The following is a 121,459-nucleotide window of genomic DNA, read 5'->3' as shown; positions in this document are numbered from 1 at the left end:
AACTAATTCTACTCAATGAAGTAATTAAATATCTTTAATTATTTATCACGAGCGAATCGCATTTCGATCTATAAAATCCCTTAGTTTTCGACCCTTAGGACTATGAATATCGGCACGTATCCAATTTCATATATATATGTAAATTGTAGATCCGCGAATTCTACTACTCGATCATATCACTCGTTATTCTCTCGAACTCACTCGTGATATGAAAACGTCGTTAAAGTTAGCTACGCTTTAATGACACGATAAAACAGTAGTAAAATCAAGAATAACGCACAATCGAAATATAAATTAATTCAAATCACGTTCGGGGTAGGATCCCCTTTAATCCCAACAAATAATAGAGTTAGCTACTAGAATTCATAGTAAAAATAAATGCAACATTGTTTAAAATGAAAGAAACTAGTGTTTAAAATGAAAGAAACTATATTAGAAATACTAGGCGAGACGAAATATGCGAAGAACGATGCTCGGAAAGCTTCAAATCTTCAATCCAAGCGCAAGAGTGCTCTCCAAACTTCTGACGGCTGCAAAAACGAAGTCTGAATCCCCCTGAATCCGTGCCTCTCCCCTACCATATCTTCCCTCTTCAGAATTAAGGAATGGAATCGAGATTGATCTTTTTCCAAAAATAGGTGGCGCTCGGGCGGTAGAAAAGTACCGCTCGAGCGCCACACCTTCTGTAAATCTCCTTGGGGCGTTCGGCATTCGCGCTCGGGCGGTAGAAAACTACCGCTCGAGCGCGGACTCTTCTGTAATTGGGCATTGTAAAACATCTCTCGCACTCGGACGGTAGAAAATTACCGCCCGAGCGCCGACCTTTCTGTCGAGATGTTTCGGCATTTCTCTCCTCGCGCTCGGGCGGTACAATTTCACCGCCCGAGCGCCAACTCCTCTGCCCTTTTTGTCTTGACTTGGCACTTGGCTCCGATTTTGGTTCTTCCGGTCGTGTTTCCTGCAAATTCATCATGCCCGAGTGAGATAGGAAAAAATGCAAATATTTATTCTAAAATGAACAGAATGTGATTGAAACAAACGATGCGCAATGCAAAACACACACATATTAATCAATAAAACACGTAAACACGACACATATCAGTATGTTTCTGTTCTCCCCCTTAACATTGGGAAGATTTCCTCATTAAAATAACAATCAGCAAAATGTGCTGTGAACACGTCGCCTGTCTGAGGTTCAAGATATCGAATGATTGATGGACTATCATAACCGATATAAATTCCAACCTTTATTTGAGGTCCCTATTTTCTTTCGTTGTGGTGGTGCAATAGGCACATACACCATACATCCAAAAATTCTCATTTGAGAAATGTCTGGTTCTTTACCAAATGCAAGCTGTAATGGGGAGTATTTATGATATGCACTTGATCTGAAGCGAATTAATGAAGCAGCATGTAAAATTGCATGTCCCCATATAGAAATAGGGAGCTTTGTTTTCATAATCATTGGTCTAGCAATCATTTGCAGACGTTTAATCAATGATTCAGCCAATCCATTCTGTGTATGTACATGAGCAACAAGATGCTCAACAATGATTCCCATAGACATACAATAATCATTGAAAGTCTGGGAAGTAAATTCACCAGCATTATCAAGTCTAATTTTCTTGATTGTATAATCGGGAAACTAATTCCTCAATTTTATTATTTGAGCAAGTAATCTTGCAAATGCAACATTTCGAGTTGACAATAAACATACATGTGACCATCTGCTGGAGGCATCAATCAATACCATAAAGTATCTGAATGGTCCACATGGTGGATGGATTGGTCTACAAATATCATCCTGAGTACGTTCAAGAAACATTGGTGATTCAGTTTGGATTTTGACTGGTGATGGTCTTATAATAAGTTTTCCAAGAGAACATGCTTTACATTGAAACTTATTATTCTGAAAGATCTTCTGGTCTTTCAGTGGATGACTATGTGTATTTTCTATAATTCTTCGCATCATTGTTGAACCAGGATGTCCCAATCGATCATGCCAATTGGTTAATATCGAAGAATTATCAACTACCATGTTTGATTCAATGTGACTTATATGTGTATAATGCAATCCACTAGGGAGCATTGGTAGTTTTTCAATCACATATTTCTTTCTTGATTTATATGTGATAAGACACATATATTTCTCATTCCCTTCGTTCATTGTTTGAGTGTCATACCCATGGGAATATATATCATTAAAACTCAACAAATTTCTTTTCAATTGTGGTGAATATAAAGCATCATTGATCAAAAATTTTGTACCATTAGGTAACAAAAATTGTGCTTTACCACATCCTTTAATCAAGTCTACAGGACCTGATATTGTATTCACCAGTTGTTTTTGTTGGTTTTAGTTCCAAGAAATATCTTTTATCTCGGAGGATAGTGTGCGTTGTACCACTATCGGGTATGCAAACTTCAGCTTTGCTCATAGGATTTTCCATATTTGAACTTCAAAAAAATATGCAATGAAATAAATTACTGGCAATATATATTTAAATATAACACATATCATAATTATACAATAAAACATTATTCTATGAATACGTGAAAAATAAATTATTGTACATTTATATTCTACCATTATATTGTTCATTTTCAGAGAAATCGTTGAGAAAATCTGCAGCATCAATTATTCATTTCTATCCCACCAACATATTGATCATTTCCAGAGAAATCATTCATAAAATCACCAGCATCAAAATGAGTTGAATCACTCAAACGGTCACTGCGTTCAGTGAAGTTGGTCTCCTTTTCTTTCCCCTTTAATGATTTTTTATAAAGTTTACAAAGGTGCTGACAGGCTCGACAAACTTTGGACCAATGTCCTGGAGTACCACATCTGGAACAAGAACTTTCATATCTTTTTGAGTGATTCTCATTAACACTAGTATTCTCATGATGTCCTTTTCAGTGGATGGTTTGGGACGCTCTTTTGAGATGAGTTATAAAAATAACTATCTCTATTATTTTCAAAACCACGGCCGCGTCCACGTCCACGTCCACGACCTCGACCAAAACCTTGTCTTTGAAATTGATTTTGGTTTCCAGGTTTAAATTCATTTTTACTTACAGCATTTACTTCTGGAAATGCTGTTGATTCAGTGGGTCGGGACTGATGATTTCTCATTAATAGCTCGTTGTTTTTTTCTGCCACAAGAAGACAGGCGATGAGTTCAGAATATATCGCGAATCCACGTACTCTATATTGTTGCTGTAGAGTAATATTTGATGCATGAAACGTGGAAAATGTTTTTTCAAGCATCTCAGATTCTGTGACCTCATGTCCACAAAATTTTAATTGCGAGATTATTCTATACATCGCCGAATTGTAATCACTGACTTTTTTAAAGTTTTGAAATCTCAATGTATTCCATTCATCCCGGGCGGTCGGAAGTATAACTTCTCTTATATGTTCGAATCTTTCTTTTAATCCCTTCCACAAAGCTATGAGATTTTTTTCAGTCAGATATTCACATTTCAATCCATCGTCGAGATGTCGACGCAAAAATATCATGGCTCTTGCCTTTTCTTGTGACATGCATATGTCATTTTCTTTAATGGTCTCGCTTAGACCCAATGACTCAAGATACATTTCTAGATCTAGAGTCCATGGCATATAATTCTTTTCGGTGATGTCGAGCGCAACAAATTCGAGCTTTGTTAAATTTGACATGATGGTACTAAAAAAATTACGATACATTTTATTAGTTAATGAATATTGCAATACAAAGTAATGGATAAACAACAAGTACAAGCATTTGTAAAAATAAAGAAAACACACGAGGAGGATATTCTCTGATAAATACAAGACTCGTGAGTATGATAACCAAAATAATTAAAAATATCCTTGAGAAAGCCATCTTCTTTTTTCTTCGAAAAATTTGATGATGAATAATTTTTAGAGAAGAAGATAAAGTTGGAGTGATTGAATGTGTTTGTGAGATCATATTTATAGGGCAAAACTAGCCGTTTTGTTACCGTTTATGACCGTTGGTATACAAAAAAAATAATGTATGTATTTGTATAATTTTATGGTAATAATATGATGTATATAATATTAGGCATGTTTAAAGAATTATGTATATCATATCATAATATTATAATGAATGTCATAATTTATTTTGTTTAAAAACCTTATAGGCTTTTATACTTGTCGTATCCCTTACCGGAAGTGTGGGATGTCGTCTTAACATCCTCCCAGGATTTATAACAAGTTTATGAAAAATTTATTTTTATTATTTCTAATAATAACATTATATTGTATATTAAATAAATACACAATAAATAAATAACAGTAAAATAAATATTATTATTTTTGTTACCTTTTTCTTCTGTTTGAAGCTTGGAAAATTATGTAGGACTTTTAGAGCTTCGTGCTGATAACGTGTTGTGAAAAAGTAAAAATTTATGGTAAAAAGTAAAAATCTCAAACTCTCAAAATTTATCAAACTACACACTTTATAATATTTTTCTCTTTACTCAATTGTGATTTTCTTCACAAATGAGAGATCTATTTATAGGAAATCTTTACAAATAATCCAAAAATAAAATACATCATTACCTACATCATCACACATTAATTTTCAATATTTACAACTCTTATTTTCAACATTCAAATATTCAACATTCAAGTATTCAATACACACGTTTTAAATATATTTTTCAACAAAAATATTATTTTTATATTTTATGAAATTTTGATATATAAATTTTTTATTTGAATTTTTTTTATGTTGTAAACATAGGAATCTCATTGTACATGTAATGACTATATAAAGTATTACAATTTTATGTGAAAAATTCCTTTTTTTCAATAAAGTATAATATATATTTTTTATTGAGTTTTTATTTTATTACGCTTTTTATATACAATTATTATGTATTTTATTAAATAAAAAATATACGAAATTTATGTTACATATAGATAAAATATTTTACTTTTTCAAATAATTTGTATAGTTATGATTTTTTACATCTTAAATAATATATAAATAAATTAAAAAATTATTTATTAAATCATAGTTAGTTGAGAAAGATATTTTTGTTAAATTGGAGTTCCTCATTTTATTTAAAAATGTTTTAATGATAAATAATTATCATATTATTTATTTTTATATATTAAAATTATTAATGTTAGGATATCTCAATTGGTGATAACAATCAGGATAAGATATTGATCTTGAAGTTAAGCACGATTCAGTAGACAGTAAAATTATTAATGTTAGGATATCTCAATTGGTGATAACAATCAGGATAAGATATTGATCTTGAAGTTAAGCACGATTCAGTAGACAGTAAAATTTTTCGATTAATCAGTAAAAGCTTTATTTCTTTTAATTCAGTAGACCCACAAAAGCTTAGAAAGTATTTTTGAAATACACGTGAAAGGTCATCTGAAATATGACAAAAACTTGTGTGAAACGATCTTACTGGTCGTATTTTATGAGACAGATCTCTTATTTAGGTCAGACATGAAAAAATGTTATTTTTTATGCTAAAAATATTACTTTTTATTGTGAATATCGATAAGATTGACTCGTCTCATATATAAAGATTTGTGGGATCGTTTCACAAGAGACCTACTCCTGAAATATATTAGATAATCTATTTTTTGAGAATAAAATACACGTTTTGAGATTTTTTTTATAATTAATAGTCTAGTATTTTAATAAAAAGTATGATTTTTTTTATTTATCATGCAAACCATAATGCATTAACAAAATAGCAAATCGTGCCTTACTATTTGAAGTATATTAAATTTATCATGGTATAATTTTTAAATAAATATATTATTTTTTAAAAAGAATTAATAAATAAAATAACCTTAAATTAAAAAAAAATACCCGTTTCTAAAAAAAGCACCTATTTATCAATAGGTATTTAAAAATTGAAGAGTGAGTCTCATGTGAGACCATCTCACGGGTTTTAATATGTGAGACAGGTCAACCCTACCGATATTCATAATAAAAAGTAATACTCTTAACATAAAAAATAATAATTTTTCATGGATGACCCAAATAAGAGATTCGTCTCACAAATACGACCCGTGACACCGTCTCACACAAATTTTTGTCAAAGATAAAATATACTAAGAAGCTTCGTATTTTCCTACTATAGCAAGAAAAGGTGAATAATTTACATCTAAAGGGTCCATCGGTTAACTCAAGGCCTCTGGCCAAACTAAATCATTCATTTGACCCTTCCACCACTTCGGGAAGAAAACTTGAAGGAGACAACACTTTGGAAGGAGTTCTGTACCCGCATCTCCTACAGGAAGAGATATCACTCCAACCATAAGGGTGGCGGCGACAAAACACATTCTTGCCCGCGCATAATTATGCACCACAAGCATACGAGTATTAACGAAAATTTTAAAATAGCATGAAGGCCCGCTAAAATCATGTATCGCCAAATTTATTCCCCGGTGCAAAGTCATAGATAGCAAGTTCCGCACGAAAGTTACAGGAAAACGATGTATGACTGGTTTAACCCAGGTAAAGATTTACAAGGTTCAGAGAAAGAATATTATAGGAGTTCAATCAAAGATTACTGCTAGAGCTGCATTTGTGGGAAAGGCCTTTTCGAAGTAATTCTCAAACAGTATTGTTTGGGATAGAAGGATTGTAGAGTCCGTAGACTCGCATCAATCTTTTACTGCCACCATAAAATTATGTCTTGCTAGTTCCACTCTTCAATAAGGAACATCAAATTAAAAGGTAATCTAGCAATCTGCGATGGGCAAGAAGACGAATGTTACGATAGATGGACTAGAAAATGATTGACATCTAATTAAAATGCAGGCGATATAATGAATCCAGTGTAATAATTGTGGATAAAAATCTAGTCCACTGCCATGCCTACTACAGTCTACAGAGACAAAATTACTGGATGTGCAAAATGGATGGTGGCCATATATTTCTACTTAAAAATATTAGATACAAAAGCTGCGATTCCCAAGAAATTTTTGAAAACAATAGCGAGAGCAATGACATGAATATTGATAGCCTAAGTAAAAACCAAACCCTTCACTAACAAGAGTACACAACTTTCAGATATCAGCAGACCTCTCCCAGACTACTCATGTAGCAACTACATTCGACACCTAATTATAATCACAAATATAGTGCCATATCTTATTTTTATAAAGTCCTGAGGGGCCAAGATATTCACAAATAAGAAATGATTTCAAGCAACTGCATGAAGTAGACTTTCAGGGGATCATAGTTTGGAGTCCGACCCATTAGTCCAATGAACACATAAGTCATTGATCATTATGTCCGGAGCCACATCGTAAACTTGGAAACCCTCAACAGATCTTTAACCATACCTTAACTTTTGATTAAACATTAACCTAATTCATGGAAAATCAAATGACATCATGTAGAGCACATTAAATACTTTTTCTACTCAAATTACATTTGAGTACATTTGATTGAAAACAATCAAACTAAGATAGCTACAATTAGCATAAACTACAGTCATGCATTCATGCATTTGTTCTTCTTATTTCAAGCTAATTTGAGAATTGTGATTGAAGAAGAACAACACAAATTAAAGTTAATGTGCAATTCAGAGAACCTTCAGTAAATGTCCATTGGTAAGAATATGTAGGCTTTTTCAAATGAAATTTGTCCAGATGGTTTGCTTTGAACACAATAAGAACATATATTTTAAATATATGACAAGCTTTTATCACTTATAAGATGAATTAAAAATTTATAAGCTCGTATATGTTATTTCAAAACTAATCTCATAAGGTTTTAAAAAGAACGCATAATCTCATAAAGTGTTTGGATAAAAAAAACTTTCATTAGAAAAGGAACAGACCAAGTGAGAATTGAGAGAAGAAAATTGAGAGAAACAAAGAAAACGAGAATAGATTGGATATACGGGTACCTACTAGGTCAATTGTTGTTGTTCTGATATAGGTTCTTAAAATGAGTTGACAGTTTATCACTTTTAAAAGAAATATAAATTTTTAGTAGCTATTTTAATATTATAAAGAACATTTTGCAAACAAACATTTGCAAATATCTTATAAGTTCTTAAAGATTTTATAAGATGTTTTAAACAACTTATAAGATGAACCAAACTAACTTTAATAGCTGGATTTATGATGTACAAGCCTCGCAAGGCCTTGCAGATGTTTCTCCACACAATCATTGACTATGATCAGCATGAGGATTGTTAAAAATAGTTATCACACAGGATTTGGATACACAAGCTTTAACAGGATACTCTAAAGAAAGAAAAGCACAGAAATGATGCAATAACCATAGAAAATTTAAGACAGCCGCATTTACAAATCCAGACAAGACAACATAATAAGAAAATCAGACCTTTAATCATGTCGTCACTGGGCCAGAGTCTCAAAACGCTTTAATGCATCACAGCTTGGTGTATCCCGTCTGTAGCCCCATTGAAGATGCTGCCACTCAGCTCTGCATTTGTGTACAAGGTATCCGTGATAGTCATCCTCAACACGTCGTTCAATTGCATTGCGTTCCTGACTAGTTGGTGGATATTGTTGCTCAAAATTTGAGGACTTCACATAATAATTCACGCCCTTTGGTGTACTAAACCGATAGTCATGTGAATAGGACCTCGTGAGCGAATAAATTGGTTCTGATGATGGCATGAAGTTCACCAACAAAATCAGTATGACAGGCAATAATTGAATCAAAGCCCTCAACCAATTAGATCCATTATCAACTCCACCTGTCCTCACCCTCACCCGAGGTCCAAACGAGAACCCACCAAAATTAGCAGTGTTTGCCGGATGCATACCCCCAAAAAAGAAATTCCTAAAAATTTCTTCAGCATCAACATCCGCATCATAAAAACCATTAAAACCTTGCATGCCATTTGCAGCACCACCTCGCCTCTCGTACACTGGCTCCTCCAACCCAACAAGATCGTATTTTTTCCGCCTCTCCTCATCGCTCAGACATTGAAAAGCCTTTGATACCATCTTAAACGACTCCTCCGAACCTGGGGCATTGTTTTTATCAGGGTGGACTTTCAGTGACAATTTCCTATAAGCCTTTCGAACATCTTCGGCACTACAACTCTTCTCTAACCCCAAAATCTCATAATAATTTTTCTTCCTCTTAATCTCCCTCACAACAGTGACTTGCTCCTCTGTGTAGGCTGCAGACGCGCTAGATGAGGAGGAAGATGTTGGCGGGGTCCCGCCTGCCTGAACTCTGCGGCGTGGGCCGCTTGGAGAGGGATTAGACGTATTTTCTTCTGTGAATTCATCAGGGCCATTCTTTTCTGTCTTCGATCCGTTGAGATTAGACAACAAACCATCAATTTCAATACATGGATCCAATCTACGAGCTTTATCAATGAATTTCAGGGCACGGCTTCTGTCCCCCGACTCCAGCGCATTTTTGGCGATTTTCAAGCACTTCACCGCCTCATCCTTGTTTCCATCCATCTTTTAGATGTAATAAACGATCTTATGTGTGTGACTGGATATATATGCACAATTTACAAATCAAAGCACCAAAGTATCACCAAAGGGGATTAAAACAAAAAAAAAAAAAGAAAGAAAGAAAGAAAGAACCTTTGAGATAGGAATTGAGATGGCTACACTGCTCTGCTGCGATCAATTGGAGAAAAACTGGATCGTGAAGCGTATGAAATTGCAATAAATAGCACGTTGACGTGGTAAGAGGTGGGTCTTATTAGGACTAAAGTGCCCTAATTCCCATTTCCCCCAATACCACCATTAAAAGGACCTGGTCGGTTTGCCCACATCGGGGGCAAGTATTAGAATTTTAGATAAATTTCAGTTTGCCCCCTAAACTTATGGGTAGTTTCAACATACAACCTGAACTCTTGAATTTTGCACCAATTACATAATTTTTCATTATTTTATTTTTGAATGATTCCGAGTAGGAAGAAAATAATAAAAAGTCAAGAAGGTTCTTTAATTTGCGTATATAAATAACACATGTCGTCAATAAATAAAATATGGTGAATATTAAAAATATATTAAAATTTTATAATATGTGATATATCATAAGAGCCCGAGTCATAGATGACCTGGAATACTAAATGAATAGCACAAATCAGAGTCAATATGCAAACTACCTTCTTCAGTAGCCGGGCAATCGAGAGCACGAGCTCTCATGCAAGCTCCCGGGAACTTCTTCCCAGGCTGCCTCGAGAAATGCACCACACTCGAGTGTATCGGTATGAGCTATCTTATTCTTATGTGTCAGAACAATATGTGTTTGGCGTGTGAGAGAAACCATCAGAAGTACAGGGTATTGGCAACCTCCTTACCATACTTAGCAAGTGGGCACTGAAAACAGGGGTTTTTTTAAAAAAATAATTTAAATTTTAAATTTAATTTCAAAACTAATTTAATAAAAAATGTGTTGCAAAACTAATGCAATCCGCGCTTACGAAGCGCGGACGCTGCTCACGTGGAGCAGCGTCCGTGCTTCGTCAGCGCGGACGCTGCACAGGTGGAGCCACGACTGCGCGACGGAATTTTTAGCGACGGAATATATTCAAAAACCCGTCGCTAAAATCAAATTCGCGACGGTTGGTACCGTCGCTACAAAAAATTTGCGACAGTTTTATTACCGCCGCTAACTTTTGCGACGGTCGCAAAATGGACAATATCGTTGCTAATATTAGCGAAATATTGGAATTTTACTTGACGTGGTACATTGTTGTTTGTTTATAATTTAGACATTATATTTAAATATTTCACTAAGAATACATGTAAAAAGTTAACATATTATATTTTACAATATATTTATATTATTAATTTATGTGAAACAGTCTCACGAGTCTTATTTTCTGAAATATGACAAAAATTCATTTTGAAACCGTCTCACGTGTCTTATTTTCTGAGACATCTATCTTATTTGGGTCATCAATTAAAAATAAAAAATATTATTTTTTATGCTAATAGTATTATTTTTTATTTTAAATATCGATAGGGTTGACGCGTCTCACAGATAAAGATTCGTGAGACCGTCTCACAAGACCCTACTCTAGAAATATCATGTACAAACTTTATTATGTTTCTTAATTCTTATTATTATTACTTAAAAGTTCGTGCATTATATCTTATATCTATAAAATTTCTATAATTTAATAATAATAAAACTTTTAATAATTAATAATATTGAGATCATGAAATTTTATTAATATAAGTATTAATTAATCTATAAATTAACAATTTATTATTTTAAAGAATTTTTTTATTCAGCAAACATAAATTGAATTACATAAAAAGTCATTGTGTTATATCGATATATACATCACATTATTTATGAAAAAAACAATAATATAATCATATTTTACTAAATTTTTTCAGTTATATTTGTAATTTTCAAGAATTATTAATTTATGATATTAAAAGAATCATAGTTTTGTACATGAGTATTTAAAAATTACTATTTTATTAATTTATTGAAATTATTAATTTAATACACTGAACTTAAGTTGAGATTAAATAATTTATTTTTTAATAAATAAATGTACAGTCTAGGATATTTTTTGTATTTCTTTAATTATTATTATTTTTAAAAATGGAAAAACTATGATTCTTTTAATATCATAAATTAATAATTCTCGAAAATTACAAATATAACTGAAAAAATTTAGTAAAATATGATTATATTATTGGTTTTTTCATAAATAATGTGATGTATATATCGATATAACACAATGACTTTTTATGTAATTTAATTTATGTCTGCTGAATAAAAAAATTCTTTAAAATAATAAATTGTTAATTTATAGATTAATTAATACTTATATGAATAAAATTTCAAGATCTCAATATTATTAATTATTAAAAGTTTTATTATTATTAAATTATAGAAATTTTATAGATATAAGATATGATGCACGGACTTTTAAGTAATAATAATAAGAAAATAATAAAGTTCGTGCATGATATCTTTAGAGTAGGGTCTTGTGAGACGGTCTCACGATTATTTATCTGTATTTACAATAAAAAATAATGGTATTAGCATAAAAAATAATATTTTTTATTTTTAATTGATGACTCAAATAAGATAGATGTCTCAGAAAATAAGACATGTGAGACGGTTTCAACATGAATTTTTGTCATATCTCAGAAAATAAAACTCGTGAAACTCTTTCACATAAATTAATAATATAAATATATTGTAAAATGTAATATGTTAACTTTTTACGTATTTTCTTAGTGAAATATTTAAATATAATGTCTAAATTAATTAAACAAACAACAATGTACCATGTCAAGTAAAATTCCAAAATTTCGCATTAACGACGGTATTTTCCATTTTAGCGACGGTTTATAACCGTCGCAAATGTTAGCGACGGTCATAAAACCGTCGCAAATTTATTGTAGCGACGGTTGGTAAAAACCGTCGCGAATGTGATTTTAGTGACGGGTTTTCGAATATATTCTGTCGCTAAAAATTCCGTCGCACAGACGTGGCTCCACCTGTGTAGCGTCCGCGCTGACGAAGCACGGACGCTGCTCCACGTGAGCAGCGTCCGCGTTTCGTAAGCGCGGATTGCATTAGTTTCTTTTTTTTTTAATTAGTTTTGAAATTAAATTTAAAATTTAAATTATTTTAAAAAAAAAACCCCTGCAAACAAGGTAATGATAAGATTCCCTCCTATAAATAGCAGGTATACTTCTCATTTAAAAGATTCTGGAACTTTGAATTCTAAAACACTCACGTATATTCACACATATATAAGTCATTCCATCTTTCTTCTTCACCTGCTGACTTAAGCATCGGAGTGGATATGCCGGACACTCCTCTGGCGCCCATTCACGAGTTCATTTCATTATTTGCAGGTCAGGGTAGAAGCCCAAGTTACAGAGATATATCTTTCTCACAAAATATATCATTTCCTTGCTTATTTTCCTACAACATTTTATTTCTATCCGGTGGATCGTCCCGACTTTCGTTCACCCGATTTAATCACCCGGATCATATCAATATGGTAGGAGAATATATGGTTCTTTAAATTGTGTAAATAAATAAATGGGTAATTCTTGTAAAAATAAAAATAAAATATTTACAAAATAGGCCATTTCAAATCGTTCAAATTCAAAAAATCACGCAGTTTAAATTATAAAATGATTATGTCTTTTGTTAACGGTTTCACATATTATATTAATGAAATGAGTTGATATGATCTTTAATTATTGTAAAAATAATAATTTTCACTCAAATCGGCATATATTATACAATATTTGTTTATAATTCAATTGAAAATAAAAATAATTTTGACGTGAAAATTAATATTTTTGTCATAAACAGCGAGCTTTTTCATTAATTGAGTGAGTTGAATATATATTTCATAAATTTTTCCGTAAATTAATTTCATATAAGTTTTTGTTTAATAAAATAGATCTGAACATATAAATCACAATTACATATATCTTTGATCATGTTGAATACCATAATCAAATTCTTCCTAGCTATTGTTTTTTCAGACATTTTATGAACCATTAATCATATCCATATTTGTAAAGCATGGAATAATATGTGTTCATTTTCAAAGTATTTGAATATTAAAATTTAGAGTAAAAGGCTTGAATCGTAAAAAAATTCATATAGCTCCACAAGAATTTCAATTTAGTGAAATATATTAGATCAATGATTATGGATTAAATTCTTCCAACAAATATTTTATTGAACGAGTTTGTCATACATGATTTATCAAGTGTAGTTTACCTATTATTATAAAATAAAAATCTGGTTTCTTTCGATCTGATTTTTTTCTTTTTGATTAATTTTTCCTTCTGACTTATGAGCTTAAATTTTCTTACAAAGACATATCGAGCTTAATTTTATTTAGGGTAGGTCTTTAAGCCGATCTCACGGATCTTTATCGTGAGATGAGTCAATCATGTTCATATTTATAGTAAAAAATAAATTTTTTGGCATAAAAAGTAATATTTTGTTATGTATGACTCAAATAATATACTGTTTCACAAAATTAATTCATGAGATCGTCTTACATAAATTTTTTAGATTTATTTGTGCACAAGGGACAAAATTATTTAGAGAGTAGCCTTAGAAATGTTTGGGCCAATATGAAATTAGCCTAAAATAAATATACCATTTTATATTTTCACAATTTTATACCTAAATCAATCACAACTAACCTAGTCAGCTCACACTGCAGTTTCTCGCCTTCAATTGCTACAAGTCCTCTAACATTCGCCACTCACGCCGTCGCTTGCGCCACCGTCATACTACCTTGTCTTCATCACTGACTGCCTACAGGATATGGCGGAAAAACAATGCGAAATCGACGTAGGAAACCTTATGGCGTTCAACCCACATCACCACTTTGTCTCTCCCAACTCTTCCAGGTTGCTCTCTGATTATTCAATCTTCTGTTTGGTGGATTAGCGTTCTATTAGTTGATAGATGTTATTGTTGCACAGAGAGAATGTGGTGAAAGAGGCCCTTGAAGAGGGTAACAGATTAGCTCAAGCAGTTGTGGATGCCCTCTTCAGTTTGCCTTCAACGGAAGAGTGAAGACCATGTTGGCCCCATTGTAGAGTTGCCTGAACCTACTACCAAATTACCGAGAGAAAAACCTGTGAGTTGTTTTTGTTTGCTCTCTCTGTCTCTCTCTTTTCCTGCTCGGGAATTTTAGCGGGTCAATAAACATGTTACAGGAGGCAAAGCAGAGTAAATTGAGGAAAAAATATGAAAATAAATTATTATTTTTGTTAGTTTCTTTTTTATAGTATAGAATTCAAAGTAATTGTTATATAGGAGGAAAAAGGAAGAGAAATAGAGGGGGGAAATGACAGTAGATCAATTTATCAGGACTTTATGATACCTAAGTGAGGTTAATTCTCATGATTATGATAGGTGACTCTTACTTCTTGGATGTGGTGAGTCGCGATCTTGCAGTTGCCACAGTACCAAAATTTTTATAGTCTACCTGTGTTAGGATTTAGGAATGGGATGAAGTGTCTCGTCATCTTCGCACTTATACAAAAGTGTGTATTGTGGAGTCTTATTGCACCCTGTTTTTTCTGTTTCCCCTTAAATACCAAGGTAGTGAGTACCTGTTCCATCATTGCATAATCTAGTGAAGAACCAATTTTCAATTGGATTTCTGATTTTGTAAGTTTATTAACTTGTGGTTTGGTCTCCCTCATGTGGCCATCTTCACATTCTTGAAAGAGAAATAGAATATATATTCACTCTCAGTAAGTAAACCGAGCACTATATTTATTACATTATAGTATTTTCCAAAGATTAAGCAAATAGCCCTGCTAAGGTTTTACATGAAATTTTTGACATTTCGTTACTGGAAGTGTTTGTCTTATTCCTGATACTTAAAGAGCTATCACTTGCCAATCTTAATGTTTCTTTGGCATAGCTATTGCGTAAAGGAAGATTTAGATACGGATTAAGAAAGTCCCCAACTGTTAAAGGTTGTCAGTTTTTCTCCAGCAATCTATGCCTGATCTCTTTTGTCTACCGCCAGATATTCAAGAGAAGTTATAGTGAGACTAGTAGCAAGATCTTTGTTAAGATTAGAACTTGGACCTAACTCAACCTCAAAAGCTAGCTCAAGGGAGGAGGATTGTCCAAACCAATATATGCAACTCCCAGGTTATTTATCCAACCGATGTGGGACAATTAACACACTCCTCCCACGTCTGAGAATGAACATCTGGAGCGTGGAGTTTACAAATGACCCAATTATGGGTAAAACGAGTGGCCCAATATGGACAGTCCAACACACGAGCTCTGATACCATGTAAAGATTGGAACTTGGACCTAGCTCAACCCCAAAAGTTAGCTCAAGGGAGGGGGATTGTCCAAAATCATATATACAACTCCCAAGTATTTTATCCAGCCGATGTGGGACAACTAACAATCTTTGACTTATAGAATGATTTTTTCCCCTTAAATGTAGAAATCAGATCCTAATGGAAGAGTTTCATCATATCTTTAGTGATATTATTTATTGCAGTGTTCAGTTAAGGCTTCAGAGTTCAGATAGTATATTCATAGTGGTTGCCTGATCTATATGTGTAGCATGCTTCTTAAGGAATTGTTCTACTCACAATTTCTTATTTTTTACATGGTTTTCCAGTTTCCAAATCCTAAGCCTCCAACAAAGTGGGAATTGTTTGCTCAAAAGAAAGGTTATTCGAAGTTTGAAACACCGTAGAAAAAGAGATGAAGTTTTTTGGGCCTGACCAATGGCTCTGTGGCATGACTTGATTGATATTGTAATGGTTTAACCTATTCCTTTCTAATATCATCATACAGGTATACAAAAGCACAAGAAAGGAAAACTAGTTTTTGATGATCAGACTGCCAGTTGGAAGCGCCGTCACGGCTATGATCGAGTAAATGATGACAACGATATACCAATCATCGAGGCTAAAGCCACTGATGGTAAAATATTTTTATAATCAGTTTCTTCTCTTTTTCTTTTCAAGTTCAACAATGCTTTTGCCTGAAACTGATGGAGCCATCCGCTCTACTACTGTTTAACTTGATAAGTTTCAGCTAAAAAACTACCCCTGAATTTGCAGGCAGTATCTCGTGAATCAATTTTTTATATTAAACCAGCATCTATGTTTGAAAGTTTTCTGTAGGATGATTCATGAAATTACTCTTCATTTTATCACACTTTTTAGGAGATTAGTGTGAATGGTAGTAATCAGTCACGTCATGAATACTTACATTTTTTAATTTTACAGAACCAGGTAAAGATCCCTTTGCTGAGAGACGGAAAGAGAAGAAAAGCAGAGTTGATAAACAGGAGAAAAATCGGTTACAGAACTTGAAGCAAGTGGTGAAAGTTGGTACCTTACCAAGGTTTTATCCTCGTCCTTCTTCAAATACATAAAGTTCTTTTCCATCAATTAGATTTATGGTTTCAATTTGGACACTCATAACCCACAAACCTGTCTATTAGAAAAGCCATCACTCGTACATCTAATGATTTATCTGCTTTTAAGATTTCTAAAATTAGCATAGTTTATAGATATTTGAGGTCAAATAATGAGAGGAATAATTCCGACATGAATTTATTGACTTAGTTTTAGAATTATCAGAAGGGCAATTTGCATTATGATGTGTGCAAACTGTTGAACAATAATGAAACAAATAATTATTAGTTCAAGAACTGGAAATTAAGGGCTAGCATCTTGTTGTTCACATTGGATTATCATCCTTATTTAACATACCTATCGTTAAAGGGATACGCTTGGGACACCAATGAGGTGCAATTATGTTGCAACACTAAATATGAGTTTCTTAATACCTTGCAGCCATATTCAACTTGCTGCCACAGCTTTACCTATTACAGGAACCCAGTCAAAGCCTAAGAAAGTTAGCAAGGACGAGCTACTGAATGTTGCTGGATTGGCTGCAACTGCGACAGCCAGTGGTGGAAAATTTGACAAGAAACTGCCAGGGGAAAAACCCCCAAAGCATGAAAAGAAATACAGAAAGGTCTGTGCTACTGCCATGGAGTCCTCAAGCTTAATATATTTTGTGTTCAATCTTAATAACAGCGATGATAATCTACATTTTTGCATGTAGTTCTTACCAGCCGTGGAAGGATCGGGAATGGGTGCGTTGGAAAAACAGCAAACCGAGAAAGTTCTGAACAATTTGATCTCCAAAAATTCTCATGAGATACTCAATGTAGAAAAGGTGTGGTTTCTTTGTTTGTTGTATCTTTTTTTTCGCCGTATCTCTTCACAAGTTTCACTTATTTCTGAACTGATCTGGTATTCTCGGGTCTAGGCTGTGAATATGTACAATGTGAAGAAGGAGAAGAGGCAAAATAAACGAGGTGGGACATCATTCATACCTCAAGCAGGTTAAAACCGGAGAAGAAATCTTTCAAGAAATCATCCCCAAGCAAAAGGCAAGATAAGAAATCTTTTAAGAAAACATCGAAAAAGGGGCCTTCGAGTAAAGGTAAATCAAAATGATAGTCATCTTTACAATGGAATAGGTCTGTAACATGGAATTTTTGACTGGATATCGAATTTTCTTCTTACTTTTCACCCCATGGCTCTTTTTCTGTGATAAATTGTTGCAAGTATATGTAATGTATTTTAAACAAAACACTTACCAGTAATCGGATAACCGGCTTAACAGATTGTTTGCAGAAAAATTGATTTTTCTGTCATTTTTAAAATATCAGTTTCTGTGTTTCTTAATCTTCAGATTTTGAGTTAGTTTTTTCTCAATATAACAAAATTTTCAAAGCGTAGTCTCTTGTTGTTTTTTATTCTTAAAAATTGATTATTTTATATTTTAAATAAATGATTTTTTTGACACTTTTATTTCCGGTCATTTTGAAGTGAGATATTTAACTATTTTTGATATTTAATTAGAATCACTTATTTATTTTATTTTCAAATAATATACACCAGGTTTTTCACTTCAAAATTCATAAATTTCATCATTTGTCTAAAAGCATAAACTTTTGCAAACAACTCAATAAATTGTATAAAATTTTACTAGTCTCGTCGGATATATGATGTTTAAGATGTCTCGCCGGTGTTAAAATATCCTAATATAGTTTAGACATGCCAACTCTAAGTTGCCTAAGATTTTACCATTCTTACTAACTTATAAGATGTTTAAGATGCTTTATCTGTCTTAAAATATCCTGATATAGAGTTATCCATGCTAACTTTGAGATTACCAATAGTCCAATACACATGTCCACCACGTAGAGCAAATTCTAAATTAATTCGAATTGATATGTATGGACAAGGGTGATATTGTCATTAAAGAAAAATATTATGGTAAACTTCCAATTGTACAATTTTATTTTGTCTCGATTACAGTCCTAAAAACATCATTATAAATAATCTATCTATATACAGTTTTGATATTCATGTACACCTATCGTGCACACCTTTGTGAGCACCGATGAGATGTCACTCATCCATTTGATCATAATTTTTCTATATTTCATCACATCTAATGGGTGAGTGACACTTCATCGATGCTCACATATGTGTGCACGGTGTAATTCAATTTCTAATTAAGTAATAAATTATAGTATTACAAAAAGATATATAAACACTTTATAACTATGTGTAATAGTAAAATAACTAACATATTTTATGGGTTTTTTAACAAATAATTGAAAGAATTTAATTTTGATTTTAAAAGATGGTACGATTTCAAAAAAAATTTGAAAAAAAGGTATATAAAGAATATATTTTATAATATATATTTAATCATTATTATATGAGTTTATTTGATATTCACCGTATAATTTTATTTGAACGTGCATTTCTTTACAAATGTTGAGTAGAAAATCAATTGTTTTTAATTTTTATAATATAATCAATATTACATGTAACGTGCATCGTGCTAGTTAATCTAAATGTATTAACAGTATAAAAATGCTTGATCTTCAATTTTGAATTGGATAAGATAACGAAGACAACTTTTGATGGGGTAAGAAACTGCAGTGACATCAATAAAAAAAATTCACATCAGATTTTCACAGCATCGCCTTTAAGCAACACAGAAACTAATCATTCGTTCATGTAATGATCTGAGATACACAAGAATGCCAAAATGGGGAACTGTATAAGCATAACAGCTCCAAGTGCGTTGCACGGGGCAAACATCATAACTCAAAAAAGGATTGTATTCCCACCAAGAATTTTTAGTTACCTGTATTCCCCATTCCTTTCTGCAAGATTTAATCGGTCATTTGCAACAATATTACCAAAATAAACTATGATTTACTGCCTTCCTTCCACAATGTCATGGACACCATAACGAAATCGAGCTAATCCCAACCACTGGCAACAACATGATCACAGTTGTATTCATAAGCAGACGAATGGGCGCCGTGTGAATCAGCAACAGGCGAACGGTAATTTGCAGCATGTGGAATAGCACCAGCTGAGTCTACATGATAGTCATTATACACGTTGGTATCATGGGTTGGAGCGCAAGGATCGGATTTTGAAGCTTTGTCACCACTTTGGCTTGAGTATTCGTCATTGTGGCAATCTGCATAAAAACTGCTTCCATTTATGTGGCCATTGTAGTTACGACCACCATAGCGGGAAAATCGATTATTACCACCACCGTGGTTAGATGTCTTGGCATACTGCACAAGCCATTCAGGAATTTCTTGACTTGCTTCCCTCATTAATTCAATCAATTCTTTTGCAAGGGGTGCATTTTTATCGCTGAAAAATGCTGTTGCCATGCCAGATTTACCTGCACGACCAGTTCGGCCTATCCTGTGCACATAGCTGTCTATTACCTTAGGCAAGTCAAAGTTTATGACATGACCAACATGTGGAATGTCGAGTCCACGAGCAGCAACGTCCGTAGCCACTAGAATCTGTGTTTGGCCATTTTTGAATGATCTTAGTGCTCTCTCCCTCTCCTGCACATAAATTAAAAGACAACAAAAGTATAATACACAAACGCTCGCAACATGTACAAAGAATCAGTAATAGAATCAGTTAAACTTTCAACTGACAATAATATTTTATAGGATTTTTTAAGCGCATAATTCGTGCCAAAACTTATCAGTAGTAGATTCAATAATCGGCTATGACCTTTTAAAACTCATTCTTCCAACCTCTAGAAAATATATAGCTTCCTTTCAAGCCAATCTACTCCAATATAATAAATAATTTCCAAATAACCGTGATTCTCAAACTTTCACCACATTAAGAGAATCTTCAAGGAGAATAAAAATGAGAGCCAACCATTTGCACTTTGTCACCATGAATGGCAGTAGAGGGAAAACCATTTCTGCACAACCAGTGCTCTAGTGCATCTGCGCCTCTTTTTGTCTCCACAAAGACTAGCGTCAAAGCATTCTGTAAATGACAAATAGCTCACTTAACTAAAAAAATGTTCTAAAATTAAAACAATTGCAAGTCATAAGATAGCAAGTGAAGAAACAATAATGCCAAGGGCAACCTTTGCAGGGGTCAATTTATTTGCATTTTTTTGGGAGCGAAGGAGATTCATTAAATGGTCCCTTTTGTCCATGTCACAAACAAATTCAACCCTTTGAACAATGAGATTGGTGCTGGAGCCAACTTTTCCCACCGATAGAAATACATGGTTCTTTAGAAAATCTGACCCGAGCCTCTGCAAGCAATAAAATTGAAAGAAGTATGTGTTGAACTCAAACCACTTGTGCGGTTGAAGGCACATAAAGTCACAAAGCCAAGTGTTAGGCTCTTGCTTACTTTTACAAAGCAATCAATACAAATAATTCCTAACTTTCAGGACTAAAACTTGACTGCTATTTTACAAATATAAAAACTTGACTGCTATTTTATAAAGTAATCAGTACCAATCATTCCCAGCCAAAAAGGAAAGAGGAAAAAAAATCGTAACACGAGGTTAACATGTGCATTGGCCTTCATTTTAGACTGCCTCTCTTTTTCTTTAGAATACAAGCCACACCTCAAAGCTAAGTAGCACTAAAGATTTACAGAGGATCAAGCATGACAGAAGTATGTACTTTAAGTAAACTGATATAATGACGTTTTATTATATAATTGAATTGGATTCAACGAACAAAAAGAGTTAGAGATTCAGGGGACAAACCCGGATTTCATCTGGAAATGTTGCACTGAAAAGCATTGTCTGCCTAGCACCTGGTGGAGGCATTCCCATTTGCTGAACAATCTTTCGGATGTCACGTTCAAAGCCCATATCTAACATGCGGTCAGCCTCATCTAGTGTTAAATACTTGACATTCCTAAGTGAAACTTTTGATCTTTCTATCAAATCCACCAAGCGACCAGGAGTGGCTACCAGGATATCCACACCCTTTTCCAAATTTCGCAACTACGAAACATGTTAAAAAATCCAAGCAATAGATTTCATAAGGCGAAATCCAAGTGAAACATAAGAAAAATCACAGAAGAGAAGCAAACCCAGGTATTTACAATCCACAGTATCACACAAGATATTGTTAGTAAACATGTGTAAAATGGGCAAAAATCAGAGTAACTTAATCTAGAAACAATACAAACATTCACTATCAATAACTAATGCGCATTCAAACATCCTAAAATATAAGATCTAACAACTAACATCAAAAAGCAATATTCAGATCCCACAGCATCTGAAAGAAGATTATGGAAATATATCTGAACAGATGACCCCTTATTACCGCAAAAAAAAAAAGTTAGAGCTAAAACGTTAAAACCGCAGTCATAGAAAATAGGCAATAAATGAAATCCAAACCTGTCCTACGATCGGTGCCCCACCGTAAGCAACAACAACTCTGACTCCAGTTTGATACGAGAACTTTTTCGCCTCTTCAAAAATCTAACAGACGAAGTAGCACCATTACAACTCTATCAAAGCTAAAGTGGTTCGACCTTCAGAACATAACAGCGAAAGCAAGGCAAAACCAAAAGGAAAAATAACAATACTTCGAATGATATAATATCGTGCCCCATATTGGAGAGCCCGACAGCAAAAAAGCTCCCGGCAAAAGTAAAAGACAAAATCCCGCGTCAAATATTGGAAGAAAAGATATTAGGCAAGAGCAAATCATAGGAAAACGACACGGGCTCACAAATAAAATGTGAAGCTGAAATCAAGGAATTAAAGAAACAGAGCTGAAAACACATGGCACACCCTTTTGAATGCGTGCATACACTTGGTTCTCAGTCTCATACAGGCACATTAACTGAAAAGTTTACATTATCTACAGAAACGACAACCCATGAGGAAAAACGATTAAAAATAACTCTGAAAAAAGTCACGAGCCCGGACTTAAAACTGAAACTGGAAAACTTCCCCACATACCTGACAAGATAGCTCCCTAGTTGGAGCAAGTATGAGAGCGAGCGGGGAAGCAAAAGTAACCCCGTTGGTCATATTACCCGAAAACCTGCGCATCTGCTTGTGCTCGAGAATAGCACTGATAATCGGGAAGCAAAAGGCGGCCGTCTTTCCAGACCCAGTCTGCGCAGACGCCATCAAGTCCCTGCCAGCCAAGGCCACCGGAATGGCGCACCTCTGTATGGCAGTAGGGTTGACGTACTTGCACCTTTTTATGTTATCGTTCAACTCTTTACTGGAGAAACCCATCTCAGAAAACGAAGTCGCCGGTGGCGGGACATCAACCCCCGTCACCTCCACCTTCATGTCATCATAGGCGCCGACATTGTTCACGATGACAGCCTCCTGCCTCAGATTTTCTGGTCCTTCTTCACGGGCAACCTCAAGCTCGTCAAACTTCTCACACATATCAAATGACGAACGGTTGACTCCGCGTCCACGGCGATAAGGGCGGGTGGCGGGAATGGTGACGGTGATGTCAGGTTGGTAACGGCGGTACGATGGAGCCCAAGAAGATCGGGCGGATCCGCCGGTAAACCACGGATTCGACATGAAATGGGAGATGGGTTTTCGCAAATTTCAAATGAGAAGGAAGCAAATACGGAAGCTACAGAGTTCCTTTGGTTTGCAGTCTTCTGCGTCTCCTATGGAGTATAGCCCCCCACTACTTTCAGTTAGTTTTTAGCATTTCATATTCTTCTATTTAATTAATTAATTCCTCAATACGTATTAATCTTACCTTAATTTAACTATAATATTTTTTCCAATTTATCTAATATAAATTATAAAAATAAAAAATTATCGCAAAGCATTATATATTTAAATTAATTAAACTCGTCATATTAAAATAATTTTCTAATAAATTATTTTAAATCTTGTAAAATCATCTTTAAATTATTTATGAGATATGTCAACTCTGCTCATATCTACACTGTCTTTTACACCGCCACTATTTTTTTATATTGAATATATGTAAATGTTCGTGTTTGGATGTTGCTAATATGATTTGGATGGAATGATTCGATTTCAAATCGTAATTTTAATCACGTCATAAATGATATATAGATGTCATATATGCATTTGAACCCATAACAATTATCATATAAAGAGTTTGATTTAAAGTTAAAATTACAAAGAGTTTGGTTTAAGAGCATCTTTCCTTTTTGTTTCTTTTTATTTTTGGAAAAGAATTGGAATTATATTGAGAAATACAATTAAAGATGTGCTATTTTTATGGCAATTGATTGAGAGAGGAAGTGTCAAAGCAATTTCTTTTGTGTGGCTAAAAGTAGAATCAAAGCTTTTCTTTTGTGTGTGAATACAACTTTTTTTTCTTTTTGGTAAAAATATTGTCGACAAAAATAGGAAGATATTAATATCAAAATGTGGAAATTATTAAGAAAGTGTTGAATAATTCGTAGTGGTTGTTGGTATGGGGAAAATGGATCAGTATTTAATAAGAAAATTAGATTGGAAGTGAAAATTCTGAATATCTAAATTATTAAATTAAAATATATATTTTGTGAATTGTTAATGATGACAAATTAAATTAGTTACGGGGAACCGAAAAGATTTTTTTAAAGAAACCAATTAGGTCACATGGAAAAGATCAAAGGACTTGCTGTTTGATTTGGAGTTTGTATCAAGTTTTGAAGTTTGGGCTCGATAAGTCATGTTAAAAACCGTCAAATTAATCACTATAAAGACAAAAATATGTGTGAGACGATCTCACGGGTCATATTTGTGAGACGGGTCTTTTATTTGGATCATCTATTAAAAAGTATTATTTTTTATGCTAAGAGTATTACTTTCTATTGTGAATATGAGTAGAGTTGACCCGTCTCAGAGATTATGATCCGTGAGACGGTGTCACATGAGCAGAATTAACTCGTCTTACGAATAAATATCCGTGAGACTATCTCTGTATTTGATTTTAGATTTAATTTAATGTAATTTAATTTTTATAAATGTATTCTACATTTATTTCATTGAGTTATAATGGGGTGTATTCGATTTAGAGTTTTGATAACTTTTAATGACTTTTTTAAATGATAGACTTTTATGGATTTGATAAATTTTTATTGATTTTTATGGAATCTCACAGATTTATAAACAGATTTATGTGGATTTATGTAGACTTTTTTGCAAGATTTTTATAGATTTTTGTAGATTTTTTTTTATAGAATTTTATAAATTTTGTACTTAACTATAACATGTGATTTTTTTATTAATTTCTTTGAACCAATAATTAATTGACATATATAAAATATTCAATTTGAAATTATTTTTAATATTTATATTAATAAATAAATTTACTTATTTAAAAGTTAAATCGTTTAATCCTTACATGTATATATATGTGAGTTTATATGCATGTTTGTAAATTTTTTAAAATACATCAATTGATTAACATGTAATCTTATTTTTAAATTGATAATATAAATGTAAAAATAATATTATTTATTATTTTGTGAATATAATTTTGTATAAAAATATCATAACTTACATATTAATTAAAAATACGAAAATGAATTTAAAAAATCATTGATGTTACGAAACTATTCAATTATTAAGAATTAAACAACATTTTTTTATCATCTTTATTATTATTATTGAATATTACATTAATTTGTATAAATCATAAATTAAAAATCACAAAATCAATTCTATAATTCAAAATTTCCCCGTGTTATTAAAATAAAAAATTATTAAATGAACAATCAGCTAAAAAATGAAAAATTTGAAAAAGAAAGATGAAAATATATATAGAGATACACTTCGAAAATTTGAGAGAGTAATAGAAATAGATGAGAGGAGAGAAGATATAAAGATATGTGATGTGAAGCGACATAGAGAGAGTTAGAAGTTTTAAAAATCCATTCAAATCTTTGGGGTGAACCAAATATAATTTTTTACAATTTGTAGTTGTACCTTAAGCTTTAATTTGTATGTCAATGAATTCCATGGAGTTATTAAAAGTCCATGGAAAATTTGAATACCTGTAGACTTTTATAGAGTTTATAAAAGTCAATGTTGAATACCACTTGACTTTTTAAAACTCCATGAAAGTCTATTTTGAATACCACAAGACTTCTATAGAGTATGCAAAAGTCTTGATTGAATACCTCTAGATTTTTAAAATCTACAAAAGTCAATAAATTTCCCACGTTGAATACACCCCCCATAATGCCACCTCATGTGTTCCTCGCCTTCAAAGGGGAGAGGACCTCGCAAGAGGATGTTTTCGCTTGCGAGGAAGACAGTGGACATCATGCGTGGAGTCTTTGCGCGATGAAATGCCCATAATTTATTTATTTATTTATTAACTTTAAATTGAATTAATTTAAAAATAATAAAATCCCAAAATTGGAAAAAATATATATACATATGAATTTGTTTTTAAAAATTTTAAAAATCCATGACTATATATCATCAACCAAATTCAAAAAATTGTCTATAGATAAAAATCTATTTTTATTTCATTTACTGGAAATCTTCAATTAAAATATAAAATATTAAATTTAATAAGAAAATAAATATTTGAACATCATTTTATCACTATAAAAACATATAATGAAGTTATCTACCCTGACATCAATACGAAAAAACTTAAAGAAAAATTTAATGGGCTAGATCTCATTTTTAATCAATTAATATATATGTATATATATAATTTAGTCCACTTGAATAATAATAAAATCATAGTTACCTGTATGTTTGCATGATACAGAGAGAGCGCATTAAAAAAAAAAATCATGTATGGATTTCCACAAATATTTCATTCACTAGTATTTACATAAAAACAATTTTGCTCCAAGTTGGGCAATGAATACTAGTATAGTGTGTGTATATGTAATCATACATAATACATATATTAGTGTTTTCTGACGCACGTGATGTGTATGTGTTAAATACTTTTATTTAAGTGAAATTTTTAAAGATTATATTAAAATTTAAAACTATGAAAATGTTTTTTTTTTTTGTATTATTTTTATGTCATGAGTGATATGATCATTTTAAAAATGAAGATATAGATAAAAATAAAGAAATAATTTATTAAGTTATAGTAGTTATATATATAATTTAAATTATGTTTTTTGATATTTTTATTATATGAATTGGAATTTAAAAAAAATTAAGAAAATGATTTTTTTTTTATTTATTAAAAAAACATACATGATATTAGAGTTAATTACTTTAAGTGAGTAAACTCTCAACTTTAATAATATAGGGTGCCTTCTCACAACGGAGGTCACAGTAACCAGGTCCGAACGACTGTTACCAACTTGTTATATTCTAAATCAGTAAGAAGATTGCCTTTCCGATATGTGCCATAGCGAAGGGTGCGATGCGCCCCAAGGGCAGGGAAGATGGATTGGATCGAGAGGCGATGCTTATGCTGCCTTCAAGGACGTGTACAAGAAGGTCTTGATTTTGATAAAAATGTATTTCAAAAAAATAAAATATGGATTTCGAGTTCGACGTGGTCATCAATTATCTCGGCAACTTTTAATTATCATGGGAGAGTTACTAGATTTTCTAAGAGTTATCGATTATTTTTTAATAAAACAATTATCATGGGCCCAAATTGCTATTTTCTGGAATCCAAGACCAGTTCGATGATCCGGCCCAATATTTGAATAAATAAACCGATGGACCATATTATCTAATTAATTATTGAAGCCCGTAATATATGAGCCGCCTAAAGTTTTTTGTTCAGGATCCTCTTAGAACATATGTAAAAAGCAAAACAAATATATTCTTTTGGTATGCTCTTATTTTACAAGGTACCACTATATTCTCTCTAAAGTTTATCGAGCAATCTTTGACTTGAACGTCGAAATATTTATGCTGAAAAACAACTAATGTCGTACACCTCACGAACATCGTTCATGAGTCAGAGTGTCTACACGACATTCGCAAGATCGCCCCAGCAACCACTGACATTCAACAAACTCTCGTATCTCTTAGTCGGATCATACTTTTGTTTCGGTAACATTACATATGCAGCGAGAACCCTCCCCTATCATTAATAATAGCTCTCGGTCGAAATATGTTTATTTCAAACTTTTTGTGTTGGCTGAGACTTATTGAAGAGAGGATAATTTTTTTCTGTTGTGCATTGTGTTCAACCTTTGATGACATATTTATTTGTATACACAAGCACTGTGTTAATAGGATTCATAATCCTAGTGAGCGTAGCATTCTTTACTTTCATTAATTAAATTTTTATGTTATAATATAATATATTAATCGACTTTTGATAATATATGATATATTATATTTTATTCTGTATTGTTATCAATCTTTCATAACATTTTTATTAAAATACACAAATCCTACGTTATTGGGATTCTTAGTCCTAGTGTTTTAGCGATATATATATAATATTTAAAATTATATTACCATTATTTAATATTCGTGATTAACATAATAATTAATTAATTATAGACTCCTCTAAAATCTTTTATGAGAATTTTGTACATAGTAGTAGTAACTACCACTAATATTACTATGTAATTATAAAATTTAAAATTCACTACATAAATAATTTTGAAATCGTATTTAGAAACTACACCAAACCTCGTCATCTGATGACCTCAATGGACTCCTGAAACGAATCAAAGTGTATACTATGGTTAAAGGACTAATGGTGTGTAACCATAAGCGCAGATTATTCCACTCAATAAATGATAACCACTTGGACAGTCCGAGAGAGGGTTGTTCAGTGAATCATCAAATGATCGTCCATCTGTATGAATTGACATCTCCATACTCTAATCAATGAAACATGACGTTTACATCACAGATGTTAGTCTCAAACTCAAACAATCTTTATCCTAACTTAAGCAGCTGATTCGACTAAAAACATGTTTAGAATATATGGTACACTTTCTAATCTTATGTTAAGAGGCATACCTCATGATACCTATTATATATTCAAGAATTTTATTTGTGTAGATTGCACGAGTATACATATAAAATAAATATCATAATCTGACAAACCGTAAAATATTATTAAAATAAATATTGTTTTTTATATTAGAGTCAATAAAGTTCAAATCACAAATTGTTCGTTGGACACATACTTTAACAAAAAGACTTTCTCATTTAGAAACTAGGAGTCAAGTCAAAATCGTATCAAATGGTTTAAACTTTAAATTCGATGAATGATGGCCAAGGGCCCCATGGGGAGGAGGACGAAGTTTTTATCCTAAATCTTCGGAGAAAGTTCAAGGGTGATATTGAGCATAGCATGATGACACGTCTGTGAATTGTGATGCTTAATAGCAGCAATGCACGTAAAAAAAATCATAATTATCATGATTTAAAAAGAAAATATCCAAGAAAATTGAATAAATTATTATTAAGAATCTCTATAATAAACCGTACAAAGAAATTTTTTTATATTTAAATTAGAAAATTGTCAGAAAACTTTTTGAGAAATTAATTATTCTAACCCATCTCATTTTTTTTAATTATTTAAAAATATAGATTAATATTAATATTCCTAAAATATCATTTTTATAACCCTTTTCTATATTCCAAAATAGTTAAATAGGGTAATTCATATTTCCTAATACAGATTTTCATGGAGATTTTATGTATGTTTTTTTTATTATTGTATTTATTTTACCGAAACAATAAATAAATGAAGATTGTGGTAAGAATAAATTCATTTTTTTACGGTAAAACGATTTCATTTTGATACTCTTGAAGTTGTACTGTAACAAAATTAAATTACAAGGTGCAATTTAATGTTTTTCTAACATCGTGACTTTGTAAGAAAGACCAAACAATTATATTCCAAATCTCGTGATTAATATTGAAAAGACATTTGAAATATTAATATCGACATATCATCTTTAATTTTGTAATAAAACTCACCGATTTATACGTTTGAAAAATATATTGATCATTCTTAATTATGAACAACAATAATTTATATTAACAATACTTTGTAGAAAGTTCATAAAATCCAGTATTAGATTATTAATATCACCAAAACTCTTGTAAAACGGTCCTATAAGTTAATTTTATTAAACCTATCTTATGTCAAATATACTATTTTTTATTGTAAATATGTATACAGTTGACTCGTTTCACGAATAAAGATCCGTGACGGAGGGAGATATGTTTTTTTTTTTAAATTTCATAAGTAGTCTATTATTTTTTTCACTTTTTTGTTAGTATTGGATTATTAATATATGGCCTCTCTTGAGTAAAAGCGCTCACCTTTTGTAAAAACTTTATAAATGTTTATATTCGCTTAAATACTGTTGTATTATTGTAATTTGGAGACATGATCAATTTGAATGAGTCTCATGTGAGATCGTCTCACAGATCCTAATTAATCTGTGAGACATGTCAACCCTACCCATATTCACAATAAAAAATAATACTTTTTCATGGATGACCCAAATAAGATACCTGTCTCACAAATACGACTCGTGAAACCGTCTCACACAAGTTTTTGCCGACCAATTTTGGGTAATGAGCTTAATTTCTCCAGCCAGAATATTGAAATATTTTATTATTTAGGTCTGTTCGTTCACCTAAATCCTAATCACAAAAAGTAAAAATTTGAATATTCGAACGAGACGACAAACCTCACAGAGCAAGACGATAATGCAAGAAAACAAGTTAGAATATTCTTTGATTACACGACAAGAAAATAGGAAACGTGAAAAAAAGGAAAAAAAAAACTCATTTTTGAACAAGAGAAAAATAAACAAGTTAGAATATTCTTTGCACGACAAGAAAATAGGAAACGTGGAAAAAAAAGAAGAAAAAACTCATTTTTGAACATGAGAAAAATAAATAAGTTAGAATATTCTTTACACGACATGAAAATAGGAAACGTGAAAAAAGGGGAAAAAATTCATTTTTGAACATAGAGAAAAATTAGTATTGTGTTTTTGGTTTAAAAAATTCAATATTTTTATATAGGGAAACGTTTTCTATCGAATTATTTTTTTTAAAAAAAGGTGGTACATAATTAAGATTGGCTTATTTGCAAAAAATGTATATTTTGTAAATAAGTAATAATTTGAGACACAACTTAATTTGACCACTAATACATAAAACACATTAACATAAAATCAAATACTGCAAAACTAGCAACATAGAGCGAAAATATTTAAAATTCAGACGAGATGGATTCCTAACTTGATCGATCGTTTCAATCTCAAATGCAAATGTAACACTAAAACTAAAGAAAAGACAATGAATTTGATGAAATAAAATCTTAACACGATTGTATATCTATAAATCAGTAGAAAATTACACAACATGAAATTATAATCAAATAATACTGAAATATGGTTGAAAAATATTCATAATGATAGAGTTTGAAACGAAAAATATAAAAATAATGCTTAACTATGACTAAGATTCATGTAGAGAGTAGGCAGGGTTTTGTACGAGATGTGTATTCGTTTCTCTTCTATCGATGAGTTGTTTTTTCTGTAAATTGCGTGACGGTTTCTCTGCTCTTCCCACGACTCACAATCTGTTCATGTTCTTTCGTACGATCTCTTCCTATCTGCACGTTTTTTGATATATTGAAACACTTTATAAGAAGCTCATCAATTTAAAGTGTTTTGATAGATCATAAAGCATATACATAGGAAGAGACCGTGGAAAAGATACATAGACAGATCGTGAGTCGTTGGAAGAGCGGAGAAACCGTATTATCATAAAATTTCCATATTTTAACTGCACTGACATTTTTCCTCAAAATTGACATTCCAACTTATTTTCAATATTACATTTCTCAAGTTGTACTATGCTGCTCACTTATGTATATAATCATTTAACAAAATTTAAAAAACTTATATCTAACATTTCTTCTCAAAATTGTCAGTGCAACTTATTTTAATAATTTTCTTCTCAATCGTTTTATGATCCTCGTTAATTTATAGTTATTATCATTAAATTAAAATAATGTTATATAAATTATATATATATATATATTATATGTATGTGTATAGGTCGGTACTCGCAGATATTTTTATTGGCTCTCATTAACTTATAGGTGAACGAACAGAAAATAGACCGCCACACAGTTGAGAGCGCCCAATTCCGTTATAAAGTAGCGATGCGAAGCTAGGGAAGAACATATACTACGCCAAATCAACCGCCAAAATTCCGAGCGATTTTGAATTCAAACGATTCCGAAATATTCATTTTTAAGCTGAAATTTTGTTGTTTATCGTGCGAAACATCGATAGAGTGGCGGTGATGGAGTCGGCAGAGAGTATTTGGAATGCGGTGGAAGTGCCGGAGAGTCACGGCTCGGAGATTCCGTCGTCTTCTCTTGCGGTTGACCACTCGCTCTCCCTCCTTGAAATGAAGCCTCGTATTGTGTAATTATTTTCTTTATTCTTGCTATTAGTATTTGTTTAACATTTTGAATCAACCACGTGTTTTGGTTTCCTGCTTGATTTTTTTTAATCTTCCGGGGGACATTATCGGTGTTTATGTCCATCTAGACCTTATATCTTAATTCTGCTAACTCACGGTGCGAGAAATTGTGAGGTTGCTGATGCGGAAAGGAAAATAATTATTTGATTTTTGGTTGGGTTGATATGCGTAGGAGATGTACTTGCTTGCTTGTAGTAAAATTTTTATATTGGCATGCGAACATGTGTGGGAGGCCAAGTCATTTCATTGTAACTGATGTTTGTGATTGATTAAATGGATTTTATGGTGACTGTATGGAGTTACTTAAGAAAGAAATGGTGAATGTTAGTTGTTTATTCACTTGTGAATTGGTACATATACACAGTGATATTATACAGATTTGATAAAAATCAGTTCTATCCTAAGATCATGACAATGAAAATATATACATTGAATACATGCAAGATTAATTGTTAAGGTCAGGGATGTGATTATGCTTATCATGCCCCCGCAAGATCGATCATCCGTCACAGATGCCAATCTTGGATCGATGATCGAGGAATTGTTGTCTTGGTGGAGGCTTGGTAAGTTAGTTAGCAAGTTGATCATTCGTATGAAAATGAACTACTCGGAGTAGCTTCTTGGAGTCGCGAACAAAATGAAATTCGGTTGCGATGTGCTTCATGCGAGAATGGTCAACGATTGGTCAACCCTAAAAAAGTGGCGATTCGCCTCGCCATGTCCAAAACATATCCGACTGGTCAACCCTAAAAAGTCAACAAAACGGATTTTGTCCTATCCGTGTCCGATACTTCAAATTTTTTTTAAGTTGCTTGTGCTACATAGAGGACCGGGCTATTGTGTTTTGCTTCTTATAACTCCAACTAATAGGATTGGAACCAAAAGGACAACATAGCCAGTGGTTGATCGTTGGGATCACCCGCCCAATTAGCATTGGCAAAGACATGAGTATAAGTGGAGAATTGCAACGAAGGAAAAGTCCATGGGCATTGGTGCCTTTGAGATAACGAAGCACTTGCTTAACTGCGGTCGAGTGCGGCGTTGTGTGAGTGCATGGATTGGGACAATTTATTAACTACAAATAACACATCTGGAGGTGTGAGAGACAAGCATTGCAGAGAGCCTAAGACTTGACGATATTGAGTGACATCAGTTGGTGGACTACCATCATGTATGGTAAGAGATTTTGTAGAATATAATGGGTTGGATAAGCATTGCAGAGAGCCTAAGACTTGACGATATTGAGTGACATCAGTTGGTGGACTACCATCATGTATGGTAAGAGTTTTGGTAGAATATAATGGGTTGGATATTTCACTCGTTCATTTTTGTTTTAGCAAGTAGATCACAGATGTACTTCTGTTGTGATAGAAACAAGCCTTTAGGTGTGACTTGCACTTCTATGCCAAGACAATAAGATAGGGGCTCGAGATCTTTTAGTGAAAACTGAGTGGCTAGTGCATTGATAAATTGATCCACATGTGTACTGGAAGTCCACGTCACAATGATATCATCGACGTACATGAGAAGATAGAGAACACGAGTGAGGGCACATTGAATGAACAAAGAGTTGCCGGATTGTGCATCTTGAAACCAATAGATTGAAGAAAATAGTGAAGCTCATTGTACCAAGCTCTTGGTGCTTGACGTAAATCATAAAAAACCTTTTTAAGTTTGCATACATGATGTGCTATGTAGCACGGATACCTTGAAATTTTTTTTTTTGAAGTATCGGATACGGATACAACACGGATACGGATACGATACGCGGATACGCGTGTCGGATACCCCAAAATCCGTGTCGTTGACTTTGTTCAGGGTTGACCAGTCGGATACGTTTTGGACATGGCGAGGACACGCCATGGATACGGCGTGGATACGTTTTTCGGATACGTTTGGGCAAAATTGTAAATTTTTAGAAGTTTTATGGGTTAATTAAAAAAATTAAAATTGCTAAGGACTAAAAGAAAAATACTTTAACATATATTGGGCTGGGCTTTTAAATTCCAATATACATTTGTCGTCTCTTTCTTTCTCTTTCTGCTGAAGCCTCTCAACGTGATATCGCGTCGCCCTTCTTCTCTATTTCTGCCACTGCTACTGCTGCCGCCACCGTTACCGCTGTCGTCGCCGCCGCCGTTGCCGCTGCCGTCGCCGCATATTACATCTATCTCTATGATTTTTACTTTTCAATACTAAATTTATATGAAGTATAAATATATATAATTTTATATATATTTTAATGATTGTCGTATCTTAGCCGTATCGTGTCTTGTATTTTCAAAAATTGACGTATCGCCGTATCCGTATCGTATTCGATACGATACTCGTACCCGTATCCATGCAACATAGATGATGTGGATATCTTAAATCCACAAATCCAGGAGGTTGTTGAATGTACCCTGCAAAAAAACATTATTAACATCGAGTTGGCATAGAGGGCAACTGATGCTTGTGGCAAGACTTAACAGAATTCGAACAGTGGTGGGTTTAACAATAGGGCTGAAAGCATAAGTGATTATCAACACCCAGTCATTGATGAAATCCTTGAGCAACTACTTGTGCCTTATATCGAGAAACAAACCCAATTGGATTTCTCTTTATTCGATAATTCCACTTGCAGCCAACGATGTTTTGTGCAGGGTCTTCAGGAAATGTTTTCAACAGGGGCAATGCTGGGGGAATGAAGCAAGCAAAGTCAAAGGCGGGTCAAAACTCACATAAGCAGAGGGGGAGATACATTCATGAAAACCGAGAATACTAGTGTCCAAGTATTGTTACTGATCAAGGCATTGTACTCAGCTTGCATGGCTTGTCCCTACTTCAAGGACTTTTGGGCTTTTGAAAATGTATGAGGTTCAATTTCATCGTCAGAGGTGATGAGTGTGGCATTAACATCAAATATTTTCGTTGGCTTAAAGATTATTATGGATCTTGTGGTGATGGGGTTACGTGGGCTAGATTGAGTAGATATGGTAGTAGGTGATTGAGAACTTACTTGTAATTGATGGAGTGCTAGAGCATCATGTGGTTGAGGAGATGAAAGAATATTGTTGGTGTAACCCGACAACCTGTTCATTGTTGATTTTTGAGTCAAACCTTCACCATTTAAATTGGGAGAATCATGAGAGGTATTAATTATTTGATTGGGTGGGGCAAGAGATGCAGATTGTGGGAATATTTGAGGAATATGAGATGTCGGTGACCCAAAATTATTGGGTGATGGAAGCTTTTCGGGACATAATCATTTAACATTGTAAGATCAATAGGATGAAGATTTGAAGATGGATTAATAGTAGAGGAATCTTCTGTAATTAAGGTAGCAATGGGTGATGCCAAATTGAGCCATTGATTGAGAGTGTCAACAGTAGGTGAAGATGAATTTAAGAGAGGATTTAGGAAAGGAAATATTGATTCAACAAACTTGACATGACGAGAGACAAAAATTCAGTTACTTTTAGGTTCAAGACATAGTTAAGCATTGTGTTCATTTGAGTAACCAGCAAAGACAATGGTGAGAGCAGGGTTCAAGTTTATGAGATGTGTAAGGGCACAACCAAGGATAAATAAGCAGCCAAATATTTTAAGTTTATTGTAATTTGGATTTTTCTTGAAAGATACCAAATGGTGATTGAAAGTTTAAGGTAGAGGTTGACATCCTCCTAATGAGATCGACGACAGCCTGGAATACTAAAGACCAATAGCAAATGAGCACATGGACATGATGTAACAAGCTAAGGGTGGTTTCGACAATGTATCGATGTTTACATTTTGCGATACCCACCAAATCGGGTGTATGAAATGGGGATTTAAGATGTTGGATAATGTCCAGACTTTTTCCGATACGAACTCGACCTCAAATTACATTGTTCAGTAGTTCGTTAGCCGTGATAATTTAACAGTATAATATACATACACATAATGAAATAGGAGATGGTCAAGACCACGAGCTTCACCACTACAGTCGGAATCCACCGTTTTGATAGTGGTTTGAAAGAAATTTTCAACAAGCTTTTGAAACGTTCAAAAATAGTGGAAACATCATATTTGCATTTGGTAGGGTATAGCATGTGTATTTTGTATAATAATCTACAAAAATCTCACAGTATCGATATGTCAAATGTTTTTAAAGGAGCAGAGCCCCAAACATCAGTAAAGACCGTTTATAGAGGTTGAATTCAATTAATAGAGGAGATACCAAATGGTAGTTTGTGACTTTTATTGGAAAGACAAGCATCACAATAAGATAAATTAAAAAGTAGACTCGGAAATAGGAATATGTTCTAAAGAGATAATTGTTAGGAGAACTTTTTAGGAGGGTTCCCAAGTCGTCAATGCCTTGAATCCAACGTATTGATGGTGGATACTAAGGCAGTAGATGAAGTGTTTGACGTTGATGCATGTGTCGGCCACTGGTAAATATTTCCTCTAATCCGGCGTTGGATCAAGGAATCCCCCGTACTTAGATCCTTCACCAGAAAATAACCAGGAAAAATTCAATAAATGTATTATTGTGAGTACAAAATTGTGAAATAGATAGAAGATTTTGTTAATTTGTGAAGCACACAAAACATTGTTTAACTGAAAAGTGGTAGTAGGTAAACCAAGTGTACTAGAGCCTATGTGAGTAATAGGAATGCTTTTACCATTGCCAACCACAATATCTTCATTGCTGCTATAGTCTGAATGGATCGATAGGTTTCTGTAGATCGGAGGTGATATGATGTGATGCACCCAAATCGACGATCCAATTAAGGTTGTTTCTTAGCATACTATTTGTTGTGTGATTGACTTGTGGCCAAGGTTGCCTATGAGATAGTGTTAGTCGGGAGCGACAAAACTTTGCATTGTGTCCATTCTTGTCACACAATTGACAAACAATTTTTGGTTTGTTTCCCCCATATTGCTGACACCAAGATTGTAGTTGAGGATTGGAATTTCAAGAATTGAAAAGGTCGAAATATTTCCATGAGTGTTGCGATTGTTGAAGGAATATCCAGAGTTATTCTAAATGTGCCATTTTGATTTTGGTTGAAGCCTGAATTGTTGCCGTAGTTCTTCCATCTCTCCTTCTTATTTTGTGTCTTTTGGTTGAGTTGAGCGGTCGAGAGGTTGATTTATTCGCATATGTCATTTCCAGTTTTTCCCATGCTTCGGCTGCCGTTTTGCACCTAAGACAAGTGGGGACACTGATGCGGTGATGGAAGTTTGGATAACGTGCAAAATTAGGCGTGCAAAATTAGGCGATCTTGTCTTAACCATATTTTGTGATAGGGGTCGTGGTTCCCGAAGTAATAGTAGTTGCAGCTGGTCATGGCAAGGTTCCGTCAAGATATCTGATGAGATCATAGCCAAATAAGAGATTAGTGAACTGAGAACTCCATGCTGCAAAGTCTCCTCCTATGGATAGTTTTAGTGGAATTTGTGCAGCCGTGTTTATGGATATAAGTGTTGAATTTTGAGAAGCTCTGGTGTTAAATATAGTGGTAACTCTTGGTGACTCAGAGGAGGATGGATTTTCAGACACGGTTCGTAAAAGAAAGGGAAAACTACAAAGATATCAGAAAAGAAAAAAAGGATCGGAACTGCTAGAAGCTCTGGTAGCACGAAGAAATAAATGTTGAATAATTGTAGTTGTTTATTCACTTGTGAATTGGTACATATACACCGTAGTACGGTAGAGATTTGGTAAGAATCAGTTCTATCCTGAGATCACGTCAATGAAAATATATAACAAATACATCTATGATTAATTGCCAAGGTCGAGGATGTGTTTATTCTTATCAGTTACTTGGTCGTGTACCTATTGTAACTATGTAAGTGCAAATTTGGCATGTAAGGATGAAGCTAGTTTCTGATATTTTGGAGAAAATATTATCCGAGCATATCAAAGTTTTTGGCCTGGTTGTAACATGGCATTTATAGGAAAATGGGCTGTAATGGGGTTAAAGAATAGTGGTTTGGAATCTCGATCCACTGAAGTGGTGCAGAGAGATATCTCGATTGAGGCAGAGAGTGTTTAGAGGAATATGTGGGCGAAACCCCTTAGCAATATATTTTATAGCTAGTTCTGTTGAAAAGACTAGCAGCTTGAAGTGTCTGACACGCTTGGATAAGCACCTAGCTTATTAGATATGACTTCCCCCAGTGTTTATTGTTCAAAATTTGCTCCAAGATAAAGATGGTTCTTGTGTCAATATGGACATATTCAAATACGAAGTTCCTCTTTTCCTAAACTCGACCCAGTTTCTCCAAGGAATCAGACTGTGTTACTCCACTCAGGTCAGGATTTTGGATTTCTTATGCTATTCCACTTTTAAATTAAAATGGAATGGAAACTAACCTTTTAACGTACCTGATAATTGATCATCATGTCGCAAAATTTGTGCCAGCAAATGCTCAGTGATACTACCATGAGCGTTCACCAGTGGTCATTGGCTGAGAATTATCTCCAGAGATCATCAGGAGTCCTAACTTTGCAATGCTAAGATAGGTTAACCTGAGTGACTGTTTACTGTTGTCGAGTATACTCCATATACGAACGATGAATAATTATGTTCATTACCATCATTGCCCAACTGCAGGAGTGTTTTTATTGGGTTCTAGCTCAAAACCTCTGGTTTTTCCTTGTCAGTTCTATAAATGAGAAAATGTATTGCTTTACCTTTTGGAGATTTTTATCTTCATCCAAGTGCAAGCTCTGTGTTTGTATGCATGCCTCAAATACACGACGCCCCATATTTTTTATAACTGCCGCCAATTGCACCTTTATAAATGTAGTTTGGTTTTCAGATTATTGGATATATATTTCGAGCTTATGATATGTGGCCTTCTGAGTTATGAAAAAGAATAGTAAAAGTCGTGATAAAGTTTAGTCACAATTTATAAAATTGTAGACGGCCCATGTAAATTTCCTGATGTTAGCTATTGCTGGATGGAATTTTTCTTAATCTATGTTCATAAACATTGGGTTCTCTATGTTTCTAAAGCCATCAGTACTCCCTCGATGTGAATTGACACGTTTTTTCTATTTTATTTTCTGTTGCTATTTTCAGTTCAATCTTATATTTATTGCATGTTTTTTTTTAAAAAAAAATGATATATCATGGAAATAAGCATCTAAAAAAAAATTACTCATGAAAAAAAACTACGAGGATTCACTTCAAATACTTGAGTTGAAGTCAAATGATTTTAAACTTTTCTTGTACGTTCTCTCAAAATTTCCTCAGTTAACTTTTTTCATAACGATTTTTCTTTGCCAGGGAGCTGTGCAAGGATCTATTCAAACAATGGTCAAGTTTGGATGCGTCAAATTTCTCTCTTGAAACAGTATCTGGTGGCATTACAAATCTTTGTGCGTCTCTTTCTTGTTTCTCTCAAAAGAAATTGATTAAAAATAACGTTCTTAAATTTAAGATTCTACAAGAAAGTAATATGTTCTTATATTTACATTTGACAGTTAACTGGCTGTCATTAACATATCATTTTGATTTTGATTTTGAATGCAACAGTACTCAAGGTATCCGTGAAAGAAAAAGGTGGAAATGTTGTGCATATGACTGTTCGATTATATGGGCCAAATACTGAATATGTGATCAATCGGGAAAGGGAATTGCAGGTAAATTGGTGATGTTTCTGAGCTTTTTGCCCTCCCCCATACCATGTGGATTATTCAGGACCTATTGTAGTTTTTTTGAGTGCATGGGGATTTAGACCCGAAAAATGTACATGCTATTTATGAGTAAGTCCTGCTAAAGCAGCTCCCTATACTGCTTAGCACCCGTCATCTCATTCTCATTCCATTGATACGAGCTAGGTGTTTCTAAAAATATCCTTTTAGGCCTTCCTTTATCATGACTACTATGGTATTCAATATAGGCGATTATTGTGCGCTCCGTTGCAATTTACAAGCTGTTGATGTACATTATGAGCTATTTTGGATACAGAAGTTGTAACTTAAAAACACTTGATTAAGTTCAGCTTTTTAAGTGCTTTTATTAAAAAAATCAAAAGCAATTTTGGTGGATAAATGTTGAAAAATGCTTTGTTTTTATTTTTAAATATAAATTAGAAGCAAAAGCCCAAAAACTAGAAATTATAGCTTCTAAAAACACTTTTTTAAGTGCTTTTAAACCACTCTTGTAACCACACACTATAATTTTTAAGAAAAACACTTTTTTTTAATAAAAAAAACGTGTGTTTAATCCCTTGGCTTCTCCAACCAAACGGGCTATATATTGGCTGCATCTTTCCAAACACCAGCTGTAAATGTTCTAAAAATTTTTAATCTCATGTTTTTGACTGCATTTTGTTTAAGCCTAATGTTGTATTTTATGTTTAGGCCATTCCATCCCTCTCAGCCGCAGGATTTGGTGCCAAGTTACTTGGCGTTTTTGGAAATGGCATGGTGCAGTCATTTATCAATGCTCGTACACTAACACCATCAGGTAAACATTTGGAAGATATCATGTTGCATGAAGTTAATTGCTTTGAAAATAGAACTTGCCTCTTTGATTAGGTTTAATCACTCGTCAACATTTGTTCATATCTTATCCTTTGAAGTGACTCATTTGTGGTGAGATTTATAAGTTTTCTGTACATGGGTCTTGATCGAGATTTTGCTAGAGGGATCCATCCGGTGCCTTTATGTCGGAGGTTTGAATTTAAAATAAGGATAAGTTCTTTATATTATTAGATAACTATCTATCTACTGTTTAAATTTTAAAGTTTAAGTTTAGATTAGATTAGGTTTCTTATTCATTGATTTCTTTTGTATAAATAAGTTATGTACTCAGTTATTATTAACATGATTTGATTTCCTTCCAATATACACATTCTCTTATAAACCACGTGGTATCAGACGTCGGATGTGGCCAATGACGAACTACGGCACGACCTATTCCACCGACAGTTCATCACCGCCGGTGAGCATGACCCAAATCATGGGTGACGCTTCTCTTCTCTCCATCACGTGCCAGAAGCTTACTGGCTTGAATTTTTTTGTCTTGGTCACAATTTGTCCTCGTGTACATTTGCGGACGTGACAAAGAACATCATCTCACGGGCAGTGTGACACGACCTGACTTGGACGATGTCAGGTTCAAAAATTGGAAGGCTGAAAACAACCTAGTCATGTCTTGGTTGAATAATTCAGCAACGCCTGGAATTGGCGAAATTTTTCTCCTCTACTCGGCTACAACGGACATTTGAGATGCGGCCAGAGAAACATATTCTTGCAAAGATAACACAACCTTTTTTGCCATTGAATCTAGTGTGCACGATCTCAACCAAGAAGAAAGCTCAGTTGCTAACTACTCTTCCTTGACTCGACAATGGCAGAAAATTGATCTCATCGACAAATTTCAATGGATGTGCTCTAAGGACGAGAAACTCTATCGCTCAATTGTTGAAAGTAAGCGAGTAGATGGGCTAAATCGAGATCTTGATGATGTCCGTGGTCGGGTCCTGAGCACAAAGCCATTAACAAGCCTCTATGCCGTCTTCTCGGTGGTCAGACTAGCCCTTTGCAGCACAGTTCCGTAGCCCCTGATGGTTCTGCCCTCATGTTATAGCTCCAAGCCCTATCATTCCCACTTGAGTCTACGGATTCTAATACACGGGATGGACACTTTTCAATAACCACAAAAGGAAGATCAGTTCCAGGACGACTTTGGTGTGAAAAATGCAAGAAACCTAATCACAACATTGATTATTGCTGGAAAATTCATGGCAAGTCCGCGGATTGGAAGCCTACGTGAAAACGTTGGGCAAATGCTACGGTCTTAGTTGCCGATACTTCTCCACTGAGGCAATGCCCTTCACCAGCGCCCAGTTGGACGTCCTCCAAAGGCTATTCCGCCAGCGATCCCAACTGCCATCAAACACTGACATTGAATCAGGAAGTATTACCGCCCAAGGTGATAATCCCCTTGCATTTTTCTATTAGCGTGTTCCTTTACAATCTTGGATTATTGGGTATTCCCCTAACCAAAAAATATATGAGTTTTATTCCTCTATCACCAGAAAATTCTACTTGTCCATGCATGTCACTTTTCACGAAGACGTGTCCTTCTTTACAGCTTCATGCACCCAACATCCGTTGAGTAACTTTGTCACATTTGATCGTTTATCCACTGTATATCGTACATTTTTTTCTGAATTAAGATCAAGTACAAGTACCATCAAACGTCAATTAAGCTCTCCAAAAGTACCATCAAGCGTCAATTAAGCTCTCCAAAAGTACCATCAAGCGTCAATTAAGCTCTCCAAAATCCACATTGGAGAACATCTGCCTTCGATGAAATCCGGGCCCTTGAAAAGAACAATATTTGGCAGATCACAGAAGTTCCACCCGGGAAACGTGCTATTGGTTGCAAATGTCTCTTTAAGCACGGTTTAAAGCACGTCTAGAAGAAAAAATGTATACCCAAACATATATGATTGGTTAATAAGAAACTTTCGCACAAGTAGCCATGCTGAACACAATACGTGGACTACTATACATTGCCACAAAGTTAGATTGTCCTCCATACCAGCTTGATGTCAAGAATACCTTCTTATATGGAGAATTGGAAGAGGAAATCTACATGAATATACCTACAGGATTTGAGTTAGAAGACACTGTTAACAACATATGTTTATTGAATAAATCACTTTATGGTTTAAAACTATCGCCTAGGGTTGGTTTCACAGGTTCACCAAAGTCCTGAAAAGCAATGGATATCTACACTGCCGATCAGACCACTCTATGTTTGTTGAACACTCGAACATAGATGGAATCTTTGTTATCAATGTCTATGTTGATGATATTGTGATCGGAAATCATGAGGAGGAAATCAATCAGACTAAGCGACTGCTTTCAAAGGAATTCGAGATGAAAGATCTTGGACCCTTGAAATATTTAATGGGACTGGAAGTGGCGAGATCAAAGCATGGAATTTTAATTTCTCAAAGAAAATATGTCTTGGATCTCTTAAAAGAAACATGGACGTTAGGATGCAAGACTGTTGATACACCAACGGAGCCAAATGTAAGAATTGGTCAGAAGAATGATAGTTCTCCTGTTGATAAAAGGAAGATATCAAAGATTAGTAGGCAAGTACAAGACCAGATATTGGATATGTTGTAAGCTTCATAAGTCAATTCACGAACAATCCAACATAGAAACAAATGGAGGTTGTTTTTAGGATATTGAAGTACTTAAAAGGGCCTCTTGGAAGGGACTGTGTTTCCACATAACCACCTCAAGAGATATACAAGTATGCAGTTATGCGGACTGGGTAGGATCTTCTACTGATAGACTATCTACATCTAGGTATTGCTCATTTGTTTAGGGAAACCTAGTAACATGGCGTAATAAGACGTAAACAGTGGAAAAAGTGCAGTGAAAAAAGAAAACGCTAGTGAGAGAATTTTTTGAAATGCTCTCCCCCCAAAAACTCCCTCGATCAATCGCGAGCCCTGACTATCCCTTCACCTCCTTTATCTAAAGATCCCACCTGACTGCACCGTCCCCTTCCTCCGGCGACGGTCGCCGTCCGTCGCCGACTATCCCCAAGCCAACCGCGACCTTTTCAACCCATTCTATCCACCGTACGCCTCCTTTGCTCACATCGTTCCAAACCTCACTCTCGTTAACCCTTTCCGACTGATTTCCGACCACCGTCCTTAGCTTCTGATAAACCTATTTATCCCTTCCTACTTCTGTAACCGCCCGTTCACGGATTTCTGATTTCCAGTAGCCATTTTCCTTTCTTTAAAGTCAAAGGAGATGAATCGTTTGCTAACCAGGGCTCAACTCAAAACAAGTTGTGAGACCAAAATCGAACACAAGCTGTTCTTATTATGCAAGGGCATAAGGGGAGATACACTGATAGTGATAGAAAGAACTAGAAATGCAACTTATAGGATGGAGTTGGACTGCAACAGTTTATACTGGTTTTTGGCAACAATCAAGGAATACATCGATAAACCATTTCCTTGTTCGCAATTTAAGAAATTCAGAGGCAAAGAGGCTGTCATATCGCTGCAGAAAACTACGAATGGACGAGGTAGCTATTTGGAATTATCTAAGATTGTTTGGAGAGGAAAGACGCAACGTATCATCATACCAAGCGGACGATTCTACTCGGGATGGAAATGGATGGCACATAATATGTCCAAACTTATGTCAATTCGCACGTACAAGTCACCGAGTACCAGAGTAGAAAGAGATAACTTGGAAAAAGATCAGAAGCGTTTCAAGGTCATTTCGACGTATCACAACAAAAGAATTCCTAAGGTTGCTACGCTGGAACAACTACCGGTTTGTTTGGTGAAGGATTGGAGCAAAGCACTGATCATTACAAAGGAGTGCGTCAACATATCATGGAACATGGTTCGTATTACCCTTGGAAGAGCGGTTCAGAGGAAGGTCGATTTGTTTCCTTTTCAAGCTAACAAGGCAGCTTGGTGGCCACAGAATGACGAGGATGCAGCCTTCTACCTAAGATTGAAAAAAGTTTTTCTGGAAAAGAAAATCAGCTTGTCGTTTGAGAAGTGGAATCAGAATACCAATACTGAAGAAGAAACTTTCGAGTGTTGCAACAGCTGGGTGCGATTAATGGGGCTACCTTGGGACCTTTGGTCAACACAATTGTTCAAGGAAATTGGTGATCAGTGTGGTGGTTTGTTGAATATTAGCCAAGACACAGTGCTACTTAAAGATCTATCAGCAGCAAAAATCAAAGTAGTTGGTATTGAAGGTGGGTTCATCAACAGAAACTTAAGGATTCAAACTCTCAGAGGATCTATGACCATTCGCATCATGGTGGATTCGGTCGATTCATCAGCTTATGATATTTTTGAAAAGAGATCTTATGCTCAAGTGGTGGTTAATGGTGCTAGAATATTACCAGGTTGGGGCAGCTTGACAGGTTCCAAAATTACAGAAGCAAGTGCGAAAAAGAAAACGGAAGATGACCTACCGAGCATGGACAACAACCAAAATGCCAAAGATATGAAAGCTAAGGTAATCATGCATAATTCTGAAGGTCGCAATTGCTACTCCGAACCTTGGTACCGTGGGAAGCAGATCAAGATTATGAAAAGAATTCATCCAAAAGCAGAGAGTGCATTTCACACAGGGACAATTGATTCTTTGCAGACTACTCCAAAACAGAGAGAATTTGAGTACGTCTATAGTAGGAAGAAATGCAAGGCAATCGTTGACACATATTACGGGCCAGTGGGTGAAGAACCAAATATTCCATTTATCGAAAATTACAATGATTTTACAGGAAGGGACGACGAAAACTGGGAGAAAGATATGAATCCAAATTTCTCGGATGAAGGTGACGAATCCAGTGCTGAAGGAAGTCTCATCTCTGATCAATCGACTGTACATTCATCGGAATTCGACGATTTGGGGGTCTTTTTTGAAGAGTCTCCGAGTAAGGGTGGCAATAAGCCCGATATCTCTAATCCTATTCTATCCTCTTTCCATTCTTTGTCTCCTATAGGTTCATTCCAGGATCGGGGGGGAGGGGCTGAGATAATAGGCGGGGTGGGAAATACACCTACTGTGGTTAAGTTGGGTAATTCAGGAAATAATTCCCTGGGGCAACATAATGGCAAGGTGAAAGAAGTGACATCGGGGCAAGTCGAGCTAAAGGAGCTAAAAAATGTGGATGATAATGATTGTTTGTCAGCTATGGGCGTAGTGAAGATAGGATTCTTGAATATAAACGAAGGTGGGGAGGTGGCTGGACAGTAGTGAATCTCATTGCGAAGAGTGGCGTCAAGGGTAGAAGCGGTGTATCGATGAGAATTATTTCATGGAATATTAGGGAAAGTGGTTCGGCATCACGCCGGGCTTTGATACGTGCTGTCCTTGTGAAGGAGAAACCGGATTTAATAATTTTGCAGGAGTTGAAAAGAGAAGTGGCGGATCGTAGATTTATTGCAAGTATATGGAAGTCGAGGTTCGTGGAGTGGATCATTCTACCTGCTATTGGTCGGTCTGGGGGAATACTGATGATGTGGGATCCTAGGAACATTTCGGTTAAGGATAATTTGATTGGGGAATTCTCGATTTCGATTCATATACAAAAGGATAATATCATAGATTGGTGGTTCACGGCGGTCTATGGACCTTGTCAACCTAGATTGAGAGGTAATTTCTGGGATGAGATGGCGGGATTGAGGGTTCTATGCGGAGATCGTTGGTGCGTGGGAGGTGATTTCAATGTGGTTAGATCAGTCACCGAGAAGATTAATAGTCTTTCTCAAACAACAAGCATGAGCTGTTTTGATGCACTGATTCAAGAACTGGAGTTGATCGATCCTCCCCTACTTAATGGAAAATTCACATGGTCGAACTTTAGAGAATCGGCCATTTGTTGCAGATTGGACAGATTCTTGTTCACGGTGGGGTGGTCTGAAATTTATCCTTCTTATAGGCAATCTCTATTGCCCAGGATTATTTCGGATCACCACCCAGTGGTCTGTGATTTGGTTAAACCTAAGTGGGGTCCGACTCCTTTCAGATTCGAAAATGTGTGGTTGAGGCATCCAGGGTTCAGAAACTTTATGCAACAAACGTGGAACAATTCGAGCTTTCAAGGATGGGAGGGTTATAGATTTATGATGAAATTAAGGGCTTCAAAGGGTGATATCAAAAAATGGAATGAGGAAGTGTTCGGGATGGTGGATATGAAAATTGCAGAATTAGTCAATAAAATAAGCAGATTGGATAAGCTGGAAAGTGAGGGTCGGGGTTCGCAAGAGGTCTCGAATGATAGGATAGAAACAAAAGTGCTGCTGGAAGAATTGGTATGTCGCAAGAATCAAATTAATAACCAGAAAAGCAGAATTAAATGGATTACGGAAGTGGATAGAAACACAAAGTTCTTCCACTCAATCTTAACTCAACGTAACAACAAAGCTATCATTGACAGATTGGAAAGAATTGATGGAACGATAACGAGAGACGAGAATGAAATTGTCTCTATTATTGTCCAGTATTACAGGGATTTGTATGGACTGTCAAATGTGAGGAGCTGGGGCATTGAAGGGGTGGAATGGAGTCCAATCGATGATGAGATGAGTGCAGATTTAGAAAGGCCTTTTTCTGAAGAAGAGATTAAACAAGCTGTGTTCCTTTGCGATGGTAGCAAGAGCCCGGGGGCCGATGGTTTCACGTTGGCTTTTTTCAAACAATGCTGGGATTTGGTGAAAATGGATTTGATGAAGGTTTTTGAGGAATTCTTTCAACGAGGAATAATAAATGACGCGACGAATGAGACATATATTTGTTTGATTCGTAAGAAAGTGGAATCGAATAATGTCAAGGACTTTAGACCGATAAGCCTGGTAACGAGTGTGTATAAGATCATAGCAAAGGTACTGTCGAAGAGGCTAAAGACTGTCATTGCAGCAACCATTTCTGAATCTCAAAATGCTTTCATTGAGGGACGACAAATTATGGATTGCGGTCTAATTGCGAATGAATTGGTGGAAGAGGGGAGAACAAAGAAAAAAAAGGGATGGGTCTTGAAGGTGGATTTCGAGAAAGCATATGATAATGTGGATTGGGAATTCTTGGATTTTGTTCTTGTGAAAAAAGGGTTTGGTGGAAGATGGAGGTCATGGATGAGAGGTTGTCTGTCAAATGTGTCCTTCTCTATCTTGATCAACGGTAGACCGAGAGGAAAGTTCAAAGCTTTCAAAGGGTTGAGACAAGGTGATCCATTATCACCGTTTTTGTTCAACTTAGTGGTGGACGTATTGGGAAGATTAATTGATAAGGCGAAGCAGACAAATTTCATAAGGGTAATAGAAGTTGGTAGAGAAAGGGTAGAGATATCACACCTTCAGTTTGCCGATGACACACTCTTCTTCGTGCAAACAGATGATCATATAAGATTCTTGGTCAAAGTGGTACAATCATTCTGCGACATGTCGGGATTAAAAATTAATTGGAATAAAAGCGCATTGTTGGGAATTCATCGTGACCAGGTCGAGACAGAATCTTTGGCACAGGAAGTGGGCTGTAGAAGGGAGGAGTGGCCTATCAATTATCTTGGAATGCCCTTGGGTGGTAATCCGTTGAAAACCTCTTTTTGGGCACCCATTGTGACTAAGGTATCAAAAAAATTGGCAAATTGGAAAAAATCATTCCTGTCCAGAGGTGGTAGGCTCACTTTGATAATTTCGGTTTTAAATTCTATTCCGATTTACTTTCTGTCATTATTCAAGATGCCGAGAAGTATAGTGGAGGCATTGGAGAAGATATCCAGAAACTTTCTTTGGGACGGGGCGGATGGAGAAGCTCATTGTCATTTGGTTGCGTGGGAAAAGGTGTGTTCACCGAAAGATAAAGGAGGAACAGGGGTGGCAAACATAAGTTTGAGAAACAAGGCGATGCTTGGAAAGTGGTGGTGGAGATTTTTTGTGGAGGGTGAGACATTGTGGAAAAGGATAATAGTGAGCAAATATGGGTTACAAGAGAACTTGTGGGATGCTGGGTTGGCGTTAAATGTCACGTTCAGATGCCCATGGAAGTACATTTCCCGAATTTACCCGACTTTTAAACAGATGGTTGTATTTAAGGTGAGAGGGGGTAACAAGGTGAGGTTTTGGGAGGACAGATGGTGGGGGGATTCTTCTTTTAAAGATCTTTTTCCAGCTTTGTTTCAGCTTTCTTCGATCCGTAATATGCCGATATCCTTTGTCGCAATTTTTGATAGTGTCACGTCTACTCTGTCTTGGGATTTTGAATTTAGAAGGGCTATCAGGGATGAGGAGATGGATCAATTGTCCGAGTTGTTAGGGATTCTAGATTCAGTGAGATTGATAGAAGGGGTAGATGACTTTCTGCGGTGGCAAGGGGATCCTTCGGGTATTTTCTCGGTTAGATCATTTTACGATTCGTTCTTTCCTCTTAATCGCTTCCCAATTTCTTCGGTCTCCAATGTTATTTGGAAAACTCCAGTTCCGACAAAAATCCAAATGTTTTCTTGGATAGTGTCTTTGGGTAAGCTACCCACCTCGGAGATGATTCAAAAAAGATGGCCTTCCATTGCGTTGCGACCTAATTGGTGTGTACTTTGTAGAAACGCATCAGAAACGCAGAATCATTTGCTAATTCATTGTCCATTCACATTATCACTGTGGCATAGAGCTTTGCAAGAACTTCATTTGGTGTGGGTGATGCCTAACTCTACAACTGATGTACTGAATATGGACTTAGGACAGCATTTGGGATCAAGGGGCAGATCTTTTTGGTTCGTAGTTGTTCAGTGCTTATGTTGGACAACATGGCTAGAAAGAAACAAGAGGGTTTTCGAAGAAATTGAAGAAAATGCGGAGAGTTGCTGGGACAAAATAAAGCTTAATATTGCGATGTGGATTGGCAATCATAATGATTTTAAGAACGTATCAGTCTTAGATCTTTTGAGAAGTTGGGATTATGTGTATCAGTGACATTTTAGCTTTGTTGTTGTTGTTCGTTAAGCGAGTGGACCACCAGTCCACTATGTAAACATTCTTAACGTATTATTAATATAATAAGTTTCTTATAAAAAAAAAATAAAAAAAATAAGACGTAAACAGTGGCGTAATAAAACGTAAACAGTGGTGGCAAGAAGCAGAAGTAGAATTGAATTTCGGTCACTGGCCAATGAGATTTGCGAAGGAATATGGGTCCAAAGGTTGGTGACTGATTTGAAATTGGAAGGACATCAGACAATAAAACTAAAGTGTGACAACCTAGCAGCAATAAGCATTGCCAAGAATGCAATTCATTAAGATCATGTTAAGCATTTTGAGATCGATCGTCATTTCATCAGTGAAAAAATTGAGATGAGAATTCTGAGAGTTAACTACGTTGCTAGCAATTTGCAAGTTGTAGATGTTCTAACAAAGGCACTATTTCAACCCGCGTTTAAAGACTTGGTGTTGAAGTTGAGGCATGATTGACATATATCACTCAACTCAAGAGGGAGTGAATTTAAAATAAAGATAGGTTCTTTAGATTATCCAATACTGTTTAAATCTTAAAGTGTAAGTTTATATATTAGTGTTGTTAGTCAAACTAGCCTTCCAGCATATATCTTATCTTGTAGCCTGATTTGTTAGTTAGATGTTTATCTTTTCGAGTAGATTAGGTTGTTAGTTGGTTCCTATTTTCTGGGGATCTTGCTGTATCTTTTCTGTAGGTTTAGCTGTACACTTTTATGTATTTATGTACCTAATTCGTGATTAATGAAGATGAGAATTTTTTCCTCTCAAAACTACATGGTATCAGAGCCATGAGTAATGAATCTGAGATATCTCCAAAGGGATCAATGTCATTTCCCTCCTCCTCTTCTTATCCTTCGGAAAACAGTCCGATAACCAGCTTGATTACCTGTCATAAACTGACAGATACAAACTATCTCCAATGGTCCCAATCCATGATGATGTTCATTAGTGGACGAGGACGCGATGATTACCTCTCGGGTGCTGCTGTTGAGCCCAGTAAAAATGACCCGAACTTCAAGGTTTGGCGCTCTGAAAACAATCTTGTCATGTCTTGGTTAATCAACTCGATGACCATAGACATTGGTGAGAATTTTTTGCTGTACTCTACAGCAAAGGAAATCTGGGATGCGGCCCGTGAGACTTTCTCTAGCAGTGAAAATACCATTGAATTATTTCACATTGAAAGTACACTGCAAGATCTCCGACAAGGTGAGCAATCTGTCACTTTGTACTTCACCACCCTTACCCGATATTGGCAACAACTGGATCTCTTCCAGTCTTACAATTGGAAATGTGCGGACGACAGTATCTTCTTCCGTCAAATTATTGAGACCAAGCGCATATTCAAATTCCTTATGGGTCTAAACAGGACTCTTGATGATGTGCGAGGCCGTATCCTCGGGACTAAACCTCTACCAGCCCTTCGTGAAGTATTCTCTGAAGTCCGTCGAGAAGAAAGCCGTAAACGTGTCATACTCGGCCAATCAGACAGTCCACTCACCATCGAAACCTCAGCTCTCACCTCCACTATTGATGCTACCACCAACCCCACTGCTCTTGCATCTCGCAACAACAGCAGCCATCATCCTAAAGGTCGACCTTGGTGTGACCATTGCAAGAGGCCAGGCCATACAAAAGATACGTGTTGGAAAATTCATGGTAAACCTCTTGATTGGAAACCAAATCGGAACCAAGACCGAGAGGCACGTGCAAACTCAGTTACACAGCCTGTCCATCAACCAACCACACCTTTCACCAAAGATCAAATGGATGCCCTACAGAAAATGTTCTCTCAGGTGGGAACTCAATCTACTGCTGCAACCACCAGCCCTAGTGTTGGTCTTCATGTGTCACAGTCACCCTCTAATCCATGGATTATCGACTCTGGAGCTTCGGATCACATGACAGGTGACAGATCCTTATTTTCAACGTATTCTCCATGCACAAACCATCAAACAGTGCGTATTGCAGATGGCTCTCGCACCCAAGTTATTGGAGAAGGCCAAATTCATATATCAGACTCCATTGTCCTTAAATATGTGCTGTTTGTTCCATCCATTGACTGTAATCTTATTTCTGTGAGCAAACTCAATTGTGACCTTAAATGTGTGACCACTTTCCATTCGAATTGTTGTGTATTTCAGGATATGAGCTCGGGGAAGACGATTGGCAGTGCTAGACTTTGCTCCGGCATCTATCTTCTTCAAATCAAACCTCAACCAAGAAGGTGTGACAGTCCTCAGTGTTGGTCCATCAATAAATTAGATAGCCACTTAGGAAGTCAGTCTAATAAAGATAGTGCAATCATGTTATGGCACTATCGTCTTGGCCATCCCAATTTTTCTTATCTAAAAACATTGTATCCTTCTCTGTTCATCAATAAAAATCCGAACTCATTTCAATGTGATATTTGTCAATTTTCCAAACACACTCGTGGCACATATTCTCCGGTGCCATACAAACCAAGCACACCCTTCTCTCTCATTCACGGTGACATTTGGGGACCAAATCGGATTCCAAATATCACCGGGGCTCGATGGTTTCTCTTGCTTATTGATGACCACACTCGTTTATGTTGGACCTTCCTCATGAAAGATAAATCTGAAACTATAGCGATCTTTAAAAACTTTTATGCCATGGTTCAAACCCAATTTAAAGCAAATATTCAGGTGGTAAAAACCGACAATGCTAGGGAATTCTTTAACAGCACTCTCAGCCCCTTCTTTCAAGCCCATGGTATCATGCAACAAAGTTCATGTGTGGATACTCCACAACAGAATGGTGTTGCGGAAAGAAAGAATCGCCACATACTCGACATGACTCGTTCTCTCCTATTTCAATCTAATGTACCTAAGAAATTTTGGGGTGAAGCGGTCCTTACAGCAACCTATTTACTCAATCGCCTTCCCTCGCGTGTTCTTAAACTCAAGAGTCCATTAGATATGCTTCTGTCCTTATACCCTAATAGTCACTTAATCACAAATATACCCTTAAAACTCTTTGGCAGTACAGCCTTTGTTCATGTCCATTCCCAACATCGTGGTAAGCTTGATGCTCGCTCAATTCGTTGCATCTTTCTAGGATATTCTCCTTCCAAGAAAGGATACAAGTGCTTCTGCCCTACTACACAAAAATTCTTCCACTCAATGGATGTTACATTCTTTGAAGATAAGCCCTATTTTTCCAATAATGTGTTTCAGGGGGAGAATCACACTACTTACGAGTCACTAAATTGGGAATCCCTCCTGGAAAACATTGATCACATCCCTCTTCCTCACACTACTCCGGTCCCTGCTCCTATTCCGCTGGCCACTGTCACTCCTGATCCTCACTCACCCACCATATCTCCGTGTGATTATCCCAAACACCTTTCCCCTCTCAAGGAACCCATCAAAATGTATACTCGGAGACAACGAGGAAATGTGCCTGAACAAATTCAGCACCACCAATCGTCTGCCACAAGCTCTCCTGAACATAATAGCAAATCGCCTACTCTCGAAATTGGTACCGAACAACGACCAAGACCACCAGGAGATGATCATAATTCAGAACTTCCTATTGCTCTGAGAAAAGGTACTCGGACCTGCACCAATCATCCTATCCAGAGGTTTGTATCATACTCAAACTTATCTACCAAATACAAGGCTTGTGTAACAGCTTTAGATGAGATCTCCATTCCTAGATCAGTTCACGAAGCAATGAATATTCCAGAGTGGAAGTCAGCTACTCTAACAGAGTATCGGGCTCTACTAAATAATGAAACATGGATCCTAACTCAACTTCCTCCAGGGAAGAAAACCGTAGGGTGTAGGTGGTTGTACTCGGTGAAACAAAAAGCAGATGGAAGCATTGATCGTTACAAAGCTCGTCTGGTGGCACGAGGGTACACACAAACGTATGGTATTGATTATCAAGAGACTTTCGCGCCTGTTGCTAAACTCAACACTATCCGTGTCTTACTATCCATTGCAGCAAATCAAGACTGGCCTTTGTGTCAACTTGACGTAAAGAATGCATTCTTGAATGGCAACTTACTTGAAGAAGTTTACATGGATGTTCCCCCGGGATTTGAATCTGAACAAACAACGGGTAAAGTGTGTCGACTCAAGAAAGCCTTGTATGGTCTCAAGCAATCTCCACGTGCATGGTTTGAGAGGTTCACCAAGGTATTGAAACTGGATAAATACTCTCAGTCACAAGCTGATCATACGCTCTTTTATAAGCACTTTGAGGATGGACGTATCACCATCATTATTGTGTACGTAGACGACATCATACTCACCGGGAACAACCATGATGAATCAAGACGAGTAAAAGGACTTCTCGCAAGTGAATTTGAAATCAAAGACTTGGGGCACCTAAGATATTTCCTCGGCTTAGAACTGGCTCGGTCTTCTAAGGGTATTTCTATGTCTCAACGTAAATATGCAATAGATTTGCTCAGTGAAACAGGAATGAGTGGATGTAGACCAGTTGATACTCCAATGGACCCAAACACTCGACTGATGCCTCGATCTGAAGAAGCTGCAGCGGATAAAGGTCAATATCAGCGCCTCGTAGGGAAGTTAATCTATCTCACTCACACTCGTCCAGACATTAGCTTCTCTGTGAGTCGAGTTAGTCAATTCTTAAGTGATCCTTCAGATGTTCACATGGAAGCAGTGTATCGTATTCTTAGATACCTAAAAGCTGATCCGGGGAAAGGCCTTATGTTCGCAAAGTCACCTAACAGATCTATCGAAGTATGTACTGACGCTGATTGGGCTGGTTCTCCAAGTGATCGAAAATCAACTTCCGGGATTTGTTCATTTGTTTGGGGAAATCTGGTTACTTGGCAAAGCAAGAAGCAACACGTGGTTGCAAGAAGTAGCGCGGAATCCGAATTCCGTGCCTTAGCTCAAGGGATTTGTGAAGGAATGTGGTTGGATCGCCTTCTAAAGGAGATGAAAATCTCTACCTCAGGCTCTATTCATCTAATGTGCGATAACCAATCTGCTATTGCTATAGCCAAAAATCCTGTTCACCACGATAGAACTAAGCATGTCGAGATAGACAGGCACTTCATCCGTGAGAAGATCGAGAGTAATGTAATAAAACTGACCTATGTTCCCTCTCAACAGCAAGTTGCAGACATTCTTACTAAGGCTTTATTTCGGCCCACCTTCACCGAACTAAAGATGAAACTTGGTCTTACAAGCATTTATCGGCTAGCTTGAGGGGGAGTGTTGTTAGTCAAACTAGCCTTCCAGCATATATCTTATCTTGTAGCCTGATTTGTTAGTTAGATGTTTATCTTTTCGAGTAGATTAGGTTGTTAGTTGGTTCCTATTTTCTGGGGATCTTGCTGTATCTTTTCTGTAGGTTTAGCTGTACACTTTTATGTATTTATGTACCTAATTCGTGATTAATGAAGATGAGAATTTTTTCCTCTCAAAACTACAATTAGATTAAGTTTCTTATCCATTGATTTGTTTTATATCAATTTACATGTTTTTCTCTCATAAAACACACTTTAAATGCATACCTAAAAACTATCTGGAATAAAATCTGGACATTCCCTCAGTTTCGGCAGCAGGAATGACTCTCTTGGGCCACTCGAATCCATAAAAAACCTTCTACAACTTTTGTGTTTACATTTGGGCATTGGAGGCTTTTGTCAAAGTGTTATGGTTGCCTAAAGTCAGTTGCTTATAATCCGTGACTGCCAAGATTTGTTGGCGACCTCCCCCGACCTCCCAATAAAATAAAAATAAAAAAAAGGTATGTGTGTGTGTGGGGATTAAATAGTCGGAGCTATATTAAACAAGTGCTTCCACTTGGTTCGCGGTTTCAAAACATTCTCAATTGATCCAATTTTTTCTCTTATTCCCAGTCAAAATTTCTTTTCAGCTTTGTTTCTAGCCACCATCCATTCTTAAATACTACAGCCATACCTGCGAGGAGCGCCATTGAACAATTTGTATTGTCACAATATTTGTGATTTAAATTTGAAATTTTTTCCTCGTCTTGTTGGTTTTTCTTGACAGACATGCGAAAGCCAAAGCTCATCTCAAAAATTGCTAAAGAGCTCCGGAGGTTCCATGAGGTGGAAATACCTGGTTCTAAAGAGCCTCAACTGTGGAATGACATCTTCAAGTTCTTTGAACGAGGTGCTCTATTAGCAGTAAATGATCTGGATGTGCTTAATTTTTAATATTTTATATGATGAATTTGGACAATCTTGTAAGGTTGATGACTGTCGGTGGTTGTTATCTTGGTATTTTATGTCTGATGACTGTGAAGTTTACATGCAGCGTCAAGCCTCAAGTTTGATGATCATGAGAAGCAAAGAAAGTACGAGACAATTTCATTTGGAGAAATTCATAAAGAAATCATTGAACTCAAGGTCATATTTTACATTTGCCTCCGGCTTGCATATTTTGTCATTCCCTCTGATTGTTCCATAGAATCTGCCTGTTATCTTGGATTAATATCTGTATGGTTTTCTTTGCTCATTCGAACACTGTCTTCTTGCTCTTAGCATCAGAAACAGTTATTGATTGATGAACACATAGCAATGCCTGAGGATTTTTGAAGTCAATAGTTGGCCAATGTAGCAAGATATTGGCTAATAGAGACCATAGGCATATTTCTTTGTTTCTGTTATCTTGTGTGAGAAGTTAGATTATTATTTGTGAACAACATGTTTCTATTCTGGAACAGGAAATGACAGATCGCTTTAATGCTCCCATTGTGTTTTCACACAATGATCTGCTTTCTGGGAATTTGATGCTTAATGATGAGGAAGGTAAGCATCATCCATAGCTGATAGCTTTACAAACAATCTCTCTCTCTCTCTCTCTCTCTCTCTCTCTCTCTCTCTCTCTCTCTCTCTCTCACACACACACACACACACACACACACACACACTCACAGAGTAAGCGCTTTGTTCTATTTTATGTTACCAGCTGTTTCCTGGCTTCTTTGACCTTTTTAATACTTGTTTAAAAAATGTAGCAAACATCACTGTTGACCCGTGGGTTCAGTTTTAGCTTATGCAAATGTATCAGAACAATATCATACAGCTTTTTAATTGGTTTTATTTTTGTTGTGACATGGTATCAACATTTTCCAAATCATTAAAATTCAATATGAAAGACTTCCTTGAGGTGAATATGTACTGTTTATTTATGTGGGCTTAATTACCATTTGGTCGAGATATGATGAGAAGTATGTGAAGTGTAGTACATAGAATAAATAAACGTTTGCTTTAATGAACCAATCGTAAATTTGAGGTGGAAATACCATTCTCCAGGACAATTTGAGGACAAGTTTATATGAATTATGAAAGGGGTGATATAGAAGCATCACATAATTGTCGTTATCAAAATGCTGACGGGTGATGTATCTAACTTATTGAAGCTATTTGGGCATATGAACCTGACTTGAATTGGCTCCCCTTTTTCCTTTGTTCATTTTGGGAGAAATTTCAAAATGTGGTAACTGCTATCAATGTAATAGATGTCGGTTATATTTCTTTCCTCCTTTTCATTACTGACATTCTTATGAGCTCCCACTTGTTTTGGTTAATTTTCAGATAAGCTTTACTTCATTGACTTTGAATATGGATCATACAGTTACAGAGGTTTTGACATCGGAAATCACTTCAACGAATATGCTGGCTATGATTGTGACTATAGCTTGTTCGTCATCTTCCTTTTCTAACATTGTATTTTATATGTATTCCTCTATTGCAGAATTATAGGATATATTTGTAGTTATTCTGAGACCTGTTTCATTTGCAGGTACCCAATTAAAGACGAACAGTACCACTTCTTCAGGCACTACTTGAAACCAGACAGCCCACACGAAGTATGTGGCAGTCTTTCATACATCTGATCATAGAACCAATACCAAATGTCTTTGAATTTAACTAATGTTATTAGCTATGGAGTGAATAGAGCCATTGTACATGTGTCTTGAAAACTTGTAACTCCGCTTATCAGGGCAAAAATAGACATAAAATGGCAGTAATCTGTGTCGGTATAGGTATCTATGATAATTAAGGTAATTAAGATGATCCAACTCCAAATTATATATTATTATGTGGCCTTTAATGGACATGGCTACAACTTCCCTGCAGGTTTCAAATGAAGAACTCGAAGCTCTTTACTCAGAGACAAATACCTATATGCTAGCCTCGCATCTTTATTGGGCTTTATGGGCTCTAATCCAGGTACTTTTAGCTTTTTCCTACTATTGCGCATAAAAAGTGGTGGTGTTGCATTAAGATTTACCTGTTTGTTGTGGCAGGCCAAAATGTCTCCTATTGATTTTGATTATCTGAGCTATTTCTTCCTACGACACAATGAGTACAAGAATCAAAAGGAGAAGAGTTTCTTGTTGGCACGTTCTAAGTTTGCTTGATCATAGATTGATTCACGAAACTTTGTTTTTGTGCTTTCTGTTGTAATCCGATGGCATCTTGCCTTGTGTTGTACAACTAATAATGTTCCATTTTGCAAGAGTAGGAAACACTACCTCCTTTCTAGAAATAGCGCCATTTTAGTGAGCAGAAAATGTCGTTTCTTATCAGCAACTTTGCTTCAAAAGATTGTCGTAGGGATGTTTTGGTCGTCCTGTATTAATAGCTTTGTTTGGTTCCAAGGTCTTTTCTTTTGCGTACTAAGCTTTCATTTTCTATGATATTAGTTTCCTTATATCGAAATCGACAATACTACCCAAAAAAAAAAACTGTATTAGTTAAAGTCGAAATGCATTATTATGTGTTAACAAATTGAAAGGCTTGATCGATTATAAAATAATCGACATTTTCAACTGTTTCACCAGACATCAAATAGCATTGAAGTTTAAGATACCACCGGAAACAAGGTTTCTAGTGAATGAGATAAATTTATATTTGTGCCATGAACTTTCATCACCCACAGTTAAAATAAATCTCGATTTCGGTAGAGTGAACTTCTCAAGTGTCCCTAATGTGAACATCACCGTTCCATGTTGACTTCAATAGGTTGGGAGGGTGCACCCAATAAATTAAGATGAAAGTTGGAAGGCAACAAAATAAACAAATAAATAACCACGTTGGTAGGCATTTCCTTTTCATTTCTTAGTTCCCCACACTTTAAATGCATATATTATATATATATATATATATATATATATATATATATATATATATATATATATATATATATATATATATATATATATATGCATATCTCGCATGATGCATTTTAAAATTGATTAGACAATGCGCATATATATATATATCTCGCATGATGCATTTTAAAATTGATTAGACAATGCATTTAAAGTGTGGGGAACTATTATATATATATATATATATATATATAAGTTGGCATTTCAATGAATGGAAAAAAGAGGTGTTCGCATGATGCATTATATATATATATATATATATATATATATATATATATATATATATATATATATATATATATATATATATATATATATATATATATACATATAATAATAATAATAATAATAATAATAATTCAACAAATCCAATATTACAAATAAAAACTTTTATTCAATTTTTCGTGCTTACTTATAATCACTATTATAACCTTGACATTTAATCATATTAAATTTATTATTATTAAATCCAACTCTTTGAATTTAATTATTTTTGGTCGGGTAGATAACAATCAGTATTTGTGTAACCCTCCATGGTTCAGGAATACAGCTAAATGTGAGTTCACAACTTCTTTGTGATTTAGAACAACATTTGTTCTTATTCGAGCTTACCCTAATTAGCTCCATTTTTTTCATCAACCCATTGATTAAGAATGCTCTGATTGCACTCATCGGATCACGGTAAGAGCGTCTAGTAGCATCGCCTCATGATCCCTATGTATCACTGATAGTGCCTGCAAGAAGCCAAAAACCTTATGCCATGGTTAATGTACAGTATGTTTCCTTCAACCAAGTATATCCTGATCGAATCTGCAACCATTGGTATATCGAGAGTTGCTAATTAATTCGATAACAATGTGATGTATCTCTGATTAATAATAATGGCATCAGAAGTGCAACTAGAGAACCACCTTCCCTAAAACACATTTACTGCAATGGCCAGAGACTTTTTGCACTATTAACTTATCAGATCACATAGGATATCTTCACTCGTAGGTGATCGTTGAATCCCCAACTACAATATATTGGATCCTACGTATTTCGAAACTACACCCAACCTCGCCACCTTATGACCCTCAGTAGAATCGGTAAACGAGTCAAAGTGCATGCTAATACGCAGAGCCTCCATATTGACTTGGGTCAAAGGATTAACGGTGTACAACCATAACCGTGGACTATTCTACTCGATAAGTGATAACCACTTGGAATGTCCGATGGAAGGTTGTTCAGTGTATCATCATATGATCACTCATATATATGAACGGACCTCTCCATGCCCTTGGCAATGAAACATGACGTTTTCATCACATATTCTAGTCTCAAACTCGAGCGACTTTTATCCTTGTTTTAAGCAGCTGAATCAACTAGAAGCCGATTTATATACAATACACTTTCTAATAAGTTTCATGATCTTACGTTGAAGGCAGACCTTATGGTATTTATTGTATACTCAAAGACTTTATCTATGCAGCTTGCATGAGTATACAGATAAAGTAAATGTCATAATATGATTAAAATCATAAAATATTATTAAAATAAAGATTGTTGTACGTTAGAGTCAATAAAACCCTAGTCACAAGTTGGCTTGTCAGACACCTACTCTAACATTTGATTCATACCATTCCGTGACATTCGCATTACCCGTAGCTCAGGTCCTCTGTACGCGAATACAATAGACATAGAACATGCCACACATATGTCTCAAGCTTGAAGAACATGACAATGAACTATGCGATTTTTGAGTCGATTTCTACCAGCAAGATTGGACAAAAAATTGGTGACCAAAGTTTTCAAATGTCCTTTCCCAGAAATAGTTTCCCATAAATGCTCAGCAGTAGCTGCCGGCCCGTGATCAGATTTCAAAACATCAACCAGAGTGATACCCATGTTATTTCGGATAATGCATAATTTCCCATTAAGCGGAAGGAGAGCAGCAGCCTCTAAGGCCTTTGAGCTGCCCAGATGCATTTTACTGTCAACATGCTTGGTCCACGTACCAGTGGTTTTATTGTACAGTCTAAGTCTGCAGCCATCTTTGCAATCTAAAGCATAGAGATGCCCATCAATTGTGGTGCTAGGACTCCTCCAACCTGTGACCATTCCATCATAGACCGGGTACCACCTATCAGTTTCAGGTAAGTAAACCTCACTAAGGACTTGCCGGTGAGAACCGAGACCTTTCAAGAACCATTTCCCTTCATAAACAACCCCTATAAAAGGCACCATTGCAGTGCTCATATCAGAAATGAAAGACCATCTATTCTTGTTGGGATCATAAACCTCAGCAGATCTTAGAGAACGGTGAACCCCCTCATTCTCCCCACCAGCTACATACAACCGATTGTTTATGACACAACTGCCAAAGAAATGTCGCCTCCGAAGCATATCGGGGGCACGATGCCATTTGTTAGTCCTAGCGCTGAAAAAGACAACTCTTCGCATGCAACCTTTCACTGGATCTTTCCCGCCAAACAAATAAAGGTGACAACCACTAATTATAGCACATCCAAAATCGAGGGCTTCAGAATATTCTTTGGGCACAGGAGGGAGAGGCTGCCATAGCTGATATATTGGGTCAAAGGCGAGCCATGATATCTTTCCATCTTTGTCTCTTTTCAATACATAAATCCACTCCTCCGAAATTCCAAGATTTTTCCGAAGCGAATAAAAGAAATTTCCAGCCAGAAGGCGATACCATCTTTTGCAGACTAGACGAAGCTTGCAATGCTCAATTCTCGGGACACGGATTAAGCAAGCAATAGCAAGATCGTCTGGAAGACCAGGCAGTAGTGGGGATTGACTCCTATTCTGGTCACGTGGTGGCCTCTGTCTGGAGGGGTGAATGGAAGGTTTAATGTCAGGCCGAAGACAGCGCTTTGTTCCTGGCACATACTTTTTAGCCCCGACAACTGTTTTGAGACCTGCATCTACTCTACAAAGGCAAGCTGTTGTATCTACCTGCAACAAACATTTTTATTTATTGGTTTAACGTCACAGAAACAATCCAAGGTGATTTAGGTGAAAGCAAGGGCTTTGAAAATTATCACCAAATCATTCTTTAATTATTTTTACCAGAACGAGACCGTAATTTTATTAAATTTAACTCCTAAAAGCTAATCACGAATACTGGTCTACAACACTCTTTTCAATTTATTATTTCATGTCATACTCAACAACTTATGCTTTGTTTCTTCAATTCAGCGGCTCATTTCGGCCAAATATCAGATTATTTTCGATAGACACAAAATTTATTGATGAATAAAGCGAAGTACGATTGAGGGATGAGACATCCTTCAACACGATCTTCCGATAATGTTAGGACTGCCCAACTTACTCCCTGACAACCGCAAACAAATTGCACAACTATTGACCTACACTAAGAAAGGCTGTCACCTGATTAACAAGAAATAAACGGAGTTTGTCAAGACCTCTGCACGACAGTGTCCAAATAGCAACCTGGCCCATGGTTAAGTTCTCTCTCATGCATTTCGTAAAAAATCAACACATTCCTTTCTTTCCACAACTCCAAATTACTTGCTAGTATCACTGATCACCATGAGTTTTTGCATTTTCCCTACTTCAGATCATATATTTGGTCTTCCATAATAGTTTACTCTTCAGATGTGGGATGATTTAAAAATAACGATGATTGATCTAATTCAGACTATCATAAAAAGTTCTTAAAAATTCCATAGGCCCACACCTCTGGCTTATGCACCACAATTCCTCCCCTAGGAAAAGGTAAAAGGTAAAAAAAACTTGTTCCCCCTTTCCACAGTAGGGATAATTCTATGCATTTAAGTCAAGAAAAGACTTTAAATCAGACATAAAAGCCAACAAAATAGGGCGGGTAGGAAGGCCATAAGTGCAGAAGGATGTCGACAAATGAGATTTGATTGCTTTTGTTTGTGGACATGGCAGGACTAGGAACTGAGGAAGTCATGTCACAAATGTGGGAAAGTACACATCTAGCATTCCTACATGATACTCGTTACTGTGCTTCCCTTAGCTGTTGTCCTAGCATAAATGTTAATGATTCTTAGAGCTAGAAAAGTAACATCGTATAACATTTATAAGCTCAAAATCTTTATCGTTCTTCTTAAGAAATAATCAAATACAGTTTTCAATAGTTAATTCTATGAATAAGTTAGTATTCACAAGAGCTAAACAGCTAATTTAAGTATAACAGAAAGGTCCTCGACCCTAGAGGAAATCACAATTTCCAGTCACATACGCGGAGAACCTCTGCAAGACATTCACTTCCAAAATCCTTTCTAAAACTTACATCATGGGCATGGAGTATTGCACATCTACATTTATATTTACATGGATAAATGAAAAAACAGGAAAATTGAACAGTCAATAGGATGATTTACAATCCTCTACAAAAACTAATTCCAGCCTTAAGCCATGGGGACGTACAAAATACAAATTCGAGCGCCAATCATAGATATGATGTCAATGTCATTTCCCACAAGCAAGCATGTTGATCTCTATCCATATATGTTAAAAGGAGCAAAACATGAACAATTTAGTGTGTGAGCGCTCAAAGCAAACAAGAATACGCAACCTCTAAATTCAAAATGCAAAAATATTACAACCACCAAAAACTTTGAAAAGACAGAACATTATGAAAATCAATCAAATTTGGTAACTGCAGAAATTTACTATATGTTTACCAGGGGAGGCTGAATCACCCTATCCATTTGTGGAAACTCATCCCATCTGGAACTGAAAATTATTCCAACTTATTAGCATTTGTATCTTAAAAGCTCAATTGAGTATATAAACTGGCCACTTCAAATTCAAATCCCGCAACGGATATAACCTACGACAAGAATGGCCACCAGAATCGAATCTTTCAAATTTTCAATTTCACAATCTCTCAATCTACAAACAGAATCTATCTAATCAGACAACGGTGGATTCAAAAAAGATTCCTACTTCAGTTCCACCACACAGAGATTCGGTAACCCCCAGAAAACAGATATCAACTGCAATAATAGATTAAAGTGATCCGCTGACAAAACCCATGTGCAAAATCAAAAACCCACATGGCATAACCTCACAAAATGAATTGTAAATTGACCAATGAAGAGAGAAAACGGAAAACACCACAAACTGTGTTATCCTACAAAAGGAAACCCTAAAAGCTCAAAATGCGAGACAGCGGGACAAATTGTGGGAGAAAAAGAAAAGCATTGAAGTAAGATTAGGACATCAAGACTCTTCAATCCAATCTCTCTAGTGAATTCACTCCCGAGATTTCACTCACACCATTAACATCTTCAGTGGGAGACTGGTCCCATAAAAAACAACCAGCACAGCACCAGAGAGAGTATGCGAGGGTGATCTGGCAACAGCGGCAATTTTATACATTTCGGAGAAAAATTGAGCAGAATGTCAAGGCTTCTTCACCTTTCACGTCTGACATTTCCACTTGCAAGTTAATATTTTCTCATTTGTTCAAAATTTTGAAATATCTGATATATAAATTCCTCCAAATATATATATATATATATATATATATATATATATATATATATATTATCATATATAATCTAAAATTAATATAAATGTTTAAATATATTATCAATTTTATATGTTTCTTACATTTTTATTATTATTTTATGAAAAGACTCGTAAAATTCAGTCAATTTAAATGTGATCATCATTCGAAAAATGAGTTTCATTGATCAAATTATATTTTTGCCGTGTCTCTATATTTTATGGAACAATGAATGATTATACTAGGAAAACATAAGAACAAATTGTGTTGGAAATGAAATTCGAAAAGACAAAAACTTATGTAAGACGGTATCACGGGTCGAATTTATGTGATGGATCTTTTATTTGGGTTATCCATGAAAAAGTATAATTTTTTATGCTAAGAGTATTACTTTTTATTGTGGATATGGGTAGGGTTGATCGATCTCACAAATTAATATCTGTGAGACGATCTCACAAGAGACACACTCATTCGAAAAAATGGTCTTAAAATTTCATATCTTGACCTGATATATACGTTATAACTAACTGTGAAGCCATCTTTTACGAGTTTGAAATGTGAAGCTCCAGCTGATTAGGAACTTTGGATTTTTCAAGCCCGAATGTTTCGGCCAATTTGATAATATAAAACAAAGTTGTTATTTTAAATATTGTATTTATAATGTTATTGTCAAATAAAAATATTAATACTATTTCCATATAGAGAGTTCATTCGTGAGCCGACTACGATCTGAACTCGATGGTTCGTGCTCGAGTCCATTACTCTTTTAGTTGATCTCGAGCTTGTGAAATTTCAAGAACTCAACCCATTCTTACCTCTTGAATAAGGGTCACAAGTTCGAAGGGTCTTCTGCAAATTTGACTAAATTTATTCTGAGTGATTGCCATTGTCAAATATTTCTTACTTAACTCAAGGAAGAAGAAAGACTCAGCTGCCTATTCAAAGAAAATATATCTGCTGCTTTGCTTTACGTTATTATACTGTGTTTAAAAACAACCCTCTCCTTCAATTTTTTTCTTAAAAAAAAAACAGAAACAAAAACAACCTAAATCCACGCCTAGACTTCCATCAATGAACCAATGTAAGTAAGATTTTTGATGAATCAAAACACGAAACGGAAATTCCAAGAAATAAAAGACAGGTCTTCAGCCGCATGGTGTTCTTGAAACAGAGTAGTGACATTTCAACGGTAATTTGGACACTTCTCCTTCGACTATGCCGGGAGGGAGAGAGAGCAGAATGAATACCAATCACTTTCAGTCTTTTCGAAACGAAATCATTTGTTTCTTTAGTGTGCCCACAAAGACGTTTGGCAGAATCACCATGCATGCCATGAATAGAGTGAACTGCAAAAATGTTGAGGGGGAATAGTTCTTGAAGTATACACAATCAGCAACTTTTATGACTTGAAAAAGATTAATTCAAACATAGGAATTTCAATAAACGGAAACAAATTTAAAATGGGTACTACGTTTATCATTTTAACGAATGGTAGACACAAGTTCTAGTTGATTGATGCCATCTATCCATAAGTTACTAATTCCTAAAGCGACGTTTGTGCTGTTTTTTGGGAAACATAGCAGCCGTGATGGTGCCCGTTAAACCTTAATAGTTCATGGATAAGAGGCACTCGTATCAAATTGCATCACAAGATGGAGAACATATTGGAGCAAAGGATTTCGTTTTGGACCTTGTGTTTTGAGTCTTGACACCTCCTAAACCTCCTTTTTACCAACAAAAGATGATACTATTCCATTAATTTATCTGCTAACTTCCCTCGAACATTGTCATAATCTCATCCTCATTCCTCACCACCTCCATCTCAAGCTCAACCTCTATCTGAATCATCACCACTCGAGGATATACAACCCAAACAAAGTTATACATTTAAAATCAGGCTATGAGCATCGCCTTCTTACACCACCTTTGCTATTTTTACTACTGTGCTTGGTGTTATTGAGTTATATTTATGGCCGACTGTAGCATCCCTTTAGTCTCTTGTTAGCTAAAGTTGGTTTCAAATTTTATTATAATTATTATTTTTATTTCGGATGATTGATGAGGGTAAAAATTTAATCTCAAAACAAATGGATGACAAACTCTCGTGCCAAGGTAGGATAAAAACTATAAGGAAAAATCATAGGATTATGCCACTTTGGATTATATAAACGAGAACCAAATCCAATCAAAGAAGTAATGAGAGAGCGATATTTTATCGATCCCATCCCCAACTAAACACAACCATGTTGAGTATTGAAACAAAGACAGGATTGGTTTTCCATATCAAAAAGTAACTTTACTCCGAGAAGCATAAACGAGGACATTAAAATAATCAGGAGCTTACTTTAGAATCATCTACTTAAGAACACATACACGATAAAAACATCAAGAAACATACCACAAGAGGCAATGTCAAAAAACTCCAGATTGGCCACAAAGCAAAACAGAACCTGAATAAAGAAAATGTGCCGTATATGAAAAAAAATGAAATAGAGTTGAAAGATGAGGATTAGAGTTCTTACAGGCAGAAGGATAGAAGCCCAATCAATGTAATAAAAGGTAGGGCAGGTGCACTTGAAGCTTCCCAAATTTCAGTAGACTTTCGGAGTCCCCAAGCAATCATGCTTGTGTACAAGAAAAAAAGAACATTCATACCAACACCTATCAGTCCCACAACCAATGGTATCCTGCATAAAGAAGAAGAAATTATATCTTACAAGTTATGATATGCCTGAAATGCCAATCAAACTCTTTAAAGCATGAAGTACACCATTTTAATGTTCGCGTGATCAATGTCGAATGTTCATTCATTCTTTTTATTTGTTTTTTGTGTGAGATAAAGAACCTAGACTCAGACTCTCTGTCTGGGATACCATGTTGAGCTATCTTTTTTGTACAGAAAAATATACCATGTACGACTTAACTAATTAACTGGCTTACAAAAATCTAACTCCTAAAGCCCACAACCCACCATTACAAGATACATATACTTTCAAACATAAGAAAAATAGGAGATAGTCGTATTCCTCTATGGCACTTAAGTTTTTTCCTTTGCTGTCCATTATCTTCCATTCCCAAGTCAAAGAGCAACAAATTCATGTGGCCCAACAGATGGGGACATGCGAAAGGGGAAACCACAGCTTCATGGAGCAAATACTATAAAGAAAGGCATTTTCTTGTTCCAAAGGAAACTCATCATTCTCAATCCTTAACATTTGTTATTTTGTGATTATGTATGTTATTTTAAGGCTATACAATGCACATTCAATGGTGATATAGCTAGGGCCTCACTACAATACATGAATAAACATCTTTATTCTCTACACTTTGTGGCGTCACCCATGGTGGCCCCAAAACTCAACACATAACTCATAGACCTTAATAAGAATAAAAAACAGGCGTAAATAATTCACAATAAAACCAAAACAATTTAGCAAATTTTAGAAAACAATTTATAGATCAATCAGGCTCACCAATTCAAATCTTAAGGAATGTCGTGATTTTCCAGGAAAAATTACAGAGACAGCCGGAAATCGGTTATTTGCTTTCCATTTTTAAAACTATGATTCTCCAAATCTTCGAGAAAAGAGAAATAATTGAATTACTAGATAAAAAAAATGCACTAAACCTTAACACATACTTATCTCAAATTATTACGTCTTGGTTATCAACTATCAAGAATTAAGAATTAGTAATTATTGGTAACTCGTTTCATGATCACAATAATTCAGAAGCATTTGATTACAACATTTTCTACATTCGTTCATGGAAACAAATTTTCCTTTCCATCTATTATGATTACACATTTTTCCCGCTTACCTCATTCACCTGATACTTGCTAAGATAAATAACAATATTCCATATTCACAGTCATACCTTTTGATTCGATCATCGTGCCACAGGAGGTATATGAAATTTGACCTTCTATCCCCATAATATATGATGAAAATTACAGAGGAAATCCAAAGTAAATTCTCCAAGATTTCTACCCATCTACGACTACTCGAAGATGAAGGCGATCGATAAATTAGCCTCGAACATGCATCATCCTCAAGGTCATCACCACTTGAGGCATAACCTTGACTATGCCTTTGCCTCATGTATCCACCCCCAACCGGTGTTCCACCAGACATATTCACTAACCAATTACTTGAAGAGGCAAACGAAAAATGTTCTCTCCACAAAATTAAACTAAAATTCCTAAAATTCAAAGTCCAAATACAGATGAATGGCAGTAACTTTGCCACACCAAAAGCCTAATTTAAAACAACCAAAGAACTCCACCAATCGAACAGTACCGCAGACCGTATATTCCTACAGATAAACTTAAACCCACTATGCATCTCTAAAGTCAAAGCCTCGCATGAAAAAAAAATCAAAATCTGACAAAACCCACATCAGTGACAATTAGAAAAAGAAAAACTTTCCCCTGTATCGATGAATTCTTGGAGGAGTATCCAGCAAAAGTCACCCTTCGGTTTCCCAGATAAAAAAAATACTCAAATGATCAATAAGCAACAAAAATAATAAACGTTTATATACAAAAGATCCGCGTGAGTGAGGGAGTGACTGAAGGAGACAGAGGGTTTTGAAAAGAGATTTTGTGGACAAATTAACGAGTGCGGAAGACCGATGGATCAAAATTAAAAGAATGTTACAACAAAATAATAATAATAAATAAATTAAAGATTGTTTTGATTCGAAGTTTTCTTTTACTTTTCTTCCCCGTCAAAGTTGATGTTTAATTCCGGCAAAAATAAAATGCGTCATTTTATTCCCTCCAAAATTTTGCTAAAACCATAAATTAATAGGACTGTCTAGTCTAACTCATGTTGTATGTAAAAAGCAACCGATTTAACCTACTGAACCGAATTAATTCGGAAATTCGGTTCGGTTAATTCGGTTTCGAAATTTTCAAAAATCGGTTAATTCGGTTCGGTTTCGGTTTTGTAAAAAAATATCGGTTTAACCGAATTAACCGAATTATTAAATAAATAATTTTGATTTTATTTTATTATGTTTTAAATATAATTTATAATATTTTTATATTTAATATTGTATATTATAATTAAATTTTTTACGAATAAAGTGTTTTATTATGATTAAAATAGAATATTAATTATTAATTTTATGTATAATTTTTAAAATTTTAATTTTTTAGAATATTAATTATTAATTTTATATATAATTTTTAAAATTAAATTTTTTTAAAAAAAAATCGGTTAATTCGGTTACCGACCGAAATAACCGATTTTAATTCGGTTCGGTTAATTTGGTTTTTGTGAAAATTCGGTTCGGTTCGGTTAGTCTAAAAATTTTCGGTTAAATCGGTTTTCGGTTAATTCGGTTCGGTTTTTAACCGAATTAACCGAATATTCACCCCTAAAAAAACCTGTTTTGGCGCATTTAAGATTGAAGCTCGACAAAAATATCCGAGAAAAGCGGAAAAAACGGTTAAACGGCAGTTTGACCGAATTAAACGTAATTAAAGCATTTAATTAAGTGTATTTAAACACAATTAATCGCATCTATTTATTTTAATTTTTTTATTTTGAAGGTATGTCTTTTTAATTTAAAATAATAAATTAAGTTTATAATTTAGATATTTATTTTTAAATTTTAATTATGTTTAAGCATGTTTGATAATAATTTGATAAATATTCAGCATTTTTTAATATGGTCTAGTTGCAAAAACAAATAAAGATTGTAATTTTGAGATTTTTATGCTTTTATAAATATGAGAATTAATACATCAGACTTAAATTTATCATATTTATGTATTATTTTATCTATTTATTGGTTTTAGATAATTACAATTACACTAAAGATAAAAAACGTTTTCACACTTAAGTCTGTGCTAATCTCGCTTAAACTTGAAAAGCTTGGAGCTCGACATTCACGCTTCGGGCGCTTCATGCTTTTTAGAACTTTGGTAAAAAGTCCATTGTCACCGTTATAAAATTTATATTCATTACAATTAGTTTTTAAAAAAAACTTTGAAAATCCGCTGTCGCCATCATTAATACTTTCTGAATAAATCCAAAGTTTCTTGCACAATTACAACCAGTTTCTTGTTATGGTAGGAAACGGTCTATTTTTCAAAACAAAATTCAACAATTATTGAATACGCCCAATTCAAAAGTCAAAAAATTGTGCATTTATGTGACCTGTTTACAAGGAGGTTTGGAATCCAAATTGGCCGTGTTTTGCGGATATTATTTTGATAATTTCAATTTTTTATTTAAGATTAGTGATTGAAACATTTATATCATTTAGACAATAATTGCGTGCCTTTACATCTCCAAAACGGTCACTAATTTGGGGTTATTGAATCCTCTGATATGTTAACATTAATCTATTTTATGCCTTATTTTTCTCAAAAAAAAGTGTTTACATACTCAAATCACAGCAGAGTGCATTGTGCTATTATTTGATATTTCTTGTATCTCCTCCCAAACACGGTTTATTTCATCCTACTCATGTGGACATTACTCCCATGATAGGATGGATGGTCAAGATTTGTGCATATATAGGACCCACTTTTTTTTTAAAATGTATGTGTGACAAAATCTTAACCGTTGAAATGAAGTGAGGGTGGTACTCACATAAGTAGGATCTCATCTACCAACAAACACATAATCAACCATAAATCATCACATCCCGCATTCGACTTTCAAAATTATATTTCTAATAGATATTTTTGGCGGAATGTTAAAAACATATACAAAAAGAATAGCGTGTATTGTATCCGTGGAACAGGTGTGGCAACTTGCTTAATGGTGTGGTATCATCTCGATACAAAACTATCCATGAGAAGTAAAAGAAAAACTTCTGATTGATTTAATGTATCAACAGCTGCACAAGTTTAAAAAGTCCAACAATGTTGAGTATAAAACATCAAGAGACAAGTACCCCAAGAACTTCCTACTCTCAGATTCGCCTACGTTTGAGTGAAGTTTGTGTTCTTCAGCGTGTCCGTCATCCATTATCAACCACCAAGAGATGCATCCATCAATGTTATCAGGGTCTACATGAGCCACAAGACTAACTATTTCACCATGCTCCAGCTCGAATGCAAGGGACAAAAAATCTCTGTTCGCTTTGATACCAACAACAAGGGCCTCCTCATGCAGCCACTGGATAATATGGCTAGCAATCTACAAAAAATTCTCTTTCAATTTTAGTTAAGAATATCCGTTTAACACCTAACATGCTTTGTTTTGTAAGAATACATTCCATGCATTTCATATTCCTTAAATAAAATTGAAAAAGGTGGGCAAAGGAAGAGGAAAATGCAGTTCTAAACAAAAGTTAGTGTGATGCTGCTTTGTCTGAAAGAGAAGAACAAAAAACACTAACAGGGGTAGAGAAATAATATTTGTTGCTTAAAAACTTCTACCACCCAATACAGATTATGCTCTATCCCAGGGTAGAAATTTTGAAGAAGCAAGCAAGAAAAATATCTTATTTTTAAAAGCTAAACTTTTGTTCCCCCGTCTCCATTGTGATAACTTCAAATAGGAAAGGCTGAAATCTAGCACTCAAGCAACGAACCTTGGCATAATGAACAGATTCACCTAACCTAACCAGATAAGTTGCATAGGCTTGTTTAATATAATATCTTACCCAACACAGAAAAAACAAATGAAAGCAGCTACTAAAACAAAACATTATCGTTGTTTACGCAGAAACAGGAAACATCAAAGATGCACAATTGATAAGAGGCCAGGGTCTTTTTATGATATTAATATGCAACCTTAACTCTTCATTCTACAGACTAAGCATAACTCTATGATGCATTAATTACCTGCTGAAGGAGTATTATAGGAAGATCTGCCAAGTCACAATTGTATCCATTAACAGCACAAAACCCGTCAGCCTTACCTTTGAAAAGGCCAACCACATTTGGGGCACCTTCCCCTTCTACCTTGATGGAATCATCAATCACCACCACCTTGGTCCAAAACTGAGATCTTACATTCTTCATGTTGCCAGAAGAACACAACTGAAATTGGCTTCCAGCTTGAAGAATGGATTGAGGTATCTTCATTGAGAGTATCCAGGTAGATGAACGAGAGCGCCAAGTGGGATGAGAAATCAAGTGAATATATGGTGTCCTGCAAACCTTCAAAAGCATATCACTTCTAAGATAGAGTAATTTTCTATGTGATTGTAATTCTAATTTTTTTACTCTTATACTGTTACACATCATAATGTAACATACTGACAGAAATAAATAACATAATACCAGACTTTCCAGCACTAACAGAACTTTATTTGAGAAGATTCTGTGAGCTATAGACATGCAAAAATGGCCAAGAATGTTTGAGCTGTCCTTTACTGATTGACTGGCACTTCGAGTTCCAAATGAAGACGTAGCTGCATTTTTTGATCTGACAAATGCATATTCATGATATAATTGTCTCAAATAAATCTCAAAACCAACTCGGTTTGGTATCCCTGATATCTTCGCTTTCTCTGTCCCTGATCCAAAATTTAGCCCATCAAATGATCCCAAAGCTTCATCTGTAGCTTCATTAGGTGAATTTTTGTTCAATCCATGGGAAGTTTGATGAACTTGATCGGATATTAAAAGTGAAATGGAGACTGATGCTTCTTGATCAATACTAAGGCGTAAATAGTTCTCTCTGATACCGGTCAAATTGGCAGCTAATGATGGACTACATGCTTCGCGATTTACCAGATCGAACACCTAAATCAGTGCAACGGAATACAAAAAATAGTTTAGACATACACAATTTGAGTAGAAATCTCCTCTTTAAAGGGATCTATAAAGTAGATGTTCAGCAGTGACTCTAGAGAGAACAGTTACAAATCAATTTACATGTTCATCATATATCGCCCTATATACGTCACGGAGGATAGAATGAATTCCCCTCACACATTCATCATCACTCGCATGTTCTTCTCTAGCTTCTTTGGCAGATTTTTCAGACAAGGTCTGTAGCTTTGTCACATTATAGTTTCTCCCATAATAAGCAGAACTAAAACCAAGAAACTCGAAGTGAAGAGAACGACGTGAATTTTGAGGCAAATTTACAGCAAGCATTCCAGCCGCATCATGCTCAACAAGAATTGTAGACATAGATGATGGACGGAAAGCAGAAGCCAAATCATATAATGAACTGTCAGATAAATCAATGTAGAAGCCCTCCTTTCCAGAGGCAGCAGCCACCAAACGGTGTCGTTTAACTTTCCAATTTTGTTGCAATCTGTCATCCATGAGAAATGTGGCCAAAAGTTCAACATTAAAAGGAATGAAAAATTATGTCCGACATATGATACTGGTCTTGTGCACAGAAAAATGGAAGTTTTTACTTCCATGGGACAATCCAGATTTACCTAATGAGGGCACCATAGAATCTAGCTTCTCTGGCCACCTGCTCTTCCAATGCTTTAGCAGATTGCTTGAAATTTTTACCAAGATGCTAAACCATGAAAGAAAGAATACAAACATAATGCGTCATAGCATTGAAATGCATAGAAAATAGACAACAGCCTGAAATACACTCTCAAACCTGCTAAGAAAATACAAACAGATATACCATACCAAAAAAAAAAAGAAATCATCACGGCTGTAATATAAAAGACTAAAACTGGAAAAAAATGCAGGATATAATAAATAAAATACCCGAAAACTTTGTAGTTTGGTTGCTGTAGACACAGCAAGGTCAGAGAGATGCTCGTAAGGCAATTGCTTTGGCCGCGTCATGCCAGCTACTGTTACAGAATCATTTGCCTCTACCTATATAAACCATATCATATATTCAGTGTAGTGAAAAACAAAATTTTGGCCATACTTTTCTTTGAATCCCTCCATTTACCATGTTTCTTGTTCTAAATTATTATCTCATAATTACAAACTGCAAATAGAGATCTAGCAGAATGAGCCAAAAAAATCAACTTCCAAATAGTTCATCAAGGTATCCCAGCCTGTCTGACTGATCTTTAAACCATAAGACATTGGAAAATCCCACTATCATGCTCACTATTATCAAGAGAATTGAAAATTAGAATGAAGTCCATAAATAGGTTGATCAAAATGCATATGAGCTAAAGCCAATAACGCAATAAACAACTAAACACTCAAATTAAGTAATACTACAAGCTAATTCTCTCAATTTGACAACAGAATACCAAAAACGTGTAAAAGCAGAGTAACCACAGGAACAACACCATGATTCATCCTACAGGGCGAAGTTTGCCCATGATTAATGCTACTATGTACCCTCAATTAGATTTAGTACCTACTTTGTTATGGTCTATTCATTGTATACAAGCTAAATATTGAAACCTGATAACAGAATATAAAAAATGTGCAAATTTTTAAAGGTAAATAAAGGAATAAAGTCATGAACTCATCATTTATCCTACAGTGTAACAGGAGGCATGTGTAGGCACCATCTAAGAAGGTAGAACCTAAATGGGTATGTCCGCAGCTGAGGGAGGTGGTTCACTTTCCATATTTTCCCATGCTTAAAGCTACTTTGCACCCTCAATTAGGCCATAATAAGGATTCCTGAGGCTGAGAGGACGCCTTTTACATACTATCCTTAAGAATTTGCTTTTCATAATAGCAGTCCAACTTAGACTGTGATCTTTATTATCATATTTAAGTTACAATTTGTCTACAAATGTGTAAAGAGAAACTATCATACTATAAGGAAACTATATAACCTTCTCAAAAGCTATATTAGTCGAGCCTTGTAAAACATCTTTTAGCTTTTTAACAAGAAATTCAGAATCAAAGAAGGAATCCTCCTCCTCCAGACTAAAAGTTTAAATTGTACAAAGTGGACATATTACACGCACCCACTCATGTCAATTAAGTTATAAATCATCCTATTTGGGATTTAAAGTACAAACATGCGAGAAAATAGATTGGCATATTCACATGTGTACAATTCAATCAATTTACCGTATTAATGAGATCGATGATAACAGAGAGCTCTTGGTGAGCAAGCTGTAGATTCTCGACTAAGCTCCGCCATTGCCATGAGTGCTGATCGTTGGTTGTAACATCCTTCGCAGAAGTCGCACCTTCCTTCTTCTGCTTCTTATTGGGATCTTCTCTCTCCACCACCCAAGCAAAATCAATTCTCCTTATCAAGTTTACTCTCTTCTCATCATAACCCACATCACTGCCACATGTATAAGAACATACACATCATCTATATGCCAATCAATGCATAATATGCAATGGAAAAGGAAAGTGGGCAAGTCAGACAATGGAAAGCGTTCAAAGCCATTTTCCTCTATAGCATCCAGGCGTTTTATTGGGAGCTTATCAAGAGAGACTTTAAGATCTCCAGCCATTTATCTTCAAAAGATTTCAGGGAAATTTACACCAATAGACGTGAACCAGAGATTGAGGAGACAGAAATAGAGATCTCTCGGCCGGGAAGCATTAAATCATGACAGTTGACGAGGCCTTCGCAGAGATTTGGATATGAGTGACAAATATAAGCAGTTGTTGTCTGAAATGTAGAAAGAATATGTAAGACAATTAAAATGCATTGTATGATATATAACAAGTAACAAAAGAAAGCTGAATTTTTGAAATTCAAATGAAAATAATAAAAATAGAACATTTCTATCAAGGGTCATCCTAACCACTAATCGTCCCAAAAATATTTGTGTGCTTTATCTAAACCAACCAATCATATTGCATTTTTTTAAGTTCAGTTTCTTACATATCCTTCACCCATTTTAAAACCCCACACAGCTTGTGAAAAATGACAAACTCTGTTTTAGCAAAAACAACATAAACTTGTTAGAGATAGATATTGTCTAGTCAGACAAATGGTCAATGGGTAGTATAAGTAGCTTGAGATCAGTTAGTCAAAATAATTTTTTAGGTCATTTCCCTCGTCTGTATTCTTTCTGATTCAGAGCTTTAGCTCTGCACTTTTTCATCAATGAAAACGACTTTGTTCTTCTAATATGGTATCAGAGCAAAAGGAGAAAACATGCATGTCTCTTCAGAATTACAACTAGCAGATTTTTTGGGAGTGCACAACATTCACTCACATCTTGAGGGGGAGTGTTAGAGATAGGGGTTGCCTAGTCGGCACAAATGGTCAATGGGTAGTATGAGTAGCTTGAGATCAGTTAGTCAAAATAAGTTTTTGGGTCATTTCCCTCGTCTGTATTCTTTCTGATTCAGAGCTTTATCTCTGCACTTTTTCATCAATGAAAACGACTTTGTGCTTCTAATAAAACTGCCCCCGGAAAAATAACAATGCATCTGTCCATTAGCTGAGACTATATAGCCTTCTATACATCCAAAAGTTCACCGGCCTATCCCAACAGATGCCATTCCAAGCAATGATGCTAAACAAGCCAAATTTTCGCCAAAAAAACATTCAGATTTGCTCAACACGAAATTTGATTTCATGGAAATAGTGAGTGTGCGAGGAGAGAGGACTCAAAAATCATCCACCATTACCAGTAAAATCCCGGAAATAAATAAGTAGACAGGAAGTATACACTTTCGATCGAAGTCTCAACCACTATAGTCTGACCTAATAACTAATTCTTAAGTGCAATCAAAACTGGAAGCCATTTACACACGACATATAATGAAAAGCAAGCCACAACAAATGTACCTGACTCACGTCATAGTCAAAAATTAGGCGGCGGCGGCCACACTACAGGGGACGTATCGCAAAAATTCCGGCAGAAGCAATGCCTTTGATTTTGCAGTAAAAATTTCAATTTTACCAGTCTCGTTGATAGGAAATGGGTTTGGAAAAGAAAGCGCTGCTGCAGGTTGCCAGGTAACGTTTTATGATTCGAATAAATTAAAGTTATGTTTGGATAGGTTTATGGGATTGGATTATTTTTGTTGTGATCCAACGATAAAATATAACATTTTTTATTTTATTTTATTTTATTTTATTTATTAATTACTGAAAAAATAAGAAATTTAATTAATCAAATCAAACATATTATTATTTATTTAAAAATATTCCACGTCATATTCAAATATTTTAATAAACACAATTAAACAATTTATAATCACATCAACCTTACTAAACGAAGTATAAACATAACACCAGTCATTTATTTAACAATTATTCTTCGTTTACGAAACATGTTTTTTCGGCATATTTTTTATTTTTAAAAAAATTAATATTTTTTAGATATACATATATATTTAAAAAAATGTAAAATGTAAAATGTTAATTTTTAAAAATTAAAAAATTAAAACTCATCAAAAAAATAAGCGATTGAACAAAAAAACTAAGGTAAAATTGCCTTTAAATCTCATACTAAAACTTGGGTTCGTGGTCAATTTATGTAAAAAATTTATGTGTTCACACTCTTTGATTCACAATTTTTTTTTATATTTCATGACACCACGTGTCTTTTGAAAATCATTACAATTAATTGAAAATATTGTACTAATATATAACATTTGATTACCAACTTGTTATGATCAAACGATTACCACTAGGCCAAAAGTTATAGCTATTAGTCAAGATGAAACTTTATTTCCTTACAATGATGGCATCACGCAGAATGTACTTACTTGGATGCTAATAGATCGGGTTGTTAAGCCCATGAATCTGGGGGATGTGTTTTTATCTGCTGATACTGTCACATATCCCTTATGTATCAGTTTTACTCTTTTATCTAGTGTCGGCTCTGTCCACAACAGATATAGTATTACCTATTAAGATGTGATGTTACTCTTTTACGGCTCACTTAGCCACTCAGATCAAACGATGTAACGTCGGTATGTTGACACACGAGAATTTTCTCGGAGGTCATGCGTCTAACTTCTAAAATTTTAATTTTTTTTTTAGCCCAACATTTGGCCCATTAAATTTTGACGTATGGAATTTGGCTCGTGTTGGGAGCTACAATCCCGTACATTCAACGTTATCTATAGCATCCATAAGACCATTTATCCCTCTTAAAGCCCTATATGAATACTATTAAGGATGTGTTTGGTTGAGTGGATTAAATAAGGAGAGATTAATAGTCAAATATTTATCGTTAAAATTTTAAGATGTTTTAATAATCATTTTGACCCAGTTTAAGATCCAATTTTATTAATCAAATAGTTATCTATAAAATTGGATATTAAACCAGGTTAAAATGATTATTAAAACAACTTAAAATTTTAACGATAAATATTTGACTATTATTCTATCCTTATTTAAATAACTCAACCAAACACGAGTCCTATTAAGATACCATTAAGGATATATAAGTTAACTCATAGCATCTAGAATCCTGTTATATTCAATTGTTTGTCAACATAATTTTAATAATTAAATTTTATAATATGTTGTTAATATAAAATATATTAATAGATTATATTAAATTTGTATTTAATTAAGAAAATTTAAATCAAAATATAAAGGAATGAAAAAGTTGAGAAATAAGAAACGGAGATAGTGGTGGTGCTTGTAATAAATTGTGTTAAACATTTATCACATGTTTAATTAATTTTGAAAGATAACAAATATGAATTTGTGTTTTATAAATATTAATTTATGGGAATAAAAAGTTCATTAAAAAGATTTATATATTTTAAAAAGACCAAATTTAATATTTTTTTAAAAAAAGTTATTTTAAATACTGTATTTTCAAAAAAAAAAAAGTTATTTTAGTCACTATATATTTGGTGAACCAAATATTTATTAAAAGATATTTGTTAAGTACATAAATATCATTAATTAGAGATAAGGGATGTATTTGAAAATTATAAAATAATTAATATGAAAACAAATTTCAAATTATATATTTGGAGGTACGATGTTTAATCATCTATATTCTGACAAATCTAGAATTTTACCAAATTTTAAGTTCTTTTTCCTTCAATGTTCGTATATCATTCAATTGTTTCTAAATTTTGTATTTGTTTTGTAATCAGGAATGAATTCATAGTTATTTTTCGACGATATATTTTATATTTTCTCTCACATTTTATTTTGATTGTGGGTTTTGTAAGCATTTGTCTTCTTCATTTTCTGACGTTTTCTCGTCGATTAACCGGTGTCTTTTTTATTTTGCTTTATTTCCTATAGTATATTGTTCCCTACACTGAACTATGACTCTGGCTCGGTCCCTGAATATATGATATTTGAGTAAATGATGTTAATAGGTCATGGGAATAACTTTTAAAAAAAAATTAAGAGAAAAATCCCCACAATATCTGCAAAGTAGGATAAATGATATGAATCAAAACAGTTTCTTTATCGAATTTTCTTAAAACATATTTTTTTTAAAAAAAGAGTAAAAGTGGTTTGTTTTAAAACAGGTTTTAAGGGTTAGAATTAGGGAGTTGGAAATTTTTCTCTATATCGGGCCTTACTATTAGGAGTTTTGTATGCATGCAGGTTCAAAAAATAAATAAACAAAATTCTATATTTATATGAGATTTGTTTTCCAACCTATATAATTCTTGTTTCGGTGATGTTAACAATATATATACTGTGTTGCTAATGCTAATTAATTTTTTAACATTTAGGTTTACGCATTTAGAAAAATGGGTAAAGAAACAATAAATTTGGATAAACTTTTTGTTACGTCCCTATCTACTATGTCCAATAGAGAACTGGTCGGAGGCTGGAACGAAAGAGAAAGGTAGAAAATGAATAGAATCGTAGGGATTGAAAGCAAGATGACTAAAAAGAAAGAGTATGTGCCGTAAAATTTACATGAACTGTTCATTTCTACAAATCTATAGAATTTTACAGTGATAAAAATGAACATGTGATCAATTAGTGTTTGTATATTTTAAAAACATATTCGTGATTTGCTGTTTGAAATGATATATTTTCATATAAATATTTTTGTTAAATCATTTAGTTTTAGTGATAATAAATAATAACTCATTGCTTTTTAGAAAAGGTTGTCATTGTTCGTATTTTCAAGTATTCGACTATTGTGCCAAAGATAAAGAGCAACACAATACCGATGTTCAAAAGATGGGTAAACGGTCGCATTCCATTTAGTCTATTTACGGGTAAAGCTACTCAATTAGTTACACTGAACTAATTTTTCACTCGACTGGACCGCTCAGAGATATACTAAAATAACACTCGACCATACAAAGTTAATGATATTTGTGAAAGTCAACAAACCAGCCGACGACTTAAAATAGAAATATTGCACGTATCTTACCAACGCTTATTTAGCATAAGGTTCTTCATCAGTCCGTCGTCTGATAGTTTTTGTACAAATATGACTTCTAAAAGCACAAAAGCATGAAAAACATTAGAGAACATTTAATGAAAGTTGCACCATGTAACAATGATGTGTCCATATTGTCGGATTATAGTACAAAAATTTGTTGGAAGAAAAAAGTATTGAAAATGCAAGCAAAAACTCCATACACCGAGATACGTACAAAGCAAAAAATTCAAAAAGATGGCTTGCAAACTTGAAAAATTCTGAGCACCATTCTCATATATCATACACTGTCACCAGCTCCTTATTTAAGATATTGTCAGATCTACAAGGATCACTCAGATATTTATAAATAATATCTCTGTTATAAATATAATGAGTTCTCCCCCTATATTTTTGTAAATTTGAAATTTATAAAAGTAGAAGAATGACTAACCAATTTTCTTCACGACTCATTTTCTACTGCAGCACATGTACTCTGACTTCAAGGAATAAACTGCTTTTTCTCGAGCATAAATAGGCTGCAAATTTTATACCGCTACAATCCTCTACGAGTCAAGTTTGCAACGCAAAAAACAGTTTGTCTTTTGGACACTCGAGTAAGGAGATATGTCATTTTTCTCACAGTTGCTGCAAGCTAGACAAAAATTCAGTTTTGCACATATATATTTAAAAAACTGAAATTTTCGAATTTTAAACATCACAATCAGTTTCAATGCTCTTTAGAATAAACATGTTTTGATACCACTTGACAAGATCGATTTGGGAGATCATCGTTGAGCTACAATAGGTCGGTTTTTGAAATATTGAACACCGATGAATTAAATCGAGTTTGGTTTTCAAACCAAGTGGAAAACACTCAAAATAATCATTCATAGAAATCGATTAAATATTTTGTAAGACATTTAAAATATATGCAAGTTGAATGGGTAAAAATATTTTGGTTGAAGCATTTTATCAAACATTTGGTATGTAATATTTTGGTATTTGAAGAACATGTAAAATGTTTCAAACAATGCATCTTTAAAAACAGCGAAAATGATAAGTAAATACAATAAATAAATAAATAGACATGAATTTGTTTGTGGATGTTCGGAGATTAACAACTCCTACGTAACTCCTTCTTCTCATTGGGAATGATCCACTAGAAAACTTTGATTTATACAACATTTTGTACAAACTCATTTCAAATTAGGACTTATTTCTTATCTAATTGAAACTCCTAACACACTCTCGATCGTAGACCGCAACCTCATGTTCTGCATAATGTTTAACGTCTCTTATGTCAAGACTACAAACACAATCTTTAATGTCTTTGTGTGAAGACTTACTCAACTGAACTTTGAAGTTCATCTCTCTTGTATATGTGTGTGAGAAATTTATCCTTTACAATGTACATCTCAAATGTATCTTCACACAAGGGCTTATGCTCTCAACTAACATATTTCTTCATGCTGAATACTCATGCTTTGAATCAGGGGCGGATTTAGTGTAGGGCGAACGGGGGCCACGGCCCCCCCCAAAAAATTTAAAAAAAGTTTTTAGTATATATTAATTTTTTTTAAACTAAATATATAAACCGATATATATACATATGGCCCCCCCAAAATGAATGATACGTCCATGTATCTCAGTGGCTAAAGCCAATTATAACGTTTGATCCGCCCGAGTTCGAAACTTGAAGAAACCTTTTTTTTGCTTAGCGACGGTTGTGACAAAAACTGTCGCAAAATTTGCGACGGTTTTTCAAAAACCGTCGCCATATAGCGACGATATTTGAAAAACCGTCGCAAAATAAACTAAGCGGCCCCCCCAGTTCCCACATCCTAGATCCGCCCCTGCTTTGAATCCCCTTCAAAGGCTCTTGTTTGATATTCAAGATGTTGTATTTATAGGCCCCAACAATTATATATACGTTAGACACAAGGATATGACCGTTTGGAAAGTTTTTGTACTGTTTCTGAAATTGTAACGGTCAAATTCGCCTTGCTGGATGATTTGTAGATCATCGTCTTATCTTTCCAACGCATATTGAGCTTGATTCCAATAACCGAGCTAAAAGATATGACCCAAATACCGCAACTGCTCATATCCAACTGATTGTTGTTTACGTACAATCAGTTTTGTCGTTCAGCGAATGGTTTGGCCTAGATAACATTCGATTTTTCCCAACTGACGTGAAATAAGGCTTGTTTCAAATTGAGTTTTCTGATCATTCAAGTTGGCGGATTGTCATTTAAATCATCTCACTGAGAGATATTATCAAAAAACCGAAACTCGCCAGAAATATTGGCTAAATTCAGTTTCAGTTTCTTTCTTGTGTTAATAACTTCACACTTGAATAAAAATATTAGAAACACAATAACAAATTTCGTTAACATCGAAATCAAGATCGCGAACATAAAATCTTCTAATACTAAAGTCTTGTTCACTAACTACATTTAAGTATATAATAATTAAATGGATCATCGGACAGTACCACACTATTTTTTTGTCCGATCATTTCCTTATAATTAAGAAAAACATCTCTTGTATAGTTATACTATCAAGACCACTTGAAAATTTTTAAAAGTTTTTATGCACTCTCTCTAAATATTTTACCGATCATAACAATCTCGTTAAAAAATGTAAATTAAATATTATGAATTAGTGTTGAAACTGAAAACCATATGATTAATCAAAATTATACATATATAAATTTAAACAAGATTAAGCTTGGCAAGTGTTTTTAGAATGCTGTTTGTTTCTAAAGTAATGGAGAACTAAAAAATCATACATTAACTTACAATGAAATCTCTCAATATTTTATAATACATAGATTCGATGTTCAAATTCTTTTTAAAAAATGCATACCTTGTTCAAACAGAGAAAATTTCGTAAAATAATATTAATTTGTAATATATTTTTTTGAAATACAAAGTTTTCAAAATAATATAAGTATATTTATAACATATTGAAATAAACAATTTTTTTTAAAAAAAATAGGAATGTATATCTAATATTTATACTATTAATTAAAGTTAAAGCTCTTTGTACTAACCAATTTTTGGAATATTGATATATTTTTTTTCTTAATTTCAAAAATATCATTTAACCATTCAATTTTATATTTTATAAATCTCTTTTTATTATATATCTCATCTCCTATCATTTCAATTTCCAAAATTGATAAATTTATTTCTAAATTTTTAAAAACAATTACTTTTGAGTAAGTCTCATGTGAGACCGTCTCACGGATCATAATCTGTGAGACGGGTCAAAAATACACATATTCACAATAAAAAATAGTACTCTTAGCATAAAAAGTAATACTCTTTTATGGGTGACCCAAATAAGAGATCCGTCTCACAAATAATACCCGTGAGACCGTCTCACATAAGTTTTTGCCATTACTTTTTTTCTACTCACACGCATCACATATGTCACATTCGACTAATCTATCTATCTATTATATAAAAGTTGAGTATATTTTACTAACTAATTTGCTACAAATTTGGTGATGATTTTTTATTTTATTTTACAAAAATATCCTTAAATTCTCATTTTATTTTAAACCCCCACAAAGCATCTCTAATAATATCTCATATCTCTAATAATATCATCCGATTTCTTGAATTTTCAATATTTTATTTTGATCAAATAATTGTAATTATTAATATTTTAACTAAAACAATATTCTATAAAATATAATAAATTATATATATATATATATATAATATATATAAAAAAAAATACAAATAAAATTGTTACATAGCTCATGCTTGGTTGGGTAGTTATTAATTAAGTGCAATAAACCTGAAGAAACTATATTGGGAATGATGGTGAAACCTTTTACGAATTTCCATAAATGTTCTTTAAGTATCTATTATTTAATTTTTCTATCCACCATGCTAAATTGCTGTGCATATATTTTTTAAATGTTTATGTTTTTTCTTCACTTAAACTTCTAATTTTTTCACCTTTTATTTTAAGATTATTAGGACTTTTAATATTTTAAATTAAAATTTTAACTTTTTTACACATTTATCGTCGGGTAAAATATTTAAATTCCATTCTTTTTTAAAAAAACACATAGCAACATTTATAAAAATTATAATTTCATATGTTATTTTAATTTTTTAAAATTTATTTATTTTCCTTATAAAAGGAACAAAATCGACTGTATCCATGCGTGCACAAATGTGTACACAACTAAATTACTAAGTACATATGATAAAGTCATGTAAATTTATAAACATAAAATTGTCGTGAGACCGGCTCATGTTTAATTTAATGAGACGAATTTCTGACTTGATTTAACTCATTAAAAAATATAACTTTTCGTTCTAAAAATATTATTTTTCATGATAATTGTAACGGGTTGTGAGATTGTCTCATGGGATATTTGCTAATTTATAAAAAATTTACTCAAAAATAAATCTATAAAATTAAAGAATATATATTTTTAAATAAAAAAAATTATTTATTTATCTTTGAAAAAGTGGCTGGATGGGGAAAAATGTTCGCTGGCCTCGCGGCTATGTATTTGTATTCCAGGTGTTTTCCTTTTTCCGCAAAAGCTGCATTGCTGACGTTATTATTTGAATTTATTATTTGAAAGAAATAGAATTCCCCACCGCTTCGCTGACTTCATGCTGCAAAATCTTCTCCATTTAAGAGTCTCAATTGCAGTGTTCCAGGCATTCTGATCACTGATTTTGCAGAGTTAGCGCAGAGATGGCTGGGAATTTACAGGTGGAGATGGCACCAATGGCGATTGAGAACCCTAGGGATTCTGATCCCCTGCTCCAGGACTCGCATTCGTCTCCATTGTCTGCTGGTTCGATAAAAAAAGACGACATTGAAGCTGGTTCCATGCCTTGTTGCAGAATTTGCCTCGAATACGACACTGGACTTGGTATGGCACTGAGGATATTTTAAATCCGAGTTTACTGCTCAACGGTCTTTCGTTTATATTGATTTTACGATATTTTTCGCTATCTGTGGCCTCATTCCACTCCCGCAGGTGACAAATCCTGGTAAAATTCGGTAATGGATCTCGGTTTATTACTTACTAGTGTTTTGTATGTCAAAAAATCGAATTGCTTTTGTTTTTCTGTAGCTGTGTTTTCAGTTACAGGTCTTTTGGATGAATATTGGATGATCATGCATTTGGTATATGTTTCTATATAATGAACCCTCTTTCCACGCGCAAAATTCCTCGTGTTACATTTTTGGTGTGTGGTGTAGTATATGTAGTATGTACTTAATTTTGTCACTAATTGACCAAATTTATCTTTCCTTTATAGATCGCAAATTGATATCTCCATGCATGTGCAAAGGCACTCAGCAGTTTGTGCATCGCTCTTGCCTTGATCACTGGAGGTCTGTCAAGGTGAGAGGTCGCCTTCACATGTTACATACATTGGCATTTTATATACCAACGCTGTGGCTAAAGTTTTGGAAAATAAACTTTGTATTTTATGCAGGAAGGCTTTGCCTTTTCACATTGCTCTACTTGCAGAGCTCAGTTTCATCTCCGCATCGACAAAGTAGAGGAAAGCTCTTGGCATAAAATGAAGTTTCGAATTTTTGTGGCAAGGGATGTTTTCCTTGTCTTTTTGGCTGTTCAGACTGTAAGTTCGACTTATAATTTATTGGCTTAGTATGAAGAAATTTATCTGGAATCCTTATTTACAGACGTCCTATCTCGCTCTTATTGTTGAGAAACAATAAAGGGGTAAAGGTTAATGTCTTGAGCACATCGTTTGTGGAAATAAAAAAGGTGAACAGCTCCTCTGTTTCGACCATAAACGTTTTTCTAAAAAATAAACTTGTTCACATAATTTATTAATACAATTAAATCTAAAAGAATATATTGAAGAAAAATGAATTTAAATCAAATTGTGAAAATATAAAATATGAAATCTTAAATTAAAGAAATATAAATATAAATTAATTTGTTAAAACATGAAATCAGAAATCATGAAGTTATAAACGAAAAAATAAATTCATTTATTATTATTTTAGTGATTTATGATGATATAAATATTCAATATTTTTTTTTATTTTCAAAATTGTGTTCTGGTATTTCTCCCTGACAGTACATGTTTATACTTTTACATAAAAATGTCTTTAACTCTTGAGAGGGTGGAAAAAATATCATTGCTCCCAAATATGCCCCAAATCAAATTATTTTTAACTGGTGGCACACAATTGCTTGTGAACTGTGATTTCTGTGCTTCTGTCTATCATATGGATATGTATGTTTTTGCTAATCCACCTACAAGCATGGCAATGGAGCAGCCCTTGGTTACCTTTCATGTCCAACTTTTGGATTATTTTGTGATGCGGCCTAACAGGGCCAAGTGGAATTTTTTGTCCTAGTCTTTTGACCAATTTTTTTATGTGAGACTGACTGGGTTTGTGTTTGCCAATAAATAGAGTGCTCATGTTTGTTATCATCTTTGGTTCGTGGAAACATTATTCCAGTCATTGCAATTGGTGAAGTATGCTTGTTTGCGAAGATATTAAATTCTTCTATAAAGTCCCTTTTCCATTTGTAAATCTGTCCATTTTGGACTTGATATTTCATGAAATTGTTTATCAATAAGACAAAAATATCACAAATCAAAAGATTCTACATATACTCTACGCATAACCATGTGAATGTACTGGTGGATTATATATATAGATTCATATATATTCACCCATGTAGTACCACATGGTTGAATATCTATATGAATCAAATCTGCCAAATCACTCATAGTATGATCTTAAACATCCTAGATCTTCCCAATCCGTCGTCTGGCTTATGTTCTTCATGTAGCATTCAAACCGAATGACTATGAATTACGATGGTAATTTTACACTAAATAACCACATGAGCAACTATGTCTCCTAAAAAAGTTGGGAAATAGCGCATTCATGCTTCTAAACACATGAATCTTAATTTTTACAAAAAGCGGGTTATATTAGTGATAGTGCCACGAAAACCTCATAATCCTAGTTGTGCAAATACATATTAGATTGTGTAAGACATCGGAAAATCCTCGTTTTTTAGTATGAGAGGCTTCCCAGAAAGCCTTCTTAAACCATCAGAGGATGCTCGTAAGAGTGGCCATGGGGAATGAGATACAAAATCATTACCTTTCCCTTTCACATAATGTGTCCGGGAAAGTGCATTGGAAGAATATATGATCCAAAGATTCCTCAGCCGAGTGGTGGAAGGCACACAACCTATCCATAACGAATGGTAATCTATCTCAAGTTTGTAATTTTCCATGAGCTCCAAGCCAGAAAATAAAGGAATGCTTTGGTAGCATATAGGATTTCCAGAATGAGGCCCTTGGAACTCTGGGGAGAGAGCCTCCGAAGAAACAATAAGCTCGCTTAAGTCCCAAAGCATGAGAAAAAAATCCAAGAGGCTCAAATATGTGAGGTTACTGGCAGGATCATCGAGGTGGATCTCTTTTCTCATACAGATAGAAGCTTCTTGATCAATGGGATGCCGATACTCACTAATCAGGTCTTCCCGCCATTCAATTTTACGACAATAACCGCAATCCAAGCTTTATAATCTCCTTTGCGAAAGGGAGATGATATCTCTTAACCTCAAGAATTTTTTCACATGCGAGCTCAAAGTTGGAAATAAGTTGGTGAATATAATACAAAGGCTTGTTATTAATGCACTATCTATATCTCATTAAATTCACAAAAATGTCCATGTTTTCTTTCTAAGAAATTACAAAAATCTCGTAATTAATATACACTTATGATCTTATCATGATTTTTAAATCCTCCGAAGGAACTATATCATAGTTGAGCTAGATGGGTCCAATTGTGCCAACATAAAAAATAAAAGACTCGGCAATAACCTCTTTGGCTAAACTAATATGAATTGTGGGGTAATATATAAATGGTTACAATTACAAAAGAAATGGCATAAATTGGCATAAGCCTGAGAGCCTCCTTGGCCTTAGTGGAATAGTTTGGGGCACATTATTCTAATGAATATTTATTAATTAATGCATGTAGTAATTATCTATCTCTATTTGAAGTTACCAAAAATGCAAATCTGAAATTTGTGAGATAAATGGTAAGTTTTAGTTTATCACATAAGCATGTAAGAAATCATGCAAAATGTGTGGAACTAAAGAAATGTGCTTGGTATCTCAACAGTTTTTCTAATTCTGCCGAGTAACGAAGTTAAAGCATATGGAAACAAAATTGGCAATGAAAGAAGTAGAGGCCAATTTCTCAACCAATTACTTAATCCTATATACCCAAAGTCTCATACATTAATTTGTATTCGAAATGCATAATTGTCAATCAATATATTTACTAGTTATTTATTATTTATTAAGGCAAACTTTTAAACTTGACATTGGGAAGCACATGCAATACTTTAGTTTACTTGAAAAGTGTATTCATTCAATCAGGAAAGCATGTAAATTTTCATCATTAATGAAGTAACCTGATATATCATCTTTATTTTACATCCGAAACGATTGACTTCCGGGTAGATGGTGCCAAAAGCTCCATTGGGAAAAAAAACTAAGAAACGCTAGAGTAGTAGATTATTTGGTGAGATTAATGAGTTAGCATATAAGGCATAGTAACCTAGCTAACATCTCTAGAATCACGGGGCTAAAACGCCATAGATAGAAAAGGTTAAAATGATTGACATGAAATAACGCCAGCATAAGCTTTCGCAATGTGTTTGGTCTTCATCTCAGTTAGCGATGATAAGAGCCACATACCACACTAACCATGCTCTATCTAGCTTTCACGAGAGCCAACAATCATTTGGTATAAATGACATCGTCATCCAAAAGATTGAGGAAAAACTTACTCCCAAAAGGTTACAGGTTTTGTGGAGATTTAGAGAATACACCACCATGATCGTTGCTAGGGGTTTGACAGACCCTACCGATTAACATAACAAAAACAAAAATAAGAGGGGACTATGCAAAATCACCCTCAAAGATACAATTACCCAAATCGGTAACGAGTATGTAAGTATAGCAAGCTAGTCGTATTAAATTTTATACAACTCTAAATGTGCTTAGAAATATTTTGTCCATAAAAAAATTTAACATTCAGTGCAAATGTGTTTCCCATGCAAGTTCATCTGCAAATTGATTTCTTTTTCAATAAATATGCATAATAAAAAAAGGATGAAAATAAAGTATTGACAAGAAAGGATATCCCAGCACAAGGTTGTAAACTATGCTTTAGTATTAGTATCATCTTCGATTAATTCGCGAAAGGCCACAAAGAGTTTTCCGAACTAATCACGGACCACTTCTCCAGTTAAAAGGTCACATGTATTTCCTTTATCACTACTATCAACGTTCAATTTAAAGGTATGGACATGTGACTTTATCCAATGGACTATGCGAGTTTTAAGCACACCCAGAGAAAAGCCTGAAAAACCAAAATATGTAGTGGCTCCTATGCATCCATGCCAGTGAATATATATAATGAGACCATTAACCGCTAGCATAAGCTAGTCGAATAAAGGATGAAATTTGATAAGTGCTCGTTCAAATGTAACCTTAATGTGTTTATACTTTAAAATCACGTCCGTCTTATAGCCGTTAGTGCACGTCTAGAGTTTCTCTTCCTACCATAAAGGCCCTTCAGCTTGAGATTATTTCTCATCCATAACTTCCAGCCCACTAGAATTTTGGAGATTATTTTGTATAGACTAGTGATTAGGCTACTCAACATCAATCTTTAATTGTGCATAAGCCGAACTTCTTGGGAGCATGGGATATGAAGGCTCATTTATGATACTATTGATGATTCCATTCTACTGAAACTCGTTCACGCTTCAATTTAATGGAATGCTAACATTATTGAGAAATTTAAACAAGATTCCAATACTACCTGGTGCTGAATTCCTATCATATTGGAACAATGTATTGTTTATGTCATCTATGCTAAACAATTTTTCTAACTTTTCTACATGCATAGAGGTAATTAGGGACCAATGTAGTTCCAATCTCTCTTGTGATGAGCAAAGGTTTTTATAAGATTCCACCGATGCGTCCACTACAACCCCAATCTCATCTATAACCATTCCAAATCTCCAATTTGGATATCAATTTGTGGATTTTCTAGCATTCACAAGCTCATGAAATAGTTTCATTTGCGCATACACCTTCTTTACCAAGTTGAATTTGGGATTCATTGTTATGGTTATGTCTTCATTAAATAAACATTATTTCCATTGCCTTTTCAATTGCTATATTTTTAATGCATATTCTCCATCCATTCATGCTATAAATATATTTTATCTTCCGTATATTGTTCTTTTCTTAATTTTTTTTGACATCAGACGGTTATATCATTAGGTAAAAAATAGGGGTATAAATACACCGCACATGCCCAGGAGATCTACAAGCATATTAACTCCTTGAATTAACAACTAATTACCTGACATCTAACAAACACAAATAACTCAAAACCTCATACAACAATGAACAAATATCTGTATTACTCCTTGAATTATATACGGATATTGTTTTACATGTTCCCATATTTAATTATCATGAATTACTTACTCCTTGATTCAATATGGTGCATTTGTTAATTTTTGCTTATCTCCTGGTCACTCGTATGCCGTAGTATGTTTGCAAAACAAAACGGCACATTTTTTATGATAACAATTCTCTAGAATTAACTTGGTTAGAGAAAAGGTCAGAACACCAGTTTACGCACTAAATCAAGGTTTGAAAGTCATAGCAATGTCTTTTCTATGTATTAGGGCAGGGTAACGGTTATTTTATCCCACAACGTTAGGGTAAAGGTCATGTAGCATTCAGAAATATATATTCGTTTTAAGTTCAGTGTTAACTTCTCATTCCAGAATTTTCAGAGTTTTTAAATTTGGAATCGTGCATAGAAAACCATGAGCTTATCCATCCCAACTCCCAAGTTCTACCAATATAGAAATGAATTTGAAAATAGCGAAAACAGAAGTCCACTTACCAATAGTGGCTAAGGTGTCCTTGAATTCATGCAACACGAAGGAAGCTTCAGGCTTTCCTATGCTTGATGTCTAAGCCGAAAATTTCTTATCTTAGTAACAATCGTGACAGAACTTAAGTGTTGCACTGAGAGTTTTTTGTGAAGTCCTGTGAGTTGTAAGCTTCAAATTCTGAGTTTGTGGGGAATATTTATAGGTGCTAACGTCGCAGGTACTAAAGCTGGTAGTATACTCGGCATTAAACCTACATTAGCTGGCATTATTTGATTGTTGTACAAGGACATTAACATCTTATAATGATTGCCCCATACTTCTAAGGTAATGGTTATTGATGGCTGTTATAATTTATCGTGAACTCGGATTACCAATCTTTCAACTTCTTGAAACGACTATAGAAGTTCCAAGGTTTCACGATTAGAGCATAACTTATCACTCTTCTTGACCACCCATTCCCAAAACCACTTCTTTCTATTGGAGATTTTTGTTGTGAGCTGCAATGGTCTGATAAATTTAATGCCAATTTTGTTTGATTCATGCCAATTTTCTTAGAAAGCAATTACGATAAATTTGATATTTCCATTAAAGAACTTAATGTTACTGAATTTGAAACGAACAATCGAAACCCTTGTTATCCCTGAGCTGGAGTGACCATATTTATCTTATAATTTTTTCTGAAATTCTGCCATGCGTTATTTTTCGGAAAGTAGTTTTCCATTACTGTCCAATTATAGTTGCATACCTTTGTAGTTGAATATGCAAGATTTAAAACTCTTTACATTTCCTATTACGAGTTGGACCATGGTTATAATGACAGCTGCAAAACTGGAAATTAGGTGGAAGTTAAGCTCATGATTATTACTTTTGTCTTTTCCAAGGTGATCGGGGGGATAGGTGCTTTTGCATATGTCATGGACAAAGATGGAACTTTTAGGAATTCGTTTAATGACGATTGGGATCGCATACTTTCAAAGCATCCTATTCCTTTTTACTATTGTGTAGGTAAATTTCTATTCCTATGGATTTATCAGCACATGAGACAAGATTGGTGATCCGTGAAATAATTAAATTTATGGAGATAAGATATCAGTGTCTGCCATTTTTGTACCCAAAATGTGGTGTTCGTTTTTTGGTTCAACATCCATGCTATTGTAAATAATTTTACTCATGAAGATGATTCTGTTTTGAACAGTATTTGAACTAGTTGACAGATGTTTTTGTGTTTCTCTAAACCTTGACACGTAATAAATTGTTGTATTCATTATGTAAAAACACCTGTCTAGTAAGAAAATTAATCTAAAGGACACTATTTTTCTGGTGTAACTTAAGACTATCATCAGAGGAACTCAGTGATTTCCCGTGGTCATTCGCACTTATCATCATTTTTCTAGACTTTGCTTGATCAATTTGTTGTATGTTGATCTCCTGTAATTAGAGTTCAGACTTTCCTTTCAATATTTAATAAGATGCAGATGGCTGGCTTTTTTCCTCTTATTAAAAGTGTCATCTAAAGTTTATGGTGTAAACATGCGATCAGGGTTTCTGAGTTTCCTTGTGCTCCTTGGACTAATCGGTCTCATACTGAACTGTTCCACCTTAAATTGCAATGATCCACGGGTGGCTGGCTGTCAGAACTGTTGTTATGGCTGGGGCATGCTGGATTTCTTTCCGGTATCATTGGAATCTTGGATCGGTCTGCTCATAATTTTTGTTATTATCTTTACCATCGTTGGTATAGCCTATTGCTTCCTCGCTGCCACCGTGGCAATTCAGAGGATCGCGCAAAGGCACTATCACATCCTCGCCAAGAGAGAGTTGACACAGGTATGATTATTTAATTTATCTTTCTAGGTATGTTGATGAAGTCCAACATTTTTTAGTTTTATTTGATTGAGGATCGGTATTGAATTATGGGCTGGGTTTAAGCAGCGGCTTTGAAATTAGTTGAGCTATGCAGACGGAGTTGTAAAATTTGCTAACCTAAAACTTTTGTAAATTTTGTACCCCTTCAAGAGTAATTCGTCCATGAAAACCTAGTATTTTAGCTGAATCCTTGTCGAAATATTTTTTGCATCAAGTGCCTTCCCTCTCAATCACACCTGAACGATTAATTGATAACAACATATTGTTCTTGACACATGCAATTGAAGTAAGCATGCCTTTGAATCTGATGTTTCGATGCTAAGAGATTCATGTGGTAATGATGAATATTCACCTAGAAGTCATACTATTTATCTGGCTGCTTGTATGCCACGGCGAAGACTTTTAAGGGACGAGTAATGGCAGTCATCCATCTCAAATGCAAAAGTTATCAACTTTACGTTTGATTTTCTAAAATTGTATTTTGGCCCCGATTTGATACACCAAGCCACCTCCGTTATTGAAAATCTAGTGCCTTTCTAAAATTGTATGTTTGGCCCCGATTTGATACTCTAAGCCACCTCCGTTATTGAACATTTGAGTGCCCTTCTTTTCTGTCAGCATTTGTACCTTACCCATGTTCAATTCTTTATTCTTGGTAAAGGATGAGTGAACCTTTGCATTTGCCGGTTTCCTGATTTACATGGTTATTAATAAACCAAGTGCTCACCATCTGCATCAGATCTAATGGTAGTAGTCAGAGGTCAAACTCTGCCGGTGGAGGGAGAGAAGGGCCAAGAGGAGCAGTTTCTTGTCATCCTCGGAATTTTTGTACAGACGCATGTAGTTTTCATGTATCCTACACAATATAAATCCCATCCCATGCCGTAAAAAAAGTCAAGTTTTCAGATTTCACCTCCTTTGCTTGTCTCGGTTTCGTTCTTGTTCTGTCACAAGCCGGGTACCAAGTGCAATGCTTCTTTCTTGCCATTTTGCATAATGGTGTTGTGAGGAATCACTTTTGAAAATTTTGATGGTTAAGGTAAATGTTCTGAATATTGCAGGAGTACATAGTGGAGGATCTTGGGGGCTTTTACACCCCTCCGACGCTGGCTCCAGAACACGAAGAACGCCTGCGATCACTTAAATTACTGTAAGGAAACCATAGTGAACCTTCGAAAAGTCATCGTTCTGAAACTTATATAATATATGTCGAGTCATGTCTACTTGTACTTTGAAGTTGCACCATGAAGTTTGTTAAAAGTTTTAAGTACTCTACTTTGGTTCTACGCACCTCAAGTGAACCTTGGGGAACTTCTATCTTCCACTTGTTTGCATGTTTGCAGTTTGATATAATTTGTGGAGCGAATAATTTAATATAAAGGGCTAATTGATATATTTTCAGGGTAAAAATAATATTTTGAGAAATATGATATATGAAATTTAATTTTTTGTTTTTGATTTGTGAGACCGATGATTCATGCTCACCCCTTGTAGTTGAGTCGGTCCCTTTTTTTAGTTGTTTCCATCATTTCCAATTTTCCATGAAAAAACGAAGGAAATTAAATACTTTTGTTTACCTTTTGCAATCAGTAATCGTCGTATTTCCATGTTCAATAAATATAATAAGCGTCGTATTTCACAAATTTTATATATTTATTACATCACCACTTTTCTATGCACCCGTTACCAATCGATATTTAAACCTAAAATTTCATGTCATCAGACTCCCCACCATATCGGCACAAAAATAATCAAAAATTTATAGGTATGATTTATTTTGAGTTTTAAAGACTCGTACTTAGTTTAAAATCTTTAAGTGTTTGGGTTTCCGAAATAGGTGATCGTTTGATTAAAATGTCAGGAGTTCGATTTTTTCTATCTAACACTTTTTGGATGAGTTTGTCACACAAAACTTATTTGATATGAATAATATGATTTTATCTTATTAACGTGGTTTACAAATTATTTTAGTAGTCCAAAATTTATCTAATTCTTAAACTTGCTATTTCATTGTAGTAGTTTTTATTAATCGTTCCGATTAATGGTGAAGTATTTATCATATTTACGATTATACCCCTTAAAAATTATAACAACACTCCAAATGCAATAGTATAATGTAATTTTACGAAATAGTCAAAATCTCATCGATTTCCTCTGATTTCTCTCAAAAAAAAATTTCTTTTTCCTTTTTTTTTTTAAAAACACCTGTTTTATGCCCACGGTATTGCGGGGATTATAAATAAAAAAATTTAAATATCACTTTGTCATCTCCACAGTCAATAAAATATTACTTTCTCAGTCATTTAAAAAAAGCAATAAATTTTTTTACAAGGTGTATAGAATAAATCTAAATAAGAAACAAAAGCAAGAGAAAATGTTAGGTTATATTTAGGTGGATAAATTTGAAATCCATGAATTTTATTAGGGGTGTCAAAATCAGAAACGACCTACCAACCCGACATGGTTCAATTCGAAAAATTCAAGTTTGGGTTTGGGGTTTGGGTCATATCGAGTTGAACCTGATAACTGATCCGAAAAAGATCGAGTTAGGTTGGGTTTGGGTTGACCTGAAAATTTATTTTTTTTAAAATATATATAATTAATAAATATTACATATATTTTTATATATTGTATGCTTGAAAAAATATTTATTGTATATTTATATCATAAATTTTTATAATTTAATATTTATTTTGAACGTTTTTTTATTTTTTAAACAATTGTTTATTTGATTTAGTATTTTAAAATGTAAGGTTCAAATTTAAATAATATGTATGAGGGGTATTTTGTTATATGTGTTTAAATTAAAATATTATTTTTTGAATTATATTAATTTTCATTAATTTTTTTTTTAAAAAGCAAAATCGGGTTGCTTCGGGTTCGGGTTTGATAGTTTTTGAATAGTACTATTGCTCAACCCGACTCAACCCACCCGAATTGACATCCCTAAATTTTATTATTAACAATGAAACAATAAATAAAATCTTAAATTCATATATTACTTGTTTACACATTATTTAAATAAAATAAAATGTGTTTCAAATGCCTCGAATATTTTAATATTAGATGAACTTGAAATTTATTGTAATTAATATGAACCATTATCCGAATATACTTTTAAAGTATGATATTGCTTCTTCAAAAAAAAAAAATACTTTTGAAAATCTATAGATTTGAGATTCATATATTCAAATATAAGTCAAGTCAAATTCATTCGATTCAAACATCGCTTGAGAATGACATCCCTATAGACGCCATTATTTGTTGTTGTGTGGATTAGCATTTTCAAGTAATTTATGGACATTATAATAATATATATTTTTTTTAAAAAAAGTAGTTTATGGACATCTACTTGATGGGGGGAAAATAAAATAAAAATTATTATAAGTGAAAATTACTCGAAAAGTTATTACATGGCTAAATTATTCACAATTCAAATTCAATTCAATATTTTTCCTCAAAATCGAATTAACCTATATGAAATAATGAACCCGAATAAATACAAATTTAGGAGGTATGTTAGGCGAATTCGACATTTTCTTTATTATTTCGATTATTCTATTTTCACTAAAATTTATTTCTTACTTTATATCATAATTAGGACTTTTATCTAGTTTTTAGCTCAGAAAATTACCCATCAATCGAATTATATTTCAATAAAAAAAATTCAATATTTTAAATTTCACGATTCATTTTTCAATATTTTAAATTTCACTATTCATCATGCGTGAAACTGTTATTGATTCAACAATCTGTTCCATGAATTTCGATAGTAGAAAATACTTTTCAAGAAAATTTAATATTAATGTGCATAACATTCTATAATATGGAAAAAATTTGTGTGAGACGGTATCACGTGTCGTATTTTGTGAGATCGATCTTTTATTTGGTCATCCAATGAAAAAGTAGTACTTTTTATTGTGAATAAGGTAGAGTTGACCCGTCTCACAAGATATCTACTTATGTAATATAAATTTCAAATAATATAATATAATTTTTTTTAAAAAAAAGGCTCCAAAAACAAAGTCAAGCATCAATATTTTAATAACCTAGTTAATAATATATCTGAGCATGATTATTTACTAAGAAGATGCACTAAATTTTTGATTTGAAAATAATCTTGATCAAATATTTTTCGTTTAAAGAAGACGAGATTTAATTTCTAAAATTATTTGAAGATAATCTTGATCAAATATTTTTCGTTCAAAATTACAATTTTTTTCATAATATGACAGATGCAATGACTAAACAAAATATGGTGAACAATACATTTCCAAATATATCAAAAATAATTAATATTAAATAATAGAATCCATTATATTAGTAATATTGATACTTAATTAAATGCAAGTGAACTCAAACTCAACTTTCCTTGAAAACTAAATCCAAATTCAAAATTTCCCAATAAGAATCAATCATGGTCAGTTTGCTGCGGTTACTGACCCAACCGTCATCCACTTATCTGTATCGCTCCACGAAACCCTACGCTTTCTCCCACATTTTCTTACCAACCGCCCGGAGCTTGACGATCATGGCTTCCGCCTCCAGCGATGAGTTCGTCAGAGGGAGTATTCTGCCGAATGGGCTTGCTTTAATCACTCTTGATCGCCCCAAGGCACTGAATGCTATGAACCTAGGTTCCGGCCTCCTTAAAATATTCTTTCCTTGATGAGTAGTTCTTTGCTTAATTTAAAGTGAAATTTAATGGATGATACACTTAATTGGGTTTGTAGTTTTAAATATTCTTGTGAATCTGCTTTTTAAGTTTTTTCTAATTATTGTTTGATTGGAATTCAATGTAGATATGGATGTCAGATATAAGAGCTTTCTGGACGAATGGGAAACCGACCCTCGAGTCAAATGTGTCTTGGTCGAAAGTAGTTCGCCTCGTGCCTTTTCAGCAGGTTATGAGATTTTCACAATTTTCCTTTTATGTTTTGATGCGATAAATTCTTAGTTGCATTTAGTTTAATTTAACCAGTTAGCTTTAATTTTGTTCATTTTGTGTTGTTTGAAGGTTATATATTAGTTTTAATTTGGTATGATGTTTCAATGGAGGTTGTATTATTAGGCATTCCTTTTCGCAAGTGTTCGATATGTTTTTGAGGGTAATTCATAATGGGTCAATGCAGGAATGGATATTAAAGGTGTTGTTGCTGAAATTCGAAAGGACAAAAACACTCCTCTTACGCAGAAGGTTTTGATTGTTGTGAAATATGCCATCAGACCTGTTGATTGTTTTTTTTTTGGTTATCACATGATTGTTGATATGAATTGCTATGTAAAATTGTTGCCTTTACTTTTTTTGTTTATTCTGGTGTGAATTTATTCAATGGTGGATGATCATCTTTTTCACAAAATTGATTGTGGAAACTGGGTGTTGGATGCTATGACTTTTAGTGAACTACTTCATTTTCAGGTGGTGATGTGAAGCTGATTGCAACAAAAAATCAACTGTCTGATATGATTGAGGTCTTTTAGTGTTCATTAATCAAATAATTTTAGATTAAGAACCATATATACCTTTTAGATCAGGGAAAATGTATTTGATTTTGAATCTGATTGTTTGTGCAGTTGTCTACGACTGCTGCTAAGTAGCTTTGCACCTAGGCAACTGCTCTATACAATGACTGTCCGAGAACTGATTTTCTAAACCGACATGTTTCTTGGCTGATGCTTATTAACTGTCATATGATTGAGTGAAAATTGAATTTTAGCGTTTTTCACATTTAGTTTCGGTGGGTTTCCTTGTCTCAGGATTCGATACACAAAAAAGCGAAAATTTGATGTCTCATATGGGGCTTATAAAATTAATCAATAATCCGGTCCATCTGATACTCTATAACTTTAAATAGAATTGAGAAGGTTAATGTTCTGATTTGTGGTTTTGCTTAATCCTGACGAGGTTAACATGCTCTTTATGTTCTTATCCGTCTTCACTGTTCTCTTTTTTCTTTTGCTTCTGAGCTCTTTGTCACGAGCCCAGCTTCAATTGAGGAAGACTTAGGTCCATTGGGCCCAGATACAACAAAAGGCCCAAGCAAAATAAACAATGAGAAACCCAAAATAGTAAATGTGTATACCAGAAGGAACAAAGGGGGAACACGTGTTGTGAGAGGGGGGGGGGGGATTTAAATAACAGTTAGAAAGAGAGGAGATGACATTCAGTTATATGTTTGTTGAGTGAAAACTAGCAGTGGCTAGGGAGAGAATATTGACAGAGCTCTTGAACTCTGAGTTTCCCTTTCTTCATTCAATATAATATTTTCCTATTGTTATATCAATTCTGCAATTGTTGTGCGTGATTCTCTGAATATAACATTGGTCCGACCTGCCCGATCCGAGCGACGAACTAAGACGATGGCCAGCACCAGAACTGACGCCAAATTGGAAACAATGGAACGGTCTGTCAATGCGATGCAGGAGAGCATGGTACAAGTGCACGGACGGTTAGAGAAGCTCGATCAAACTCTCGGCAGCCTCAGTGAGCTAGGAATGTTGATGGATCAGTTGATAAAAAAACAAGGAGGGGACACTACTCACGGTCAGTTTGGCACACCAGAGAAGGAGGAGAGTGCAGGTGCCTTGGAAGGAGAAGGACGTGAAGTGATCACCGAAGAAATGAGGATAGCCTTAAGGAGGATTGAATTACCTATGTTTGAAGGAGAAGACTCGATGGGTTGGCTAGGGAAAGTAGAGCAATATTTCGATGTGCATGACACCTCGATTGGATGTAGGCTCAAATTGGCTTACATTTGTATGCAGGGAGCCACAATCCATTGGTTCCGCTGGATGAAGATGAGAATCCCCAACATGAACTGGGATCGGTTTGCTGAAGAATTAATCAAGAGGTACGGCGGGTATGAGGCTAATCCATTTGAGCTGATGGCTTTAGTGAAACAGGGACAACAGCCGATCGACGCCTATATTGAGCGCTTTGAGGTGTTGGTTGCCCAGATTGGAGACGTACAGGAAGACCAATGTCTGGGTTACTTTATGAGTGGGTTGCGGGAGGAGATTCGGAGGAGAATGATTGTTCACAATCCGAGGACGGTGGATCGTGCGATGCTACTGGCAAGGGGGTTGGAAGTTGAGTTGTTTGGGAGGGTGATGGATCGTGGTAGAAGCCGATTTGGGCTTGGCCAGGGTTTGGAACAGAAAGGGCCCTTTAATGTGAATTGGGCTACCCCGGTCCAATCCACTGAAAAGGATTCCTTTACTGGTAATCTGCAATCGCGTGTTGTCGCGAGAACGACGGGTCCAAAAGAAGGGTATCAGCACAGGCCTTTCGCTCCGACAAATTATGGAGGGGGGTCGCGATCAACATCAAGTGGGAACGGTGGGGGTACCATAAAAGCCCCGGCACCGAGAAATCGTGAAGGCAGAATTATATCGCACCAAGAATATTTGCACAGGAGAGAGAAGGGGTTGTGCTTCAAGTGTGGGGAGCCATACCACTCGTTACACAAGTGTGCGGACAAGAGCTTGAGAGTGACTGTTCTCGCTGAGGAGGATGGGGGAGAAGGAGAGGAAGAGCAGGAGGTAGCGGGAAGAGAGAGTTGCGGTATGGAGGGAGAGGTGGAAGCATGGCCGAGCGTTCCAATCACTGAGTACAATACTCTGGAACTACCATTGTACTCGGTGAGCGGAATTAATCAGCCACAAACATTAAAAATGAAAGCAAAGATAGCGGGAAGGGGAGTGGTGGTGATGGTTGACAGTGGTGCGAGCCACAACTTCATCTCGAGACAGTTGATCACAGATTTGGGAATTATGGCGGATGAGGAAGTGAGGTTTTGTGTATGTCTGGGAGATGGGGGCCAAGTTGCGTGTCAAGGATTGTGTAAGGAAGTGGAAGTAGACTTGGGGCTCTGCAAGATTCGAATTGAGGGATATGTATTTGAATTGGGTGAACTTGACCTCATTCTGGGAGTTGACTGGCTTCGAACGTTACGAGATGTCATGCTGAATTGGGCCAATATGGAAATGCGCTTTACGTGGCAGGGGCAGCTGGTGGTGTTGAAAGGAGACCCGACACTCAGTAGAGCCGTGGTATCCTTTAAATCGATTGCTAAGATGCGAAGGGTTGAATTCAGTGGGGCGGTGCTATTGAAGTGGAAAGACAATGAGCTGCACCAGCTGAGTACCGAGCAAGAGGGAACCCGTGGGGGAATTGGCACTCTCCTCTCTGAATATGGAGAGGTGTTTCAAGAACCCACAGAATTACCTCCCCGCCGACTACAAGATCATGTCATTAACATCAAGGAGGGGTGCGGCCCTGTGTCGGTGCGGCCCTATCGATACGCCCATCACCAAAAAGATGAGATAGAACGAATGGTGCGGGAGATGCTCAAATCGGGTGTCATACAACCTAGTGGCAGCCCATATTCTAGCCCTGTTATCTTAGTCAAGAAGAAAGACGGCAGTTGGCGGTTCTGTGTGGACTATAGAGCTTTGAACGAGATCACCATCTCGGATAAATACCCTATCCCAGTAGTTGAGGAGTTGTTTGATGAGTTGCACGGTGCTAAGTACTTCTCGAAGTTAGATCTCAGATCGGGGTATCATCAGATTCGGGTAAAGCGGAGGACATCCCTAAAACAGCGTTTCGAACTCACGACGGGCATTATGAATTTGTGGTGATGCCCTTTGGGTTAAAGAACGCCCCGGCCACCTTCCAAGCCACGATGAATGAGGTATTTCGACTCTATCTCAGGAAATTTGTTTTGGTTTTTTTTTGATGATATATTGATTTACAGCAAGGAGTGGGAAGAACACTTGAGGCAGGTTCAGACCGTACTCGAGGTATTGCTGCGCAACATCTGGTTTTAAATAAAAAAAGTGCCAATTCGGGTTGAATCAAGTAGGATACTTGGGACACATGATCTCTGGCCATGGAGTAATGGTGGACCCCTGAAAAGATAGCCAGTGTTGCTCACTGGCCGAGACCCAAGAATACCCGAGGCTTGAGGGGATTTCTGGGATTGACCGGATATTACAGAAGATTCATTAGGGATTATGGGAAGATTGCTAAGCCACTCACTGATCAGTTGAAGAAGGATAATTTTTCTTGGAATGACACGGCAGAAAGGGCTTTTGTCAAGCTTCAGGAGGCGCTTAGCACAGCACCTGTCCTGAACATGCCCGATTTTAACATGGAATTTACAGTAGAATGTGATGCATCAGGGGCGGGGCTAGGGGTGGTTTTGGCTCAAGCAGGCAAACCCATTGCTTACTACAGCAAAGCCCTGGCAGGTAAGGCCTTAACCAAGTCCACCTATGAACGAGAATTAATGGCCTTGGTCTCCAGCAGTACAACATTTGCGCCATTATCTTCTGGGGCGCAAATTCACAGTGGTCACGGATCATAAGCCTCTAAGGGGCCTCTTGCAGCAGCGCATTACCACACCTGACCAACAATATTGGTTGGCCAAGCTACTTGGTTATGAGTTTGAAATTAAACACAAAGCGGGGGCAGATAATGGGGCAGCTGAAGCTCTATCACGAAGGGAGGACAGAGGTGATTTGATGGCCATAACAAGGGCAGAATGGATTGAGATAGATGAGCTGAATAAAGCAGTTGGGGAGGATCAAGCGTTGAGAAAGGTCATTGAAAACATTCAAGCGGAGGATGGGGGCAGCAAACATTACACACTAGTCAACGGGTGTCTGTTGCACAAAAGCAGGTTAGTGATTCCGCGATTCTCGAAATGGGTTCCCCTGTTGCTAAGTGAGTTCCATAACACCCCAATGGGTGGTCATGCTGGGGCGTTGCGCACGTATAAAAGGGTGGCCAACAATTTCTATTGGAAGGGAATGAAGAACGACATAAGTGAGTTTGTGGCGAAGTGTACAACCTGTCAACAACAGAAATACGAGGCCACCAAACCGGCGGGATTACTACAGCCGTTGGCCCTACCAGAAGTAATTTGGGAAGACTTGGCAATGGATTTTATTACAGGGCTCCCAAAGTCACAAGGGTATGATGTGATACTAGTGGTCATTGATAGGCTGTCCAAGTTATGGGCATTTTCTGCTCTTGAAACACCCCTACAAGGCAAGTACAGTGGCTGAGGTGTTTGTCAAACAGATCGTGAAATTACACGGGGTTCCTAAGACGATTGTGAGTGACAGGGACGCTGTGTTTATGAGTCTTTTTTGGTCAGAAATCTTCAGACTCCAGGGGACTGTACTGAAAATGAGCAGTGCGTATCACCCAGAGACTGATGGGCAGAGTGAAGCGCTGAATAAATGTGTTGAGACCTACTTACGCTGCTTCTGTTCAGAGCAACCAAAAGGGTGGGCTCAGTGGCTGCATTGGGCCGAGTACTGGTACAATACTTCCTATCAAACGTCTGCTAGGATGACTCCGTTTGAAGTGGTATATGGCCGCAAACCACCAAGTATTGTGAGGTTTACTCCAGGAGAAACACGGGTAGCCGCAGTGGCACAAGCTTTGGGAGATAGAGATGAGCTTTTAAGGCAGCTCAGGTATAACCTTGAAAGAGCCCAGCAACACATGACAAAGTATGCTAACAAGAAAAGAAGAGAAGTGCACTTTCAGGAAGGGGACATGGTATATTTGAAGTTGCGTCCGCATAGGCAGAATTCAGTTTGCTCCCGAGTTGTACAGAAGCTATCAAACAGATTCTATGGGGAGTTTAAGGTCAAGAAGAAAGTGGGGTCAGTGGCTTACCGCTTGCAGCTTCCAGAAGGGTCAAGGGTGCATCCTGTTTTTCATGTTTCATGCTTAAAAAGAGCAGTCGGCAGCTCTGATATTGAGGTCAAACTACCGGAGGAGATAGACACTGATCTTCTCTCTACCTTTGAGCCTGACAGACTTCTAGCAGGAAGAACTAAAGTGATATCCGGACAGCCCTGTAAACAGATTCTCGTGAGATGGAAAGGAAGATCGGCAGATGAAGCAAAATGGGAAAACTTTGAAGATTTCCAGACGCAATTTCCTGATTTTCGCCTTGAGGACAAGGCGATTTTTGAGGAGGCCGGTATTGTCATGAGCCCAGCTTCAATTGAGGAAGACTTAGATCCATTGGGCCCAGATACAACAAAAGACCCAAGCAAAATAAACAATGAGAAACCCAAAATAATAAATGTGTATACAAGAAGGAACAAAGGGGGAACACGTGTTGTGAGAGGGGGGGGGGGGGGATTTAAATAGCAGTTAGAAAGAGAGGAGAGGACATTCAGTTATATGTTTGCTGAGTGAAAACTAGCAGTGGCTAGGGAGAGAATATGGTACAGAGCTCTTGAACTCTGAGTTTCTCTTTCTTCATTCAATATAATATTTTCCTATTGTTCTATCAATTCTGCAATTGTTGTGCGTGATTCTCTGAATATAACACTCTTTCAGTATTTTATGGTTCTTGCATTTTCTCGGAAGACTAACAGAAGATGAAATTAATCCCTTCTCGACAACCAAAGCACCTACTCTTTAAATAGTCACAATTCTTGAGCAAGGTTGTAAATGGCGGGAGGCGGTGGCGGGGCGGTCGGTGACCGCCTACCGCCTCGGCCGCCTGGGCGGTGCCCAGGCGGTGCTAAGGCGGTTGGATTTTTTTAAGTAATTTTTTCTAGATAATTATGCAATATTATCATTTTTATGTAAAATGTGGAATTAAATAATGTTTAAGCAAAAAATATAATATAATCTAGATAATGTGCAATTAATAAAGATTCATCATTATATTAATGTTATTATGCTAACGAAGTAATATATTTTTTTTTTACCAAAAAACTAAGTTTAAATTTTCAAAGTTTCAATCAATTATCCATCATTAGAACAAGTAGTAGACTAAACATAACTAATCTTCCAAATCATCTACATATGCACCGTCTACTACATCCATGATCCTCTCATCATCGGACTCAATCAACATTTTCTTCATTCTCCTCCTCCGATGTTTCTAAATATTCATTAAGTTCTCTAATGAGGATGTTCCTTGCACTCCTCCTTAGATGTAGCACTTCATCCACTCCGGAGGCCTCCACTACCATTCTCCAAGTAAGACCTTTAAATAGTCCTAATATTTAAAATTAGTTGACTTTGACTTGTTTTTTAAAATTGTTGACTAAGTTTTAAAAATCGTTGACTAGGTTTTTAAAATTGTTGACTACTGTCGCCCGCTTGCTCGCCGCCTCGCCCGCCTCGACCGCCTGTTCCCCGTCTCGACCCGCCTACTCGCCGCCTCGACCCGCCTCGACACCCCTCAACCCGCCTCATGCATAGGCGGTGCGGTCGAGGGCCGCCTACCGCCTGGGCACCGCCTAGGCGGCCGCCTCGACCGCCATTTAGAACACTGTTCTTGAGTGTCATTCATGGCCAAGGAACAGTATATGAATTATGTCCAATAATCCATTCATACTAATGCCTAATTAACTCGGATCTATGCTTGACATTTTTTGCTGCCAATTGAACTTAAAATCCATGGAATTTGTTTTTGAATATATGATGTTCAACTCCAAGGGTGCAAGTAATCAGTAATTGCCGCCGACATCGTTGACCCTAAATTTGCTGTCCATGAAATAATTCAGCTTTTTGTGAAATAAATCTATGGACTTAATTGGGACTTTGCTGCCTTGTGTGACAGAGCTACTTTTTCTCTGGATGCATGTGACATAAGTGATCCTCTTACTTCTATTGCAATTGTTTCTTCATACAATCAGCAGAAATTAAATTTCTCACCATTGCAAGTAATTCTTAGGTGTTCACTGCTGAATATGCCCTAATATGCAAAATTTTTGAGTACAAAAAGCCTTATATTTGCTTCATGGATGGCATAACAATGGGATTTGGCATTGGACTATCCGGTCATGGTCGTTACAGGCTCATCACTGAGGTAAATAATCTTCTACTCCAGTTTACTTTTGGAGATGCGTCTTAGTGGGACATTGCATTTACTTTCTAAAAATAATTTCTAAATATTATGTCAGAAAACTGTCCTTGCTATGCCAGAGAATGGCATTGGATTGTTTCCTGATGTTGGTTTTGCATATATAGCTGGAAAAAGTCCAGGGGAAGGAGCAGTAGGTGAGCTTTTTGTTGTTCAGTTTGTTCATATCTTGCTTGCTTATTTCTATATTGTTCTACATTTTTGTAGCTTGTAGATGTAGATACATAGTACCTTAATAAAATATTGTTACAGATGACAGTCAACTTGTAGATTTGGATTTAAATTCCTTGAAAGTAAGCCTTTCTTTACTCTGCTCTTTTGGTCGAATAGTATTTACAAACATTTGAAATCCCATCAAATTGGCTAACGATTGAGCTCATTCAGATCATGCAAGTTTGGGGCAAATGCAAATCACTAGTTGATGCCCTTTTGTTTTCTTACATTGAAAGAGTAGTTGTCAGTAATAAATACCGAAAATAAATATATACTAACTTTTTGTTTATTTTATTAATAATTGTAAAATCCACTAAGACCTTGATATGCAATTCTTGTTTTATTCAATAATTATAGTGATAATATATAAATAAACTATACAAATTGAGTACAAATATTTAAAAATATTCCCTTACAAATAACTTTAAAATAGGTGTTTTATTGATCAAATAAGTAATTCCAAACTTATGTTAAGTACTGATTATTTTTATGAATAAATGATAGATGTTAGTTGCAATATTGATTATTAGTTTTAATTGTAGCAATGGCCAGTGAGTATTGTTTATACATTTAGGCACCGCTTGGTGCGTAAGATAAAGCATTGATTGATACTTATTCTTGCTTTGTCCGTTGACTAACTTAAGTTCTACAAATGATTAGTGTCGTTTATTATTGTTTTATCCAAGTATATTTATTTATCATTCACCATCTCATCTTTGAGCCAAGTTGTGCCTTAGGTATACTTGAGGTTATATTGACTCGTGCATTGTTAATCAATAAATAATGTTTATTACATACTTATGTAACATTTACTATTTCTTTTAGTACTTGTAGATTCCTGAATAAGATAAACACGTTAATAACCATTCGCACACACACACACAGCTATGCTATGAGATAGGTTATACCTATATTACAATCTTTGGCACTTTTATGATACCGTGTATTTCAATGTACTCTGCATGAATGATAAGAGTGTTTTATCTATCTTCCCTTCTTGTCTGGTGATAAGGTTGCATGTTTTTTTCAATTCAAAACCATTGAGCAACTGGTGGTTGAGGTAGAACCTAAGGTGTAAATTAATGTATACAAGCCAAAAATATGTGGTTGCACTTAACTCTGGAAAAACAAGAATTGACCAACTTTGTTACATGTATTTTGAAGATTTCACAAATTGAAGGGATAAAGTTTACATTTTGACTTTTTTCCCTAGTACAAAAATCATTACTAATTTAGAGCTTGAATGCCTCAAAGCACTTGCGGGAATTTGTGATAGTTAATGCAGATTCCATAACAAGCATCAATGTTTCGAAAAGTGGTTTGTTTCTTAGTTGTTGATATTTTAACTGCTTACTTAAACTTTCATCTGAGGGCTATTGTTGTAGATTCAGTCACTGAAAATGGTAGATTCAGGACAAAATTTGTTTACTTCCTAAAACCAGCTGATTCTCATATCTTCTGGATACAAAATACAAGTATCAACTTTAACTCAAATATATGACTTTTTCGTCATTGAGTTTTCTTATAAAAATCTGCAAGCACGAGGCCTCCCCCTCATCAGAATTCCTAGCGAACAGTCCAACTAATACTGATTTGTCTGACACCTGAGTGTTTGTTTATTCTTGCGATTGGTGTTTTGTAGCCACACCAAATGTTGGTTAGTATTTTCCTAAAGGAAAGAGAATGATGATTCTGTCCATAACAATTTGCATTTCATCCAACAGGTTTTTCTCATTTTTTTTGTTTGCAGGGGCATACCTTGGATTGACAGGAAGTAGGATATCAACTCCAGCAGACGCTCTATATGTTGGTCTGGGAACACATTATGTTCCTTCTGGGAGCTTGGGTGCATTGAAGGATGATCTGTTGACGACCACCTTGTATGTTTTTTAACTATTTTATTTACATCTTTGTTCAGAACATGCGTAATTTTTTTCTTCAAATTAATTTAACTACTTATATCTAATCATCTCCAATTTCGATGCCTTTCTGCACTTAAATTGATTATTCCTCTGCAATCGTGTTGTAATATTTTAAAGGAAGTGTATTTTTCCTTACAGAGTTGATTAATTTCTTCATTACTGAGAGACTTTCAAATTTATTTTAATGTAGTTCTAGGGATCCTGATGAGAACATTAAAGAATTATTGGAAAAGTACAGCCGAAAGCCTCAGTATGAACCTCGTTTGAAGTTGCTTTTACCTTGGATAATTCCAACCTTTGGAAGTAACAAGTCTATAAAGGAGGTTATGGTTGAGCTAGAAAATCATCAGCTTAGTGGTGATACCCTTGGTGAGATTCTGATATTAGCTCTCCTTTTGGTCTTCCTTTTTATGAGGTTTGAATAGTTAATCTGCTGCTTTATTTCTGATTCTTCACACTGATTTCCCTCGATTTATTCGCAGTGGCTGACTGGGCAAAGGATGCGTTGCAAGGGCTTAGGAAGGGGGGCCCCCTTCTCCCTCAGTCTTACCCAAAAACATTTCTCAAGAGTTGCCTCTGCTCAAGGAAAGAGTGATGATGATTTGTCTAAGGTGATGACTCTAGCTTCTCATGCTCGCCTTTTTCCCACAGCCTCTCTCTTGCTGGGGGATACCGCCTTTTTTTCTCATGTTCTCGCTTTGACTTTTTTCCCTGGAATATGCTCCAGCTGACTGGTGTGATGAAAGATGAATATCGCATTGCTTTAAGGTCTTCTCTACGAAATGATTTTGCGGAAGGTGTTCGGGCTGTCTTAGTGGACAAAGATCAGGTTATTACTTCGATTGAGTATCTGTATATATTCAAGTAATTTCGACAGATTTTCTTTGATCGAATTTGTTATTGAAGCCCCAAGAAACATTTTGCAGTTACTTTTTCAACACGTCAGGTTTTTGTTCATGCTTTCGTTACTCAAAGTTTATCAACGATCACTACCTTCCCTTGTCGGTAGTACTCCAGTGGACTATTTTTGGAAGTTAGAACAAGATTCTCTTATTTGAAATTATTAAGAATGTAGCTCAACTTCTTCATTCCATACTTTGGAAATCACTGCAGAAATGTGGTCCATGAATTCTGGTTTTCTGTCAGCTTCCTTAATTTCTATTGTTTGCTTCTTCATTAGAACCCGAAATGGAGTCCATCAAGCTTGGAAGAGGTGAATAGCAGTGAGCTAGATGCTCTTTTTGAACCCTTGGGCCCAGAAGTTGGAGAATTGAATGTTTAAATTTGGGTCTTTATATTTGATAGAATAAATAAATTACTGATATGCAGCTGCTAAAAATGCTTTTGCTTTTATTAGATCTTGTATTTTAGGAATGTTGTTCTCCTGTTGTCTGCATCGTAACTAGTGATAAAAAAGAACCATATTTATTCTGAAATACTCTCTCTCGTTCCAATTACATAGTCCATTTTGTTTTTTTCACATGTAAAGAAAATTAATTATATAGACAAATTTCCTAATATACTCTTATTTAATGATATTAGAAAAACGAATTATACTTACCAATAATGAAAGTTGAATGCAATTATACACATTAAATATTGTATGTTAGTTAAAAGATTCATTAAAAATGGAAAGTGAACTATATATTTGAGATAAACGAAAAAAAAAGTGCACTATATAATTGGGAGGGAGGGGTGATATTTTTTAATTCATAAAATGATATAGTAAATATTTTTCTACCCATCCTTTTGTATGCTTGTAATTTTAATTGAGATTGCTGTTTGTCGGGAGTCCACATTTAGAACAGCACAATCAAATTTTTGGATACTTTCCCTTAAATAGATAATATATGGAGGATTAATAAAATTTAGGGATGACAATGAATCGGATTCGAGTAAGATTTTTTATCCTCAGTCTACATATCTATTTGTTATATTCAACTTCGTTCTCATACTTGTCAGATTATTAGATATTCGTATACTACCCAAATATTTATCACATACAATTGTATTTTCTCAAATTTAAATTATTTCGATGAAGTAGGGATATTTATCAAATTCTTAATAAAGCAATAGGAAAAAATTAGAAAGTTAAACATAATAGAATAATAACAAACTATTATAGTTTATCACAACTTCATTATCCTACAAAAATCACATCATTTTTTATATGAATTTTTTTTATTTCATCCAACTATCATCATTCAACAAAAGAAAACTAAAATTAATATATATGTATGTATTATAACATATATTATAATTCAATCAGGTATCAATCTGTACGAGTAAGATTCTACCAGATTCCAGACTCGTCTCCATCTCCGAACCCGAAAATGCTCATAACTGGTTATTTAATCAAGTCCAAAAAGTTCTTCCATACATTCTATATTCGAATCAAGTATCGGATCCTCTAATGGGTTAGAAAAAAATTGTCGCAAGAAATTATTTTTTAAATAATTATTATGAAAGTTAAAACGAGAGTTAATTTTTTGATTAAATATTTGTGTTCTGTAGATTCAAACGTGATCAATTATTGTAAGCATAATTTTGAAAAGGTGGTTGTCTTGTCTTGTCTTGTCTCGAAGTATAATGTTGCTAGTAATCAAATCTTTTAAATTCGTAAGTTGTTAATATTTCACATCAGTATGATAAGAGATTATACGATACAATTGAGCATCTTCCACACACAAATATCCAACTCGAAATCTAACATTATCTCGTATTTGTTTCAGAATAAATCTCTGTTGTACCTTTCAAATCAACTACATTTCATAATTGTTTACAAGATTAAAAATGATCACAAATTTTTTAATTTATATTTTAGCATTACAATCACAATCACCACACAACGCCTCACACTCAAATAAAAGAAGTGACTGACAAGGTAATAAATCAACTGAGTTCAACTGGAACCAAAATTAAAAAAGCCGACATCGGGCAAAATATGACCAACCAAAAGCACATCCGAATCAGTAACAAGTACATTATGATCCTCCGTTTATCTTGATTATGAGCATGTGTGCTTACAGATCTTACCCAGTGTCTGAAGATTCATCTCCACTCTCTCTTACACTCTCTTGATTATGTCTCCGTCTTCTAACATAGAGCCTTGGATAACTTTGCCCACTTTCTGAAGATCCAACCGCGTTTCTGGAATCATGTGCCACTGTTTCTTGATTATGTAGTCGTCTCCTAACATAGAACCTTGGAGAACTTCGCCCAGTTCCGGAAGATTCAATCTCATTGTTTCTGGAATCATGTGCTGTGTTCTCTTGATTATTCAAACGTCTCCTAACATACCGCCTTGGAAGAATTCGTCCGACGCGGGAAGATTCGATATCACTCTCTCTGGAATCAACTGTACCATCAGCAGTAGTCTCACCCCAAAGCCTTCTTGATGACCTTCTTCTTCTTACAGCCAATTGAGAGTGGGCTGTTGAAGAACTTGGTGGCCGCGAAAATCTGACAAGAAAAAAGACAGTCAGCCAACCACCGTCATCGATGGTCAAAGTTCTTCCATCTGCCATATCTTCTCCAATTGAAGACTGAAGGGTACTAATTAAATCCCCCAGATCCCTCTGCCGCTCTAATCTTCTCCAGTTACGCTGCCTTTCTGGATCAGCGTCTGTGGGCCTCACGAGGGGATGCACCAATCTTGCATGCTTCCTCAGATCATGGTATGATCCACTGAAAACACAAGTCTCACATGCACAACTTCTCGACTTGGAATTCATGTATCGACGGGCAGATTCCATTACAGTCCAACCAGTTATTAGTCCTCTGCAAAGAGGACACACAAGCTTTGGCTTTACTGGGTTCTCTATGGGTACATCGCCTACCAACAATAATTCTTCTGGACTACTTTCCAAATCAGACACAGGCGAGGGTGGCGCAGCAGTCGCCAAGGGTGACGCAGAGTTTGGCACATCATCTGGTGTCTGTGACACATCTGAGGCTTCAGCAAATGACTTCTGGAATTGGTCAAAACAATTTGAGTGGCGGTAACTCGTGTCACACATGAAAGGGTGGCAACCATTCTCATGTGACGAACATATAAGAAGAATGGCGTTGTGCGGATGCTCCATACAGACCGGACAACGTGTATTTTCCCATTCTCTAATACTTTCTGCATTCTCTTCTAGAAGGCTTGTACAACTAGAGCGGTAGGGGTATGGAGATAGCGTTGACCGATCGAAGGACAAAGAGCGGCCTCTTCTCTCTTTAGGCATGGTCAGATGACAATAGAAATAGAGATGCAGAAAGTATTTTCACCCAAAAAATGAACTACACGACCAAAAAACAATCGAGAATAAGCAAAAGGTTGCATAAACAATTGTGCACAAGTAAATACTTGCACCAAAAACAACGCACCACATCTGCAGGATTTAAAAAAAACCGGCATTGTTGTATTAAAGAAAACAAATTTAAAAGAATAAGGCTATTTTATTCACTAGATCAAATACGGACACTCTCCATTTTCCATTTTTGCACCGACATACATCGGTTTGGTAAATCCGGAAGGTTCAGCACCATAATATATACAAAAAAAAGAACAGTTGAGACTAGAGGCATGAAGTCCTAAAGTTCTTTAATGAACAAAACATCAATCTGAGAAATTTTTTGAAGGAATCTTGGAAACAAAACCCATATTCGACAATGAAGTTTGATAACATTTTCATGATATGTCTCGTTCATTGACCTGAACAAAAACAAAAGGGTACTCAGGACTACCTTTACAAATAGTATGTTAAGATTGGAACTTGAACCTAACTGAACCCCAAAAGCTAGCTCAAGGGGGGAGGATTGTCCAAGCCCATACATACAACTCTCAGTTATTAAATACCACCAATGTGGGACAACTAACACACACCCCTCACTCCCAGAAATAAACATCTGGAGCGTGAAATTTACCAATGACCCAATTATGGACAGAACGGGTGTCCCAACTATAGGCAAACACACCCCTCTCATATCCAGGAATGAACATCTGGAGCGTGGAGTTTACAAATGACCCAATTATGGGCAGAACGGTTGGTCCAACACAACGGTGGAACCTGAGCTCTGATACCATGTTAAAATTGGAACTTGGACCTAACTCAACCCCAAAAGCTAGCTCAAGGGGGGAGGATTGTCCAAGTCCATATATACAACTCTCAGGTTATTTATCCAACCGATGTGTGACAATTAACACACCCCTTTCACGCACAGGAATAAACATCTGTAGCGTGGAGTTTACAAATGACCCAATTATGGGCAGAACAGGTGGACTAATTATAGGCAGTCCAACACATAACGGTGGAACCCGGGCTCTGATACCATGTTAAGATCAGAACTTGGACCTAACTCAACCCCAAAAACAAGCTCAAGGGGGGAGGATTGTCCAATCCCATATATACATGTATTAAATACCACCGACGAGGGACAACTAACAAAAATAAAGCACGTGGATCTTTATGTCTCTTTTTGTCTTTACTTTGGTTACTTCCTTGATACCAAGACATGTTGAAAACACAAAAAATAAGAACCCCAGAGCGCGAAGCACGATTTTCTTATCCAGTTTTGGCTGCCAATATAGACAGCGTAAGAACGCATTCATCGACCTCATTATGTTAAAGAACTAAAGTCACGTCCATTCTAACTTTTGGGCAACCAATTTAAACAGCAACTTAAAGTGAGATCATATTTCTTTTCAATGCATCCAACTAAGTTATGGTTTTCTATTTTAATTTCAAATAAACATGTTCACATTTTCTTACAACTCTTTTCCTCCCTCCGTCTGATCTCTAATTAAATTTATAAAAACATTTCAAATAAATTTGGTATTCATCAATCATGTATCTAAAAACAGTCACACGGTCTTGATCTCAAAACTTCACCTTTTCGCAATTACCAAAAGTTTCTCCAAAATTCCAAATGAACAACTAAAAGAAAATAAAAGGGTAAAACAAAGGCCAGTAAACGACAATAGGAGAAACCAGGCCACGATAAAAGGGACACAACTAAAGATCAAGTTAACCCAGATAAAGTAAGAGCAAAGCAAAGAAAAATTACAGCATATACATCCCATCATTCAATCCCAAATCCCTCAACCTCTGGAAAAACCTTTTCAGCTAACATACACACTCATCCATTACAACCAAGCCCATACAACAGAAAATTTCACTAATACAAAAACCTGCCAAATCCAACCACAAGCAGACCACAACAATGGAAATCATTTCAAGGAAATCAGCCTAAAAATTTCAAATAAAAAGGTGCTGGTAAAAAAAGAAGCTGAAACTCAAGTACTGCAGATCCAAAAAAAAATACTAAAGTACCCAGTTCAAATCAAACACAAATCGATTAAAAAAAATTACCACAGGCTCAAGAACTCGATCTTTCAAGATGAAAAATCTCTACCGTCGAATCTTAATTATTGAAAAAATAAAGAATCACCGGACGAACCCTAAAATCGAGAGGAAGAGTTGTACTGGCGGCGAATCATGCCATTATTCAAAACTAGGGGAAGAGAGTAAAAGGCGAAGGGGCTGGAATTTATATGCCCATTTGGTGTGTGCTGATGTTTAGGCTTCTTGTACCATAAACGAAGTCGGCGTAGTAAATATTAAATAATATTTTTTTTATAAATTTAACGAAGTCTATTCAATTCAGAGTATTCATAATTTTTATAAAATCTCACACATTTATAAATAGATTTACGTGGATCATATAAACTTTTTTGTAAGTTATGTAGATTCATATAAACTTTTTTGTAAGATTTTATGAACTTCTGCGAATTTTTTTTATAAAACTATATAAATTTTGTACTTAATTATAACATATTATTTTTTTTAATTTATTTGAACCAATAATTAATTGACATATATAATATATTCAATTTACAATAGTTTTTCAATATTTATATTAATAAATAAATTTACTTATTTAAAAGTTGAATCATTTAATCTTTACATGTGTATATAAGTGAGTTTATATGCATGTGTATAAATTTTGAGTGTATCTCATGTGAGACCGTCTCACGGATCTTAATCTGTGAGACGGGTCAACCCTACCCATATTCACAATAAAAAGTAATAATCTTAGCATAAAAAGTAATACTTTTTCATGGATGACCCAAATAAGAGATCCGTCTCACGAATACGACCCGTGAGACCGTCTCCCACAAGTTTTTGCCATAAATTTTTTTAAAAAACACAATTGATTAATATGTAACCTTATTTTTGAATTGATAATATACACACGAAAAAATATTATTTAGTATTGTGAGGATATAATTTTATATAAAAATATCATAGCTTACATATTAATTTAAAATGCTAAAAAAAATTAAAAAAAATCATGTGTTGCAAAGCTATTCAATTATTAAGAATTAATCGACATTTTTTGGTCATTTTTTATTATTATTGAATATTAAATTAATTTGTATAAATCATAAAATAAAAATCACAAAATAAATTCTAAAATTCAAAATTTCACATGATATTAAAATAAAAAAGTATTAAATGAACTATCAGCCAAAAAAATAAAAGATTTGAAAAGAAAAGATGAAAATATATGTAGATATACATATCGAAAATTTGAAAGAGTGATAGAGATAGATGAGAGAGGAGAAGATAAGAAGAGAGATGATGTGAAGCAATAGAGAGAAATAAATAGCTTGTGTATGAGTTAGAAGTTTTAAAAATCCATCCAAATCTCTGGTTTGAACCAAATACAATTTTTGACAATTTATAGTTATACTTTAGGCTTTAATATTTGTATGTTAATGAATTCGATGAAGTTATTAAAAGTCTATTGAAAATTTGAATATCTATAGACTTTTATAGAGTTTTTAAAAGTCAATATTGAATAACACTTTACTTTTTAAAATTTTATGAAAGTATATTTTGAATACAACTAGATTTTTATAGAGTATGTAAAAGTTTTAATTGAATACATCTAGACTTTTAAAATCTACAAAAGTCATTAAAATTCAATAACTCTCTTAGGCCATCTCCAATCCATATCCTCTATTTTTCATCTTATATCCTCCAAAATAGAGATCCATGATCTCTATTTTCAAAAACATTCTCCAACCCATATCCTCTAAATATTACTAAATACTCCATTTCTTTAATTTATTTCATTTTCAACCCATATCTTCTAAATATTGCCAAATACTTTCTTTTTCTTTAACTTATTTCATTTTTGAATACACATACATACACATATAATTAATTAATTTCATAATATATTATTTAACTAAACTTAATTAATTCGCTAAATATATATCATTAAATTGTTCATTAGTTCCATTTGGTAATTATTATAAATAATAAATTATAATTAATTCATTAAAAAATTAAAATATCTATTTTGTAATTATCTTTCACCCCTTTTCAATCCTCTATATGAACAGTGATACTCCATAAATAGAGGATAATCTAAAATGGAATAAACAAACAGAGCACGGTTGGAGAAGATTTCATCCTCATAATGGAGGAATCTTCCATTATGGAGTACGGTTGGAGATGCCCTTATATTGAATACGGGGGGATTTTTCAAAATCTAAAATGTTGTTGCCACTATAATGACAATGAGACGGAGAGGTACAAAGATGTCTTCACAATCCTTATTTTTTTGCTAATTGAGAATTTCTCATTTAATCTGGAGATCTCATACCCAGTTTTATATAATTGGTCTGAAAATTCTCATATCAACTTCGTGGACGTTAAATAATCATCTTAATCCTCATCATCATTTCAAATAATCTAGAAATAGTAATGAGATGGGCCGGATTTGTCATCATCATCACCGACTTAACATGAATTAAATCAATGTCATCATCTCCGCTTCAAATATCAGTTGAATTAAAAAAAAACAAATATTCAAATTAATTTAAAAAATATTGATACAGTAGTCCAATTACATATATAAATAATAATATTACTTAAAAATACAAGCTTTTCAACTAATGATTTTAAAAAACTAAAAAGAAGAAATCACATAATTATTATGAGGTGTGGAGTTTGATCATTAACGAGATTTGAATGTTATGAATTTAAGTAATATTTATGGTTAATTGTTAGGAAAAATAAATATTATTAGTAATAGTAATCATATTATTAATGTAGATTTTGGGACGAGTTTGGGATCCGATTTGCTTTTCAATCCCCAAACCCACCCCATTTTTGGTTCCTAAAACCACGGGGCGGTGCACTGGATGAAGGGATAGTTCTTAGGTTTCCGTCATTTACAAAAAGCTCAACCCAAACCACGAGCCTCACACAGTGCCATGGACGGGGAGTGCAAATGGCCCAAATACCCATCATTTATTGAAGAAAACTCTGGATAAATTAGTTTAAATAAAAACTAGAGAAATGAAATAATTTTGGCAAAAATTTGTGTGGATCGTCTCACGGGTCGTATTTTGTGAGACGGATCTCTTATTTGGATTATCCATGAAAAAATATTACTTTTTATGTTAAGAATATTACTTTTTATTGTGAATATCAGTAGGAATGACTCGTCTCACAGATAAACATTCGTGAAATCGTCTCACAAAAGACTTACTCAATAATTTTTATACATGTTTATGTTAGGTTAGTTTTCAAAAAAAAATAACAATAATCATCTTCAGAATAATCATGATAACTAACCTAAACAAGTATAAAAATTAATATTCTGGAACACGATTTGTGCATTTTAATAATATAATAATACAAGAATGATGAATTAAATAATATTTAAAAAAAAAACTGAGTATGCAGTCACAAGGAAGCAACTGTTGCTCATAGTACAGCGGAATGAGAATTGAATAATTTTTAAAATTGCATGACTTTCATGTTAATAAGAGCAGGGTTGGTTTGGGTATTTCTACAAAATAAACTAATTTTTTATTTCACGTTCAAATCATATCAAACACAATATATTTTATCTCATTATAATTTTTATCTGTTTCTGTGAACTTCAATAAATTGCAGTGCCTCCACGAGTAAATAATATCCGGTCTGAAAACGTTTCTTGTGTGGATCATATAAGTACCCAGCATGAGCATAACCAATTATACTTTGATTGGTATCATTCGAATACAAAAGTCCTAAATATGTCGTTCCTCGTAAATAACGGAATATATTTTTAATTACGTTCCAGTGTCTCTTTGTTGGATATGAGTTAAATATTGCCAATAAATTTACAAAGAAAGATATATTAGGTCTTGTACAATTTGTAAGATACATAAGGGCACCAACACCACTCAGTTATGATACTTCTGGATCGAGAACAACTTCATCCTCTTCACATGGACGGAATGGATCTTTTTCTATGTTTAATGATCTAACAACCATTGAAACACTCAAAGGATTTGATTTATCCATAATAAACGTATAAGGATATATTCTATATAATTTAACTGTTAAACAAATATTTCACATGCTTTTTGTTCAATTTGCAAATTCTTTGTTTTTTCAAGATCTTTCATTTCAAATTCTTCTTTCCAAATACAACACAACTTTTCAATTTCCTTATTCGTTCCAATAATGTTTAAATCGTCAACATATACAACCATAATTACGCATCTGGATGTTGTTTTCTTGATGAAAACGCAATGGCCTATTGAATTGTATACATATCTATTTTTCATCAAGTGTTCACTTAGCCGATTATACCACATTCGGCAAGATTGCTTTAGCACCTATACAATGATCTTTGCAATTTCACAGACTAAAATTCTTTGGGTTCTGAAATTTTTGCTTCAGGTGTAAGGAATATAGGTCCAAAAATGTTACGCTTATTTAGCGAATCCAATTCAACCTGAATGACGTCTTTCCATTTTATCCAGTTATGTTGATTTTTACATTCACCAAAAGATTTTGGTTCATGATCTTCATTGTCATTTATGATGTCAAATGCTACATTGTAAGAAAATATTTCGTCAATTTCTTTTATATCTTTTCAGTTCCATATTTTTCCAGTATTAATATAATTGATATAGATTTCACGATTCTCATCGGTTTGTGGTTCTAAAAGAACATTTTCATCATCATGTATTTCTGTCTGAATATCACTCTCTATTTTGTGATCATCGTGTTTTTATATGCATTTTCTTTTTCGAGGATTTTTATTCTTGGAACCGATTGGCCTTCCATGTTTCAATCGTTTTATGACATCATGAGTGTCTTCAATTTGTTTCTTTGGAATTTCAATTCGAGCAGGGACATTTACAACATGTATTTATGATTCAGCTACCCCCTTTGTGTCTGCAATGCATATGGTATTTGATTTGATATTCTTTGCAAGTGTACAATTTACTGTACATCTTTTTCACATTGTTTAGTTCTTGGATCTAGATGTAACAATGATGATGTATACCATATTATTTTCTTTTTGATGTATTTATTTTCTCCCCTAACATTGGGAAGATTTTTTCATTAAATGTCAATCAGCAAAACATGTTGTAAACACGTCCCCTGTTTGAGGCTCAAGATATCGAACTATTGATGGGCTACCATAACCGATATAAATTCCGATCACTTTTTAATCTCCCATTTTTGTTCGTTGAGGCGGTGCAATAGACACATATACCATATATCCAAAAATTCTCAGATGAGAAATGTCTGGTTATTTATCAAATATAAGTTGCAATGGAGAGTATTTATGATATGCACTTGGTCTGATTCGAATTAATGCAACATCATGTAAAATTATATGTCTCCATATAGAAATAGAGAATTTTGTTTTCATAATTATTGGTCTAGAAACCAGTTGTAGACGTTTAATCAATGATTCAGCTAATTTTGTGTATGTAAATGAGCAACAAGATGCTCAAAAGTGATTTCCATTGACATATAATAATCTAATTGAAAGTTTGGAAGTAAATTCACAAGAAATATCAAGTCTGATTTTATTGATCGTATAATTGAAAAATTAATTCCGCAATTTATTATTTAAACAACTAATATTGCAAATGCCACATTCCGGGTTGATAATAAAAATACATATGACCATCTGTTTGAGACATCGATCAATACCATAAAATATCTAAGTGGTCCACTTGGTGGATGAATTGGCCACTAATATCACTCTGAATATGTTCAAGAAACATGAATGATTCAGTTTGGGGTTGTAACGTCCAAAAGTCAACCTACGTCAACCACATGCATGTAAATGATTTAAATTGCTTAATTGTTTTATTTAAATGATTTTAAATACTTATTTGATGTATATTATATGATTTAAGGTCTAATTGTATGATTAGATTGCATTATTTCATGAGAAATTGAAAATTTTATCTGTATATTAAATAATAGGCTGGGGAAAGGAAACCTGAGACGACCAAAATAAAATCTATTTTTCAATAAATATTTTCAAAGCTTATTAATATGATTCAATTTTCTAAAAATAATATAGTCTAAATTATTTTACGAGACAAGCTCGATTATATCCGAGAAATAGGTTTTGGGCAAACGAGAGATTTTTAAAGGACCAAAATTATTATTTTTGAATACTAATTTTTATAAAATTTTAATTTTTAATTAAATATGTGTTATTGAGCCTAATTTACCTAAGATTAGTAGGCTTAATTGCTCCTAAACTCAAAGGCTCAAAATATAAGCTCATTATCATGCAAATTTGAAATCCATAAAATAGAAACCTAGTATCTTCCTAAGCCTCATTCAGCCGAAACTTCACATACACTTCACACACCATATTTCAAAAATTTGAGGAGGAAAAAACAAGAAGTCTTCGCACCCCATGCCAACGATCATATATTCGAGCGTTCTAAAACGTAAAAGCACGCTTCTAAACTTCTTTGACGCACCATTCAAATCATATTATGTTTATTTATTTATTTGTACATGAAAAATATTGAAACATGAACCATTTAATGATAGAACAAAAATTTTCAACGTTTTGATGATTTTACGCTGGATTAAAAAACTTTATGAATTCTAAGAACACACTGCCATTAGGAATGTTTA

General features: G+C 34.8%; 10 protein-coding genes across 15 annotated transcripts; 4 read left to right on the top strand and 6 right to left on the bottom strand.

Moving 5' to 3' along the window:
• Positions 1-6,402: 6,402 nt before the first annotated feature.
• LOC140839635 (chaperone protein dnaJ 49-like) lies at positions 6,403-9,767 on the bottom strand. 2 transcript variants are annotated; one of them, XM_073206473.1, is made up of 3 exons: positions 9,581-9,767; positions 8,349-9,485; positions 6,403-6,738 (listed from the first exon to the last, which is right to left on the bottom strand). In XM_073206473.1, exon 2 carries the CDS (start codon positions 9,449-9,451, stop codon positions 8,363-8,365), a length of 1,089 nt encoding a protein of 362 aa, XP_073062574.1. In that variant the 5' UTR covers positions 9,452-9,485; positions 9,581-9,767; the 3' UTR covers positions 6,403-6,738; positions 8,349-8,362. The 2 variants fall into 2 exon arrangements, with proteins under 2 accessions (XP_073062574.1, XP_073062575.1); XM_073206474.1 differs by having other exon boundaries at positions 6,659-7,360.
• A 4,386-nt stretch (positions 9,768-14,153) lies between these two features.
• LOC140839634 (ribosome biogenesis regulatory protein homolog) lies at positions 14,154-18,194 on the top strand. Its single transcript, XM_073206472.1, is given in 10 exon segments — positions 14,154-14,368; positions 14,444-14,534; positions 14,536-14,601; positions 16,120-16,171; positions 16,299-16,427; positions 16,736-16,853; positions 17,309-17,492; positions 17,583-17,696; positions 17,790-17,847; positions 17,850-18,194. Coding segments are annotated over 10 exon segments (1,029 nt in total). The 5' UTR covers positions 14,154-14,282; the 3' UTR covers positions 17,981-18,194.
• Positions 18,195-19,647: 1,453 nt separating this feature from the next.
• Positions 19,648-23,515, bottom strand: LOC140839632 (DEAD-box ATP-dependent RNA helicase 52C-like). The gene is made up of 6 exons (XM_073206471.1): positions 22,821-23,515; positions 22,251-22,334; positions 21,606-21,848; positions 20,967-21,140; positions 20,750-20,863; positions 19,648-20,421 (listed from the first exon to the last, which is right to left on the bottom strand). The coding sequence occupies exons 1-6, from the start codon at positions 23,406-23,408 to the stop codon at positions 19,810-19,812; spliced, it is 1,815 nt and encodes a 604-aa protein (XP_073062572.1). The 5' UTR covers positions 23,409-23,515; the 3' UTR covers positions 19,648-19,809.
• Positions 23,516-31,875: 8,360 nt separating this feature from the next.
• Positions 31,876-58,601, top strand: LOC140839631 (probable ethanolamine kinase). Its single transcript, XM_073206470.1, has 11 exons — positions 31,876-32,224; positions 39,545-39,636; positions 39,794-39,900; positions 40,624-40,729; positions 55,811-55,933; positions 56,078-56,169; positions 56,487-56,571; positions 57,361-57,466; positions 57,569-57,635; positions 57,907-57,999; positions 58,077-58,601. The coding sequence occupies exons 1-11, from the start codon at positions 32,100-32,102 to the stop codon at positions 58,188-58,190; spliced, it is 1,110 nt and encodes a 369-aa protein (XP_073062571.1). The 5' UTR covers positions 31,876-32,099; the 3' UTR covers positions 58,191-58,601.
• A 1,887-nt stretch (positions 58,602-60,488) lies between these two features.
• On the bottom strand, positions 60,489-64,395 carry LOC140839630 (F-box/kelch-repeat protein At1g55270-like). Its single transcript, XM_073206469.1, has 2 exons — positions 63,623-64,395; positions 60,489-61,901 (listed from the first exon to the last, which is right to left on the bottom strand). The coding sequence occupies exons 1-2, from the start codon at positions 63,647-63,649 to the stop codon at positions 60,645-60,647; spliced, it is 1,284 nt and encodes a 427-aa protein (XP_073062570.1). The 5' UTR covers positions 63,650-64,395; the 3' UTR covers positions 60,489-60,644.
• A 1,079-nt stretch (positions 64,396-65,474) lies between these two features.
• LOC140839629 (uncharacterized) lies at positions 65,475-69,103 on the bottom strand. Its single transcript, XM_073206468.1, has 4 exons — positions 68,329-69,103; positions 66,975-67,139; positions 66,851-66,902; positions 65,475-65,798 (listed from the first exon to the last, which is right to left on the bottom strand). Exons 1-4 carry the CDS (start codon positions 68,583-68,585, stop codon positions 65,709-65,711), a joined length of 564 nt encoding a protein of 187 aa, XP_073062569.1. The 5' UTR covers positions 68,586-69,103; the 3' UTR covers positions 65,475-65,708.
• Positions 69,104-71,262: 2,159 nt separating this feature from the next.
• Positions 71,263-77,245, bottom strand: LOC140839628 (mediator of RNA polymerase II transcription subunit 17-like). Of its 4 annotated transcripts, XM_073206466.1 has the most exons (9): positions 77,082-77,243; positions 75,701-75,950; positions 75,392-75,614; positions 74,105-74,218; positions 73,816-73,901; positions 73,298-73,685; positions 72,701-73,165; positions 72,260-72,577; positions 71,263-71,609 (listed from the first exon to the last, which is right to left on the bottom strand). In XM_073206466.1, exons 2-9 carry the CDS (start codon positions 75,787-75,789, stop codon positions 71,301-71,303), a joined length of 1,992 nt encoding a protein of 663 aa, XP_073062567.1. In that variant the 5' UTR covers positions 75,790-75,950; positions 77,082-77,243; the 3' UTR covers positions 71,263-71,300. The 4 variants fall into 4 exon arrangements, with proteins under 4 accessions (XP_073062567.1, XP_073062566.1, XP_073062565.1 ...); XM_073206465.1 differs by having other exon boundaries at positions 72,260-73,165; positions 77,091-77,245; XM_073206464.1 differs by having other exon boundaries at positions 72,260-73,165; positions 77,082-77,244.
• Positions 77,246-85,154: 7,909 nt separating this feature from the next.
• On the top strand, positions 85,155-94,820 carry LOC140839627 (uncharacterized). The gene is made up of 6 exons (XM_073206462.1): positions 85,155-85,516; positions 85,908-85,993; positions 86,088-86,234; positions 92,470-92,593; positions 93,129-93,415; positions 94,516-94,820. The coding sequence occupies exons 1-6, from the start codon at positions 85,336-85,338 to the stop codon at positions 94,606-94,608; spliced, it is 918 nt and encodes a 305-aa protein (XP_073062563.1). The 5' UTR covers positions 85,155-85,335; the 3' UTR covers positions 94,609-94,820.
• A 3,018-nt stretch (positions 94,821-97,838) lies between these two features.
• Positions 97,839-109,936, top strand: LOC140839626 (3-hydroxyisobutyryl-CoA hydrolase-like protein 3, mitochondrial). The gene is given in 11 exon segments (XM_073206461.1): positions 97,839-98,091; positions 98,257-98,358; positions 98,874-98,926; positions 106,177-106,311; positions 106,406-106,502; positions 108,329-108,458; positions 108,691-108,869; positions 108,983-109,023; positions 109,025-109,111; positions 109,228-109,329; positions 109,681-109,936. Coding segments are annotated over 11 exon segments (1,248 nt in total). The 5' UTR covers positions 97,839-97,871; the 3' UTR covers positions 109,783-109,936.
• A 1,271-nt stretch (positions 109,937-111,207) lies between these two features.
• On the bottom strand, positions 111,208-115,066 carry LOC140839625 (uncharacterized). Of its 2 annotated transcripts, XM_073206460.1 has the most exons (3): positions 114,857-115,066; positions 113,924-114,063; positions 111,208-112,784 (listed from the first exon to the last, which is right to left on the bottom strand). In XM_073206460.1, exon 3 carries the CDS (start codon positions 112,727-112,729, stop codon positions 111,533-111,535), a length of 1,197 nt encoding a protein of 398 aa, XP_073062561.1. In that variant the 5' UTR covers positions 112,730-112,784; positions 113,924-114,063; positions 114,857-115,066; the 3' UTR covers positions 111,208-111,532. The 2 variants fall into 2 exon arrangements, with proteins under 2 accessions (XP_073062561.1, XP_073062560.1); XM_073206459.1 differs by lacking the exon at positions 113,924-114,063.
• Positions 115,067-121,459: the final 6,393 nt, after the last annotated feature.

Source organism: Primulina eburnea, chromosome 8 (genome assembly GCF_022965805.1).
Source record: "Primulina eburnea isolate SZY01 chromosome 8, ASM2296580v1, whole genome shotgun sequence".
NCBI classification, from domain to species: domain Eukaryota; kingdom Viridiplantae; phylum Streptophyta; class Magnoliopsida; order Lamiales; family Gesneriaceae; genus Primulina; species Primulina eburnea.
The sequence above is the reverse complement of the archived record's forward strand: the minus strand, read 5'-3'. Positions and strand labels throughout refer to the sequence as shown.

Bases quoted from the DNA above. Each gene is read 5' to 3' on its own strand.
- LOC140839627 (XM_073206462.1), top strand. From the start codon at position 85,336: ATGGCTGGGAATTTACAGGTGGAGATGGCACCAATGGCGATTGAGAAC. The intron at 85,517-85,907 runs GTATGGCACTGA...TTTCCTTTATAG, and splicing joins CGAATACGACACTGGACTTG to ATCGCAAATTGATATCTCCA. The intron at 86,235-92,469 runs GTAAGTTCGACT...GTCTTTTCCAAG, and splicing joins TCTTTTTGGCTGTTCAGACT to GTGATCGGGGGGATAGGTGC.
- LOC140839628 (XM_073206465.1), bottom strand. From the start codon at position 75,789: ATGGCTGGAGATCTTAAAGTCTCTCTTGATAAGCTCCCAATAAAACGC. The intron at 73,166-73,297 runs GTAAATTGATTT...GCACTGATTTAG, and splicing joins GGGCGATATATGATGAACAT to GTGTTCGATCTGGTAAATCG. The intron at 71,610-72,259 runs GTAATTAATGCA...AATTTTTTGTAG, and splicing joins CTATAATACTCCTTCAGCAG to ATTGCTAGCCATATTATCCA.
- LOC140839630 (XM_073206469.1), bottom strand. From the start codon at position 63,649: ATGGATAGGGTGATTCAGCCTCCCCTG. The intron at 61,902-63,622 runs GTAAACATATAG...TGTTTGTTGCAG, and splicing joins GGGTGATTCAGCCTCCCCTG to GTAGATACAACAGCTTGCCT.
- LOC140839629 (XM_073206468.1), bottom strand. From the start codon at position 68,585: ATGTCTGGTGGAACACCGGTTGGGGGTGGATACATGAGGCAAAGGCAT. The intron at 67,140-68,328 runs GTATGACTGTGA...TTCTTTATGCAG, and splicing joins CACGATGATCGAATCAAAAG to GATACCATTGGTTGTGGGAC. The intron at 66,903-66,974 runs GTAAGAACTCTA...TTCTTTATTCAG, and splicing joins GGGCTTCTATCCTTCTGCCT to GTTCTGTTTTGCTTTGTGGC.
- LOC140839632 (XM_073206471.1), bottom strand. From the start codon at position 23,408: ATGTCGAATCCGTGGTTTACCGGCGGATCCGCCCGATCTTCTTGGGCT. The intron at 22,335-22,820 runs GTATGTGGGGAA...TTCGTCTGTTAG, and splicing joins CTAGGGAGCTATCTTGTCAG to ATTTTTGAAGAGGCGAAAAA. The intron at 20,422-20,749 runs GTTGGCTCTCAT...ATTTATGTGCAG, and splicing joins ATGGTGACAAAGTGCAAATG to GAGAGGGAGAGAGCACTAAG.
- LOC140839635 (XM_073206473.1), bottom strand. From the start codon at position 9,451: ATGGATGGAAACAAGGATGAGGCGGTGAAGTGCTTGAAAATCGCCAAA.
- LOC140839631 (XM_073206470.1), top strand. From the start codon at position 32,100: ATGGAGTCGGCAGAGAGTATTTGGAATGCGGTGGAAGTGCCGGAGAGT. The intron at 32,225-39,544 runs GTAATTATTTTC...TTTCTTTGCCAG, and splicing joins GAAATGAAGCCTCGTATTGT to GGAGCTGTGCAAGGATCTAT. The intron at 58,000-58,076 runs GTACTTTTAGCT...TTGTTGTGGCAG, and splicing joins CTTTATGGGCTCTAATCCAG to GCCAAAATGTCTCCTATTGA.
- LOC140839625 (XM_073206460.1), bottom strand. From the start codon at position 112,729: ATGCCTAAAGAGAGAAGAGGCCGCTCTTTGTCCTTCGATCGGTCAACG.